The following is a 144,179-nucleotide window of genomic DNA, read 5'->3' as shown; positions in this document are numbered from 1 at the left end:
AGGTGAAAGACAGCCATCAAGTCCTTTCCAGTGAAAACTTGATACCATTGTCTGTACATTCAAACATCCGAATTAGTAGCAATGGTAGTCCACTTGGCCCATCAGGTCTGCACCACTGTTCATTGATATGGTGATTGAGCTATTTGGGCTTTGAATTCTGCATTTGCACCTAACCCCAAGAACCTTTGATTCCCCTGCCTAATGATTATTTGTCTATTCTCCAACCTCTGCCTTCAGAATATATTCAATGACCCCACTTCCATCATCCTCTGAGGCAGACAGTACCGATGGAGCATGACCCTCAGATGATGGACCATAAATTTTAAACCGTGCTCCCTAGCTCATGGACTCATCCACAAGTAGAAACATCCTTTCCACATCCACCTTGCTAAGACCATTCAGGATCTGATATACTAGCTGCTCCTTGGATGCTGCCTGAACTGCTGTGCTGTTCCAGCACCACTAATCCAGAATCTGGTTTCCAGCATCTGCAGTCATTGTTTTTACCTCTGTACTTCAGTATAGTTACCCCTCAGTCTTCTAAACACCAGTGAGAGCCAGCACAGTCTGGGCATCCTAGCTTCATGAGACTATCTGCGTAGTCCAGATATCAACCTGGTAAAACCTCTTCTTTAATGACGTTTTTCCATTGATCGGTGATTGCATTGTGGTGTTTAAAATAGAAATAGAATTTGAGCAGGTAAATGCCAAGGAACTATTTTCTTTCATCAGGGAACAGAGTTGCAGAAGATACGCATTTAAAATTAGAGCTAATTAGAGAACAAGTTTTCACTGAATGGAAATAGAAATCATGGAATCATTCCCCCACTAAAGGCTTTGGCTGTTTGGACAATTGGAATTTTCACAGCTTGTTTATCTCAGTGGGAATCAGGGGGCAAACACTCTGCTCTTTGGAGACATACCTGGCACATAAAAAAAATGGCTGTAGTTGCTGGAGGTCAGTCAGCTCAGCTCCAGCTCATCTCTGCAGGAGTTCCTCAGGGTAATTTCCTAGGCCCAACCATCTTCAGCTGCTTCATAATAACTTTCCCTCTGCCATCAGGTCAGAAGTGAACATTTTTGCCAATGATTGCACAATGTTCAGCACCATCCGCAACCCCGCAGACAATAAATTAGTCATTGTTCGAATTTTACAAGATCTGGACAATATCCAGGCTTGGGTTAACAAGTGGCAAGTTACATTCACACCACACAAATGACAAGCATAGACCATCTCCAATAAGAGAGAATCTAACTATCAGACTTGGACATTCAGTAGCGTTACCATCACTGAATCCCCATATTTCAACATCCTGGGGGATACCTTCTACAAGCCAAAGTCCCCACCTGCTTCAAGAGGACCTCCATCATCCCAGTACTGAAGAAAGTACATGCAACATGCCTTAATGACTACCGCCCAGTGACTCTGACCTCAATAATCATGAAGTGCTTCAAGAGGCTAGTCATGGCCCACATCAGCTCTAGTCTCCCAGCCTATCTCAATCCCCTGCAATTTGCCTATCAACACAACAAGACCACAGCAGATGCCTCATCCCTGGAACATCCAGACACCTGCATCATACTCCTGCTCATTGACTACAGCTCTGCCTTTAACACCATTATGCCCCCCCTCCCCCTCCCCCACCCGCACCCCCTCACTAGACTGATCTCAAAACTCCGAGACATTGGTCTCAACTCTGGCCTCGGAAACTGGATCTTGAGCTTCCTGTCCCACAGACCACAATCACTTCAGATAGACAACTGTACCTTTTCCACAACAACCTTCATCGCTCGAGCCCCCGAAGGATGCAGTCTCCTATGGTGAGGACAGTGCAGGAGAGAGAGAGAGAAAGAGAGAGGACCTGCACAGTTACCGCCTTTGCTGTTTGAATCCATGTATCGCTGGACATCGGAGTGCATCTGGGAAAATTAACAAACAGTGAAATTCACAACTAATCTTGCAGGAACTGTTGGGCGAAGTTTACAGCACAGAATCAGATAAGATAATTGTTGTTTTTAGCCTGTCCAAGAGAAAGGTTGCAATAGTGAGTATAGCGGATTCTTTCTTGATTATATGTTTTCGGAGATAAGAAACTTGATTAAACTTAAAATATAAGCCATAGCTATTAATTTAACCTGGGGCAGTGTTTGTAGAGGAATAAGACGGTGTTATTTTCTGGGCCTGTAGATTGTGAAGATGCAAAAATGGCCTTTGCAGTGAGATGTACGTCTTGTCAGATGTGGGAGTTTAAAGAGACCTTAAGGGTTACTGCGGATTATATCTGCAATAAATGCTGTTGGATGCGAATCATATCAGATCGAGTTGATCGGTTGAAGAGACAGATTGAAGCGATAAGGAATTTGCAACAGCAACAGTATGTGATGGATGGCAGTTATAGGAAGGGGGGAAAGTCTCAGATACAGTCACATAGATGGGTTAACTCCAGGAAGGGTAAGAGAGGTAGGCAGCTAGTGCAGGAGTCTTTTGTGGATATACCCATTTCAAACAGGTATGTTGTTTTGGAAAATGTAGGGGGTAATAGATTCTCAGGGGAATGTAGCACAAACAGCCAGGTTTCTGGTATTGAGACTGACTCTAATACAACGAGGGGTACGTCGGCTTCCAAGTGATCAATTGTGACAGAGGATTCTGTAGTCAGAGGTACAGATAGACGTTTCTGAGGCCAGCCAAGAAAAAACAGAATGGTGTGTTGTTTCCCTGGTGACAGGATCAAGGATGTCTCAGAGAGGATGCAGAATGTTCTCATGGGGAAAGGGGCCAGCAGGAGGTCATTGTCCATATTGGAACCAACGACATTGGAAGGGAAAAGGTTGAGATTCTGAAGGGAGATTACAAAGAGTTAGGTAGAAATTTAAAAAGGAGGTCCTCAAGGGTAGTAATATCTGGATTACTCTCAGTGCCACGAGCTAGTGAGGGCAGGAATAGGAGGATAGAGCAGATGAATGCATGGCTGAGGAGCTGGTGTATGGGAAAGGATTCACATTTTTGGATCATTGGAATCTCTTTTGGGTAAAAGTGATCTGTACAAGAAGGACGGATTTCACCTAAATTGGAAGGGGACTAATATACCGGCAGGGAAATTTGCGAGAGCTGCTTGGGAGGATTTAAACTAGTAAGGTGGGGGCGGGGGGGAGCCCAGAGAGATAGTGAGGAAAGAAATCGATCTGAAACTGGTACAGCTGAGAACAGAAGTGAGTCAAACAGGGCAGGCAGGGACAAGGTAGGACTAATAAATTAAACTGCATTTACTTCAATGCAAGGGGCCTAACAGGGAAGGCTGATGAACTTAGGGCATGGTTAGAAACATGGGACTGGGATCTCATAGCGATTACAGAAACATGGCTCAGGGATGGGCAGCACTGGCAGCTGAATGTTCCAGGATACAAATGCTACAGGAAGGATAGAAAGGGAGGCAAGAGAGGAGGGGGAGTGGCATTTTTGATAAGGGATAGCATTACTTCTGTAATGAGGGAGGATATTCCCGGAAATTCATCTAGGGAAGTTATTTGGGTGGAACTGAGAAATAAGAAAGGAATGATCACCTCACTGACATTGAATTATAGACCCCGCAATAGTGAGAGGGAAATTGAAAAACAAACTTGTAAGGCGATCTCAGCTATTTGTAAGACTAATAGAGTAGTTATGGTAGGGGATTTTAACTTTCCAAATATCAACTGGGACTGCCATAGTGTTGAAGGTTTAGATGGAGAGGAATTTCTTAAATGAGTACAAGAAAATTTTCTGATTCAGTATGTGGATGTACCTACTAGAGAAGGTGGAAAACTTGACCTACTCTTGGGAAATAAGGCAGGGCAGGTGACTGAGGTGTCAGTGGGGGAGCACTTTGGGGCCAGCGGCCACAATTCTATTAGATTTAAAATAGTGATGGAAAAGGATAGACCAGATCTAAAAGTTGAAGTCCTAAATTGGAGAAAGGCCAATTTTGACGGCATTAGACAAGAACTTTCGAAAACTGATTGGAGGCAGATGTTCACAGGTAAAGGGATAACAAAGTAAGGCATGATGAGGGTAGAGCAGTAGATGGACTTCAGTAAGGCATTCGACAAGGTTCCCCATGGGAGACTGATCTCATGGAATACAGGGAGAACTAGCCATTTGAATACAGAACTGGCTCAAAGGCAGAAGACAGAGGGTGGTGGTGGACGGTTGTTTTTCAGACTGGAGGCCTGTGACCAGTGGAGTGCCACAAGGATCGGTGCTGGGCCCTCTACTTTTTGTCATTCACATAAATGATTTGGATGCGAGATAAGAGATACAGTTATTAAGTTTGCAGATGACACCAAAATTGGAGGTGTAGTGGAAAGCGAAGAGAGTTACCTCAGATTACAACAGGACCTGGACCAGATGGGCCAATGGGAAGAGAAGTGACAGATGGAGTTTAACTCAGATAAATGCGAGGTGCTGCATTTTGGGAAAGCAAATCTTGACAGGACTTATACACTTAAATGTTGCTGAACAAAGAGACCTTGGAGTGCAGGTTCATAGCTCCTTGAAAGTGGAGACTCAGGTAGATAGGATAGTGAAGAAGGCGTTTGGTATGCTTTCCGTTATTGGTCAGAGTATTGAGTACAAGAGTTGGGAGGTCATGTTGCGGCTGTATAGGACATTGGTTAGGCCACTGTTGGAGTATTGCTTGCAGTTCTGGTCTCCCTCCTGTAGGAAAGATGTTGTGAAACTTGAAATGATTCAGAAAAGGTTTACAAGGATGTTGCCAGGATTGGAGGATCTGAGGTACAGGGAGAGGCTGAACAGGCTGGGGCTGTTTTCCCTGGAGTGTCAGAGGCTGAGGAGTGACCTTATGGAGGTTTACAAAATTATGAGGGGCAAGGATAGGATAAATCGACAAAGCCTTTTACCTGGGGTCTGGGAGTCCAGAACTAGAGGGCATAGGTTTAGGGTGAGAGGGGAAAGATATAAAAGAGACCTAAGGGGCAACTTTTTCATGCAGAGGGTGGTACGTGTATGGAATGAGCTGCCAGAGGATGTAGTGGAGGCTGGTACAATTGCAACATTTAAGAGACATTTGGATGGGTGTATGAATAGGAAGGGTTTGGAGGGATATGAGCCGGGCGCTGGCAGGTGGCACTAGATTGGATTGGGATATCCGGTCGGCGTGGACAGGTTGGACCGAAGGGTCTGTTTCCATGCTGTACATCTCTATGACTCTATGACTGTGTTGCCAAATTCTGAATGAATGCCATCTACTAGTTTGCTAACAACACTACCATAGTAGAACAGATATCAAACAATGATGAGTCAGAATACAGAAAGGAGATAGAGGGCTTGGTGATGTGGTGTAATTTTTTAGATTAGGGTCCCTACAGTGTGGAAACAGGCCCTTCGGCCCAACAAGTCCACAGCGACCCTCCGAAGAGTAACCCATACCCCTCTGACTAATGCACTTAGCACTATGGACAACTTAGCATGGCCTATTCACCTGACCTGGGAGGATTGTGGGAGGAAACCGGAGCACCCGGAGGAAACCCACACAGACACGGGGAGAATGTGCAAACTCCACACAGACAGTTGACCAAGGCTGAAATTGGGCTGGTGCTGTGAGGCAGCAGAGCTAACCAATGAGCCATCGTGCCACCCGTGATGATTACAACTGTATCTCAAAGTCAGCAAAACATAGGAACTGATCATTGTCTTCAGAGAAAATGGAGGAGAACACGCCCCCAGCTACATCAACTGAGCAGAGCTTAAGAGGGTGAAGAGCATCAAGTTCCTCAGAGTGATAATAATCAACAAACTGTCCTGGACTTCCCACATAGATGGTATAATCAATAAGACAAAACAACATCTCTTCTTCCTCAGGTGGCTCAGGAAATTTGGCATGTCCATTAGGACCCTCACCAACCTTTATAGAAGCACCATGAAAAGCATACTGTCCGGATGCATAACGGCCTTTTACAGCAACTGCAGTAGGTGGTGTGTACAGTGCAGACCATCATGGAAGCCAACTTATCATCCATGGATACCATTTACACAGCTTGCCATCATGGAAAAGCTGTTGAAAATGTGTTGCTGGTTAAAGCACAGCAGGTTAGGCAGCATCCAAGGAATAGGAAATTCGACGTTTCGGGCATAAGCCCTTCATCAGATTCCTGATGAAGGGCTTATGCCCGAAACATCGAATTTCCTATTCCTTGGATGCTGCCTAACCTGCTGTGCTTTAACCAGCAACACATTTTCAACTGTGATCTCCAGCATCTGCAGACCTCATTTTTTATCATGGAAAAGCTGCCAACATCAACAAAGACCCATCCCAACCCGGTAATGATCTCCTACAACCTCTTCCGTCAGGTAGAAGATACAGAAGCCTGAACACACGCACCAGGAACAGCTCCTACCCTGCCATTATTCGACTGATGAATGGGCTTCTCGAACTTCAAATAATGCTGGTCTTGTTCACGTTGAGTTTGCCTAGCGCATGCCCTGTGTGATGTAACTTGTGTGCCTCTGTCCAAGGTGAGTTTTTTGAGGAAGTAACAAAAGAGGATTGATGAGGGCAGAGTTGTAATCTATATGGACTTCAGTAAGGCGTTCCACAAGGTTCCTCATAGGAGACTGATTAACGAGGTTAGATCTCATGGAATACAGGGAGAACTACCCATTTGGATACAGAACTGGCTCAAAGGTAGAAAACAGGCGGTGGTGGTGGAGGGTTGTTTTTCAGACTGGAGGCCTGTGACCAGTGGAGTGCCACAAGGACCGGTGCTGGGCCCTCTACTTTTTGCCATTTACATCAATGATTTGTAAGCAAGTATAAGAGGTACAGTTAGTAAGTTTGCACATGACACCAAAATTGGAGGTGTAGTGGATATCGAAGGAGGTTACCTCAGATTACAACAGAATCTTGAATAGATGGGCCAATGGGCACAGAAGTGGCAGATGGAGTTTAATTCAAATAAATACGAGGTGCTGCATTTTGGGAAAGCAAATCTTAGCAGGACTTAAAGGTAAGGTCCTAGGGAGTGTTGCTGAACAAAAAGACATTGGAGTGCAGGTTCATAGCTCCTTGAAAGTGGAGTCTCAGGTAGGTAGGATAGTGAAGAAGGATTTGGTATGCTGTCTTTTATTGGTCAGAGTATTGAGTACAGGAGTTAGGAAGTCATGTTGCGGCTGTACAGAACATTGGTTAGGCCACTGTTGGAATATTGCGTGCAATTCTGGTCTCCTTCCTCATTGAAAGATGTTGTGAAACTTGAAAGGGTTCAGAAAGGATTTACAAAGATGTTGCCAGGGTTGGAGGATTTGAGCTACAGGGAGAGGCTGAACAGGTTGTTTTCCCTGGGGCATCAGAGGCTGAGGGGTGACCTTATCGAGGTCATGAGGGGCATGTTTAGGGTAAATAGACAAGGTCTTTTCCCTGGGGTGGGGAGTCCAGAAATCAAGGGTATAGGTTTAGGGTGACAGGAAAAAGATATAAAAGAGACCTAAGGGGCAACTTTTTCACACAGAGGGTGGTATAGGTATGGAATGAGCTGCCAGAGGAAATGGTGGAGGCTGGTACAATTGCAACATTTAAAAGGCATCTGAATGGGCATAGGAAGAGTTTGGAGGGACATGGGCCGGGTGCTGGCAAGTGGGACTAGATTGGATTGGGATATCTGGTCGGCATGGACGGGTTGGACCGAAGGGTCTGTTTCCATGCTGTACATCTCTATGAATCCATCTACCAGGCCCACTGTCAGGGAAAGGCCTCCAGCATTCTCAAAGATCCATCCCACCCTGGCGATGTTTTTCTACAACCTCTACCATCGGGGAGAAGGTACAGAGGCCTGAACACACCCACCAGCCGGTTTCGAAACAGTTTCTACCCTACTGCTGTTAGAACACTGAATGAACTCACAAACTCATAGCATTTGCCTGTACTTGTGTTTTTGTTTTTGCTGTTGTCTACTTATTATTTACTTAGCTATGCTATTTAACTCTGGGATCTGCCTGTATTGGTCGCAAGACAAAGTTTTTCACTGTGTCCCCCGGCAGTAACAATAAATAGAATTTAAGTCAGATCTTTTCAGTTTCAATTATTCCGAGGGAGGGGGCGGAGCGGAAAATAGGCGTTCTCTGACTGGACTTATTAAATAGCAGCAGCGTTCAGCGAGCGAGCATTTCTTGCGCTGCTCGGCTAAATTTCCATTGGTTGAGGGGTAAGGTGGCGGAAATCAGCGTGCAGGCAGTCAGAATCGTGTTGGGGGTTCGAGTCTCAGGGTCACCCCGTTCCTTCCTGGTTCAATGGATCGAATCCCAGCTACAAAACACAAGGTACGCCAAAGTAAAAGACTGTAAGACTATCTGATCGTCCAGGTACGGCTGTATGCATGTTGGGGCGAGGGTCTTGCTGGCTCGTGCTAACACCTCAGAAAACTTCATCTTACTGAGCTGTTGGGGAGGGGTGGGGGGATGGTGCTGGAAACAAAGGATTCGTCAACGACAGGCAGACTCTATCCGCTGGAGAATTAACAAAAGGCTCAGAGATTAAGCGAATTTTCTTTTAAAATGCACCCCGTAACGGGGACACAACTAACTGCATGTCATAAATATTTGTTTGTACTTTATGATTTCCGAGTATAGCAGAGAGAGAGACACACACACACACAGATGGGTCTGGGAGGTAAGAGTTAACAATCACACAACACCAGGTTATAGTCCAACAGGTTTATTTGGAAGCACTAGCTTACGGTGCGCTGCTCCTTCATCGGGCGGTTGTGTGATTGCTAACTTTGTCCAACACCGGCTCCTCCAAACCCAGGAAGATACAAGCAGAGAGGGTGGGTAAGAGAGACAGATGGACTTTGATTTGGAGAAATGGGCAGATCTGGACATAAGATGAGGGAATTTTCTCTCTCTCCCTCTACCCCACCTCTCTTTTTCTCTCCTCCTCTCCTCTCCTCTCCCGTCTCTGTTTCTTTCTTCCTCCCCTCCCCCGTCTCTCTCCCTCTCCCCCCCCCGTCTCTTTCTCTCTCCCTCTCCCCCCCCCCCGTCTCTGTCTCTCTCCCTCTCCCCCCCCGTCTCTGTCTCTCTCCCTCTCCCCCCCCCGTCTCTGTCTCTCTCCCTCTCCCCCCCCCCGTCTCTGTCTCTCTCCCTCTCCCCCCCCCGTCTCTGTCTCTCTCCCTCTCCCCCCCCCGTCTCTGTCTCTCTCCCTCTCTCCCCCCCCCGTCTCTGTCTCTCTCCCCCTCTCCCCCCCCGTCTCTGTCTCTCTCCCTCTCCCCCCCCGTCTCTGTCTCTCTCCCTCTCCCCCCCCCGTCTCTGTCTCTCTCCCTCTCCCTCTCCCCCCCCGCTCTCTGTCTCTCTCCCTCTCCCTCTCCCCCCCCGTCTCTCTCCCTCTCCCCCCCCGTCTCTTTCTCTCTCCCTCTCCCCCCCCGTCTCTTTCTCTCTCCCTCTCCCCCCCCCGTCTCTTTCTCTCTCCCTCTCCCCCCCCGTCACTTTCTCTCTCCCTCTCCCCCCCGTCTCTTTCTCTCTCCCTCTCCCCCCCCCTCTCTTTCTCTCTCCCTCTCCCCCCCCCCGTCTCTTTCTCTCTCCCTCCCCCCCCGTCTCTTTCTCTCTCCCTCTCCCCCCCCCGTCTCTTTCTCTCTCTTCCCCTCCCTCTTTCTCCCTCTCCCCCCCGTCTCTTTCTCTCTCCCTCTCCCCCCCCGTCTCTTTCTCTCTCCCTCTCTCTTTCTCCCCCCGTCTCTTTCTCTCTCTTCCCCTCCCTCTTTCTCCCTCTCCCCCCCGTCTCTTTCTCTCTCCCTCTCCCCCCCCCGTCTCTTTCTCTCTCCCTCTCTCTTTCTCCCCCCGTCTCTTTCTCTCTCTTCCCCTCCCTCTTTCTCCCTCCCCCCCCCGTCTCTTTCTCTCTCCCTCTCCCCCCCGTCTCTTTCTCTCTCCCTCTCCCCCCCCCGTCTCTGTCTCTCTCCCTCTCTCCCCCCCCCGTCTCTTTCTCTCTTCCTCTCTCCCTCTCCCCCCCCCGTCTCTTTCTCTCTCTCCTCTCCCCCCCCGTCTCTTTCTCTCTCCCTCTCCCCCCCCGTCTCTTTCTCTCTCCCTCTCTTTCTCCCCCCCCGTCTCTTTCTCTCTCTTCCCCTCCCTCTTTCTCCCTCTCCCCCCCCGTCTCTTTCTCTCTCCCTCTCTTTCTCCCCCCCGTCTCTTTCTCTCTCTTCCCCTCCCTCTTTCTCCCTCTCCCCCCCCCCCGTCTCTTTCTCTCTCCCTCTCCCTCTCCCCCCCCCGTCTCTTTCTCTCTCCCTCTCTCCCCCTCCGTCTCTTTCTCTCTCCCTCTCTTTCTCCCCCCCGTCTCTTTCTCTCTCTTCCCCTCCCTCTTTCTCCCTCTCTCCCCCCCGTCTCTTTCTCTCTCCCTCTCCCCCCCCCGTCTCTTTCTCTCTCCCTCTCCCCCCCCGTCTCTTTCTCTCTCCCTCTCTCTTTCTCCCCCCGTCTCTTTCTCTCTCTTCCCCTCCCTCTTTCTCCCTCTCCCCCCCCGTCTCTTTCTCTCTCCCTCTCCCCCCCCGTCTCTTTCTCTCTCCCTCTCTCTTTCTCCCCCCCGTCTCTTTCTCTCTCTTCCCCTCCCTCTTTCTCCCTCTCCCCCCCGTCTCTTTCTCTCTCCCCTCTCCCCCCCCGTCTCTTTCTCTCTCCCTCTCTCTTTCTCCCCCCGTCTCTTTCTCTCTCTTCCCCTCCCTCTTTCTCCCTCTCCCCCCCCGTCTCTTTCTCTCTCCCTCTCTTTCTCCCCCCCGTCTCTTTCTCTCTCTTCCCCTCCCTCTTTCTCCCTCTCCCCCCCCGTCTCTTTCTCTCTCCCTCTCCCCCCCCGTCTCTTTCTCTCTCCCTCCCCCCCCCCGTCTCTTTCTCTCTCCCTCTCTTTCTCCCCCCCGTCTCTTTCTCTCTCTTCCCCTCCCTCTTTCTCCCTCTCCCCCCCCTCTCTTTCTCTCTCCCTCTCCCCCCCCGTCTCTTTCTCTCTCCCTCTCCCCCCCCGTCTCTTTCTCTCTCCCTCTCTCTTTCTCTCCCCCCCCGTCTCTTTCTCTCTCTTCCCCTCCCTCTTTCTCCCTCTCCCCCCCCGTCTCTTTCTCTCTCCCTCTCCCCCCCCCGTCTCTTTCTCTCTCCCTCTCTCTTTCTCCCCCCGTCTCTTTCTCTCTCTTCCCCTCCCTCTTTCTCCCTCTCCCCCCCCGTCTCTTTCTCTCTCCCTCTCTCTTTCTCCCCCCGTCTCTTTCTCTCTCTTCCCCTCCCTCTTTCTCCCTCTCCCCCCCCGTCTCTTTCTCTCTCCCTCTTCCCCCCCCGTCTCTTTCTCTCTCCCTCTCTTTCTCCCCCCCGTCTCTTTCTCTCTCTTCCCCTCCCTCTTTCTCCCTCTCCCCCCCGTCTCTTTCTCTCTCCCTCTCCCCCCCCGTCTCTTTCTCTCTCCCTCTCCCCCCCCGTCTCTTTCTCTCTCCCTCTCTCTTTCTCCCCCCGTCTCTTTCTCTCTCTTCCCCTCCCTCTTTCTCCCTCTCCCCCCCGTCTCTTTCTCTCTCCCTCTTCCCCCCCCGTCTCTTTCTCCCCCCCTCCCTCTTTCTCCCCCCCTCCCTCTTTCTCCCCCCCTCCCTCTTTCTCTCTCTTCCCCTCCCTCTTTCTCCCTCTCCCCCCCCGTCTCTTTCTCTCTCCCTCTCTCTTTCTCCCCCCCCCCCGTCTCTTTCTCTTTCTCTCTCTTCCCCCCCCCCTTTCTCTTTCTCTCTCTTCCCCCCTCCTCAGAGGGAAAGAAAGACCGACATTCACATACAGAATATTTATTGCAGGGGACGAACATTGATTCAAAACGAAATCCTGCAAATAACCAAATAAATGTACGGATTTGGAGAAGGTAAGATATTGTCCGGAATTCCCCCCCTCCCCCCCCCCCCAAAAACGCTTTATGAACGTTCAACTTTCCGGTGTTGGAGGATTGGAGCTCGGTGAAATCTTCTGGACGATGATTCATCGGTTTCTAACGTGTTGGTCTTTTCCTGTTTTGCAGGCTGTGCGAGATCCTCCTGACGGTCAGCGTGTCCGCCTTTTTGGACCGCTGCATTGAAGCTAAATATGAAAAGCAGATAACAGAGGCGGTGTCCTCAACACACACACCCGAGAAAGGCGGGGGGAGACATCAGTGCGGGAGGGGGAATTCCGTGTACTGATCAGAGCGGGCGTCATTGTGAGAATATTTTGAGTCAGGCGGGGCGAGAGTCGGGGAACTTCAGAAAGGAAATTCCTCAACAGTTTCCCCCACTCCAGTGGGGACTCGGAGTTGAGAGAGACACTTTTAGCTGAGTAGGTTAGAAGTGGAATGAATAATTATATTGTATCAATATTTATTGATGTGCTGTGTGTAACAGTCCGGGGGGAGGGGGAAGCCATGCCCGTGTGGGTTATTGGGATTTTTAAAAAAATTGTTGTAGCACTTCCTCATCAACCCAGCGCATTGTGTAACACATGGAGACGGCGGTCTGTGGCAAACAAGAACGGGAAGCAGTTTTTAGACCGGCCGGAAAACAGGAAAAGGAAGTCAGCAAGGGTGCTGGAAGGCTGGGTCAATAGATGTGGAGCTGGAAGGTCACAGCTGGGTCGGACAGCATTTCCCAGGAGCAGGAATTGTTACCAGCCTTAGGAGGGGAGGGTGGGAGAATCGGAAGAGAAAAGAGGGTGTGTGGGGGAGAGTAAGTGGGATGGTGATGGGTAAGGGCTGATGGTGATGGGTTTGTGTTGGGTGCATTCTAGTAGGAAGTGCTTTTCTGCATCATCACTTTAGCTAGCCTGTCTTCCAATATTTCCCTCTGCTCACAACTGCACACCGTTTCCCAGACACTGCTGTCCAGTCTCACTGTCGGAGTGCACACTGTTCATTACCTCGCCTGGCTGGATTTATTTGTAAAAACAATGACTGCAGATGCTGGAAACCAGATTCTGGATGAGCGGTGCTGGAAGAGCACAGCAGTTCAGGCAGCATCCGAGAAGCAGTAAAATCATCCTTTCAGGCAAAAGCCTTCGGGCAAAATTTCAGCCAAGAATCTGTGCCCTGTGACATGATAAAGGAGGATGATAAATGTTCCCAATTCAGGAACATGTGAGAATGAGTTTCCGCTGGGAAGGCGAGAAACGGCACGGTGGCACAGTGGTTAGCACTGCTGCCTCATAGCGCCTGAGACCCGGGTTCAATTCCCGACTCAGGCGACCGACTGTGTGGAGTTTGCACGTTCTCCCCGTGTCTGCGTGGGTTTCCTCCGGGTGCTCCGGTTTCCTCCCACAGTCCAAAGATGTGCGGGTCAGGTGAATTGGCCATGCTAAATTGCCCGTAGTGTTAGGTAAGGGGTAAATGTAGGGGTATGGGTGGGTTTCGCTTCGGCGGGTCGGTGTGGACTTGTTGGGCCGAAGGGCCTGTTTCCACACTGTAAGTCTAATCTAATCTAAAAAACCTTCAGTTCAGACAAGTGATCAGCATAAGTGTCCCATTCAGTAGCTGAGCGTGGGAGATCTCACATCTCTATTTTAATTGTCATGCTTTTTAATAGAGTATTGTAAAACAAAATAAACATTCTTTCATAAAACTCTGTGTGGCTGGATTTTATAAGAACCACAAAATTGCAGGAGAAACTTAAGAGATCTGGCAGCATCTGTGGAGAGAAAACAGAATCAAGCTTTCGGGTCCAGTGACTTCTTCAGAACTGATGGTAGTTGGGGAACGGTGACATATGCTGAAGATAAGGGGTGGCTGCTGGTTTAAAGGAGTAAGAGGTGGAGAGGGAACCCAGAGAGAGAGAGAGAGAAACAAAAAACAGATGGGTGGCCAATGGGCTGGATAATAGTGAGCCAGGGAGAGTGAGGAGCTTGTAATAGGGACTGAAAATGGGTTGGTCATGCTGGAAGTTGATGACAGGGGCTGGGGTGTGGACAAAGACCATTGAAGGCATGAATTTGGGATCTTGAGGGACACACAGCAGAGGAAAGGGGACTACTCTGCTGGAGGAGTGCTGGGTCACGGCTGGGGAGAACCCGTGAGGGACAGAGGCTTGGAACGAGTGAGATAGGCACTGGGAAGGTGGATCTATTCTGGGTGAGAGGGTGGCTGTAGAGTGAGTCACACCTTTGGAATGGATCACAGGGTCACTATTAGGGTTAGGTCCATGGCTGAGGGGGAGAGGGTCATTGCTGAATAAGGAAGCCGTGGAAAAGCTTTATTTTGGTGATGGGAGTTCCACTGTGAAGACTGGCTGTTTTCAGTCATGGTGCAGTTAGGCCAACATTCATTGTCCATCTCAACTACCCTTCGGGAAGCTGGAAGTGAGGTGTGTTCTTGAACATTGCAATCTATGTATTTTAGTCCACTCACAGTAGCGTTAGTGAGGGAGTTCTCTGGTAGGGACCCTAGCAACAGTGAAGGAATTGTGACACACATCCAAGTTCATGTGATGTATCACTTGGGGGCGAGAGGTTCATTGCACTGTGGGGAGACAGAAGGTCACAACAGAGGGAGAGAGTCATTAGTGGTGTCATTAGTCAGTGATAGTTTCCATGATAGAAATGGTGGTTCTTGTCCTTCTGGGTGGTAAAAAGTTAAGTCTCAGTAATCACCCTTAGACAGAAATGACCGGTAGAAATTTAGCTGAGGGTAATCATGCCTCATGTGAGGGGAGAGTTTAAGAATGAAATCCATCACAGTAACCTCAACCTGTGTGGAAATTGAACTGCTGTTAAGTGTTATTCCACATCCTAAGCTTGCTATCCAGCCAATTGAACTAACTGACCCTTATAATTCTAGACGGTAAAAGTCTCTGGCTTAGAAGGAGTAGCTGAAGGAGCCTTGGTGATTGTGAACCCAGCTACCATTGTGTATCAGCAGTGGAGGGAGTGAATGTGTCAAATGGTGTATGAGGGTTTCGTGAAGTGGACTAATCTGTCATGGGTGGCGCCGAGCTTCTTGAGTGTTAATGGAGCAGGCAAGTGGACAGTATTGCATCACACTCCTGACTTGTGGGGTTGTAGATAGAGGACAGTCAGTGATTGGTTACACACCACAATTGCATCACAATTTCCAGCCTATCATCTGACCTTGTAGTCAGCTGACCCAGTCAAGTTTTTGGTCAGTGATAGTTTCCATGATAGAAATGGTGGGCTATTCACTAATGTTAAAGCGATATGAATGCCAAAGGTAGATGGTTATATTCTAATCTAAAATTGGAGATAATCACTATCTGGCATTTGTAAGACACGAGTGTCAATTGCAATGGTCAACCAAAGTCTGAATGCTGTCCAAGCCTTGCTACATATCAAAGCAGCATCTGAGGAGTCACAAACGGTACTGACAACTGCAGTCATCCACGAACAGCCCAGTATCTGACCTGGTAATGGAGAGAATGTCATTGAAGGTGCAACTGAAAAACATTAGCTGTGAGGCACTGCTTCAAGAAACTCTTACAAGATTTGTACTGGAGCTGAGATGATTGACCTCCAATAACCAGTCCATCTTCTTTATCCTTGATGTGACTGTAATCAGATGAGGCTTCAAGTCCTCCAAGTCATATTGATTCAACTCTACAAGGCCTTTTGGTTCTATATTCAAATGCTGCCTTAATGTTCTATCAATGTTTAGATGAAAGATGAAGATTAGATTAGATTCCCTACAGTGTGGAAACAGGCCCTTCAGCCCAACAAGTCCACATCGACCCTCTGAAGAGCAACCCACCCAGACCCATTTACCCCTGACTAATGTACCTAACACTATGGGCAATTTAACACGGCCAATTCACCTAACATACACATCTTTGGATTGTGGGAGGAAACTGGAAGAAGGCACAGGAGAATGCATAAACTCCACACAGACAGTCAGCTAAGGTGGGAATTGAACCAGGGTCCCTGGCACTGTGAGGCAGCAGTGCTAACTACTGAGCCACCGTGCCACCCCTGAGGGCAGAGTAACTGCAGAGGATGAGAGTTTCATTGCACAGTGGGGAGACAGAAGGTCACAACAGAGGGAGAGAGTCATTGCAGCATAGGAAAGCCATTACTGAATATCTGTTTCATGTGTGGGAAAAGATTTGTGAACCCACGATAGGCCCACAAAATCAAAATTGGCCAAACTGTACCAGAAGACCCAGAATTCCCAAGCAACTCACAAGCTAAACCAGACAGCACACGGAAAAGGGGCTACACTTTAAACTCTCACAGACAATGACAGAGCACCACAGATATCTCAAAGTCCCAAGGGTAGTTTCACAACCCAGCAATACCAAAGCCACACAAAGAGCAGGTCAGACAGAGAGGCACCAGCAAGGTCATGCTCCAAGCACAGGACAATGGAATCACCTCACCCCTTCAGAGGAGACATTAACACCTACCTGTGAAGGTGAATGGGACCGTTGATACTGTCAGCATGTTGCGTTGTATGAAGGAACAGAACATTCATCCAATATTTGTTTTCCAATTAGTATCCAATTACTATAAAACAGGTCTCATCCTCAGCTCTGGGAAGAGAAATCTGATCTACCTACACAGACTGTCAGTTCTGTGTCAACTGGTCTGTTTCCTCTTCCAGAGATATCACTTGCAATAAACTGTTTGTCAATTTCACTTCAATCTGCGTTTTGTGATCTCTAACCTATTGGGAAAATTTCTCCAACAATGTGGTATGCTGAAAGGCTGTGAACTTTAATGTGAAAACAACCTGCAGCACAGGTTTGATGCCTATTGCAAGTTACAGGTATACAGTGTCCTAATTAAGTTGAGAGTGTGGTGCTGGAAAAGCACAGCCGGTCAGGCAGCATCTGAGAAGCAGGAGGATCAATGTTTCAAACATAAGCTCTTCATCAATAAGCTTTTCCTAATCAGGAAGAGCTTATTCCTGACGAAGAGCGTACACTTGAAACGTCGATTCTCCTGCCCCTTGGATGCTGCCTGACTGGCTGTGCTTTTCCAGCACCACACTCTTTGAGTCTGATCTCCAGCATCTCCCAGGGTCCTAATCAATGCATTTTCTCAACTCTCCCCATTGCCATGAAAAAAAAATGCCTGCACCATCACTCCATTCACCAAGTTATCAATACGCACAGTCAATGAAGCACATCAGTATGCACAAACAAAGAAATTTTCATCAGTCCCAGTTTTCTCTGAGGCATTCAGGACTTTTAATGGCAATGGTGTGAGTTGGTGTGAGCAATGCATCAGGGTGGCTGCTCAGTCCTGGGATGCTAATCCTTCTTCAGTGTTCTGTTTGTTGAAGAAAACCTTTGAACTCGGACTATGTGAACTGATTAGTTTATTACACGATATATCATGGAGAATTCACCATCCTAACTGTGGCTCGGTGTTATTCCAAAGTATATCAGGATACTACAGGATTATACAGAGAAAACAAATAGGAGCTGATGGTTAATTACACAGCTTGGCATGCTTACAGGTTGGTACTAAATTAGAGGTTAGTCATTACATTCAAAACTAAAGCACTATTATGCATTCTACAAACGAACAGATCAAATGGTATCACCTCAGCTCTAGTTACAGGGATTGCTAATACTAAGCAGAGATATCCCTAATTGGCTGAATGACTGTGAAGAGGCAATAACTAGAGAAGGGAGGGTGACTAACTGGAAAGTCTATATCAGTTTGACTAGTTCTACAGCTTGCACTGAGTATTCAGCAAAGGGAGGAGACACTATCTTGAGAAGGAAGGTAAAAACAACCCTTCACATTATCTCATAGTAAGGAATGCACAGCCAGTAAAGTTCTGACTGGGGACACAAAATGAAACTCTCAGCCGAATCAGGAAAGTGGCCTCCAGGCAAATAATGTTAATTTTTCCCCAACAGTACGCACATAACAACTGCTGCATAGCTTACTCTAAGTGCTGCATTGCATGTATCACTGTACAAAGTGACCCCACTCGCCTGAGTCCCACATTTGTCATCACTAGTTGTTTGTTTCAAGTAACAGCAGTTTCTGCGCAGACTGGTGCAAAGTCACTCCACACGATGATTCGAAAAACTCAGCCCCTCAAAGGCACATGCGGGAAAATTGCACAGCGCAAGAGGACAAATTATGTGTGAGCTCAATGCAATGGGAAGAATAGAGATCTGGAGTTCTGCGTAGTAGAAATCTCAGTTAAAATATGTCTAAAGCTACACAGGTCAGAAGAGGTTCACAGTGTTAGCAATTTTTGCAAAGGTTTGTAGATGAGGTTGATGCTAAACATGTCAGTTTGCTCGCTGAGATGGAAGGTTTGTTTTCAGATGTTACCATCCTAGGTAACATCATCAATGAATGCGCTGGTGATATGTCCCACCTCTCTCTTTTTCTCAGTGTTTTGCAGGCCACTTGGACTTTGACTGTTCAACCAAGCCATGTTGTGTGCCTTAATACCACTGCATCTTCTTAGCAATGAGCTTGCAATTTTGTTTTTGTTCATGGGACATGGGCATAACCAGGTAAAAAGTAGGTAAAAACAATGACTGCAGATGCTGGAAGCCAGATTCTGGATTAGTGGTGCTGGAAAAGCACAGCAGTTCAGACAGCAACCAGCAAGGCAAACATTCATTGTCCATCCCTACAAAACAGGAGATGTTGATGATATGATGATCAGGCTAGAACCTTGCTCGGTGGTTCACTGCTGCACTGCTTTCATACCCCTGTTGGCCAGTGAACCTTGGGTACAGCTGTCGTCTTGTCAGGAGCTGGGAGAGGTCCTTTGGCTGTCATGACCTGTGTGTCTCAGGCATCTTAAATAGCTACCTTTCTTTACTCAACCAAGACTCATCTGGCTGGCTTTCCCTAGCACTGATTGGTGCTAGCAATGCTTAGCTACCCGTTCCTGGGAAAATATTCCTTCTCCACAAGTGCTATCCAGTTTGCATTTATTCTGTAGGTGCAAATGCAACTGTTTGTTCTTGGGACATAAACAGCACTCCAAGTACTGCCTCGTTCTAGATTCTGAACATGGCTTCTCCCACTGTGTCTCCATGTCCATCGATTAGCAGACCATCTATGACAGCTTCCGCTAAGGGAAGGTGACTAACTATCTCATATTGCCTTCATTGATATGATCCCAGAGCAGTGGAAATGCCAAACAGCTCACACAATCATCTGTATCTCTCAAAGTTCAACCAAAATGTAGTTGGAAAACTGCTGATATCATCCACCTTCACTTGTAAGTAACTATCTTCTGAAATCAGGGTAGCAGTGCCCTAGCAAGTGAGTGCAAAATGTTTTTGATAGTTCACATTGGATAGTGAAATCTAATCAAAATGTTTAGATATATGCATATTTGGCAGATTTACAGGTTTCGTTCACTGCTACCAGTGCTGCTCCGCTGGAGTTTTCACTTCCTTGTCCTTACTTCTCTCTCTTGACTTTCGAGATGACTTGAGGACAGTTCTCAGAATTGGTCTTACACTCTCAGCCACTTTGATTTTATTTTCACCAGGAAGAGATTCACAATCTGTAGCAACATCTTTGTCATCTTTTCGGATCTAGTTAGCACTCAATGGCTCAGAAGACTGTGAAACATTGCAAATCTCTTCTGGCAAATTCAAACTTTTACACCAGTTTCAATTGCGAAATAATAACCTTTGCTTAATGTCCACTAACTGGAGCAGCAGATCATTTTCCTTCTCATTGTGTTGTGCTTGCAGGATGAGGATCATTCCATCTATTGCCTCAACTTTATCTTTGAGGACTTTATTTTTGGGTCTTCACCCTGAATCATTTCTGACAGGTTTATGGAGCTCCTGATGTTTCATGAAGCACTCATATCTACTTGAATCTTCATATTCACTGCTATGATTTCTTTCAGTCAGTCATACTGTGGGCAGTTATAAACCACTTACCACCCTCAGACTGAAGGTGCCGGCCTATTCTATGGTGTCAAGTTTCATCAGAATCATCATCTGACACCTCCCCAGTCGCCATCATTGTTGGCTTGCTTTAATTCGTTCTTGCATGCAGAGTGACTCAGCTTCTTCAAGTTAAAGCATTGTTTTACCACACTGGGCTAGCCTCCTTTTCCTTTGTATGGTGCTCTCACAGTGCATGTATTTGCATTCTATACTCTGGAAGAAAGTGTGGACTGCAGATGCTGGACAGTCAGAGTCTAAAAGTGGAGTGCTGGAAATGCACAACCCGTCAGGCAGCATCCGAGGAGCAGGAGAGTCGACATTTGAGGAATAAGCCCTTCATCAAGAATGTCACCCTGACCAAACCTGTGCTGTACCAGGCAGGAAGATCGCTGAGAGTCTCACAGTCCTCAGGGATATGATCACCTACGTGCAGGACAGAGGGTTGGGCACCTGCCTGATCAGCCTGAACCAGGAGAAAGCCTTTGACAGGATATCACACAGGTATATGAGAGATGTTCTCTCCAAAATGGGCTTTGGGGAGGGAATCTGCAATTGGATCAGACTGCTCTACACCAACATCGTCAGTGCAGTCTCAATCAATGGGTGGGAATCAGATAGCTTCCCAGTCAGATCTGGAGTCAGGCAGGGCTGCCTTCTCTCTCCTGCCTTGTTTGTGTGCTGCATAGGGCCATTTGCCGAGTCCATCAAGAAGGATGCGAGCCTGAAAGGGGTGACTATTCCTGGCAGCGGGGGCCTGCAGGTTAAGGCCTCCCTGTACATGGATGATGTCACCGTTTTCTGCTCGGATCCGCTGTCCGTGCGCAGACTCACGTGCATTTGTGACCAGTTCAAATGGGCCTCAGGGGCCAAGGTAAACCGAGGCAAGAGCGAGGCCATGCTCTTCGGGAACAATCCTCGATCCCCTTCACCGTCAGGACCGACCACCTGTAGGTGCTGGGTATTTGGTTCGGGGGGGCTGGGGCGTGTGCCAAGTCTTGGGAGGAGCATATCAGCAAAATGAGACAGAAACTAGGCAGATGGAGCTACGGTCACTCTCCATCGCGGGAAAAAACCTGGTCATCAGGTGTGAGGCACTGTCATTGCTGTTATATGTGGCACAGGTCTGGCCTATTCCCAGAATCTGTGCCACTGCAGTCACCCGGGCCATCTTCCAGTTTATATGGAGGTCAAAGGTGGACCGGGTCTGAAGGGACTCGCTGTACAAAGATCTGGGCAACAGGGAAAAAATACACCCAATGCCACCCTCACCCTGATGGCCACCTTTGTGTGTGGCTGCATCAAGCTGTGCGTGGTTCCCCAGTTCGCAAACACCAAGTGTCACTACGTACTGAGGTTCTACCTGTCCCCGGTGTTGCGAAGGATGGGCCTGGCCTCGCTGCCGCGGAACGCTCCGAGTAGTTGGACCGTTCCGTATCACCTGTCCTTCGTGGGGAAGTTTATGAAGGAAAACACCTTTGACCACAAGTCCATCAGGAAGTGGTCAGCACATAGTGTCCTCGAGACCCTTCAGGAAAAGGAGAGGGCGGATCCTGTCGAGTGGTTCCCTGGGCAGACTATCAAAGCCATTTGGTAGAATGCCTCATGGCCAGAACTTTCCAACAAGCACCAAGACATGGCTTGGCTGGTGGTGAGAAGGTCTCTGCCTGTGAGATCCTTTATGCATGCCCGGACTCTCAGCCGCACCGCACGCTGCCCTCGAAGCGGCTGCGGGAGGGACGAGACTGTCACACACCTCCTTCTGGAATGTGCCTATGCAGAGGAAGTCTGGAGAGGAATGCAGTGGTGTTTGTCAAGGTTCGTCACGAGCAGTGCTGTGACGCGGGACTCCGTGCTCTATGGCCTGTTCCCCGGGACGCACACCGAGACATCACCAACTGTGCCTGGAGGATCATCAACTCGGTGAAGGACGCTCTCTGGGTGGTCTGAAACCTGTTGATCTTCCAGCTGAAGGAGTTAATCCCGACTGAGTGTTGCAGACTGGCACATTCCAAGGTCCAGGGCTACGTGTTGAGGGACGCGCTGAAGCTTGGGGCAGCTGCTGCCAAGGCGCGGTGGGGAAAGACCACTGTGTAACATCTGCCTGTCTAAGGAAGAACAGAGGGCCCACGCAGTCATTTGGGCTCTGCTGACGCCTCAGCTACATATATGGGTATATGATTGATAAACGTACAGACCTGTATATCAAAATGATAAATTCTGATAACTGTATGTAAATGTTTACGTATGTATGGCATGATCAACTGTACAGACCATCAAATTATTTTATGAATAAAGTATATTTTTGAAATAAAAAAAAGTCACCCACATTATATACTCTGCCTTGATCAATCTGCAATCATTTCTTCCCTTTTCCACAACAGATATTTTTTAAAAAAGCAACTTTAATAACAATCTATATATGCTGATATACATATTTGGTGATTGATTTAAAAACCCATTCTGCCTTTGTTCGGTTACACTGATGTACAGGATGAAATACAGCTTGTAGCGTTTTTCTCCCCCCTGCTCACAATAGAGTTGCATCCCTATTTTGTTCGGATTCCTCATTTACATCTGTAGCTGCTTTATGATTTTGCCAAGGAAACCTACATGAAATTCCAGCTCAGTCTCGCCCTTCACTTCTACAGCACCAGGGGCTGGAAAAGTCTGAGCCATTCAGATTCATTTGGCTTTTGAAGTTGCAGACTGGAGCTCCATTTTTTTTCATTGACATTTCTTAGAGGAGTTGGCTGTCCTGCAATTTCACCATGTTTCCTGTGGTGTTTGTTTTAAAGTAAAATCTTTCAAGCCAGCATATTGTGCCTATTGCTATATGTGGCATGGTGGCTCAGTGGTCAGCACTGCTACCTCACAGCACTAGGAACCTGGTTTCAGTTCCAGCCTCAGGCTGTGTGGGTTTCCTCTCACAGTCCAAAAATGTGCAGCTTACATGCATTGACTGTGCTAAATTGTCCATAGTGTTCAGGGGGTAAATGTACAGTGGTAGGTCTGGGTCGGTTAGTCTTCAGAGGGGTGGTGTGGACTTTTTGGGCCGAAGGGCCTGTTTCCACACTATAGTAATTCTAATGCCATTGAGAAGGTGACAGTGATCTGCCTTCTTGAATGATTGCAATCTGTTTGGTGGAGATTTAATGGCTACTCCTTCTACAGTGAAAGTAACGAATCGCAGAGTTCACGTGATTATGGCCGATCATAAGTGTAATGTCCTTACAAATTCATTTCTCTCAGCAGCGTCAGTGTGGGGAGAGGCCGAATAGGCTGGAGCTGTTTTCCCTCAAGCATCAGAGGCTGAGGGGTGACCGTATAAAGGTTTATAAAATCATGAGGGGCATGGATAGGGTAAATAGACAAAGGCTTTTTCCCTGAAGTGGGGAGCCCAGAATTAAAGGCATAGGTTTAGGGTGAGAGGGGAAAGGTTTAAAAGGGACCTAAGGGGCAACATTTACACGCAGAAGGTGGTGTGTGAATGGAATGAGCTGCCAGTGGAAATGGCAGAGGTTGTACAATTACAACATTTAAAAGGCATTTGGATGGGTATAAGAACAGGAAGGGTTTAGATGGACGTGGACCAAGTGCTGGCAAATAGAACTAAGATTACATTAGGATATGCGGCTGGCATGGACAAGTTGGACCAAAGGGACTGTTTCTGTAATGTACAGCTCTTGTGGCTCTCTGATGCTATGAAGTGAGTTACTGCCGGGTAGCTTGTTGCTGCAGGAGTAGACTCCCTGTGGGAGGAGGTAGTCAGTGCCAGCGAGGGTGTTACTTACTGGGGGGGGGGGGGGTCACTGTTGCTGTTGGGGCGGGGGCGTCACTTTGGAGGCCAAAGGGTCATTGCCAGAGAAGGAGTCACGTTTTGGAGAAAGGGTGAGTCAGAGTCACAGTGACTGCTGGAAGTGAGGAGTGAACTGGGGATTTCTGTTTTTATTTTCAAGAAGCCAGCTAGATATTGTCTTCCCCTCTCGGATATTCAGCTGCTATTACAAAATGTAAAGCATTGCTGTTTACAGACATGGAGCAACTGGTGCTGGGAGAGGGGAACTCTAGCGCCTCTAAGGCCGTTCTAATCTGAGTACTTTTCCTGAACAATGTGTTCAGTCCAAAGGAAATGTCCTTTACAGTGAGAACCGAATGAGTAAAGATGACAGCAGTAATGGCACTGCAATAAAGGACTGAGCTAATACCCTGGGGTCATTAATAGCTCCAGATTAGCTGGCTGTACTTTAAATTCAATGAATTATCTGGAATTGCAAGTGAGCCTTAGCAATGGTGACCACGTAAACTCTCAACAGCGTTAAAAACAAACCCACCTGGCTCACTAAAATCCTCTAAGGATGGAAATTTGCCACTCTTTCATGCTCTGACCAAGATGCAACTTACATTCACAGCAATGTGGTTGACTGGTAACCTAGCAAGCTTCTCAACAAGCAGCAACTATCAGTTCACCAGCAATATTCACATCCCATGGAATAATACATTACAACTTTCTTCCTGTGGTTTAGAATCAAATGAGAATAATAGAATAATGTCTCACATTTAAAAGTCATACGAGTAATCTTTTAATTTTCAAAGAAATTCCTTTACTCAAGAAGAAAATATGGACAGAGTGATTAAAGCAGAAACACATGAAGAAAACAAACAAATATTGAAGTTTTCCAAAAAACAATGGGTCTTAACTACATAAAACACATTTTCTCTAAGTCTATTGCAAGCTGAGAATTTGCGTGTTTTGTGTGTGTGTGTGTGTGTGTGTGTGTGTGTGTGCCCCTTTTTAATTAGTGTAATTCAAAACAGTATTGAAAATGTATTAAGGTACCTCAGAATGGAGTGTGAAGTATACAGACAACAAAAAATCCTTGATAAACTATAATTTCTAATTTGAAGTGATTTTGCTCTTGGATTCTATATCTGAGGTAGAATGCATTTTGCGAATATTGTGAACTTTATAATCATGTCAAGTTACAGAAGCTGCCTGGAGCCAAGCTAAATTTTATTGGGAATTCTATAACGTTCAAGTTATATTTTTTGTAATGTACGTTTGCAAGTTTTAGGAATAAAGTATAACTTTACATGAAAAACTAAACCAGCAGTCCAGCTTTAAACATAGTTTTGCTCCAAACTACTGCTGAAAGTTGTTTAAGAAAGAGGGATAAGGTTAAGTAAAAATAGAGAATGCAAAGATGAAACTTCACATGATGTCAATGAATACTGAAAGATAGAGAATCAGATCAGTCTCTTTCAGATATGGACATTTTGCATCAATTCCTTCAGGTCAAAATGAAACCTGAAGTCAGTTCCAGCATCTGCAATGGCTTGAGAGGGAGAATGGTTAGTGATGGATAGTGATAGATAAAATAGGTCATCAGACTTGGAGAGAGATAGAAGGATTCATGGTCTGTGGCTGTGAAAACTTATGATAGTCTAAACTCGTTCAAAAGATTGGCGGATTATACCATGAATACTTTCTCCTAATGGGAATGTAGGAACTGAAGAAGGCCATTCGAGCTATCAAGCCTGCCCCACCATTGAATATAATCAGGGGTTAACTCTAACCCTAACTCCAAACCTCAACCTAACCCAAACACTTACTCAACCCTATAATCAACCATAACCATTACCCTAACACCTACACGAAACCCAATCGTAATTCTAACCCTAACACTAGCCCTAAACCCAATGCTAACCCTGAACCCAATTTCAAATCTAACCCTAAACCCAACCCTAACCCTAACACTAACCCTAACCCTAATACTTGTCCTGAACCAAATTTCAACCCTAACCCTAAACCAACCTGAAACCCAACCCAAACAGTAACCTAATACTAACCCTAAACCCAACCCTAAACCTAACACTAACCCAACTCTAGCCCTAACCTAACACTAACCCTAACCCTAACCCTAACCCTAATACTTGTCCTGAACCAAATTTCAACCCTAACCTTAAACCCAACCTGAAACCCAACCCTAACCTTAACACTAGTCCTGAACCCAATTCCAACCCTAACCCTAAACCCAACCTGAAACCCAACCCTAACCCTAACACTAGTCCTGAACCCAATTCCAACCCTAACTCTAAACAAACCTGAAACCCAACCCTAACACTAACCTAACACTAACCCTTTACCCAAACCTAAACCTAACACTAACCCAACTCTAGCCCTAACCTAACACTAACCCCAAACTTAATCCTATCTTCAATGTGTTTTACCCATCCCAACCCCATAATATTGTGATCAGAAATTTCACAATCTTCGCACAGCTTAATGATAAATAACTCCAAAGCTTCACAATTCTCTGAGTAAATAAAATTTGCCTCATCTCGGGTCTGATAGAACCCCCCTTATTTTTAAATTACGCCCATTTAAAAGAAATTGCTCACCTTTGTAGGTTTCAGTTTGCTGAGTCTCTTTTCATAGGACATCCACACCATCCCACAAACAAGTCTGGTGTACCTTTGTTGCACTCCTTGTATAGCAATGATCTCTTTGCTGAGATAAACAGAACCAAACCCCACACAGTACTCCAGATGCAGTGTAACCAAGCTCCTGTATCACTGAAGCAAGACTTTACTGTCCCTGTACATTTTGTTTTTCCCCAGGCAAGAACAAACATTCACTGATGATATTTCTGAGAGATCTTCTGACAGGGTGTTCTGTGCAAATGGCAGTTAGTGCAAAACTCTAAAGAGTTAAGGGAGAGATTGGATTCCCTATAGTGTGGAAACAGGCCCTTTAGCCCAACCAAACCTCCAAAGAGTAACCCACCCAGACCCATTTCCCTCTGGCTAATGCACCCAACACTATGGCCAATTCACCTAACCCACACACCTTTGGACTGTGGGAGGAAACCCACGCAGACACAGGGAGAATACACAAACTCCATACAGACAGAGGTTAGAATTGAACTGGTGCTGTGAAGCAGCAGTGGCTAACCACTGAGCCACCACGTGACTATGCCCAATCGCTGAGTCACGTTTCCAAATATGGAAAGGAGTTCGCTCGAGTCTGGGGCATAGTCCCATCCACTATCTTTACACGGAGGTAAGCAGTCAAGACACACCTCAGCACTCCCACACAACTCACCATTCATGTGAACTGCATTCAAGAAATCCATTCTTCGCCAGATGGAGCTGGCAGTCACAACAGCAGTGGTTACAGACTCACACGCCAAATTGCACATGTGCCTCAAAGATAGTACTGGTCAGCGGCCTGCCAAAATCAGGCAAAAACCCGAAAATGTTTCCATGGTGCCAGCCAATATCCCTATCATCAGTATCCACCTCCTTAATCTTAATCGCGGTGAAGCAGATTTCCAGGCTGAAGGAGCAGGGACCATTTCTTCCTGACCAGAATAATGACCCATTGGGATCACCCGTGATTCCTGCTCATAGATGGTAAGAAGTAGAAACACAGGATCACCCTTAACCTTGGCAGGGCACCCAAGATCATGCTGTAGTGTTAACAATACACAAATTGAGTGCTAGAACAGAATCATAGAATCCCTCCAGTGTGGGAACAGTAACCCACTCAGACCCATTCTCCCTACCCTATTACTGTACATTTACCCCTGATTAATGCACCTAATCTACACGTCCCTGAGCACTATGGGCAATTTAGCACGGTCAATTCACCTAACCTGAAGAAAGTGAGGACTGCCGATGCTGGAGATCAGAGTCGAGAGTGTGGTGCTGGAAAAGCACAGCAGGTCAGGCAGCATCCGAGGAGCAGGTGAATCAATGTTTTGGGCAAGAGCCCTTCATCAGGGCTTCATCAATTCACCCAACCTGCACAATGTTGGACTGTGGGAGGAGACCCACACAGACACAGGGAGAACATGCAAACCCCACACAGACAGTCACCTGTAGCTGACATTGAACCCAGGTCCTTGGTGCTGTGAGGCAGCAGTGCTAACCACTGTGCCACTGCGCTACCCTACATAGGGAGAGTGGTCCAGCAAATGGCTGATGGAATTCAACGTGAGCAAATGCGAGGTCTTGAACTTTGGCAAAAAGAATAAAAGCATAGACTACTTTCTAAATGGTGAGAAAATTCGTAAAGCCAAAGTACAAAGGGATCTGGGAGTGCTAGTCGAGGATTCTCTAAAGGTAAACATGCAGGTTGAGTCCGTGATTAAGAAAGCGAATGCAATGTTGTCACTTATCTAAAGAGGGTTGGAATATAAAAGCACTGTTGTGCTACTGAGATTTCATAAAGCTCTGGTTAGGCCCCATTTGGAGTACTGTGTCCAGTTTTGGTCCCCACACCTCAGGAAGGACATACTGGCACTGGAACGTGTCCAGCGGAGATTCACACGGATGATCCCTGGAATGGTTGGTCTAACATACGAGGAACGGCTGAGGATCCTGGGATTGTATTCATTGGAGTTTAGAAGATTAAGGGGAAACTTAATAGAAACTTACAAGATAATACATGGCTTGGAAAGGGTGGACGCTAGGAAATTGTTTCCATTAGGCGAAGAGACTAGGACCTGTGGACACAGCCTTAGAATTAGAGGGGGTCAATTCAGAACAGAAATGCGGAGACATTTCTTCAGCCACAGAGTGGTGGGCCTGTGGAATTCATTGCCGCAGAGCACAGTGGAGGCCAGGACGCGAAATGTCTTCAAGGCAGAGGTTGATGGATTCTTGATGTCACGAGGAATTAAGGGCTACGGGGAGAATGCGGATGAGTGGAGTTGAAATGCCCATCAGCCATGATTGAATGGCGGAGTGGATTCGATGGGCCGAATGGCCTTACTTCCACTCCTATGTCTTATGATCTTATAGTGATGTACAGCATGGAAATAGACCCTTCAGTCCAACTTGTCTGTGCTGACCAGATGTCCTAACCTAATCCAGTCCCATTTGCCAGCACATGGCCCATATCCCTCTCAACCCTTCCTATTCATAAATCTATCCAGATGCCTTTTAAATGTACTAGCCTTCACCACTTTCTCTGGCAGCTCATTCCATACACACACCACCCTCTGTGTGTGAAAAAGATGCCCCTTGTGTCCCATTTAAATCTTTTCCCCCACACTCTAAACCTATGCCCTCTAGTTCTAGACTCCCCCACCCCAGGGCAAAGACCTCGTCTATTTACCCTATCAACGCCCCTCATGATTTTATAAGCCTCTATAAGGTTATCCCTCAGCCTCCGATGCTCCAGGGAAAACATGAAAGAATCAAAGGGCCCAGTTCACCTCAGACCTGAAACACAATAATGTAATGATTACATCCCAGTCCCAGGAGCAGCAAAGCCATTGACCAAGAATAGACGAGGTTGACAGCATCATGTGGAGACAAACCAACCCTCGATACCACGTGACCCAGCCAATATCACCAAGGGGAGTAGTGTACCTGACGGGTTTGAAACCCATTGAAACCATTACAATTAGCGTTACAAGTTCTTGGGTGCAGGCTTGCACGTTCTTCATGTTCTTCAGCTGTTGCAGCACTGAAATAACAGCCAGTCACAAACACTACACCCCTTGGTGACATTGGCTGGGTCACGGAATATCGAGGCTTGGTTTGCCTCCACATGATGCTGTCAATCTCGCCTATTCTTGGTCACAGACTTTGCTGCTCCTGGGACTGGGATGCATTAATTACATTATTGTAAGTGAATGGGGTGGGGTGAACTGGGCCCTTTCAGCCAGTTACAGCAGGGGCTCTGTTGTTCTGTTTGACATTTATTTTTGTTGCTGACCGTTTTCTTGCCCATCCACATCCATTAGAGAAGTGTGCTTGAATCTGGGACCAGCTTGCTCTTGATAGCCTGGATGACATTTTCATTTCTCTTTTGGTGTTGTCTTTGTGGTTTTAATCATTGTGCAACATCTTTGTTGCTTTACTGCTACCTCTCTTTCACATACAACGTGCGTAACATCTGACTTCCTCAAATGTTAAAGTGAAAATAAGTTGCTTGGCATTTAGTCTCAGGCCTGCATGATTTTACAGGAAGCTAATTGATGAAGCTTAGAACTGATCCTCACATATTTTACTGGAATTCAGCCCCATTTCACAAGCTTCACTTCTAATGCAAGAACTATTGATTCAGTCCACCCATTTGTACCAATCTCTTTAAATTCCTATCTTGAAAAGGAGTCTTTGATCTCAACACAACAGAAACAATAAGTCAAATTATAATTACAAACTCAGATTAAAAGGTCAATTCCATTTTCTTTTATTTAATTAAGTTATTTTATTTTAGCCCACAAATCAGGTTTTGTTAACAAAACACACCCATCGGTATTCAGAAAAGTATCCAGCTGTGGTGAATTATGAGCAGTTAGGAAACAAATCTTCAGCTTTTAAAGATGACAAACATATCTGCAGTCACTGACTCAACCCTGAAATTCAAAAGATATAATCAATCGTTTGGCAGTTTGTTCATTAAATCAGCTTCTCCACGGTCAATTTCAAGGAAATGAAATTAACAAAAGACAGTGCATTATGCTACTCAGATAAAATGTATTCTCTCTTGTTGAAAAGACACATTAAAACTGTGTGTTGAATAGAACCATCCAATCAGTCTGTACTAACAAACTGTAAGCATGTGGATTATTCATCTGAACTTTAGACTGATCATCATTTCAGAATAATGTCTTCATTGTCTTCTAATTCTGCTGTTAACTATGCACCAATGCCATACCACGCCTCTGTTTCCCTCACTCCTCTCCCACCAGCACTCTCCTAGCTTTACCCAATCATACAGAAACAAGTAGGTTCCCAGTTAATTTCTGCATTACCCGCATGCAACCCATGTGCAATTAATTCTAAGGACATTGAGATAGTCAGATAATGTGAGCCCTCATTCCCAAAAGGAAAAAAAAGCTTAATGTTAGTTTTTTTTTGCCCTGTTTTTAAAATGACAGCAATTACAGAAACATGGCTCAGGGATGGACAGCTTAATGTTCCAGGGTACAAATGCTACAGGAAGGATAGAAAGGGAGGCAAGAGAGGAGGGGGAGTGGCATTTTTGATAAGGGATAGCATTACAGCTGTGCTGAGGGATGATATTCCTGGAAATACATCCAGGGAAGCTATTTGGGTGGAACTGAGAAATAAGAAAGGGATGATCACCTTATTGGGATTGTATTATAGACCTCCTAATAGTCAGAGGGAAATTGAGAAACTAATTTGTAAGGAGATCTCAGTTATTTGTAAGAAGAATAGGGCGATTATGGTAGAGGTTTTAACTTTCCAAACATAGATTGGGACTGCCAAAGTGTTAAGGGTTTAGATGGAGAGGAATTTGTTAAGTGTGTATAAGAAAATTTTCTGATTTAATATGTGGATGTACCAACTAGAGAAGGTGCAAAACTTGACCTACTCTTGGGAAATAAGGCAGGGCAGGTGACTGAGGTGTCAGTGGGGGAGCACTTTGGGGCCAGCGACCATAATTCTATTAGTTTCAAAATAGTGATGGAAAAGGATAGACCAGATCTAAAAGTTGAAGTTCTAAATTGGAGAAAGGCTAAATTTGATGGTATTGGGCAAAAACTTTGAAAAATTGGTTGGGGGTAGATGTTGGCAGATAAAGGGACGGCTGGAAAATGGGAAGCCTTCAGAAATGAGATAACAAGAATCCAGAGAAAGTATATTCCTGTCAGGGTGAAACGGAAGGCTGGTAGGTATAGGGAATGCTGGATGGCTAAAGAAATTGAGGGTTTGGTTAAGAAAAAGAAGGAAGCATATGTCAGGTATAGACAGGATAGATCGAGTGAATCCTTAGAAGAGTATAAAGGAAGTAGGAGTATACTTAAGAGGGAAATCAGGAGGGCAAAAAGGGGACACAAGATAACTTTGGCAAATAGAGTTAAGGAGAATCCAAAGGGTTTTTACAAATACATTAAGGACAAAAGGGTAACTAGGGAGAGAATAGGGCCCCTCAAAATCAGCAAGGCGGCCTTTGTGTGGAGCTGCAGGAGATGGGGGAGATACTAAACAAGTATTTTGTATCAGTGTTTACCATTGAAAAGGACATGGAAGATATAGAATATAGGGAAATAGATGGTGACATCTTGAAAAATGTTTATCTTACAAAGGACGTCGTTTTGGATGTCTTGAAACGTATAAAGGTGGATAAATCCCCAGGACCTGATTAGGTGTACCCTAGAGTTCTTTGGGAAGCTAGGGAAGTGATTTTTGGGCCTCTTGCTAAGATATTTGTATCGTCGATAGTCACAGATGAGGTGCCGGAAGACTGGAGGTTGGCTAACATAGTGCCACTGTTCAAGAAGGGCAGTAAAGACAAGCCAGGGAACTATAGACCAGTGAGCCTGACCTCGGTGGTGGCAAGTTGTTGGAGGGAATCCTGAGGGACAGAATGTACATGCACTTGGAAAGGGAAGGACTGATTAGGGATAGTCAACATGGCTTTGTGGGTGGGAAAGTATGTCTCACAAAGTTGATTGTTAGTTTTTCAAAAAAACTCAAAGAGAATTGATGAGGACGGAGCAATAGACATGATCTATATGGACTTCAGTAAGGTGTTTGACAAGGTTCCCCATGGGAGACTAGTTAGCAAGGTTATAATCTCATGGAATACAGTGAGAACTAATCATTTGGATACAGAACTGGCTCAAAGGTAGGAGACAGAGGGTGATGGTGGACGGTTGTTTTTCAGACTGGAGGCCTGTGACCAGTGGAGTGCCACAAGGATCGGTGCTGGGTCCACTACCTTTCATCATTTATATAAATAATTTGGATGTGAGCTTAAGAGGTAGAGTTAGTAAGTTTGAAGGTGACACCAAAATTGGAGGTTGACAGCGAATAAGGTTACCTCAGATTACAATGGAATCTTAATCAGATGGGCTAATTGGCTGAGGAGTGGCAGATGGAGTTTAATTCAGAAAAATTCAAGGTGCTGCATTTTAGGAAAGCAAACCTTAGCAGGACTTATACACTTAAAGTTAAGGTCCTGGGGAGTATTGCTGAACAAAGAGATCTTGCAGTGCAGGTTCATAGCACCTTGAAAGTGGAGTCACAGTGGATAGGATAATGAAGAAGGTGTTTGGTATGCTTTCCTTTATTGGTCAGAGTGTTGAGTACAGGAGTTGGAAGGTCATGTTGCGGCTGTACAGAACATTGGTTAGGCCACTGTTGCAATATTACGTGCAATTCTAGTCTCCTTCCTATTGGAAAGATGTTGTGAAACTTAAAAGCATTCAGAAAAGATTTACAAGGATGTTGCCAAGGTTGGAGGATTTGAGATATAGGAAGTGGCTGAACAGGCTGGGGCTGTTTTCCCTGGAGCGTCGGAGGCTGAGGAGTGACCTGACAGAGGTTTGTAAAATCATGAGAGGCATGGATAGGGTAAATAAACAAGGTCTTTTCCCTGGGTTGGGGGTGTCCAGAACTCAAGGGCATAAGTTTAGGGTGAGAGGAGAAAGATATAAAAGAGACCTAAGGGGCAACTTTTTCACGCAGAGGGTGGTACGTGTATGGAATGAGCTGCCAGAGGAAATGGTGTAGGCTGGTACAATTGCAATATTTAAAAAGTCATTCGGATGGGTATATGAATAGGAAGGGTTTGGAGGGATATGGGCCGGATGCTGGCAGGTGGGACTAGATTGGGTTGGGATATCTGGTCAGCATGGACGGGTTGGACCGAAGGGTCAGTTTCCATGCTGTACATCTCTATGACTCTATGACAGTCGGAATGTGTTTATTGATGTCCTTACTTATCCTCAGGCAGTGGTAATAAGTAACATTCCTTTTAGAATTTACAGCCAGTTGTTTCAGTGAGTTCTCTTGGGTGCCAGTGCCTGTATGTCGACTCGACTGAAGCAATGGCACCTGGATCAGGACACATCTGTTAAAATTGTTGGAGAAGGTAAACAACAATTTAGACAAAGGAGAGCCAGTGGACATGATCTACTTCGATTTCCAGAAAGTCTTTGACAAGGTGAGAGGCAGGAGGCTGCGATATAAGCTAACAGCCCATGGTGTCAGTGGCATGGATAGAGGATTGGCTGACTTGGGAAAATACTAACATTCATTATGACGGACGGAATAGCAGATTCTTTAGAAAGAAAAAATAGTATTGAACAGAATGAATGCTGTTTTGTAAAAGGAAACTTGCATTCGACAAATGTATTAAAATTCTTTGAGGATATAACAAGCAAGGTGGAAATTGCAGAATCAGTAAATGTGATGTATCTGGATTTTCAAAGGCATTCATAAAAAGCTTACTGCACAGATAAACAAAAAATCATTGAGTGATGTATTTAGCAAGCATGTATGTGCAACAGGCAGTGAAGAAGACAGTTGGTATGTTGGCTTTCATAGTGAGAGGATTTGAGTACAGAACCTTGGTGAGACCACAGCTGGAGCAGTTTTGGTCTTCTTATCAGAGAATGGATTTTTTTAAAAAAATGTTCACAGGAGATGGGTTTCTGTGGATGTTCTGGTTCAGCAGACTGACTCCTGAGTTGGTAAGATTGACATATGAAGAGAGATTGGATTGGTTAGAACTATATTCAGTGGAGTTCAGAGAATGAGGGAGGATCTGATGTATAAAACTCTGACAAGATAAGACAGGGTAAACATAGAAAGAATGTTTCCAACAGACAGGGAAATCCAGAACTAAGGATCACAGTCTAAGGATGTAGGATAGGGCATTTCAGACTGGGATGAGAAATTTCCTCACTCAGTTGTTGCATCTGAGGAATTTCTGCCATAGGAAGTGATCTAGGCCAAAACATTGAAGGTTTTCAAGGAGGAGTTAAATGTAGTACTCTGGGCGAAAGGAATAAAAAGGTATGGTGGGGGTAAAACAAGGAATGGAGTTGGATAATCCATGGTGATCGTACTGAAGTGCTCCAAGCAAGCTTGATGGACCTGTTCAAACTGTAACTGTCACATGTTAGCACGAAGGAATGGTCAAAGATTTGGCAGATGGTGTACAATGTGGGAAGGCAAAGTTGTGTGGATTGGCAGGAGGAAGCAGAAAACAACAGAATACTATTTCAGAGAGACTGCAGAGAATTGTGGGAAGGAGGAATCTGGATGTACTTGTTCGAGACTATTAATATTTAAAGAATCATTCCAAACCTCAGCAACTGACTGAAAAGAACTTTGCCATAAGATTTCCTTTTTTAAAAAATAATTTATTGCAGATACAAAGGCAAGTAAACAAAGTACCAAGAATATTTTTAAATTATACAGACTGACTGAAATTCACTTCTATCTTTTTATTTCGATCAAGCCGAAAACAGCGTTACAGTTCTCTGTAATTCAAGTCTCATCTGTATTCCAGCTATGGTCTAAGATTCAACTTTACGAAAGGATCCTTGCATTATCATTTACCAAAGCAGCAAAAATAGTGATAATCCTCAGAAATCCAGACTTTCACCTCCCATTTCCCATGTTGAGGATTTGGGAATGAAGTTGGGTTGAGATTATGGAAGCAGCTGGTCATTTAAACCGTAGAGTTCATCCAGCATGGCTTGATTTTGCTGAGGTATATAGGTCTGATTCTCAAAAGGTTCCCACATTTTCCTGGTTATTAATTGCAGGATTAGTGCAGAATACACTTATTCCAGAAGGATCCATGACTACAGCACAGTGCCTTCCATTTCACAGTTTGACTGGCAGCCACAGTGGCTTTACTTACTTCAGTGTCTTCAATTGGTTTCTCTCAATATGTTGAAGTCTTAGAGTTCTATGGGGCAACAGGACAGAAAAATGCCCTTCAGCCCATTGAGTCTGTGCCAGTCCTAAACAAGCACTTGACCATTCTAATGCCAATGTTCTTCGTCCATAGCTTTGGTATCTCAATACTTCGCAAATGTTCTGATGGTTTCTGCCTCTACCATCCTTACAGGCAGCAAGTTCCAGATTCCCACTACCCTTTGCGGAAACAAAGGTTTCCCTCATATCCTCTCTAAACCTTCTATCCCTTTCCTTAAATCCATGATTTTTCCCTGGTCATTGATCACTCTAACAAGGGGAAATGTTCCTCTCGGTCTACCTGATCTATAATTTTCTGTATCTCCATCACGTCCCCAATCAATCTGCTCTGCCCTGAGGGAAACAATCCTAGTCTGCCCAATCTTTTTTCATAACAAACTCTACAGCAGAGGTAACAGCTTGGTAAATCCCCTCTGCACCTTCACCCATGCAATCCTATTCCACCGATAACGTGGATTCCGAATTGGATACAATACTGTCTGTATTATAAAGCTCCAGTGTAACATTCCTGAATGTAAAGTCCATGTCTCAGCTAATAAATGCAAGTATCGCATACATGTTCTGTTATGGACCAGGCCAGATCCACGCCCCCCCCCCCAAACCCCCACCCCACTGCCACCCCCCCCCCACCCCACCGCCACCCCACCTCGTCCCACCCCCCCAAACCCCACCTGCCTCCCACCCCCTCCCCAAATGCCACCCACCATCACTGCCCCCCAACCCCACCAGCACCCCACTTCCCCTCTCCCCCCCACCCCCTCCATCCCCCATCCCCACCCCCTCCATTCCCCACCCCACCCCCTCCATCCCCTACCCCCACCCCCTCCACCCCTCCCCATCCCCACCCTCTCCACCCATCCCCATCCATCCCACCCATCCCCACCCCCTCCATCCCCCCATCCCCACCCCTCCATTCCCCCAGGCTCACTCCCTCCATCCCCCCATCCTCACTCCCTCCATCCCCCCATCCCCACCCCCTCCATTCCCCCATCCCACCCATCCCCACCCCTCCCAATCCCCACCCCCTCCACCCCTCCCCATCCCCTCCCCCATCCCCACCCCCTCCATTCCCCCATTCCCACCCATCCCCACCCCTCCAAATCCCACCCCCACCTCCCCTCCCCATCCTCTCCCCCCCATCCCCACCCCCCCATTTCCACCCTCTCCATCTCCACCCCCTCCATTCCCCCATCCCCACCCCCTCCATCCCCCCACCCCCACCCATCCCCACCCCTCCATCCCCCCATCCCCACCCCCTCCATCCCCCCACCCCCACCCATCCCCACCCCTCCATCCCCCCATCCCCGCCCCCTCCATCCCCACCCCCTCCATTTGCTGTTCTCAACATAATCCAACCTCAAATGTTAAGGAGATATCATCAGCCTCTCTTCAAGGAAGTGTTCCCTAGTTCCTTATACAGGAGGTGTGTGATACAACAGTGAGAACAGAAATTAAACCAACAGAAATGAACACTGTCTGTAATCAGGCAATGAGGTTCTTGAAATGAAGAAACAGTCAATATGTAGTATACATAATTCCCAAATTCCTTTTGGAGAGTTGGAGACCAAACCACCACACTGCTATCAGGAAATTTCTACAATGACACTCATTTCAAGGGAGTTTTAATTAACAACCTTGCTCACTGGAATTTCGAGATTGTAGTTCCACACATTCATCCTATGACAAAAAAAATACAATTAACTATATGACCTTATACACATAAATTAGACGTACTGAAAAGTAAAAGAGAGAGGCTGCCCGTGTATACGTCTACAGAATAATAACTATGCTGAACAGGCACAGTATATCAATCGAAAACCCTGCAGAAATCGAGATTTGTATTAATAATAAAATACCTGCTGTGAATCATTAGGTGTTGGATTTCTGTTTCTCTCCTTATTTGAGTCTGTAATAAAACAAAGATCATTTGTCATTCCCAGTCACTGGGTACAGAATAACATTGCAGGCCTGTTGTTGACCTCAGTCTATCATAATTCCCCATCCCAATTGCTTCCCCATTGTCACATCCTGCTTTCTGTTTCCCCCAATACCCAGCTTCATGCTCAGACCCACCTATGTGACCTTCATAATGATCCCAGCTGGCTGTATATACCCTGGGTCTGAAATACTTCCTGATATTTGTTTTCTAAATCTTCCCTTCACATCACGGAACCCATACCTTAAATCCCTGCTGCAGTTCACTGCTTGGAACATAAGCATTTATAAGTATAGATTAAGTTCTATCTGAATCACCTCTTACTATACTGTCAGTGCTGTGATCCAATGCCAGTGGAGTTACGGACTCACAACCGCTTCAGTCTCTACCTGCTGGTCTAGACCAGTCCCAGACACTGCAGTGGGATACCCCCTGCCATGGTTGAGAGTTGTGGAACAAACAAAGTATCTATTTCACTTCCAGGAGGTCCCCTCTCTGCTATTTCTTCTTCACGTTCTGCACACACCACCACCATCAGGTCAGAACAATGTGCCCTTAGCTCCCACACAGTGATGTTGTGTGAACATCAAGGGGTGGGATGGTTCATGTAGTGGTGAGATTTCCTTGTCCCTCTTCCCAGTTTAAATATTAAAGTGGTGGCAGGAAACTCCCACGCCACTGCCACCCCCCTACCCCACCTCCCCCCCACCCCCTCCCCAAATGCCACCCACCACCACTGCCCCCAACCACACCACCACCCCACCCACCCCCCTCACCCCCTCCATCCCTCAACCCCTCCATCCCCATCCCCTCCAACCCCCCATCTCACCCACTCCATTTTCTCCATCCCACCCCATCCCCTCCATCCCCCCTCCATCCCCTACGCCCACCTCCTCCACCCCTCCCCATCCATCCCACCCATCCCCACACCCTCTATCCCCCCCATCCCCACCCCTCCAACCCCCCCATCCCCACCCCTCCAAATCCCCACCCGCTCCCAAATTCCTTTTGGAGAGTTGGAGACCAAACCACCACACTGCTATCAGGAAATTTCTACAATGACACTCATTTCAAGGGAGTTTTAATTAACAACCTTGCTCACTGGAATTTCGAGATTGTAGTTCCACACATTCATCCTATGACAAAAAAAATACAATTAATTATATGACCGTATCCACATAAATTAGACGTACTGAAAAGTAAAAGAGAGAGGCTGCCCGTGTATATGTCTACAGAATAATAACTATGCTGAACAGGCACAGTATATCAATCGAAAACCCTGCAGAAATCGAGATTTGTATTAATAATAAAATACCTGCTGTGAATCATTAGGTGTTGGATTTCTGTTTCTCTCCTTATTTGAGTCTGTAATAAAACAAAGATCATTTGTCATTCCCAGTCACTGGGTACAGAATAACATTGCAGGCCTGTTGTTGACCTCAGTCTATCATAATTCCCCATCCCAATTGCTTCCCCATTGTCACATCCTGCTTTCTGTTTCCCCCAATACCCAGCTTCATGCTCAGACCCACCTATGTGACCTTCATAATGATCCCAGCTGGCTGTATATACCCTGGGTCTGAAATACTTCCTGATATTTGTTTTCTAAATCTTCCCTTCACATCACGGAACCCATACCTTAAATCCCTGCTGCAGTTCACTGCTTGGAACATAAGCATTTATAAGTATAGATTAAGTTCTATCTGAATCACCTCTTACTATACTGTCAGTGCTGTGATCCAATGCCAGTGGAGTTACGGACTCACCACCATTTCAGTCTCTACCTGCTGGTCTAGACCAGTCCCAGACACTGCAGTGGGATGCCCCCTGCCATGGTTGAGAATGGTGGAACAAACAAAGTATCTATTTCACTTCCAGGAGGTCCCCTCTCTGCTATTTCTTCTTCACGTTCTGCACACACCACCACATCAGGTCAGAACAATGTGCCCTTAGCTCCCACACAGTGATGTTGTGTGAACATCAAGGGGTGGGATGGTTCATGTAGTGGTGAGATTTCCTTGTCCCTCTTCCCAGTTTAAATATTAACGTGGTGGCAGGAAACTCTGGGTTTTCCCTATCACTGCACACCTTAGACAGTGGGCAGACCAATGAATATTTGGGTACAGTTCATACTTACAGCACCACATTGCGATATAAAATACAAAGATGAGAAAACCGATGCCCAATATTAAGCCCACCATGATCCATGTTAATGAGACAGCACTGCAACCTTGATCTGAAAGTGTACAACAGTGAACACATCGAGTTAGTTCACACTAATCACCACTGATCCAATGGGCATTTACACAGCACCGGCAACTGCATGGAAAGTCAGCTGCAAGGACACTATGTGCAAGGACATGCGCCCAGTTTCTGGATTAGACCAGGCCACATCTCAGGGCTGCTCCCTCACACACATTGTGCCCATCTGCCTGCTCACAGCATCCGTGCCTTGCTGTGCCACACTGTTAGGGTGCAACATCGGGCCTCAAACAACGGCCAAGGAAGGTGGAGGCAAAATTCAATGTGCTGGGTCGCCCCACTGGAATGCAGGGGGTGGGAAATGTCTGGAAATGGGGCTGTTGGAGCAGACAGTGGAGCTGCTGAAGGGAAGACAGTCCTCTGCTACAGTTTGTATAGAGTGTGTTGCACTGTCCCCAGGTGCTAACCAATGAAAGCACACCATACAGGGATGTGGGGAGCTGAGGACCTGCGAGTACGGGAGCAGTCTTCAGGGAAGGGAGACAGCGACAATGCGGATGGGGAAGAAAAACAAGGACTCTGGGTAAGACAGAGGTGACATGGTGGGAGTTGGAGGCTCTCCTTGTCCATAAAAGAGAGAGAGCACAGGTGCATGGGACACTATAGGCCTGACAGGACCTGTCTGACCCACAGTTCCTGTCGATGAGAGCTGAGTGCAAGAGAGCATCATGGGAGATGAGGTTGGTGATGATGCCAGTGTTTGATGGTGATGGCGCTGTGGGGGTGAGTGCAGGGTGGTAATGCCAGTATTTTGGTGGCACAGTGCGGCGAGTGTGGCCCTGAGTCACTTTTACTGTGCTCGGATTAGCCGGCTGTAAATGAAAGCTCATGTTTGGAAATGTCTGATTGTACAGTCAGGGATCATCACTTAGAGACAAGCAATGTGAAGCTCTGGTCTCCAGTGGACACTGGGCATAGAACTGCGGAGACCTTGAGAGAGGATATAGCTATGGGGAGGTGTAGTGTGGGCAGTGTGGTCAAACAGTAACAAGGATGAGCAACTGGGAGTATAAGGGAGAGTCAGCCATACCAGCTGTTCCATGGGCTTAATGGCAGCTATGCCAGTTAGGGTGCAGTGCCACAATGCCAAACCTGTGTGGTGCACTATAGCCTTTTAGAGAATGTCTGGGGAGGATACTCTGGAATTGCTGTGTAACTGAGTTGCTCTGGGAGCAGTAATTTGTCAAAGGGGGCGGAAAGTGGGTGGAAGGTGTGTCACGGGGGCCAGGCTGGGGAGTTTGGTAAGGTCTCATTACACCGCGCAGTGAAAATCCCAACAGGACCCTCACTCAGCCTCATACAGGTAAGGTCCAGTCCAGTGTCTCAGAATCCCACTCCCCCACCCCATTCTCACTTCATGTCCACGTAGTGAGGGAGAACAGCCCAATCCAATGGGTGGGAAACCCCTGGGATCGGGTGAGAGGTCAGATTGATAACCTGCTCTCCATTGGCTGCAGTGCAGGTGATATTAACATAGCCTCCTTAGAAGGTCAGTGACTGGCCATCAGCAATGGGAATCCAGCCAATCTTATTCTCCCAAATCCGGACAGACCAATGAAGATATGGCAGGAGTCAATCTATATTAAATATTCTCAAAAGTAATGAAGAGCTGACAGTAAACTCACTGTTCTGACGAATCTCCTCCACCAGGATGGTGATTGAGATGACGATCACAATTAAAGGAATCAGGGGGGGACTTCCATCAAGTAAACCTCGAAAACCTGTGAAATATAGATGTTATGGTGAATTAGGCGGTGTTTGTTTTTAATACTAAAAAGATTTTACCATAAAGAAATCATACTTTACCTGCGTTGCTTAGGAATTTCTTCATGCACAGACAGTCCATGTTCCAAACATTGATCATGGCAATCACAGCAAACACCAAAACGATGGAAACAAACAGTAACGTCGCTAGAGGCACAATTGTAACACCTACAGCAATGATCCAAGTGGTTATGGTAATGGACAAACATCTCATTCAAACCACCAGATTAAACAAGTCAGACACACCACTGTGTTAACCTACACTGGGCCACATAGTTTACATAAGTCTTCTGGGGCTGCATTAGCATAGTTGCAATTATTTCTCAGCTTCACTCGTCCTGAGAAAGATACATGTTCGTCAACAAAGCGTGACATTTTTCAATGATGACTGATGACCTTTATTGACAGAAAAATAATCAATCAATTAAGATGAGGGGCAGCAAAATTCACCGGAGTATTTTGTAAAAGGCTAAGGAGTGAAGTTATAACTTTGCTATAAACACAGTTCATCCATGAAAGAAAGAATTGGAGGGATATGGGTCAAATGCAGGCAGGCGGGACTAGTTTAGTTTGGGAATGGACTGAAGGATCTATCTCCATGCTGTATAACTCCATAAAGATTTTGTCTGGTCTCTTTCTCTGTAAGTGACATTATAAAAACAGTGGGAATACTCCCTCTGGTCCCTCCACGTCAGTGAAATTAGTTATTGGCATAGATTAACTAAATTGCTTTATATAGACCACTGATATAATCATTTGACAGCTGCAAGTAAATCTGGCATTGTACGCTGTCAAGGAAGATGCCAATGTTACTCGTGAGTACATACTGACCTGAATTTTTTTTATCTTGTACTCAGCAATTTGCAAGAACACCAACAAACCAATAGTTGTCCTATACAAGAGGAAAGTTCTGATTGCTTTTATGTTGATTTTGACTGGAAGCCATGCTGCCATGGAGAATGCAGCAGTTTATGATGATTGTTAACTGCCAGGCTCTCTTTATATTGTAAGCCAGAATGATTGACTGTGAGTGATCAGACAACTGTGCTGGGAAAATAGCCAGTCACTGGCTGTCACCTATCTGGTTGAGTTAAAACAGGTGTTGTGCATGTACAGGGTCTCTAGGTCTGCAAAGATAAGGACTCTAAGCATTCCTATATGAAACTTCTAATACACCAAGTACTCCACACAGTGAGCCAGTCTGACAATCCTAACTTGGTTGCCAATGTAATTCTTCAATCACTCAGTGAACTTTGTCCAGTTTCAGAATCACATCTAACATCAGACACGGTGTTGAGAGTTTTGGAAACATGAGCTGCTGGGTAGTATCAGTACCTCACTTGTCATGAACAGCCGAAAGGATAAGGTGTTTGACATGATCCCCCAGTATCTGACATACAGCCTCGAGTTGCCATCACACCAGCACTGAAATTCAGAGACCACATTACTCGTGTGTGGTAGGCAGAATGTCTTATTGGTTTGATGGCAGCATCCTGTTGGTGGTAAACATCAGTTGTGTTTTTACTGCATATTAGCCCCGTGAAACAGCTAGCTTCGCCTCTTGCTGATAGGTTTGAGATATCTCCAGGGTCATCTGTGGTAGACAAGGCACTTTAAGGCCCAGATGATCACTTTTAGGATATACATGAGTTTGTGTGACATATTGTGAGAAATGATCTGATTGGGGCAGCCGTTATCCTGCTGGGTGGTTTTGAATGCACCTTAGCTCAGCATACATAGTGAAAAGGTGCCTCTGACTGCGTTGTTCAGGCCAATCTTACAGCACGAGAATAGGTCAGCTGACGTGTGACAAAAAGTTTGCCCCATGCCAATTTCTTTACTCAAATATATTAAGGAAACCAAAACTGTTCCGTTGCAAATGTGAATTTGATGCAGGAATGACCCCAGTGAGACAGCAAGAAATCTGACATGCAGTTGCAGGTTCAAATACTGCATTCTGATCATTTAAGTATCAGAAATGTTGGCGTTCCCCTTCACTGGGAGGGCTTATGCGGGTGAAAACTGAAAGCTTTGACAAAATGCATTTTTTCCCAGCCACACTCAAGTTGTGGATGACTGAATAACGTTTCGAAAATTATACACAGACCTACCTTGAATACAAAGCCAGGAAATGAGGGCAATGAGAATGGCAATAAGAGAAATAATGTTACCAACGAGTAAGATCAGGAAAAACTTCTTTTGCGCTATGGGAAAAGAAAAAGAACATTAGCGATATTTGAAGTCCACTTTACAACAGGTCTATCTTTGGGAGGGTGAATGACATGTATATTAATAGACGCAGAGTGTAACTGGGAACAATGATGGTCTCTCAGTTGGATACTGGGCTGTCATTGGGGAAACCAAACACTGGTTCATAACCACAGCCCAGGATAGGAGAGTGAGAGAGTTCAATTATCTCACTCTCACTTGGGATAAGAAACATCGAAACTGTGTACAGTTACACAGAATCTGTGGACACTCGCCTCAGATTATTAATGACAAAATAAATTTCAAGTCTTGAGATCCTTCAAGTGATATAACAGGACTAACTCTATCAACAAACACATTGAGTTAGATCCCATCTACCATTCCTGGACAAAAAGAACAGGAAATGACATCACCACAGGAAATGACATCACCAACCCAAAGAAACATAAATAGAAAGTAGGAATCATGTTAAAGCCTGAGGCCCACTGAAGATGTTACCTCATAGGGTGACAAAACATCTGGAAATGAACCTCCCAGCTCAGTGAGCAAACCTACATCCAGGACTGACTTTACAACAGCCAGTGTCATAACGGAGCCTCAACCACTGGCCATGTGTATGGGAAGCTCTGGTTGGTTACCCACCATTTCAACAGGCAGGTGAAGAGTTCCGTTAGTGGTTCACCTCAAAAAATGGCTCCAATTGCTTCCAGGAGTTCCTGTGTTTGTAGCTCCCTTTGGTGCCTCCACTTACTGAAGTGGCATGCAAAAGTTAAAGATAGCATTAGATCCGCACGGAGTCACAATTACTCAAAAAAATTGGAAGCCTCAGGACTGAAGCAGACTAGAATTTAGCTAAATAACCAAAAGATGGATTTAGAGAGGAGCAATAGACTAGACTATGAGAACAAATTTGTAAGAGACACGAACATTTCTTTCAGGACTATATGTAAAAAAGAAAATGATTAGCGGTCAAATGTACAGCTAGAAATGGGGGAATTGATAATAGAGACCAAGGAAGTGGTCTACTCGGTCTTTAAAGTGGTTTGACAGGACTGTAATTTTTTTTATAATTTCAATCCTTACAGAAGAAAACATTAATAACTCCCTAGAAATTCTGGGAAGCTTTGGTCTACTGGGATGGAAGAATTAAAGAAAATCAGTAATAGTAAAGAAAAATAGCGCTGGAGAAATTATTGGGATTGAAATCTGATTATAGAGGAACCTTGATTATTGGACATTCAATTATCCGAATTTCTGATTATCCGAACAAAATCCCAAGATCCCAATGCTTGGCTAAACTGCGTTATCAGACATTCAATTATCCAATAAAATACTCCCCGCCCATGTCATTCAGATAATTGAAGATCCTCTAATCCCCAGGGCCAGATAATCCGAGGAAGGGACAATGGAATTGCAGATACAGCTGTTACTATCTCCCAAAATTATGTAGACCAGAACAGTCCCAACATGGCAAACATAACCTCACTATTTAAAAAGGAGAGATGGAGATAGCTGACTGGTTAGCTTAATTAATAGAAGGGAAAATGCTGGATTATAGAAGTATTGAGCTTTAAAGAATGCAATAACAGGACACTTAGAAAGCACTAACAGGATTAGACAAAGACAATAGATCCCATCTACAATCCCCTGAGAAAAGGAACAGGAAGTGACTTCACCACAGGAAATGACAGCACCAACCCAAAGAAACTCAAACATATAAGTAGAAAGCAGGAACTTTCAGCAGTGCTTCGCCTGAGGCCCACTGAAGATGTTACCTACTAGGGTGATGAAATGTCTGGAAATGAACCTTCCATCTCAGCCAGCAAACCTATATCCAGAACCTCAACCTGAGCTACAAGTCTTCTCAAAACTCGCTAACGATAAAGATTTCTGAAACAGTAATCAGATTTGATAAGCTCCTGGTGTTTTTTTTGAGAACATTAATTGAATAGACAAGGGAGGACGAGTGCATGTGGTGTACAGTATTTGGATTTTCAGAAAGCATTTCACAAAGTCCTAAACGAAAAGTTATTGTTTTGTTTTTGAAGAGCACAGGCTTTACTGGTGAAGTGGGCATTTACTGTCCAAAGGTCAGTTACGAATCGCCAACATCACTGTGGATTTGTAGTCACATGGAGGCCAGTCTCAGGTCAGAATTACAGCTTTCCTTCCCCAAAAGGAGGTTAGAGAACCAATTTAGCTTTAACAACAATCAGGAGTAGTTATGTAGTTGGCATTAGGTTGGTTTTAATCACAGCATTTCAATTGATGGTGAAATTTCGCCATCTACCACACCGAGATCGAATCAGACTCCAGAACAATTCCAAGTTCGTTGATGACACAAGCCTAGGTGGGAGTGAAGTGGGGAACAGGACAAAAGATTTCAGGGTGATTCAGACAAGTTGAGTCAGAGGGCAAGGATATGGCAGGCGCAGTGTATTGTGGGTAAGTGCGAAGTTGTCTTCTATGGAGAGTAAGCAGGAAAGGGGAGTGGGGGCTGTGATGAGATCAGCCACGATAGCATTGAATAGTGAAGCAGGCTTGAGGGGCTCAATTTCCGATTCCTGCTCCTCATTCTTATGTTCGGCAGGAAAAACAGATTTAAATGCTGATAGATTGGGGAATGCTGAGGTACAAAAGGGTCCTAGGTATCATTGTACAGGGATCGCTGAAAGCAAGCACACTCGTGCAGCAAACAATGAGGAAGGCTGATGTTATGTTGGTCTTCACTACAAGAGGGTTTGAGGGTCATCATGACGATCTGGGTTCAAGGCAAAAGATGCACCAAACTGCCTCACATGACCCTTATCCAGTACCACACACACAGCCAGAGTGGAAAATACCACAAAATACCAGGAGTGGTCATCCAGGGAAAAGAAACGCGAACAGTTTCCACACCCCTGCCACTGCCCTTGATTGATTGGCAGAGATGGAAATTAAAAGCAGTTTCCTGGAGGGTCAGACTGGAATGAGGAATTATGTGGAGTTGACACGCAGAAAACTGCCCCAAATCCTGAAGTGAATTATTGACAGAAACTTCCACCCATTTAACTCTGTTTCCGTCTCCACGGATATGGTCAGAGCTGCTAAGCCTGCCCTGTATTTTCTGTTTTAACTTGAAGCCTGAGCTAACTTCAAACAAACCTCTGACACCAGGTCCAAGAGAAACTGCTCCCACCCCATGGGTGCAATGGAGAACTCTGCCCCAGGTCCAAGGGAGACTCCTGCCAAACCTGGGATCCTTGGAATTCCCCGCCATCACCAGCCAGGAGAAAGATCAAAGGAGACCGTGATCCAATATCCTGTGAATCCACTTGGCAATCATCTGGATTCTGACTGCATGTACTTGTGTACACAAGGGAATTGAAACTGCCCATTCACTGGGTGTTCCCTCCCAGTCCTCCCCTTTGGGTTCAGGAGATATACTGGAATTAATCTGAGGCTTCACTGTAAATATAAGGTGAACACCACCTCAGAACAAAGTAAACATGGATGTTAATCACACTGACAGGGCAAAGGGAGAGTGGGACATTGATCAGTCTCTTTACATAAATAACTCATTTTGGTTAAAAGCACAAGAGTAGTCAAAAAATAACTTAAATATTGAATGCATGTTCAGATTTACTGACAGATACCTTGATTACTGAGTTCTTCATTCAGACAGCACTGCAGCATTAATGTAACAAAAGAGACCGCAGAGAATATCAATCCTACGATTGCTGCAGCAATAATTACGTATTGCTCTGATGCAATGCCTACAAATAAAAATTTTATAATTAACAGAACAGAACACATGGAACTAGAAGTAAAATGACATGAAGGCAGTCAATTATCACAATGTTACAGAAAGCCTTGAGCGATGGGAATCTGCCACCTTGACCCAGGTCTGATCTATAGGCAGCTTTACATCCAATAGCATTGACTCTAATGTTCCTTAAAAACACTGAATTGTCAGTGCAAATAAGAACTGGTGTCATTTTTACAAATTAAGAAAAAGACAATTAATTTGAACTTGAGAAGTTCATCATTGCACTTATTTAAAGAGAAAAAAGATAACTTGTATTCATATAGTACCCTTCACAACTTCAGATGGCTTCATTTGGACAAACACACACAAAAGGTTTTTCAAACTCTGGCCCTAGTTCCATGAGAACCATGTGTTTAGCTTCAACTTCTAATCACTTTCTGCAAATGAACTACTACTTTACATGAGATAATTGCATGGCAAAACCAAATCGGGGTGGCAATGATATAGCTGAAAATGTGGTGCTGGAAAAGCGTAGCAGGTCAGGCAGCATCCAAGGAGCAGGAGAATCAACGTTTCAGGCATAAGCCCGAAGAAGGGCTTATGCCCGAAATGTCGAATTTCCTGCTCCTTGGATGCTGCCTGACCTGCTGTGCTTTTCCAGCAACACATTTTCAGCTCTGATCTCCAGTATCTGCAGACCTCACTTTCTCCCCGCGGCAACAATATAGGTAATCTCACAAGAATTAAGAGCAACAAATTGTCTATTATATTGCTTCAAAATTGCAATGGACTCAGGATCCTACCTGTGTTAATCTCCAAGAATCTTTGTCAGCGTTAAAATGAGACACACAGTCTCAATTGAAAGGACAAGATGGAACAGACTGATAGCAAACTGATCTACACCACACTTGGTCTGAAGTGGACCAATATCTTTGATTTAATCCACCTACCCTGCTCTATTGCCTCCACAAACAACTGTACTGGAAACAATATTCACTTGAAAAACAGCCACACTATAAAGTTAACCTGAAGCAATTACAAGCACAATTAAGAATACTGCTAAAATGTAATGTTCCCTCTGAAAGTAAAGAATTTATTGTCACACGAGGGACTGGAGTAGTGCTGCTCAAATGAACACACTCTGCCCACTGATTATTCTGAACGTGGAGCTATAGGACCTGTCAGTCCACATGACTTGACAACCCCACTCAAGGGTAAGTTACTGAGACTCTTGTCGGACTTGTGTAAGGGTGGTGACCTGCCTGATGATCTAGACAACAGGCTTTGTCCTTGTGGCTCACTGTGTTCACCTGTGTATGGGCTACCCAAGACACACAATGTTCCTTTACACTCCACTCAGTAACATGAATTTTCCAAGTGACTGCGTGAGCTGCTGCAACAAATTTGAAATGGGTTTGGCACAGATAGAATGAAAGATATCTTCATGTTCATCAAGACCACACACAGAAAGAACAATTGCATGTCTATGTGATCTGTGAACACTGCCAGCTTGTTTATCAACAGACCACCCAAAGTAGCCATTAATATTTGTACCTTGTAATTATACTGTAGCAATCTAATGCACCTCCTGTGTCTGAATCTGTGCTCAAACTCCTGAACTGAGCAACCCATTCCTTTAAGCTGAGTTTCTGTGACACTAAGTACAGACTGATTGATATTGTTGCCATGGAATCCCCTGTAGGCCCAATTCTTGCTAACTTCTGTTACAATAAATATTAATCACTTAGACGAGGCTAGCTGATGTACTCCAGCTAAAGCTTGTGGACAACACAATCTGCAGATATGGACAACAGGCAAACGGCTTGGCAGATGGAATACAATGTAGGAAAATGTGACTTTATGCTTTGGCAGGAAGGGGAGGAGTTGAATATTTAAATTGAGAAAGACTGAAGAAAGCTACAGCACAGATAGTTCATGATCATAGAATTCCTACAGATCATCGAAGTGGCAGATCATGGAATCTCTGCAGTGTGGAAACAGGCCCTTCGGCCCAACAAGTCCATCCCGACCCTCCGAAGAGTAATCCCCAGACCCATCCCCTTTACTGTATACTTACCCCTGACCCATGCACCTAACCTACACATCCCTGAACATAAACAATTTAGCATGGTCAATTCACCTAACCTGAACATCTTTGGACTGGTTCGAAGTATCTTTCGTCATAAAGATGGATGAAAAATCTGTTAACTCCTCTGCCATTTCCTTTTCCCCATAACAGTCACCCCAGATTCATTTTCTGAATAGCCTATGTTCACTTGAAGTCTTCCGTGTTGCGTATTTAAAGAAGCACTTACTGTCAATTTTCACATTTCTTGCCAGAACTCCCTTATAGTTTATTTTCTTACCATAAATAGTTACTATGTAATCAGCCTGGCGAGAGCTGACGGGATTGATTACAATGCATGTATACACCCCACACGTGTTCTTCTGAGCATTCGGGATGATTAGGCTTCTGTTCTCATTTACTAGCAAGTGATATTCAGAGATGTTCCCTCCATCTTTCTGCCATTGATACTCCTGAGGCTGGTCGGAAACAACACAGATCAGCATGATGGTGGAATGGAGGCTGCTGGAGTTGCTGAATATCGAGGGTTGCGGTAGCTCATCTGAAAGGGGAAAGAGGTAAAAGAACTTGTGATAGTGAAATCTCCATTTGTAGTGAAACTAACTGCACAACTTAGTAGAAAATGTTTTCGAAAGCATTATGCAGCACTTCATTACATCGAAAACACTTCAGTTATTTCACATTCACATTTAAGCATACAATAACTAGGTGACTGACACGGTTGCAAATTTGTCCACAGCCCTGTCACAAACGGGGATGTGTTGAAGTCACAATGCATTTTAAAATGAGTTAGAAGACAGTGGACAAAACTAGATTTTTCTGTATTTTGTAAAGTGTGGGATGTACTTCCCCAACTAATACTACAGCACAAAGTGCCCAGTCCTTTGAGATAATCTGTTTGCACTTTCATCATTTACTCATTTAAAAAGAAAAGGTTAATCTTCTGTATCTTAACAGGTTAAGCAGGTCATTAAAGTAAGTTAAAAAGGTCAGTGGAAACACATGGACTGGCCAGTGAGAGTGTACATTATTTCAACAAGTTGGAAGTCTTACACTTCAGGACAACACCTCTACATACAAAGATTGAGAACTTTAGAGTTACATCAACTCTAAAGTTTAAAATCTGATATTGGTCCACTCTTGTTTAGAAATAGAACTAGAAATACAACATGAAGACAAATACATGCATTTAGCTTGCAGGTCAGGCATGATATTATTGAAAGGTGGGAGAGATTTGTAGGAATTCATTGCCTTCATCAGTTCCTCAATTCCAACTTCTTATTTTCCACAGGATGTGGGCATCAGCATGATATGCTACCCAGCCTTAATGATCATTGAGTAAATGGTGGTGAGCTGCTTACTTGAAAAGATACAGTCCGCCTGGTGTAGATCCCCCCCACAGTGCTATTTGAAAGAGAGGTCCAGGACTTTGAACCTGTGATAGTGAAGGAATGGCAATATAGTTCCAAGTCAAGACAGTATTTGCCTTGGAAGGGAACTTTAAGGTAGTGTATTGTATCGCATCAAACTTAAGAAAAAGAATTAAGCAGGTCAGGAGATTAAATAGAATATAAAAAGAAGGAAAGAATAACCAATCAATCTCATTAAAAAAAGAAAATCAGAATGCATAAAAAGCAGGCCAGAAATATTAAAACAGATAGTAAGAGTTTCTATAAATAGAAAAAGAAAAAGTAAATAGGTAAGTGAGTGTTTGTCCTATAGAAAAACACTAGACAATTAATAATGGAAAATCAAGACACAATAGGTGAATTGAATAAGTATTTTGCATTCACCTTCATTGTTATGCATACAAGTAACATTCCAGAAACAGCAATACCTCAGAAAATGGAAGGGACTGAGGAAGATCACAACCTTCAGAGAAGTGGTACTGAGTAAATTGGTGGGGCTGCAGGCCAATAAGTGTCTGGGTCCTGATGGACTTGACCCTTGTAATCAAAGAAGAAATCAGAGGTAGTTGATGCATTAATTTTAATTTTCTAAGACTCCCCTAACTTTGGGACAGTCGCATTAGATTGAAGGGAGTAAATATAACTCATTTATTGGTGGGCAAGTGCTTGGAGGGAATCTGAGGGACAGAACGTACATGTATTTGGAAAGGCAAGGATTCATTCAGGATAGCCATCATGGCTTTGTGTGTGGGAAATCAGGCCTCACAAACTTGATTGAGTTTTTTGAAGAAGTAACAAAGAGGATTGATAAGGGCAGAGTGTTAGATGTGATCTATATGGACTTCAGTAAGGCGGTCGACAAAGTTCACCATGGGAGACTGGTTAGCCAGGTTAGATCTCACGGAATACAGGGAGAAATAGCCATTTGGATACAGAACTGGCTCAAAAGTAGAAGTCAGAAGGTGGTTGTGGTGGTGGACGGTTGTTTTTCAGACTGGTGGCATGTGACCAGTGGATTGATGCTGGGTCCACTACTTTTCATTATTTATATAAATGATTCGGATGTGAGCATATGAGGTATAGTTAGTAAGTTTGCTGATGACACCAAAATTGGAGGTGTAGTGGACAGCGAAGAGGGTTACCTCAAATTACAATGGGATCTTGATCAGATGGGCTAATGGGCTGAAAAGTGGCAGATGGAGTTTAATTTAGATAAATGTGAGGTGCTGCATTTTGGGAAAGCAAATCTGAGCAGAACTTATGCACCTAATGGTAAGGTCCTAGGGAGTGTTCTGAACAAAGAGACCTTGGAGTGCAGGTTCATAGCTCCTTGAAAGTGGAGTCTCAGGTAGATAGGATAGTGCAGAAGGCATTTGGTATGCTTTCCTTTATTGGTCAGAGTATTGAGTACAGACGTTGGGAGGTCATGTTGCGGCTGTACAGGACATTGGTTAGGGCACTGTTGGAATATTGTGTACAATTCTGGTTTCCTTCCTGTCTGAAAGATGTTGTGAAACTTGAAAGGGTTCAGTAAAGATTTACAAGGATGTTGCCAGGGTTGGAGGATTTGAGCTATAGGGAGAGGCTGGACAGGCTGGGGCTGTTTTCCCTGGAGCGTCGGAGGCTGAGGGGTGACCTTATGGAGGTTTACAAAATCTGAGAGGCAAAGTCTTTTCCCTGGGGTGGGGAGTCCAGAACTAGAGGGCATAGGTTTAGGGTGAGAAGGGAAAGATATAAGAGAGACTTAAGAGGAAACTTTTTCACTCAGAGGGTGGTACGTGTATGGAATGAGCTGTCAGAGGAAGTGGTGGAGACTAATACAATTGCAACATTTAAAAGGCATCTGGATAGGTTATGAATAGGAAGGGTTTGGAGGGATATGGGCTGGTTGTTGGCAAGTGGGACTAGATTGGGATGGGATATCTGGTTGGCGTGGACAGGTTGGACCGAAGGGTCTGTTTCCATGCTGTACATCTCTATGACTTTATTTAAAAAGAGAGGGTGACAGAAAGCAAGAAATCATCAGGCCAGTTAGCATCAGTAAGATCAAACAAAATCAATAATCTGCCTTTTAACAGAAAAATATAGCATACAAGACTAAATTGGCATCAAGTACTCTCATTTATGTTGCAACATATTAACTTGTGAAATGGTGAAGTGCACTTATGAAGCATTAAGAGCGGATAGGTTTTTCCCATCTCCGAGTTTGTGCTATTAATACAGTTGGGGTCAAGAATTGGAATGTAACTGAACACTGAAGTCAAAGAGCAAGGTGCCTTCCAGTTTGCTCGGAAACAGTCCGGTTTGGACCTTGCAACCCAGGAAACTCCGACATCAGAATTTTCCTCGGTTTTCCAAACAGGTCACGAAAGGCTGCTTGGGAAATTCCACAGCTGCAGTCCCAGGCTTTTTACGAGCATGTCCTCTGCCATAATACAAATCACTCTCACTTGAACACATGAGGCAAACTTACCTATCACCCGAAGATGAATAGCTTGAGCTGTGGAATTTTGCAGATTGATCTGAAGGGTATAAAGACCTTCATCTGAAGAAGTTAAATGATGGAGGATCAATGATCCATTATTACGGAAGAAATCAAGACGACCCCTGTACATTTTTAATACAGAAGGTTGCATATCCCCTCTTTGAAACTGCAGCACTGGTTTAGTGATTCCATCCTCTGCATTCCCATTGGAAAATTTCCATCGAAAATGTTGAGCCTTGTTCTTTTGCTCCTCATCCACTCCAGGAAAGAAGACAGAGCTTCCAGGAGTACGGTAAACATGCATTTCAGCTTGAACTACAAAATAAAAAGAAATGAACAATTATTATCCCAGGGTGTTAACCCTCTCCACCTTCCCATCCACCCCCTTATGGAATTGGATCGTGCCATCTTTCAGGCAGTTCTGTCCATAAGATACCACACCACACTACAAAAAGTAAATATAGAGTCATAGAGATGTACAGCATGGAAACAGACCCTTCGGTCCAACCCGTCCATGCTGACCAGATATCCCAACCCAATCTAGTCCCACCTGCCAGCACCCGGCCCATATCCCTCCAAACCCTTCCTATTCATATACCCATCCAAATGCCTCTTAAATGTTGCAATTGTACCAGCCTCCACCACATCCTCTGGCAGCTCATTCCATACATGCACCACCCTCTGTGTGAAAAATGTTGCCCCTTAGGTCCCTTTTATATCTTTCTCCTCTCACCCTAAACCTATACCCTCTAGTTCTGGACCCCCAGACCCCAGGGAAAAGACTTTGCCTATTTACCCTATCCATGCCCCCTCAATTTTGTAAACCTCTATAAGGTCACCCCTCAGCCTCTGATGCTCCAGGGAAAACAGCCCCAGCCTGTTCAGCTTTTCCCTATAGCTCAAACCCTCCAACCCTGGCAACATCCTTGTAAATCTTTTCTGAACCCTTTCAAGTTTCAAATATCTCCTCATCTTCCTCCTGTTCTTCATTTACCCATTGTCTGCAACCTCTTCAAATGATTTAATTCTTTCTCAGGGGTATGGGCATTGCTGATGAAACCAGCAACCATGGTCTATTCTTTCTTGCCCAGGAGGCACAATGCTGTGGGAGTCACCCTGCTTGGCATGAAAAGGGCATTAGTGAACTGGATGAGTGTTTTGCTTAAAAAAAAGACTCACGTTTGCCTGTCTGAAACACTTTCCCCCCAAGTCAGGTTTGTTTGTGCAGTTGGGAAATTTCCGATCTCAGCAGCTCTCAGCTCGGGAGTGAAGCCCCAACCCAAAGTGTCACAACGGCACAGAGGGAGGCCATTCGATCCATTTAGTTCATACCAGTTCACTGCAGAGCGATCGCCTCAGCCCATTCCACCTCCCCCACCCCTCCCCGCCTCTCCCCATGAGCTCTGCCAGATTATTTCCTTTAAGTTCCAACCCACTTTGCTTTTTGATTTACCTCTGCTTCCATAGGCAGTGGGTGCACATTCATTAACACTGACTGTGTAAAAAAAAATGTTTCACCTCACTTCTCTCTACATCTCTTACCCAAAGCATTTACCTGCATGGTTTAGTTCTTGCAACATCAGCTAACAAAGGCAGCATTTCTTGACCTTATCTAACCCTGTAATAATTTGGAACCGCCTTCATGAAATTTCACCTCAACCTCTTTCACTCGGAGGATAACAATCCCAGCTTCGCAAACTTAATCTTGCACTAGAATTCCTCCTCTCGGAAATCATTCTGGAAAATCTCTGCATCCTTTCTTGCAATCGTCCCCAAATGCAATGATCAGAACTGAATGCAAACTCCAACTGTGGCTTAACCACAAGGTAACATGTTATGTCGTTTGTACACAATATTTCTATTGGTGAAGCCCGATGTCTGTCATATTTTTGCTGACTGCTCTCTCAGAATATTCTGCTATCTTTCGAGGATTCTGCACACCCTCCCACTTCCTGTTCCAATACAAGCTTTGAGAATTGGGAGATCATGTTGTGGTTGTACGGGACGTTGGTTAGACCACTTCTGAAATATTAGGCGCAATTTTGGTCTCCCTCCCATAGGGAGGATGTTGTGAAACTTTTTTTTTAGATTAGACTTACAGTGTGGAAACAGGCCCTTCGGCCCAACAAGTCCACACCGACCCGCCGAAGCGAAACCCACCCATACCCCTACATTACCCCTTACCTAACACTACGGGCAATTTAGCATGGCCAATTCACCTGACCCGCACATCTTTGGACTGTGGGAGGAAACCGGAGCACCCGGAGGAAACCCACGCAGACACGGGGAGAACGTGCAAACTCCACACAGTCAGTCGCCTGAGTCGGGAATTGAACCCGGGTCTTCAGGCGCTGTGAGGCAGCAGTGCTAACCACTGTTGCCTCACAGCGCCTGAAAGGGTTCAGAAAAGATTTTCAAGGATGTTGCCAGGGTTGGAGGATCTGAGCTGTAGGGAGAGGCTGAACAGGCTGGGGCTGTTTTCCCTGGAGCATTTGAGGTGGAGGGATGACCTTATAGAGGTTTGCAAAATCATGAGGGGCATGGATAGAGTAAATAGACAAGGTGTTTTCCCTGGGGTTGGGGAGCCCAGATCTAGAGGGCATAGGTTTAGGGTGAGAGGAGAAAGATTAAAAGGGGCCTAAGGTGCAACAATTTCATGCAGAGGGTGGTGGATGTATGGAATGAGCTGCCAGAGGAAATGGAGGAGGCTTGTACAATTACAGCATTTCAAAAGGATGGGTGTATGAATCGGAAGGGTTTACAGGGATATGGGCCAAGTGCTGGCAAATGGGGCTAGATTAATTTTGGATCTCTGATCAGCATGGGTGAATTAGACCAAAGGACCTGTTTCTGTGTTGTACTCTAGTTAACCTACCTCCACAAATAGCCAGTAAAAATGTTGATAGAAATTTAAGTGTGCGTATCCCACACTGACACAAATGCCATGGTATAATCTTTCACTGACAAAGTAATGTTAAAGACAAAGTTACCCATTCCAATAGCAGGGATGTAATTAATTACTTTACATTTGCAGTCCAGCAACACAAAAAGCTCAAACTATCAAGTTATCAGCTGTCTGGTTGATTTATACACAACCACCATCTTAAACATTTGATCACGAGGATATTAGTCCCAACCACATTTCAGCCAGAACCTTCCCTCCATCAGTGGATAATGAAGCAGTCCTATATATTACATTGAATCCCTACAGTGTAGAAACAATCCTTCGGCCCAACAAGTCCACACCGATCTTCCGAACAGTAACCCACCCAGAACCATCCCCCTATATTTCCCCCTGACTAATGCACCTAACTGATACATCCCTGAACACTGTGGGCCAGTTTAGTTCACCTAACCTGAACGTCTTTGGATTGGAAACTGAAGCACTCAAAGGAAACCCACGCAGACACGGGGAGAGAATGTGCAAACTCCACACAGACAGTCAGGCTAGAATCGAACCTGGGTCCCTGGCGCTGTGAGGCAGCACTGCTAACAACTGTGCCATCCTTGTCCATTTGCAACAGACCTGGACAACATTCAGGCTCAGGCTGGTAAGTTGACATTTGTGCCTGGCAATGACTACCACCAACAGATAAAGAATCTAACTGCCTCGACTTGATATTGCTGAATCCTCCACTACCAACATCCTGGGGAATATCATCAATCAGCAACTTAACAGGCAAATTAATCCAGTGGCCAGTTGGAAATTCCATACAAACTCCCCAAAGGATCTCCACCACCTACATGGTACAAGTCAGGGGTGGGATGGAATACTGTCCACTTACCTGGACTAGTACAGATCGTGCACATTCGAGGACACCCAAGACACAACAGCGCGCTTGATTGGAATCCCATCTTAACCCCCAGCTTAAGCATCCCCTCCCTGAACCCAGCAACAGTGGGCACCATAATATAAATGCACACTTCAGCTACTCGAGAAGTCTCCCTTGACAGCACATTTCAAAGCAGTGACCCCTACCACCCAGGAGCACATGGTTAGCAGATGCATGGCAACGTGACTACCAGTAAGATCCCTCCAAGACACTGCCCATCTTGACTAGGAACTCTGCTGTTGTGTCAAAAACAGAATGCCCTATGTAACACAGTACCCACACCACACCAGTGCAAAAAGGCAGCACACCATCACTTCTTAAAGAATTAGATTAGATTCCCTAAAGTGTGGAAACAGGCCCTTCGGCCCAACAGGTCCACACTGACCCTCCAAAGAGTAAATCACCCAGACCCATTTCCCTCTGACTAAAGCACCTAACACAATGGGGAGTTTAGATTAGATTACTTGCAGTGTGGAAACAGGCCCTTTGGCCTAACAAGTCCACACCGACCCGCCGAAGCACAACCCACCCAAACCCATTCCCCTACATTTACCCCTTCACCTAATACTACGGGCAATTTAGCATTTCCAAATTAACCTAACCTGCACATTTTTGGATTGTGGGAGGAAACCGGAGCACCCGGAGGAAACCCAGGCAGACACAGGGAGAATGTGCAAACTCTACACAGAGAGTCACCTGAGGCGGGAATTGAACCCAGGTCTCTGGCACTGTGAGGCAACTGTGCTAATCACTGTGCCACCGTGCCACCCAAGAACTAGCAGCGGTGAGTTTAGCATGGCCAATTCACCTGGCCTGCACATCTTTGGACTGTGGGAGGAAACTGGAGCACCCGGAGGAAACCCATGCAGACACAGATGGGCAATAAGTGCTGGCCTAGCTAGTGACATCACATTTGTAACTGAAATAGTTTCTCTTAAATGCCTTCCACAATGAACATGAATGTATACTGAGATGCCCCTGCAGTAACATGCTCTATTGGTAGAACCTTCAATTCCTGTGTCTTTCACCACCTAGAAGGACAAGTGGAGCAGATGCGCAGGAAGACTATTCCCTCCAAGTCACATGACTTTCTGAACCTAGATATACATCACCATTCCTGAGTCATTCCTGAACCAAAAGCCTGGATGTTATCTTCATTAATTGCACTGTGGGAACACCACAAAGATTACAGGCAGCCAAGATGTGAGGGTCACTGTTACCTTCTCAAGGACAGTGAATGATATGTAATTATAGAACATAGAACATTACAGCGCAGTACAGGCCCTTTGGCCCTCGATGTTGCGCCATCCCACCTACACTATTCCATGTACATCCATATGCCTGTCCAATGACGACTTAAATACACTTAAACTTGGCGAATCTACCACCAATGCAGGCAACGCATTCCATACCCTCTGAGTAAAGAAACTACCTCTGACATCTGTCTTATACCTATCTCCCCTCACTTCAAAGTTGTGTCCCCTCGTGTTTGCCGTCCCCATACTTGGAAAAAGGCTCTCCCTGTCCACCCTATCTAACCCTCTGATTATCTTGTATGTCTCTATTAAGTCACCTCTCAACCTTCTTCTCTCTAACGAGAACAGACTCAATGCCCTCAGCTTTTCCTCGTAAGACATTCCTTCCATACCAGGCAACATCCTAGTAAATCTCCTCTGCACCCTTTCCAAAGCTTCCACATCCTTCTTATAATGTGGTGACCAGAACTGTACACAATACTCCAAGTATGGCCGTACCAGAGCTTTGTACAACTGCAGCATAACCTCATGGTTCTGGAACTCAATCCCTCTATTAATAGAGGCCAAAACACTGTCTGCCTTCTTAACAACCCTGTCAATCTGGGTGGCAAGTTTCAGGGATCTGTGGACATGGACACCGTGATCTCTCTGATCACCTGCACTCCCAAGAATCTTACCATTATAGCCCAGTACTTTGCATTCCGATTACTCCGTCCAAGTGTATCACCTCACACTTGTCCACATTAAACTCCATTTGCCAGCTCTGCATCCTATCTATATCTCTCCGCAACCAACTACATCCTTTGTCACTATCCATAATTCCACCGACTTTAGTGTCATCCCCAAATTTATTAACCCACCCTTCTAAGCCCTCACCCAGGTCATTTATAAAAATGCCGAACACCAGTTGACCCAACACCGACCCTTGTGGTACACTGCTAGCAACCAGACACCAAGATGAATATGTTCCATCAACTACAACCCTATGTTTTCTTTCAGCAAGTCAATTACTGATCCAAACTGCTATGTCTCCCACAATCCCATTCCCCCGCGTTGTATAATAGCCTATGGTGGGGAACATTATCGAACGCGGCAGAAAATGTGTTGCTGGTTAAAGCGCAGCAGGTCAGGCAGCATCCAAGGAACAGGAAATTCGATGTTTCGGGCACAAGCCCAACATTATCGAACGCCTTGCTGAAATCCATATACATCACATCAACCTGTTTACTCTCACCTACCTGTTTGGTCACTTTGTCAAAAAAGTCAATAAGTTTCGTTAGGCACGACCTACCCTTCACAAAACCGTGCTGACTGTCCCTGATCAGATTATTCTTTGCTAGATGGTTATAAATCTAATCTCTTATAACCTTTTCCAACACTTTACCAACAAGTGAAATGAGACTCACTGGTCTGTAATTACCAGGGTTGCCTCTACTACCCTTTTTGAACAAGGGAACCACATTTGCAATCCTCCAGTCCTCAGGCACTATTCCTGTAGACCATGATGATTTGAAGATCAATGCCAAAGGCTCGACAATCTCTTCCCTTGCTTCCCAGAGGATCCTAGGGTAGATCCCATCCGGCCCAGGGGACTTGTCTATTTTCACACTCTGCAGTATTTCTAATATCTCTTCCTTGTGAAATTCAATCTCTTCTAGTCTAGATGCAAGTATCTCTGTATCTTCCTCGCCAACATTTTCATTTTCTGTAGTGAACACTGTGGAAAAATACTTATTTAGTGCTACCCCCATCCCCTCTGACTCCACACACGACTTCCCACTATTATCCTTGATTGGCCCTAATTTAACTCTCATCATTCTTTTATTCCTGACATACCTATGGAAAGCCTTAGGGTTAACCCTGATCCTATCCGCCAACAACTTCTCATGACTCCTCCTGGCTCTTCTGAGCTCTCTTTTTAGGTCTATCCTGACTTCCTTGTAACCCTCAAGCGCCCTAACTGAGTTTTCACATTTTGTCCTAACATAAGCCTTCTTCTTCTTCTCCTTGACCAGGGATTCCACTTCCTTAGTAAACCACGGCTCACGCGTTCTATATCTTCCTCCCTGCCTGACAGGTACATACTTATCTAGGACACATTAGTGTTAGCTTTGCCAATAACACATAGCGATTCGATTTGTAAAATGCTTGGAGTATTATTAAATGAACATACACTGACTCAGCACATTTTGGACAATAAAACTATAGAGGACTAAAGAACTTTGAAAGCATTCATATTCGCACTTACCTATGGTCCAGTATAGGAAATAACCCAGTAAAAGTGACATTCGAAACAAGACGCACATTTTGGCTGGGGGAAATTGTCAGTCAAAATGGAGGGCTTCTTGCTTAGTAATTCACTGTCTGTAAAAGTTAGAAGTTAAAATGCATTAGAGACTTGTGACTCCAGGATGTCCCAATGATTTTTACACCGACTGAAATGTGTTACAAGTGTGGTCACTGTTTCAATGTAGAAAGCATGACAGCTAAGCCATCATAAGCAAAACAAAATCAGAACAATTAGATAACCTTTTTGAATGAGAGATAAATATTGGTAAGGATCTTTTTCAAAACAAACAGTGGTGCTAGATTTCTTTTCTCTGCATGGGGTAAGGAAAAACAGCTTGTTTAAATAACAGAACTTTCAATAGAGCAATATGCCATTATCACTGCTTTGATTTTTTAACCTAAATGTAAACATCTCCCCAACATCTACTCTGTCCAGGCCATTCAGTATTCTGTACGTTTCCCCCTCACCCTTCTAAACTCCAGCGAGTATTGACCCAGAGTCCTCAAGCATTCCTCAGATGTTAAGCTTTTCATTCCTGGGACCATTTTCGTGAACCTACTCTGAACACACTCCAGGGCCAGTACATCCTTCCTGAGATATGGGGCCCAAAACTGTGCACATCACTCCAAAGGTAGTCTGACCAGAGCCTTATATAGCCTCAGAAGTACATTCCTGCTTTTATATTCAAGTTCATAAATGGGTGGCACAGTGATTAGCACTGCTGCCTCACAGCGCCAGAGACCTGGGTTCAATATACACCTCAGGCAACTGTCTGTGTGGAGTTTGCACATTGTCCCCATGTCTGTGTGGGTTTCCTCCGGGTGCTCCGGTTTCCTCCCACAGTCCAAAGATGTGCAGGTTAGGTGAATTGGCCATGCTAAATTGCCCGTAGTGTTAGGTGAAGGGGTAAATGCAGGGGAATGGGTCTGGGTGGGTTGCTCTTCAGAGGGTCGGTGTGGACTTGTTGGGCCGAAGGGCCTGTTTCCACACAGTAAGTAATCTAATCTAAAATGCCATCATTGCATTTGCCCTCCTAACTGCAAGTTTACCTTGCGAGAACCCTGGGTTAGAACTCCCAAGTCTCCTTGCATTTCAGAATTTTCTCCCCATTTAGAAAATAGTCTCTATTTTCCTACCAAAGTGCATGCCCTCACACTTTGCCACCTTGTAATCCATCTGCCACTTCCTTGCCCAATCTCCTTACCTGTCAAAATTCTTCTGCAGCCTCCCATCTCTGCAACCTATCCCTCTACTTATCTTTGTATCTTACAAACCTAGCCAGACCACCATCAGTACTTTCATCGAGATCATTAATGTATCAAGTGAAAAGTTGTGGTCACAAAACTGAGTCTTGTGGAACAGCACTAGTCACCAGCTGCCATCCTGAAAAAGACCCTTTTATCCCCACTCTCTGCTCTCTGCCAGACAGCTAAGCTTCTATCCACGCTAGCACCTTGCCTTTGACACCATGGGCCCTTATCTTACTCAGTAGCCTCCTGTACAGCACTTTGTCAAAGGCCTTCTTAAAACCCATGTAGAGCACATCCATGGGCTCTCCTTGGTCTAACCTTCTCATTACTTCCTCAAAGAATTCTAGAAGATTTGTCAGCCATGACCTCCCCTTGAAGAAACCATGCTGACTTTGCCCTATTTTACTCTACACTTGCAAGTATTCAGAAATTTCATCTTTAACAATGGTTCCAGAATCTTGCTCACGACTGAGGTTAGGCTAATCAGTCTGTAATTTTCCATCTTTTGCCTTACGCCCTTTTTAAACAGGGGTGTCACGTTCGCAATTTTCCAGTCCTCTGGGGCCCTCCCCGATTCGAGCAATTCCTGAAAGATCACCACTAACGCCTCCGCTATCTCCTTTGGAACTCTGGGGTGTAGTCCATCTGGTCCAGGTGACTTGGCCACTTTCTGGTCATTCAGTCTTTTGAGCACCTCCTCCTTAGTGACAGCTACCATCCTCCGCTCTGCCCACTCACTCTTAAAAGTTTTGGGATATTATTCATGTCTTCCATCATCGTGAAATAATTATTCCATTTGTCAGTCATTTCCTTGTTCCCCACTACTAAGTCTGCAGTGTGGGATTTAGGTAAAGTAGTGCTACTTCTGCAATTATAATTACTTATACAAAGTAAATGAACTCACACCAGTGTGTAATTGTTTCAGCCAAGAGCTGAGTCAACAAGAATGCAAAGTATGTGGAGGAAATACATAATTGTTTTTTGTATTAGCTAAAATTGTATGCCAGAATGAAACGGGACTGCAAAACAATGGTAGATATTACAGGCGAATAGATAAGGTGCTGTGAGGGGAGGCAGTTAAGCTAGATACGCCTGTACAAACAGTAGGTATAAACATCTGTTTCCCACTTTTACAGAAACACAGGAATAAACCCCAATTAAAAGGGTCATAAGGATCAGTATGAGAGGGGAAGCACAGATGGAGGGAGTAGATAATGGTAAGGAAAGGATATGCCTAACAATGACCCACAGCAGGATGAGGTCAAACGGCCTTGTGAGCCCAGAAATAAGCATTTTGTCACAGACAAGGCCGGATAAGGCAAGAGATAAACAGGAGCAATGGGTGCCGTTCTTAGGGAAGTGTAGGATGTAAACAGGGGAGGAGCAATGAAATAAAATAAATATAGAAACCAAATTATATAAATATCATGTATTAATTGAATTCGGTGTGTCTGTCCCTTGCCTTGTAGACAGGTAGTGGACATCACACCCTCTTGCAAGAGTAAAATAAACGACACTACTGATTCAGATTTTGTCTTGGACTGAAATTATTGAAGTGTGTGAGCTTAGTTTCTCTCAGCAGCATCATTTTTCAGAGGCCCAATGTCTAATTTTGCCCTTTATATATCTAAAAAGAAATTTAGCTTCCCTTTATATTACTGGCTAGCTTACCCTCATATTTACTCTTCTCCCTCATTATGTATATTTTTGGCCCTCTGTTGGCCTTTGTAAGCTTTGTAAGCTTCCCAATCCTCTGGTTCCCACTGTCCTATGCCAAATTATGTGTTTTCTCTTTTCCTGTTATCCTATCCCTGACTTCCCTAGTCCCTGTACCATGCTTCTTTTCCCTTGGGATGAATCTCTGCTTTGTCTCCTGAATGACTCCCAGAAATTCCTGCCATTGCTGTTCCACTGTGTTTCCTTCCAGGCTCTTACCTCCCCCCTCTCCCCCTCCCCCAACCCAAGTGAGTTCTACCCAGCTCCTCCCTCATGCCTCTGTAATTGTCTTCATTCAGTTGTAATACTGTTGCCGCTGACTCTCTATCTTCTCCTTCTCAAATTGCAGAGTAAATTTAATTATATTATGATCACTAATCTAAAGTACAAGATTCAGCACAATCGTGCAATTTCATATTAAGTGGTCACAACAAGTAGTCAATGTTCCAAAGAGTATTAAACACTGATGTTTTTACATTGAGTTTTAACATGTGCAGTCATTGGCTTAATAATTTTTGCACACAAACAGAGAACATTCATGGATTCAGGGCCCTTGGTATCACAGACTGGCACAGAGCCAACTACTTGTCTCAACATTGGACAAGATGACTAGATTCCTTATAGTGGGGAAACAAGCCTTTCAGCCCAACCAATCCACACCAACCCCTCCAGAAACTAACCTACCCTGACCTAATTCCCTCTGGCTAATGCACCTAACAATATGGGCAATTTAAGCGTGGCCAATTCACCTAACCTGCGCATCTTTAGACTGTGGAAGGAAACCGGAGCACCCAAAGGAAACCCATGCAGACACAGGGAGAACATGCAAACTCCACACAGTCAGTGGCCTGAGGCTGGAATCGAACCTGGGACCCTGGTGCTGTGAGGCAGCAGTAGCTAACCACTGACCCACCATGCCGCCCTTAGGATGAAAGAGATGGTTGTTGACTTCAGGAGGGCACAGAGTGACTACTCTCCACTGGACATTAATGACTCCCCAGTGGAGATAGTGAAGAGCACCAAATTTCACAGCGTACACCTGGCAGAGAATCTCACCTGGACCCTCAACACCAGCTCCATATCCAAGAAAGCCCAGCAGCATCTCTACCTTCTGTGTACGTTGAGGAAAGCCCACCTTTCAACCTCACCACATTCTACAGAGAGTTCATTGAGAGTACCCTGAGCTGCTGCATCAGTGCCTGGTTCAGGAGTTGCACTGTCTTGGATCTTCAGACCCTACAACAGACAGTGAGGACAGCTGAGAAGATCACCGGGGTCTCTCTCACCTTCCATTACAGAGATTTACACCACATGCTGCATCCAAAAGGCGAACTCCCCACACACCCCTTACTCAAACCCTTCTTCCTCCTGCTGTCTGGCAGAAGATATTGCTGCATACAGTCTCTCACGGCCAGACTTTGCGACAGTTTCTTCCCCCAGGCCACCAGGCTCCTTAACACTGTATAATCGGCCTGTTTCCCATCTGGAATTTTTTTGTATTGCTGCTAGAAAAATGTCTATTATTCATCATTCTTCTGTTACACTGTAACTTGCATGTCTTATGCACTTTGTGCCGTGTACGAGTGTGTAGATTGTGCTGTCTATGTAGCACCCTCGGTCCTGGAGGAACACGGTCTCATTTTTACTGTATCATTTGTACTTGGCAGAAACGACAAATAAAAGTTACTCTACTCTGTCTCTCTACGCTAGGATTGCAGTTAACATGAGTGATGTTACTCAGATTAGTCATGCAGAGGCCTGAACTAATCCTCCAGAGATACAAATTCAAACTTCACCATGATAGATAGGAAATTTATATTCAATTAGTTCATAAATCTGAAATAACAAAAGCATCAGGACATGATTTTCATGTGTTACGATCGAGCCCTCCACTATCACCTGATGAAGGAGCATCGCTCCGAAAGCTAGTGTGCTTCCAATTAAATCTGTTGGACTATAACCCTGGTGTTGTGTGATTTTTAACTCTCAGACAAGGGAATACACTTCCCAACACCCACTAACAATACCAGATCAACACAGCTGTCCCAAAGTCCCGGGGCAGTCTCATAACCCGACAATAAAGCTACGCAAAAGAAAGGTCAGACAGAGGGGCACCAAATGACCCTCTCCCAGGACATGAACAAGGGAAACACCTTGAAATGGAATCAAGAGACATTCTCACCGACCTGCGAAGAGAGCTGGAATCTCCTGACCTAATGATACTGTCAGGATGCTGCACTATATTGCGAATCAGGACATTCACCTGATAACTGTTTTCCAATTCTCATCATTGTAACTAGGTTACTCCATTTCCACATAGTTGTATCTTTCCCCATTCTTAAACTAATTTTATTGTACAAGATTCTTATAAAACCTGGCTTCACCCTCAGCTCGAGGAAGAACCCTTGATCTCCCTGTACAGACTGTCAGTTCACTATCAGCCGAGTCAATTTCTCTTCTAGTGACATCGCTTGTAATAAACAGCTTGGCAATTTTTGGTTTGTGTGGTCTCTGCATTATTGGGCTATTTTCTCCGACAGAGGGTAACAGTTCCGTTCTCATGTGCAGCCCCTAGTGGGGTCTTGGATTGCCTGTGAATTGAGGCCTGAAAGTGTCATTTTTAAAATGTTTCCTGCATTATCAATTCTGGTCTCCTTCCAATCTGAATGATGTTGTGAAACTTGAAAGGCTTCAGAAAAGATTTACACGGATGATGCCAGGGTTGGAGGATTTGAGCTATAGGCAGAGGCTGAACAGGCTGGGGCTGTTTTCCCTGAAGCATCAGAGGCTGAGGGGTGACCTTATAGGGGTTTATAAAATCATGAGGGGCATGGATAGGATAAATAGAGAAACTTTTTTCCCTGGGGTGGGGAATCCAGAACATGGGTTTAGGGTGAGAGGGGAAAAATATAAAAGAGACCTAAGGGGCACCTTTTTCATAGAGGGAGGTATGTGTATGGAATGAGCTGCCAGAGGATGTGGTGGAGGCTGGTACAATTGCAACATTTAAAAGGCTTCTGGATGGGTATATGTATAAGAAGGGTTTGGAGGGATATGGGCTGGCTGCTGGCAGGTGGGACTAGATTGGGTTGGGATAACTGGTCAGCATGGACGGGTTGGGCCGAAGGGTCTGTTTCCATGCGGTACATCTCTATTTCATAGAGATGACTATAATTCAATAGCAATGACCAACAACATAATGAAGATTGTGTGTGGTCAGCACTTAGATTGCACACAGTTGGAATCTGCACACATTTCACAGTCAGGTGCTATTTTTATAAATGACTTCAATGTGAATGTGCCTGATTAATTGATACAACTTCTTCTTGAAGGGGTCCGCTTTGCTCACAAGTTGGCCTCAGTCACCAAATAATATTAATCCATCCACTTCAGAGATGATCAAGAGACAAGCACTTTGGAAATGGAGTTAAAAATCACACAACACCAGGTTATAGTCCAACAGGTTTAATTGGAAGCTCCTCCATCAGGTGATAGTGGAGGGCTCTATCATAACACAACTTTGTACATCCCAATCCAACACCGGCATCTCCAAATTTAGAAATGGAAACTGGGTCACAGCTGTCTGATGACTTACCAAGCATGTAGCCTCACACGCTCAGCCTGCTGTTCTTAAAAGATCATCCCCCAGCTCCAAATTCCTTTCCACCTCCCCCAGTTTGGCTTCTGCTGGTTTCTAACTGTTCCGATGAGTCACCCAACTGGAAAAAAGGTGGGCTCTGCTTTCTTCCTGCGGGAGCTGCCAGATCTGCTGCAATTTTTTGTTGCGGATGCATCTATTTCCTTTTGTGAATGATGGTCACCCTTTAATCTAACAGTCATGATTTGGAGATGCCGGTGTTGGACTGGGGGGTACAAAGTTAAAAATCACACAACACCAGGTTATAGTCCAACAGGTTTAATTGGAAGCACATTAGCTTTCGGAGTGACGCCTCCTTCATCAGGTGATAGTGGAGGGCCCGATCGTAACACAGAATTTATAGCAAAAATTTACAGTGTGATGTAACTGCAATTATACATTGAAAAATTGATTGTCTGTTAAGCCTTTCATCTGTTAAAATACAGTAATAGTTTCACTTCTTTCATATGTAAATCACAAAACCTTTTAAAGTTGCATTCTTGGGTTAGCTGTTAACAATGGTGATAGCTAGACAATATGGTGAAGGTGTTAGCCCCCTGTGTTCTCTGTCTATGACCTGATGTTTAGATTGATTCTAATCTAAAAAGTGAGATAACGGAGTTTTACATTAATTCATGCAGTTTTTGAGCTTAGAGTTCTACATGAATGTATGCAGTTTTTGAGCAAAGTGCAATGTAACTCTGCAAGTACAAATTCACCCCCCAAAATCCTGGTTGAAGAAGTAGGCGCGGAGGCGAAGGCGGCGGAACACGTGTTTGATGTCTCGCCACGTGTTGAACTCGTTAATCCGAGAGCATAGAGGGATGAGGGTGAGGCCTCTGCCAAGGACTGATCTTTCATCCTCAGAGAGGGGGAGGTCTGGAGGGATGGTGAAAACATGGCAGGGCTGGGAGCTAGGACCTGCTGTGGGGCTGGAGCTGTGAGTGGGGTCCGAGAGCGTAGGGGGATGAAGGTGAGGCCTCTGCTGAGGACATGTGTGAGTGTGTGTGTCTATAAGGGTGTGTGTGGGTGTCTGTGTGGCGTCCAAGGCAGCCTCGGACCTTCGGGTGGCCATCCTCCAAGGTGGACTTCAGGACAGGCAGCAGAGAAAAGTGGCCGAGCAGAGGCTGATAGCTAAGTTTGGTACCCATAGGGAGGACCTCATCCGGGACCTTGGGTTCATGTCACATTACAGGTGATTACCATTGCACTACACATACACACAGATACTCCTACACACACACACTCTCACATACACACGGACACAGGTACATACAGACGTGCACACAGACACCCACACACACCCTTATGGGTACACACACTCCCACACTTACACATGCACCCCCTCACAGACTTAAGACACTCTGCACTCACTACACACACACACACACACACACAATTCTCACACCCACAACCCCCACCCCAGACAGATACTGACAGATAAAGACCCACACACACACACACATATATTTTGTGGGGTGAATTTGTATTGCAGGGTTACAGTGCACTTTGCTCAAAAACCCCATACATTCATGTAGAACTCTGAGCTCAAAAACCGCATGAATTTATGTAAAACTCTGTTATCTCACTTATTGGGTTGGAATCAATCTAAAAATCAGGTCATAGACAGAGAACACAGGGGGCTAACACCTTCAACATATTGGTAAGGTTCTGGATTAGTGGTGCTGGAAGAGCACAGCAGTTCAGGCAGCATCCAAAGTGCAGCAAAATCGACGTTTCAGGCAAAAGCCCTTCATCAGGAATAAAGGCAGTGAGCCTGAAGCGTGGAGAGATAAGCTAGAGGAGGGTGGGGGTGGGAAGAAAGTAGCATAGAGTACAATGGGTGAGTGGGGGAGGGGATGAAGGTGATAGGTCAGGGAGGAGAGGGTGGAGTGGATAGGTGGAAAAGGAGCTAGGACAAGTCCGGACAAGTCATGGGGACAGCGCTGAGCTGGAAGTTTGGAACTAGGGTGAGGTGGGGGAAGGGGAAATGAGGAAACTGTTGAAGTCCACATTGATGCCCTGGGGTTGAAGTGTTCCGAGGCGGAAGATGAGGCATTCTTCCTCCAGGCGTCTGGTGGTGAGGGAGCGGGGATGAAGGAAGCCCAGAACCTCCATGTCCTCGGCAGAGTGGGAGGGGGAGTTGAAATGTTGGGCCACGGGGTGGTGTGGATGATTGGTGCGGGTGTCCCGGAGATGTTCCCTAAAGCGCTCTGCTAGGAGGGGTCCAGTCTCCCCAATGTAGAGGAGACCGCATCGGGAGCAACGGATACAATAAATGATATTGGTGGATGTGCAGGTAAAACTTTGATGGATGTGGAAGGCTCCTTTAGGGCCTTGGATAGAGGTGAGGGAGGAGTGTGGGTGCAGGTTTTACTGTTCCTGCGGTGGCAGGGGAAAGTGCCAGGATGTGAGGGTGGGATGTGGGGGGGGGGGGGGGGGGTGGACCTGACCAGGTAGTCACGGAGGGAACGGTCTTTGCGGAAGGAGGAAAGGGGTGGGGAGGGAAATATATCCCTGGTGGTGGGGTCTTTTTGGAGGTGGCGGAAATGTTGGCGGATGATTTGGTTTATGCAAAGGTTTGTAAGGTGGAAGGTGAGCACCAGGGGCGTTCTGTTCTTGTTACGGTTGGAGGGGTGGAGTCTGAGGGCGGAGGTGCGGAATGTGGACGAGATGCGTTGGAGGGCATCTTTAACCACATGGGAAGGGAAATTGCGGTCTCTAAAGAAGGAGGCCATTTGGTGTGTTCTATGGTGGAACTGGTCCTCCTGGGAGCAGATACAGTGGAGGCGGAGGAATTGGGAATACGGGATGGCATTTTTGCAAGAGGTAGGGTGGGAAGAGGTGTAATCCAGGTAGCTGTAGGAGTCAGTGGGTTTGTAAAAAATGTCAGTGTCAAGTCGGTCATCATTAATGGAGATGGAGAGGTCCAGGAAGGGGAGAGAGGTGTCAGAGATGGTCCAGGTAAATTTAAGGTCAGGGTGGAATGTGTTGGTGAAGTTGATGAATTGCTCAACCTCCTCGCGAGAGCACGAGGTGGTGCCAATGCAGACATCAATGTAGCGGAGGAAGAGGTGGGGAGTGGTGCCAGTGTAATTATGGAAGATCAACTGTTCTACATAGCCAACAAAGAGACAGGCATAGCTGGGACCCATACGGGTACCCATACCTACCCCTTTGGTCTGGAGGAAGTGGGAGGATTCGAAGGAGAAATGGTTAAGGGTGAGGACCAGTTCGGCCAAACGAATGAGAGTGTCGGTGGAAGGGTACTGTTAGGGACATCGGGAGAGGAAAAAAACGGAGGGCTTGGAGGCCCTGGTCATGGCGGATGGAGGTGTAGAGGGATTGGATATCCATGGTGAAGATGAGGCATTGGGGGCCAGGGAAATGGAATTCTTGGAGGAGGTGGAGGGCGTGGGTGGTGTCTTGAACATATATGGGGAGTTCCTGGACTAGGGGGGATAGGACAGTGTTGAGGTAGGCAGAGAGGAGTTCAGTGGGGCAGGAGCACGCTGAGACATTGGGTCGGCCGGGGTGGTCAGGCTTGTGGATCTTGGGAAGGAGGTAGAACCGGGCAGTGCAGGGTTCCCGGACTATGAGGTTGGAAGCTGTGGGTGGGAGACCTCCTGAGGTGATGAGGTTCTGTATGGTCTGGGAGATGATGGTTTGGTGATGGGGCAGTAGGAAGAGGTGTTCTCGAGTTGGTGTTTGGCTTCAGCGGCATAGAGATCAGTGCGCCAGACTAGCTGTGGGCGGAAGTGATGTCATCAATCAGCGTGGGGGTGGTAGCCGCATCAGCCACATGGCTAATGGCGTCTGAGTCATTTCCGAGGCCAGGGGAATCTTCTGGAATGTTTGAGGAGCGCTGGTTATGGAGGTGGGTAGATATGAGTTTGTTGTACTTACAGTTTTTGATGTTTGAGATGGAGTTGAAATACTGTTTGTTGAGAGTATGAATTCACCTGAGGATGTAGTACAGAGTGGGTCCTTTGCAATTCTGAGAGAGTGTGACCCTCAGCTGAGGCAGGGCTGACTGTAGAGAGGTTAGGTGCCGGCGCATTGCTGCGAGCGTGGAGCGGAGGATCCTGAAAGAGAACTGTTGCTGGTGTTTTTGAATTTGTGTCTGTACTGTTTGTCCTGTTCGGATCCGAACTCTGCTGGTTTAAAGGTGGTCCGGAGTCCGTGTGGGATGAGTTGGTTACGGAGGCAGGCACTGAGGAAGCAAATGCAGCTGTGTTAGCGAGTTTGTTTCACGACATGGCTGAAGAGCTTCAGGGCAGAGGAAATGACCTGGGAGTTGCAGTGGGAGAGGGACTCCCTGAGATTCTTGTAGAGAGAGGAGGAAAACCTCTTCAAGGCAGGCATCCTTGCAAGAGGATTCGCAGTAGGGTTAAAATCAACGAGGTAAAAACAATGACTGCAGATGCTGGAAACCAGATTCTGGATTAGTGGTGCTGGAAGAGCACAGCAGTCCAGGCAGCAACCAAGGAGCAGTGAAATCGATGTTTCGGGCAAAAGCCCTTTATCAGGAATAAAGGCAGAGAGCCTGAAGCGTGGAGAGATAAGCTAGAGGGGGTTGGGGGTGGGGAGAAAGTAGCATAGAGTACAATGGGTGAGTGGGGGAGGGGATGAAGGTGATAGGTCAGGGAGGAGAGGGTGGAGTGGATAGGTGCAAAAGGAGCTAGGCAGGTAGGACAAGTCCGGACAAGTCATGGGGACAGTGCTGAGCTGGAAGTTTGGTTCTGGGGTGAGGTGGGGAAGAGGAAATGAGGAAACTGTTGAAATCACCATTGTTAGCAACTAACCCGAGAATGCAACTTTTAAAAAAGGGTTCTGTGATGTACACATGAATGAAGTGGAACTATCACTGTATTCTAACAGATGAAAGGCTTAACAGACAACCAATTTTTAATGTATAATTTCAGTTACATCACACTGTAAATTTTTGCTATAAATTCTGTGTTACGATCGAGCCCTCCACTATCACCTGATGAAGGAGCGTCGCTCCGAAAGCTAGTGCTTCCAATTAAACCTGTTGGACTCTAACCTGGTGTTGTGTGTGTGATGTTTTTTTAACTTTAATCTAACACACTGCTCTCTCTCCGCGAACCCGATTCCATCTCAGCTCCGACCCACACACTGGGGTTGGCCAAACTTTCGAGACTTTTGTTGCCAGTTTTGCTGGAAATCTCTGTCAGTGATGACCTTTCTGTGCTTTTCAGCAAACTTACGAAATCGCTCCTTTTTCCCCCCAAAAAATCTGTTTTCCTTCGCGAAGTCGGATTGTTTTTTTTCTTCCCCCCCCCCCCCCCCCCCCACCTTCTGCCAAGTAACTCGGAGTTGCTGATGAGTTAGCCTCAGGGTAACGTGCAAAAAAAAATCCCCCCAAAAATAGCCCAGGAAACGGTTTTCACTCACTGCTCGAGGCGGAATTCTCGTTACCCAGATGCAGCCAAGCAATCCTGACCGTGAGCTATTTCACTCACCGGATGATCGGTGCTCCCCACCTTTCAGTTGTCCGTCTCCAATGTGATCTACCTTCACATCGCAGGACAGCAGGAGCAGGTCTCAGCTGCTCCGCTCCGTTCATCCAGCCGCCTCTCCCCCAGCTCCCCCCTTGCAGTTCTGGGGACTCCCTCCCTTGAGTTACAATGTCTTTTTGCTTTGTAATTCACAAAATAAAAAGCCCGGCTCTGGTCCTATGGCTGGGGGGTGGGCTCGCTCAGATCGGAAAGCGAAAGGTCTGGACAGAAGGGTTAAGCCGGAACGTTAGACCCATTAAATGTTGACTTCTGCTGCTCCTAGAGCAGCCGGGTTACTGTGTTCTTACAGCTTCCTGCCTGAAATAAACTGCAGAGGCGTTTCTCCTGTGTGTGTGAGAGAGAGAGGTTTGTAACAGGAACCCCGAACAACCCTCTGCCCCTATCATCTCGCCCTAAGAAACCACAAGAGGAAACTACGCAGGAGACTGGCTCAGGCGACTTGATATAAAATTTTCAGAAATCGCAGAACAACGGATGTATTCTTTTCTAAATTAAAAAAGTAACCACATTTAAGCTTCAGCTTCACCCTTCCCTCAGCCCTGACGAACGAGAGAAACTCCCTGTCTTTGAAGCATCATTGCCTGCCCAGCTCTATTTCCCTCCCCTCCCCTATCAGCGTTCAGAAGGGACCACTCCCTCCGTGACTCCCTCGTCAGGTCCACACCCCCCCCACCAACCCAACCTCCACTCCCGGCACCTTCCCCTGCCACCGCAAGAATTGCAAAACTTGTGCCCACACCTCCTCCCCTCACCTCCCTCCAATGACCCAAGGGATCCTTCCATATCTGTCACAAATTCACCTGCGCCTCCACACACATCATTTACTGCATCCGCTGCACCTGATGTGGCCTCCTCTATATTGGGGAGACGGGCCACCTACTTGCGGAACGTTTCAGAGAACACCTCTGGGACACCCGGACCAACCAACCTAACCGCCCCGTGGATCAACACTTCAACTCCCCCTCCCACTCCACCAAGGACATGCAGGTCCTTGGACTCCTCCATCGCCAGACCATGGCAACACGACGCCTGGAGGAAGAGCGCCTCATCTTCCGCCTAGGAACCCTCCAACCACAAGGGATGAATGCAGATTTCTCCAGTTTCCTCATTCCCCCTCCCCCCACCTTGTCTCAATCCCAACCCTCGGAGTCAGCACCACCTTCTTGATCTGCAATCTCCTTCCTGAACTCTTCGCTCCCACCCCCTCTCCGGCCTATCACCCTCACCTTAACCTCCTTCCACCGATCACATTCCCAACGCCCCTCCCCCAGGTCCCTCCTCCCTACCTTTTATCTTACCTTGCTTGGCACACCCTCCTCATTCCTGAAGAAGGACTTATGCCCGAAACGTCGATTCTCCTGCTCCTTGGATGCTGCCTGACCTGCTGCGCTTTTCCAGCAACACATTTTTCAGCTCTGATCACCAGCATCTGCAGTCCTCACTTTCTCCCAGCTCTATTTACAGCTGGTTTTGAGTTAAGGGCATTTGGTGGAGAGCCGGGTTCGAGAGCAACTTGCTCCAGATGCTTGTCATAACATCCCCGACCAGAGTGTGGCGCTGGAAATCCGCAGCATCCCAGGAACAGGGTAATCAGCCATCTGTCAGGAATGAGGCCTGTGCGTCCGGGCTGAGACATAAATGGGAGGAGGGTGGGATTTGGGGGAAGGTAGCTGGGTATGTGATAGGTGGATGAAGGTGAGGGAGATGGTGATAGGTCAGAGGGAGGGGTGATGGTCAGGTCTGGAGGGCATTGCCAAGTTGGAGGCATGGGACTGGCATAAGTTGGGGGGAGGGGAAATGAGGAAGCTGGTGAAATCCACATTGATCCTGTGTGGTCACAGGGTCCTGAGGTGGAATATGAGGCAGTCTTCCTCCAGGGGTTGGGTGGTAAGGGTTTGGCGGTGGAGGAGGCCTAGGACCTGCATGTCCTTGATGGAGTGGGAGGGGCAGTTGAAGTGTTCAGCCATGGGGGTTGGGGTTGGTGGGTGTGGGCGTCCCAGAGATGTTCACTGAAATAATCCGCAAGAAGGCATCCTGTCTCCCCGATGTAGAGGAGAGCACACTGGGTGCAACGGATGCAATAGATGACATTGGTGGAGGTCACAGAGTCATAGAGTCATAGAGATGTACAGCACAGAAACAGACCCTTCAGTCCAACCCGTCCATGCCTACCAGATATCCCAGACTAATCTAGTCCCACTCGCCAATACCTGGCCCATATTCCTATTCGTACACCCATCCAGATGCCTTCTAAATATTGCAATTGTACCAGCCTCCACCACATCCTCTGGCAGCTCATTCCGTACATGTACCACCCTCTGTGTGAAATAGTTGTCCCTTAAGTCTCTTTTATATCTTTCCCCTCTCACCTAAATCAATGCCCTCTAGTTCTGGACTCCCCCACCCCAGAGAAAAGACTTTTATCCTTATAGACTTCTATAAGGTCATCCCTCAGCCTCCAACACTCCAGGGAAAACAGCCCTAGCCTATAGCTCAACCCCTTGCAAATCTTTTCTGAACCCTTTCAGCTTTCACAACATCTTTCCAATAGGAAGGAGACCAGAATTGCACGCAATATTCCACAAGCGGCCTAACCAATGTATAGGTGAATTTCTGACAGATGTGGCAGCAGCCCTTGGGGCCTTGGATGGAGGTGAGAGGCATGATGTGGGTGCAGGTGTGGCAGGAAAAGGTGCTGGGAGTGGGGTGTGGGCTGGTGGGGGAGGGTGTGGACCTGATGAGGGAGTTGCAGAGGGAATGGTCTTTTTGGAACGCTGATGGGATGGGAGGGAACTATATTTCTGATGGTGGGGTCCGTTTGGAGGTGGTGGAAGATAATGCACTATATGCGAAGGTTGGTTGGGTGGAAGGTGAGGACCAGGGGATTCTGTCCTTACTGCGTTGGGTGGGGTGGCATTCAAGGGTGTGAAGTGGAGGAGATGTGCTGGAGGGCACCGTCAATCAGGGAAGTTACGGTTGTGGAAGAAGAAGGCCAGCACCTTCTATTCCGACCTCAAGTTCACCTGGACCATCTCGGAAGCATTCCTCCCCTTCGGGGACCTCTCCATCACCATCCGACTAACCACAGACATATACTACCAACCCACCAACTCCCACAGCTACCCAAACTACGCCTCCTCCCACCCTACTTCCTGCAAAAACACCATCCGTTCTTCCCAATTCCTCTGCCTCTGCTGCATTTGTTCCCAGGATGACAAATTCCACTCCAGAAAGTCCCAGATGACCTCCTTCTTCCACTATTGCAGTGTCCCTTCCCACATGGGGGAAAAGCAAAGCAGCCCAGGCAGCATCAGAGATGCAGGAGAGTTGATGTTTTGGGCATGAGCCCTTCATTAGGACTTCTTTTGTTCCCATGTCTTATGGTCTGAAATAATGCTCCCGTGTTTGCCAAGGGTGCTAGAGTTGCTGGGTCAGGGGAGACACCACAAACACAACTGGAATTGAAAGTCACGCAAGGAACAGCTTTTGTGAAAGTTTCAATTTAAACTTCACAATTGATAGTGAATTCAATTTTGTGGTTGGTGTTTCAGGGTAAAGTTGAAATCAGAACTGATTTTCTTGCAAATTACTTACTCCATTCCTTCATCGATAAACTTTTTAGAAAGCAAACAAATTAACCACAGCCAGTATTAGAAACTTGAATATACAGGTATACTGTAACATTTCAAGATGTGAAAAGGAGTCACACCCACTCCTTCCTGTGCTATCAAGAACTTGCCCAGCAGCTTTCAAACAATAGTCTTAGAGGTGTACAGCACAGAAACAGACCCTTCGGTCCAACTTGTCCATGCCGACCAATTATCCCAACCTAATCTAGCCCAATTTGCCAGCACTTGGCCCATATCCCTCCAAACCCTTCCTATTGATAGACCCATCCAGATGCCTTTTAAATGCTGCAATTGTACCAGCCTCTGGCAGCTCATTCCATGCATACCCCACCCTCTGCGTGAAACAGTTGAGCCTTAGATCCCTTTTATATCTTTCCCCACTCACCTTAAACCTATGCCCTCTAGTTCTGGATCCCTCTACCCCAGGGAAAATACCTTGTCTATTTACTCTATCCTTGCCCCTCATGATTTTATAAACCTCTGTGAGCTCACCCCTCAGCCTCTGACGCTCCAGGGAAAAAATCCCCAGCCTGTTCAGCCTCTCCCTGTAGCTCCAATCCTCCAATCCTGGGCACATCCTTGTAAATCTTTTCTGAACCCTTTCAAGTTTCACAACATCCCTGAATGCTGTGGCTCATTTAGCACAATGAGATCTCACTGGGCACCTCCTCCAGTAGATTTACACTGCTCCAGAAATGAAATGGACACAATTAAGTGCACCAATTAGTTCCTGAACTTGTCTGATCCTCCTGTTTCTGTCTCCCACAGCCTGCAGTGTCTCCCTGCTTGTTCTCATTTATTTCCAGTGTTTCTCCTGGAGTTCACCCCCAATGTGTGTGGGCAGGGATTTAACATTGCTCAGATCCACCTTGAGACTGAAGTGGAAGAGAAGTGACAACTGCTCTAGACCGACACAAGTTTCCAGAGGGCAAGGGGGGGTTTGGAGAGTTTGGGAAGGGGGTAGGGTTTGTGGTATCCTGGGCACACTGAAAACTGGTGCTGAATGCAAGGCTATTTCTTTGCTGAAAGCAGATTACACAATCCTATCTAAAGGTCATCGCTATCCAGGTCAGGTCTGCTCTGGGATTGGTGATTCACCCCAACCAATCCTGTGCTTCCTCCTTCCACCCTGCCAAGGACATGAAAGTCCTGGGCTTCCTCCATCTCCAAACCCTAACCACCGGATTGCCTGGTGGAAGAATGCCTCATCTGCTGCCTTGGGACCCTCCAACCACACGGGATGAATGTGGATTTCACCAGTTCCCCATTTCCCCTCCCCCGACCTTAACCCAGTTCCAACCTTCCTACTCAGCACCCGCCCTCTTGAACAGTCCCACCTGTCCATCTTCCTTCCCGCCTATCTACTCCACCCTCCTCTGAACTATCATCTTCTCCCCCACCTACATCTGCCTATCGCATTCCCAGCTGCCTTCCCCCCCCAGCAACACCCTCTACCATTTATCTTTCAGCCTCCTTGGCCCACAAGCCTCATTCCTGACGAAGGGCTCTTGCTCGAAATGTTGATTCTCCTGCTCCTGGGATGCTGCCTGACTGGCTGTGCTTTTCCAGCACCACACTCTGAATCTGTGCTGTGCTGGGCAGGGTGATCCGAGAGCCTACGTGCAGGACAGGGGGACACCTGCCTCATCAGCCTGTACCAGGAGAAGACCGTTGGCAGTTTCTTGCACACCTACATGCTTTCCTAAATGGGCACTGGGGAGGGAATCTGCAATTGGATCCGACTGCTCTACACCGAGATCGTTAGTGCAGTCTCAATCAATGAAAGCTTCCCGATCAGATCCGGAGTCAGGCAGGGCTGCCCACTCTCTCCTGGTGTGTGTGTGTGTGTGTGTTATATAGAGTCCTTTGCTGAGTCCATCAGGAAGGATGTGAGCCTGAGAGGGGAGACTGTTCCAGGCAGTGGGGGCCAGCAGGTCAAAGCCTCCCTGGACATGGATGACGTTGTCGTTTTCTGCTCGGATTGGCTGTCAGTGCACGGACTCCTGAGCATCTATGACCAGTTCGAACTGGCCTCAGGAGCCAAGGTAAACCGAGGGCACTTGTTCTTTGGGCACTGGGCCGTCCAAATCCTTTATATCCTTTACCAATCTGGACAGATTACCTGAAGGTGTTGGGAATACAGTTCAGAGGGGCTAGGGCATGCATAATACCAACGTGAGGAAGAAACTGGTCTGTTGGGAGCACCACTCCCTCTGCCTTATGGGTAAGATCCTGGTCATCAGGTCTGAGGCACTTCTATTGTTGTACCTGGGACATGTCTGGCCCATTCCCCTAAACTGCGCTGTCTCAGTCACACCTCACCTGAACCCTATCCACAGGGACACAATGTACAAGGCTCTGGATAAAGTTGGGGTTGGGGGGGGAGGGTGTGCAGAATGCTACCCCCCACCCTGTTGGCCATGTCTGTGTGTGGCTGCATCAAGCTGTGTGTAAGCCCTCGATACATAAACACCAAGTGTCAGCACTTACTGAGGTTCGACCTGTCCCAGGGTCGGGAAGGATGGGACTGGCCTCGCTGCTGCAGAACTCTCCGAGTAGTTGGACCATTCCGTATCTCCTGTCCCTCGTGGAGACATTTGCAAAGAAAATCACCTTTACCCACCGATCCATCAGGGAGTGGTCTGCACATAGTGTCCCCGAGACCCTGAGGGATAAGGAGAGGATGGATCCTGTCACGTGGTTCCCTGAGCATACAGTCAAAGTCATTCGGCAGAATGTCCCATCGCCAGAACTTTCCAACAAGCACCAAGACATCGCTCGGCTGGTGGTGAGAAGGGCACTGCCCGTCAGATCCTTCATGTATGCTCAGTCGGTCTGCACCACCACACGCTGCCCTCAAAGTGGCTGCATGGGGATACAGACTATCACACATCTCCCTCCGGAAGGTTCCTTTGTAAAGGAAGTCTGGAGGGAGGTGCAGCTTAAAAATGTGTTGCTGGAAAAATGCAGCAGGTCAGGCAGCACCCAAGGAGCAGGAGAATCGACTTTTCGGGCATAAGCCCTTCTTCAGGAATGAGGAAAGTCGACCAAGCAGGCTAAGATAAAGGGTAGGGATGAGGGACTTGGGGAAGGGACATTGGGAATGCGATTGGTGGGAGGAGGTTAAGGTGAGGATGATAGGCCGGAGTGGGGGTGGGGGCGGAGAGATGTAGTGGTTTGTGTCATCCTGAGCAGCTCCATGAGTCTGTGCTCTACCTGGGACACACACTGGGCTGCACCTGGAGGACCATCAACTCAATGAAAGTCACTCTTTGGTCTGCCCAAAACGTGTTGCCCTTCTAGAGCAAGGAATTGACCCAGACCGAGTGTTGCAGACTGGCACATTCCAAGGTCCAGGACTACGTGCTGAGGGACGCACTAAAGCCTGGGGCAGCTGCTGCCAATGGGCAGTGGGGAAAGACCACAGTCTGAGGTCTTGGTGCTGAAGGTAAATGGGGGTCCGTTGAGTTATCGGACACTCCTGATGCCTCAAGTGTGTGTAAGTATGTGGTATAAGTATGAAGTGCCTTGGGTTTGATTGTTCCCCATATATTGTTCAAACAAAAGAAAAATCACCAAGGTTCTGTAAACGTGCGGCTGAGTTTGCTGGGTTTATTTCAGGGATTTCCCAGTTATCGTTCCCAAGGTAAATTAAACTGCTTCAAAGGTTTTCTTTACCAACAGAAATTTCACAGTGTGGGTTGAACAGGATTACAAAATGAATTCAACGTGTTCTCACTCATCACCAGCACTCAATGATTCCACTCTCCATGGGAACCACTGCAGGAACTCACGAGTAACTTGGGGATTTCGGCAGGTGGTGCAATGTAATTTCATAGTAAATTTTTAAAAAGGTCTTACAATTTACATCTGAAAGAACTGAAAACAACACGGTCATTCTAAAAGCTGAGAGACTTAATAAACAATCCGGGTCTTTTTCAATATATAATTTCAGTTACATCACACTGTAAACTTTTGCTATAAATTCTATGTCTTACAATTTTATTCTCCACAACCACCTGATGAAGGAGCAGCGCTCCAAAAGCTTGTGCTTCCAATTAAACCTGTTGGTACTCCCTCCGCTCCAATCCCAACCTCACCATCAAACCCGCAGACAAGGGAGGCGCGGTGGTAGTTTGGCGCACTGACATTTATACCGCTGAGGCCAAACGCCAGCTCGCGGACGCCTCCTCTTATCGCCCCCTTGACCACGACCCCACCTCCCACCACCAAACCATCATCTCCCAGACCATCCAGGACCTCATCACCTCAGGGGATCTCCCATCCACCGCCTCCAACCTCATAGTCCCACAACCCCGCACCGCCCGTTTCTACCTCCTGCCCAAAATCCACAAACCTGCCTGCCCCGGCCGACCCATTGTCTCAGCCTGCTCCTGCCCCACCGAACTCATCTCCCAATACCTCGACACGGTCCTGTCCCCTTTAGTCCAAGAACTCCCCACCTACGTTCGGGACACCACCCATGCCCTCCACCTCCTCCAGGATTTTCGCTTCCCTGGTCCCCAACGCCTTATTTTCACTATGGACATCCAGTGCCTGTACACCTCCATCCCCCATCACGAAGGACTCAAAGCCCTCCGCTTCTTCCTTTCCCGCCGCACCAACCAGTACCCTTCCACTGACACCCTCCTTCGACTGACTGAACTGGTCCTCACCCTGAATAACTTCTCTTTTCAATCCTCCCACTTCCTCCAAACTAAAGGAGTTGCCATGGGCACCCGCATGGGCCCCAGCTATGCCTGCCTCTTCGTAGGATATGTGGAACAGTCCATCTTCTGCAACTACACTGGCACCACCCCCCACCTTTTCCTCCGCTACATCGATGACTGTATCGGCGCTGCCTCGTGCTCCCACGAGGAGGTTGAACAGTTCATCAACTTTACTAACACCTTCCATCCCGACCTTAATATAAATTTTAGCATTCCTGATGAAGGGCTTATGCTCGAAACGTCGAATTCCCTATTCCTGAGATGCTGCCTGGCCTGCTGTGCTTTGACCAGCAACACATTTTCAGTTGTGTGATTTTTAACTTTGTACACCCCAGTCCAATACCAAATCATGGCAATCAAAAACAGAGATCTAGCATAAAGAGAGTGATAGAAGCTTACGAAAGCTGTGCTAGCCCGGGGCCATATCTCTAAATCTGATTTTATTTTTATCTCTGAATCATTGAATGTGTTATTTCATTGTGCAGTAGGCAGAGAACTGATAAAGAATTATATCATCACTCATCGATCACTCAAACATTTCAATAAACAATATTCTGTAGTGATTAAAAGACCAGAGTGAATAAATGTCATTCTCGAGACACACTTGTTCTGTTTAAAGATTGAAATATATGTTTTTCCAGATGAAACACTGGTTCCCCATGCTGTCATGTCAGTGATTCTCCAGTGAGTGTCAACAACAACAACTTGAGCCCATGGAGGGTCCCTAACTTCACAAAATGGGCTTCATCAAATTCAAACTCACCCAAAGGATCAGTCTGTAACCAGTTCACATGCTCACCCAATCCTCCTGTGCTGTCCCCCTGTTTATTAGTGAATTCCAGTGTCTCTCCAATCCTGGTGGTCACTAAGGGAGCAGACACTGCAGTTTGCCCCAGAGGTGTGGGGAGGGAGGGGGGTTTAACACTGCTCAGACCCGCCTTTAGACCCGACTAGAGGAGAGCGAGATATGGCCCCGGGCTAGCACAGCTTTCCAGAGGGCAGGGGTTAGGGGTGTCCTGGGCACAGTTTGAGAACTGTGGGGAGCAGCTCCCCCAACAAAATGCAGTGAACCCAAGCTATGGGGCTGAGCAGAGCTGGCTGGCTGATACAGCAGGTTTGCACACAGTGAAGGCCACCTCTCCTGCCTTTTAACTACAGGAACCTCGACTCCAGGGAGATCCCAGTGGGGATAAGAACCTGCTGCCCCTTTGTCCTGTATCTTCTGGAGCATGCTTATGAAACGAGTTCAGAAGGATTTAGTTGGGAGTGGGAGGGGTGTGTTGGGGATAATCTGCTATCGGGGTACCTACATTGGGGCTAGGGAGGGGAGCACCATTATTAAAGCAGACACTGTCAGGTACCAACTAAAACACAGCCATGTAAAGTAAACCCAGCCACTGCAGGCCACATTCCTTGGGGATTAGAACATGTCCGTCAGTTTCAGATCATCCTGTTACAATCTCATTGTTAATAAAGGAAACCGGTAACTATCGGATAGTGTAAATCGCACCGATACTACACTTGATTGATAAAGTACTTGCTAATGCCTCCGCTGACGTCAAACTCATTCGGGTCCTGTGTTAAATGATAATACCTGTATATTCAACTATGGAGAACTATTGTGAACGCCCAGACAGCCAGGCGCATAGCAATGAGGAAACCCTTCCAAACAATAAACTTTTAATTTACAAGATCGGAAACTGCTGAACCCAGGATGACTACCCATTGTTCAGCGCAGCAGGAGCTGGACAGGTATCTCGGGGCAGCCAATAGAGACACTAATCCCTTCACAGACAGGTGAACCGACCAATGAGAGAACCGAACGAGGGGAACCTGACCGGGAACTCGAGGAAGCGCGAAGTATAACTGCTCCAGGTCCGTAGAGGAAGACAGAACGCCTTCTCCAACGAATTGCATGCTTTTGAATTCGTTGTATAGTTTGCCAGTCTTGATTCTGTAATAAACGGTGTTTTTGCTCCAAACTCTAGCCGGTTTGACCTCTCCTTCCAAAGAACACGTGGAGACGAGACCCTACGGGTCCGTCCCAACAGGTGGCAGCAATGTATCCCAACTCCTTTATGAGTAGAACTGACACTTCCAAACCTAATACCACAATTATATTGAAAGAAAGATGACTCCACCTGACATCTTTGTACCCATCTGTATTTTTATGTTGATTTGTTTCCCAGAAGCCCTCACACCAAAATGATGTGACCTCCTCCCCCCTGTCCTGTAATGAGGTCAGCCAAATGGACCCCATAGAATAGGAGTTCCCTGATTGGGGCTGTTAACCTGGTCCCATGAGGGAGCCCTGGCTGACAGATATAAACATGAGTGGCAGAGGTTCTGTAAACAAAGGGTGATGGGATACCGGCCCCTGAGCAGTTATTTCAGTAACAATGAGTGAAAAGAAAATACAGACCTGAAGAAATTCGCTCAGACAACTTTAGGGTGGGACAAGCATTTCTGGCCGTGTCATTAATTGGGAAGCTAGATTTGTTTTATCCTGCCATTGAAGACTAGGCCCAGTATGTGGAAAGATTGCACCATGGTTTCCTGGGCAAATTACACTGGGGCAGCTGTAAAGCAACAAATAACTCTCCTGACAACTTGGGGATCCACAGCTTTTTCGGTTATTCAGAGCTTAATATTGCCCAAGGCACCAGACGCAAACCTTTTGACAGCTGACTTATTTTTAAGGAATATTGTGACCCTAAGCCTCCTCTAATTCAGAGACACTATCGGTTCTAATCGGCTTTCCAAGAACATGGGAAATCGGTGGCAGTATTTTTGATAAGGTTAACATGACTGACAGACACATGATTTTGTATTAAGCCTGAACGAGATGTTGAGAGAACATGTTGGATTAGTGATGTGACTATGCAAAAGCACAGACTAGCTGAATCCCAACTGGATTTCCAACAGGCACCACAACTGGCTTTATCATTAGAAAATGCAGCGAGTGGAGCATAGATGAGTTGCAGGGTATGTCAATGGAAGACTGAGCTTGGGTGACACTGCTTAAGTAAAGACAGTTGCACAGTCTCACTCAGGACATATCCTGAACAGAGGGACTCTCGGCCAGCCCAAAGCAAAGCCAAGTGATTAACATCTTCAGGATCGGGGCTGGCAAGCCATTACAGTTGCTGCCACTATGTGGACTTGAGACAGCAAGCGAGTCCTACTCTCCCTGAATTGAGTCAGAACACATACGTTGGTATCTAGAAGAGTGCACATCCTTGAAAGTCCACGAGCTTGGAATAGTGAAACTGCTCAGCAGCATCCAAATCAGAAGCAGTCAAAGTGAGTATCTGATTAAATAGTCACCTGGTTGCAATGGAGGTGTCTGTCTCAGTGATTGCAGGACCACTAATAAAATTCACTCTGGACTCCAACCCTTAAATTGCACCTTATCCAATCACAATCTCCTATTCTCCTTTAGATGTCTTTACTGTATTGACACTACTGGGTAATGAATTGTCCCCTGAACTCTGATGACAAGATTTGTTGATTACATTCGATGTATGACTTCCAATTTTGTCGCTCAACCAGTGGAAACATTGTTATTTCACTTTTCAAACAAATGGTATGATCTGCCTGTACTGCATCCAAAACAAAACTTTTCACTGTGCAACAATAATGAATCAAATCAGTTAGATCAGCAATCATCTTAAACAGCAGAGCCGACCTGAGTACCTCTGCTTCTAATTCATATGTTGACATACTCTGCAGAATTTGTGTTCAATTAGATGCTCCAGCAATCTCTCTACTGGCAGACAATGAAGAGAGGAATGGACTTTATGAACAGGCATTTCTTAATGAAGCCAAGAATCTGCTGCATATGTTCTTCAGAACCAATCCTTACCCACTGTGGTTTAATTCATGGAGGATTTTATATAAACTACCACATATGAAAAGGTGATACTCAGAGGCACGCTCGAGAATTCCTGGAAGCATGGTATTCCAACCTGAACGCTATCAACAACCACATTGACTTGGACCCCATTTATCAACCCTTGAGAAAAAGAACAGGAAATGACATCACTGCAGGAAATGACATCACTGACCCAAGGAAACCCAAACATACAAATAGAAAGCAGGAATTATCAGCAGTGCTTCATCTGTCAGCTCACTGAAGAGGTTATCTAGTATCGTGATGAAACATCTGAAAATTTACCTTCCAGCTCAGCGAACCAACCTACATCCAGAACCTCAAACAGCTACAAATCTTGTCGAAACTCACTAGTATTCAAATCTAGAAGAATCCTACAATACTCTACTTGCAATACAAGTGATTATCTCCACTAATACTGTGCGAAACTGACGTGACTACATGCAGCATCTGCAGGTCCTGGTAATATAGTGAATACATTTGAGAATGCAGAACTTGCATTGGATATTTGCCTACCTTTCTATCTGACACTTAATAATGGTGAAAGAATGGGTATTTCTGCTAGCAAGAGGCTTCGAATTTGCATTAAATTCAGATGCAGCGTAGATGGTGCACAGGACATCGTTTTAAATGCATGAGCAGCTCCACAGGTGCTGACAAAGATTTTTGAATGTGGAATAATCTGAACGTGTGGAAATAGGAGATGTTATCTTTGGATGGAGCTTCTGCTGTGCTATTTCAAAAGAATGGTCTTGTCCAACAACTCCATTACTTGTTGCAATAACACTGTATGGCTCATTATGTAGATCAAGGCTTTGACAATACCAGGAAGGAAGTACCAATTGTGAAGCAAATTAAAACATCTTTAAAAGACCATTTATACAATCTCTAAATCCTTAGTCCAAAGATGACAAGGTGGGGAAGCAGGGTTGAGTGTATGGTGTTGGAAAAGCACAGCAGATCAGATAGCATCCGAGGAAAAGGAGAGTCAACACTTTGGGCATAAGCCCTTCATCAGGAATGAGGGGGTGGCCCAAGGGGGCTGAGAGATAATTGGGAGGGGTGGGGCTGGGAGGGAAGATAGCTGAGAATGAAATAGGTCGAGGAAGGTGGGGGTGAAAGTGATAGGTTGGAGAGGAATGGGAAAGGTAATGGACAGGTCAGGAGGGTGGTGCCGAGTTGGAGGCTTAGGACTGGAATAAGGTGGGGGGAGAGGAAATGAGGAAACTGGTGAAATCCACATTGATCCCATGGGGTTGCAGGGTCCCAAGGCAGAAGATGGAGCATTTTTCCTCCAGGCACTGGGTGGTTTGGGATTGGCAATGGAGGATGCCCAGGACCTGCATGTCCTTAGCGGAGTGGGAGGGGGGAGTCAAAGTGTACCGCCATACCTGTGGGGTGCAGTGAGAGAAAGACTCACTGTGATCCTTGTAGAGAGAGGGGAACTTCTTCAAGGTAGACATCCTTGGGAGAGACTTTGCAACAAATGTCACAGAAAAAGTGAGGGTGATTGTTGTTAGAATACTGAATGTATTCACAAACTCTGTCTGTCTCTGTGTTTTTGTTTTTGCTGCTGTTTACCTATTATTTACTTACTATCTGTGCTACTTATCTCTGTGACCTGCCTGTATTGCTCACAAGACAAAGCTTTTCACTGCCTCAGTACACATGACAATAAATTCAATTCAATTCTCTTCAACCTCTCAATGAAGCTCGGAGCTTTCTAGGTAATTTGCTGTAAGTGTTTTGATTAGAGATCCTTTCTCAATACTTTTGAATGTAAAATTTCAGAACTCAAGGCCAGATTACAAAGTACTCTCTTAAGAAGCCGTCCAGTTCTGTGTCACTCTAGACTTAAATAAGCTCTTGTTTGAATTATAGAGTCATAGAGATGTACAGCATGGAAACAGATCCTTCAGTCCAACCCGTACATGCCGACCAGATATCCCAACCCAATCTAGTCCCAGCTGCCAGCACCTGGCCTATATCCCTCCAAACTCTTCCTATTCATATACCCATCCAAATGCCTCTTAAATGTTGCAATTGTACCAGCCTCCACCACATCCTCTGTCAGCTCATTCCATACATGTCCTATCTCCTGTGTGAAAGAGTTGTCCCTGAGGTCTCTTTTATATCTTTCCCCTCTCACCGTAAACCTATGTCTTCTAGTTCTGGACTCCCCACCCCACGGAAAAGACTTTGTCTACTTATCCTATCCATGCCCCTCATAATTTTGTAAATCTCTATAAGGTCACTCCTCAGCCTCTGACACTCCAGGGAAAACAGCCCCAGCCTGTTCAGCCTCTCCCTGTAGCTCAAATTCTCCAACCCTGGCAACATCCTTGTAAATCTCTTCTGAAACCTTTCAAGTTTCACATCTTTCTGATAAAGGAGACCAGAATTGTATGCAATATTCCAACAGTGACCTAACCAATGTCCTGTACAGCCGCAACATGACCTCCCAACTTCTGTACTCACCAATAAAAGAAAGCATACCAAATGTCTTCTTCACTATCCTATCTACCTGTGATTCCACTTTCAAGGAGCTATGAACCTGCACTCCAAGGTCTCTTTGTTCAGCAACACTCCCTAGGACCTTACCATTAAGTGTCTAAGTCCTGCTAAGATTTGCTTTCCCAAAATGCAGCACCTCGCATTTATTTGAATTAAACTCCATCTGCCACTTCTCAGCCCATTGGCCCATCTGGTCCAGATCCTGTTGTAATCTGAGGTAACCCTCTTCACTGTCCACTACACCTCCAATTTTGGTGTCATCTGCAAACTTACTAACCATACGTCTTATGCTCACATCAAAATCATTTATATAAATTATACAGCAATTTATTTATAGAACAATTAGTGCTGACCAAATTCTTTCAGGAAAGTCCCGGAGCATATTGAGAATTAATTGGCAGAAGCCCAGGCTCTGCAAGGAGAGGCCACCGTCTCCGAGAAACAAGTTAGCTTGAAAAGTTGAATTGCATCAGTTGCAAGAGGTGAAGAAATGGGTACAGAAGTTGTTGACATTTCAGCCCTGCTGCCTGAGTCATCCGATTAGAAAAACAAGATTTTCTGAACAGAAAGGAGAAAGTGAGGGCTGCAGATGCTGGAGATGAGAGCTGAAAATGTGTTGCTGGAAAAGCGCAGCCTGAAGAAGGGCTTATGCCCCAAACGTCGATTCTCCTGCTCCTTGGATGCTGCCTGACCTGCTGCGCTTTTCCAGCAACACAGTTTCATTTCTGAACAGAAACTCAATATTTTGCCGCCGCACAGCAGCCGACTGAGAACGAATTGACTAATGTCGAGACATTTCGATTGTAGTGAACCGTTACAACGTGGTCGATACATCCGAGAGGTGAAAAATGCAATTACTGACCAATGTCCTGATTATAAAAATACACAACTGCAGATAAACAACAAAGCAGCGACTGCGGAGACATGGAAACTCCCACAACTGAATTGTAAAACAAACACTGTCGACAGAATTAGAACGAATAGCTGACAGATGTGAATACCATCACGGGAACGGTCCCAGTCAGGGTCAGATTCCTCACTGGGCGTCGAAGTGAAATTGGAGGAGAAAGTGAGGACTGCAGATGCTGGAGATCAGAGCTGAAAAATGTGTTGCTGGAAAAGCGCAGCAGGTCAGGCAGCATCCAAGGAGCAGGAGAAATCGACGTTTCGGGCATGAGCCCTTCTTCAGGAATTCCTTTTGCTTTTCCAGCAACACATTTTCAGCGTCGAAGTGAAATTGGCAGGATATGCAAGGATTGGTAAAGACAGGGTTCTTTGGGAGTTTGGGAGTTCACTTCAATGTCAGCGATGAATGGAAATAATCTTTAATTCGAGGCATGAGAAAAATTGACAATTATTTTCTTTCCTTGGTAAATTCTCAAAATGTGACCAGAGCCTAAATGCTATAGAGAATCCTCTCCGAGAAGAGGCGAGATTAGAGTGGTGCTGGAAAAGCACAGCAGGTCAGGCAGCGTCCGAGGAACAGGGATTTCAGGAACACTTGACTCTCCTGCTCCTCAGATGCTGCCTGACCCCTGCTGTGCTTTTCCAGCACCACATTAATCTCCGGCATCTGCAGTACCCGCTTCTGCCTCTTGGAGAAGGGCAAAGTCGAGGGCAGTGGAAAGAGCACACAGCCTGATGGATGTTACCGATGGGTGAGGGATACACTCTGATCCTGTCAGGCAGACCTAGAACTGCTGAGACAGACAGCTACCAGTTCGCCATAAGCCGCAGGTCGTGAAAGTGGGTCAGTCAGCTGCAATCCTCGAAGCGAGTCTGATTCCGAAAGGTTGGTGAACTTTCAGAGTTAAATTTCAACACTCAATTTCACAATGAATACATCATGGTGAGGAGCAGAGCTGTTTAAGTGCCCCGTTCTGTCATGTCCTTTATGCTCTGCTATATCTCTGGAGCAAGTGGAAAGTTGCTCCAACAGCCTCCTAGCACAGAGCAAGGGACATTTGCCAGTGAATCGTAAAAACCCATATGCTGTCGGCGGCTCGTATAGAGCAAATGACAAGCCTGGTTAACCACTTCCCGCTGAAAATGTGTTGCTGGTTAAAGCACAGCAGGTTGGGCAGCATCCCAGGAATAGGGAATTCGACGTTTCGAGCATAAGCCCTTCATCAGGAGAAACGTCGAATTCCCTATTCCTGAGATGCTGCCTAACCTGCTGTGCTTTAACCAGCAACACATTTTCAGCTCTGATCTCCAGCATCTGCAGACCTCATTTTTTTACTCGAAGATTTTAACCATTTCCCGCAAAATGATAGCTTACTGACAGATACCAAGCAATTACTCACTCAAGCTCCACATCAGCTAGGTTACTGAACCACTACAATACGTTGTTGTTAGCATTAAAATAAAAACAAACATTTATATAAAAACAAAGATGCCAGTTATTATCCTAACTTGTAAACATAGCCACACGCGTAACTAAAAAGCAGTGATACTCAGAATCCCGACAGTGTGTGGAAACAGACCCAGACCCACACCCCCTCCCCTATTTTTTTTTACCGCTGACTAAGACCCCCAGCCTCTTCATTTAACATGGCCAGGTTTTTGGACAGTGTATGGAAACCCACGCAGACACAGGGAGAATGTGCAAACTCCACACAGACAACCGAGGCTAGACTCGAACCTGGGTCCCTAGCGCCGTGAGACAGCTAAATCCCACAGAAAATAATCCCACAGGAACTTCAGCAAAGTTCAGGTTTTTCTTTTGACACCGAACCACCCAAAAGTATATGAGGACGATTGGTTCCAGGAAGTTTAAAACTTACCCGAGTCCTGAGCGTTAAAACATAGCCTTGCAGAGAGAGCCGGGGGCACGTTCAGAGCAGCTTTTAAAGCGTCTTCCGGTGAGTAATAGTTTGAACACCTCTCAAATATTACAGCACTTTGTGAAAGTTGCAGGCGGTTTCTAGAAATCCATCCAGCTGTGAACCCACGCACACACACACACACAAAAACAGAAATTGCTGGAAAAGCTCAGCAGGTCTGTGGTGGGAAATCAGAGCTAACGTTTCGGGTCTAGTGAGGTTCTGAGGTTCGGAGCTTTTCCGGCAACGTCTGTTTTTGTCTCTGATCTTCAGCATCCACAGTTCTTTAGATTTTTTAAAAGCAGGTCATGTTGCGGCTGTACAGGACATTGGTTAGGCCACTGTTGGAATATTGCCTGCAACTCTGGTCTCCTTCCTATTGGAAAGATGTTGTGAAACTTGAAAGGGTTCAGAAAAGATTTACAAGGATGTTGCCAGGGTTGGAGGATTTGAGCTGAAGGGAGAGGCTGAACAGGCTGGGGCTGTTTTCCCTGGAGCGTCGGAGGATGAGGGATGACCTTATAGAGGTTTACAAAATTATGAGGGGCATGGATAGGGTAAATAGACAAAGACTTTTCCCTGGGGTCGGGGAGTCCAGAACTAGAGGGCATAGGTTTAGGGTGAGAGGGGAAAAATATAAAAGAGACCTAAGGGGCAACGTTTTCACACAGAGGGTGGTACGTGTATGGAATGAGCTGCCAGAGGATGTGGTGGAGGCCGGTACAATTGCAACATTTAAGAGGCATTTGGATGGGCACATGAATAGGAAGGGTTTGGAGGGATATGGGCCGGGTGCTGGCAGGTGGGACTAGATTGGGTTGGGATATCTGGTCGGCATGGATGGGTTGGACCAAAGGGTCTGTTTCCATGCTGTACATCTCTATGACTATGACATTGAACACAAGTTGATAAATTAAGTAAGCCCCATTTTGTTATGATCACTTTTTGATTGGAAAAATAAAATGTATTCACAAATCTGTGAATACCTACAAAGGGTCCACAGTCCATTGGTATAGTTCTTGCAGAGGGGGGGAAAAGAGACACAGATGACAGATTGGAATTTGACACCCCAAATTATGTAGTTGCAACAACAAAGTTATTTCTCACTGATTAGATTAGATTAGATTCCTTAACAGTATGGAAACAGGCCATTTGGCTCAACAAGTCCACATGGACCCTTCGACTGCTGCAGGAAAAATGTATTAAATACATTTGAGGCACCTACAGGGGCTGATAACTGAATTGACCCCCATTTACCTTCAGGAGGAAGACCCGAGACAGTGGTCTTTCCCCACTGTTCCTTGGCAGCAGCTGCCCCAAACTTTAGCGTGCCCCTCAGCACGTAGTCCTGGACCTTGGGATGTGCCAGTCTGCAACACCCGGTCGGGGTCAACTCCTTGCTCTGGAAGACCATCAAGTTTCGGGCAGATCAAAGAGCGTCTTTTACTGAGTTGATGGTCCTCCAGGTGCAGTCGATGTTTCTCTTGGTGTGCGTCCCAGGGAACAGCCCATAGAGCTCAGAGCTGGTCTGGACGAACACTGCATTTCTCTCCAGACTCCCTTTCCAAAGGCACATTCCAGGGGGAGATATGTGACAGACTCTACTGTCCCTTCATGGCCACTTCAAGGGCAGCGTGTAGAGGGTCCAGGCCTACATGAAGGATACGACAGGTAGTGTCCTTCAGGTGAGTAAGTATTTTTAGATTAGACTACTTTCAGTGTGGAAAACAATTCCCACCTTCAGCCCAACAAGTCCGCACCGACCCGCAGAAGCGCAACCCACCCAGACCCATTCCCCTATATTTACCCCTTCACCTAACACTACGGGCAATTTAGCATGGTCAATTCACCTAACCTGCACATCTTTGGGCTATGGGAGGAAACCCACGCAGACACAGGGACAACGTGCAAACTCCACACAGTCAGTCACCTGAGGTGGGAATTGAACCCGGTTCTCTGGCGCTGTGAGGCAGCAGTGCTAACCACTGTGCCACCATGAAGTTGTTGCAGATGAATCCTTCTGAAAGGTAGGATTTATATGCATTTGGAGAGACTGTTTAGGGATAGTCAGCATGACTTTGTGCGAGGGAAATCGTGTCTCACCAGCTTGATTGAGAATTTTGAAGAAGTAACCAAAATGTTTGAGAGCAGAGTGGTAACAATTATTGAGTTTAGTAAAGCCTTTGCCAATGTTCCACATGGTAGACTAATCGGTAAAGTTAGATCACATGGGATTCGGGGAGAGGTGGCCAGTTGGGTACAAATTTGGTTTGACGATGGGAGACAGAGGATGATGATGAAAGGTTATTGTTCAGACTGAAGGCCTGTGACCAGTGATCGGTATTGGATCCACTTTTGTTTGTCATTTATATGAACAATTTGGATGAGAACTTAGGAGACATGGTTAGTAAGTTTGTGAATGACATGAAAATTGTTGATCTAGTGGACAGTGGAGAAGATTATCTAAGATTACAAAGAGATCTTGATCTATTGGGTCAATGGGCTAAGGACCGGTAAATGGAGTTTGGAACATAGAACAGTACAGCACAGAACAGGCCCTTCAGCCCACGATGTTGTGCCGACCACTGATCCTCATGTATACACCCTCAAATTTCTGTGACCATATGCGTGTCCAGGAGTCTCTTAAATGTCCCCAATGACCTTGCTTCCACAACTGCTGCTGGCAACGCATTCCATGCTCTCACAACTCTCTGTGTAAAGAACCCGCCTCTGACATCCCCTCTATACTTACCTCCAAGCAGCTTAAAACTATGACCCCTCGTGTTAGCCATTTCTGCCCTGGGAAATAGTCTCTGGCTATCGACTCTATCTATGCCTCTCATTATCTTGTATACCTCAATTAGGTCCCCTCTCCTCCTCCTTTTCTCCAATGAGAAAGGTCCGAGCTCAGTCAACCTCTCTTCATAAGATAAGCCCTCCAGTCCAGGTAACATCCTGGTAAACCTCCTCTGAACCCTCCCCAAAGCATCCACATCTTTCCTACAATAGGGTGACCAGAACTGGACACAGTATTCCAAGTGCAGTCTAACCAAAGTTTAATTTGGATAATTGTGGGGTATTGCATTTTGATAAGATGGACGAGGGCACGAGTTATACAATTAATGGTAGGGCCCTGGGTAATGTTGTAGACCAAAGGGTCCTAGGGGTTCAGGTACATAATTCTTTAAAATTTGTGTCACATGCAGACAGGGTAGGTGAGAAGGCATTTAGCATGCTTGCCTTTATTGAACAGACCTTTCAGTGTGGGAGTTGGAACATCACATTGAGGTTTCTGAGGTCTCTTCTGGAATACTGTAAACAGTTCTGGTTACTCTGCTATTGGAAGGGTATTAAATTAGAATTCAGAAAAGATTTACAAGGATGTTGTTGGGAATGGAAGACTTGAGTCAAAACGATAGGCCTGGATAGCCTGGGACCTTTTTCACTGGAGTGTCGCAGGTAGAGGGGTTTACAAATCATGAGTGGCATAAATAAGGTGTAAAGCAGGGGTCTATTCCCTAGGGTAGGGGATTTCAAACCTAGGGGGCACTTTTTAAGGTGAGAAGAGAATGGTTTAAAATGGACATGAGGGTCAACGCTTTCACAAAGAGAGTGGAATGAACTGTCAGAGGAAGTGATGGATGTAGGGACAGTTGCAACATTTAAAATGTGTTCAGATAAGTACATGAACAGGAAACGTTTGGAAGGATATGGGCCAAATGCAGGCAAGTGGGACTAGTTTGGTTCGGAGATATGGTTGGACCGAAGGGTCTGTTTCCACACTCCATGATTCTAAGACATTATCACCATCAAGCGATGTCTTGGTGCTTAGTGGAATGTTAATTCTGGCACAAACATATAAACCCGTCTTATGCGAATAAGACTGATTGCAGTAACTAGAGAGGGATCTCCCCACTGCCTGGCACAGGGAAGGTCATTGCAAATATTCTCCCACTCAATCGCTTGCTCCCATTGGTCTTGATCTTCATTTCACCGAGACACAGACAGCAGCGGCAATCTTTCCACAGGGCTCCTTTGACCATGTCAAGCAGAAGGTTTTGTGTCTCTCTTATCCTTCTAGATTGGAGATAGCGTCATAGAGCACCGAAGCAGAACTGTCAGTCCAACTCGTCCATGGCAACCACGTTTCCTATACCCAACTAGTCCCACTTGCCTGTGTTTGGCCCATATTCCTTTAACCCTTTCCCTATTCATGTCCTCATCTAAATGTCTTTTAAATGTTGTAACTGAACCTGCATCTTCCTCTGGCAGCTCATTCCCAATTTGTACCACCCTCTGTGTGAAAAGGTTGCTCCTCAGCTCCCTTCCAAATATTTCTCCTCTCACTGTAAAACTATGCCCCCTAGTTTTGAGCTCATTTACCCTAGGGAACAGATCTTTGCCATTTGCCTGATCAGTACCTCTCGTCATTTTGTAAATCCCTATAAGGTCACCCCCTCAACCTCCTACATTCCAGTGAAAAAAAAGACCTCTTTCATCCAGCCTCTCTTTATAACTCAAACCATTCCCAGTCCTGGCAACATCCTTGTAAATCCTTGCTGCACCTTCTCCAAATTAATACTGTCCTGCCAATAGCTACCTTGGCATTAGAAGGTGCTGTTTGCAGAGCTATGGTGAGGTTCTCCAGTGCAATAATCATTCACAACAACAGAGGGAAAGAAAATCTTCCGAGGTCCCCAAAGGTCTGGAAGAGTAAGACAATTTCGAAATAGAGTTCTTTGTGAATTTTTACTAAAATATGGACATTCAAAATTAAACATTTACAGAGTGAACGGAATCTTACTGAGTACTGAATTATGCATGAAACGCAGAAACTAACACACGGGGAGAGCAGGTAAGCAGAAGGGCTAATGCAACCCTGGCTCTTATTTCAAGGGAGTTGGAGTATAATAATAGGGAAGTCTGACTGCGACCGTACAAGATGCTGATGAGAAGACATCTGGAATACCGTGAGAAATTTTGGTCCTTTATTTAAGGAAAGATATAATTTCATACGAGGCAGGTCAGACAAGGTTCACCAGGATGGAGTGTTGCCTTCTGTGCAAAGGCTAAACAGATTGGGATTCTACCCACTGGAACAGACAAAGAACATTATAGCACAGGAACAGGCCCTTCGGCCCTCCAAGCCTGTACCAATCCAGATCCTCGATCTAAACCTGTTGCCTATTTTCTAAGGATCTGTATCTCTCTGCTTCCTGCCTATCCATGTATCTGTCTAGATACGTCTTAAATGATGTTATCGTTCTCGCCCCTCCCACCTCCACTGGCAACGCATTCCAGGCACCCACCACCCTTGCGAGAAGAACTTTCCACACATAACTCCCCTAAACTTTTCCCCTCGCACTTTGAACTCATGACCCCTCGTATTTGAGTCCCCCACTCTGGTCTGTCATGCTATCCACCCTGTCTACACCTCTCATGATTTTGTAGGCCTCAATCAGGTCCCCCCTCAACCTCCTTCTTTCCAATGAAAATAATCATATTCCACTCAACCTCTCCTCATAGCTAGCACCCTCCATACCAGGCAACACCCTGGTGAACCCCCTCTGTGTGGGGTCTTGAAGAATGTGAGGGGACCTAATTGAAACAGACAGGATTCTTAAGGAGCTGAAGAAGGGCTCATGCCCGAAACGTTGACTCTCCTACTCCTTGGATGCTGCCTGACCTGCTGCGCTTTTCCAGCAACACATTTTCAGTTCTTAAGGAGCTTGACAGGTAAATGCTGAGAGGACATTTCCCCTCTTGGGGGCAGTTGAGGACCAGGAACACAGTCTCAGAGTAAAGGCGCACCATTTAAAGACTGAGGTGAAGAGGAATTTTTTTCTCTCAGTGGGTTGAGAGTCTCTGGAACTCCCTGCCACAGACTGCTGTGGGGGCAGAGTCTTTGTGTGTGTGTGTATATTATATATATATATAGGCTGAGATAGGTTATTGTTGAGTTAGCGAATCAATGGTTACAGGGATAACACAGGAAAATGGAGATGAGGAATGTTGAATGACAGAGCAGGCTCAAGGGGCTGAATAACCGCCCTCTGTTCTGATTTCCTCAGGTGTTATTTGATGAGAGATTAGATTCCCGACAGTACGGAAACAGGCCTTTCGGCCCAACCAGTCCACACCGACTCTCGAAAGAGTAACACACCCAGACCCATTTCCCTCTGACTAATCCAAGGAGAAAGTGAGGATTGCAGATGCTGGAGACCAGAGTTGAAAAATGTGATGATGGAAAAACACAGCAGGTCAGGCAGCATCCGAGGAGCAGGAGAAATCAACATTTCGGGCATAAGCCCTTCTTCAGGGATGACGAATACACCGAACAGTATTGGTTAATTTAAAATGGCCAATTCATCTGGCCTGCACATATTTGGACAGTGGGAGGAAACCCAAGTAGACACAGGGAGAACGTGCAAACGTTGTACAGACAGTAGCCCAAGGCTGGGATTGAACGCGGGACCCTGGTGCTGTGAGGCAGCAGTGCTAACCACTGAGCCACCGTGCTGCCCTGGAGTTTAAATTTCTGCAAATTTATTCAGAGATTTGTTTCTGGAGCCACCTAATGGCAACATTGTGTTGCTACAGCTATTTTACAATTCCAGCCCATTCTAAATCTAAGGGTTAATCCTGAGGCTGGCTGCTCATGTTTCTTCTTTGCGGTCTGATCATTGTATTGAGGTTCCAATATTTATTCACTCATTCAGCACTCTGACTGAGTTAATGACCCATTCACTTTAACTAACAGAGAGAGAGGAAACTCACACAGACACTGGGAGCTCATGCTAACTCCACACAGATAGTTGCCCTGGCTGGAATCAAACCGGGTCCTTGGTGCTGGGAAGCAGCAGTGCTAACCAGAGCCACCTTGCCACCTGAAGAAGGGAGGAAGGAAGTTCAGGAAAGGGTAAGTTGTTGTCGATTGTTGCCTGGCTTCTGTCAGAGTAGTCAAGCAGGAAGCTGGAAGAACACAGCAAGCCAGGCAGCTTCAGGAGGTGGAGAAGTCAACATTTCGGGTGTAACCCTTCTTCAGGACTAGGGGTGGGTGTGGGGGGGAGCTGCAGGTATAGGGGTGTGGCAGGGTCAGAGTGGTGAAGACAGGTGGAGTGTATGACCTAGAGGGTCAATGGGAGGAATGAATCCAGTTGGCGGCAGGGAGTGGAGGGGGCTTGGAGGGAGTCGGGGGAATGGGTTACTTGAAATGGGAGAACTCAATTTTGAATCCTCCAGACTGCGGGCTACCCAAGCGGAAGATGAGGTATTGTTCCTCCAATTTGCGGTGTGGTTTGTTGTGGCAATGGAGGAGGTCAAGGATGGTCTGTCCGAAAGGGATTGGGAAAGGGAATGAAAATGGGCAGTGACTGGGAGCTGAGATACTTGGTGAGCCGTACCCTAAGTTAGGTTTGGTCTCCCCGATGTAGAGAAGACCACACTGGGAGCAGCTGATGCAGTAACCTAGGTTGGAGGAGAGGCAGGTGAACCTCTGTCTCACCTGGATGACTGTTGGGGCCATGGGTGGAGGTGAGGGGGACGGTAGGCAGGCAGGTTTTATATCTTTTCCCATTGCAGGGCAAGGTACTGGGATGGGGGGGTGGGGTGGTGGTGGTGGGGGAACGTGGATTCAGGGTTGGTGGGGAGAGTGGGACAAAAAATGCTAATTGTAACAACTGGGTGAGAAGGGGTGAACTGGTTGCCCTTGGTAACCTCCTCCATTGGTCACACAAGATTTTCAATGATTTTCACATGAGGCTATACCTCTCTCCTCTCTCCAACTGAAGATGTAACTGTTTGCTATGATCAATAAGGATTTTGGATTGCCCTGCATATATCTGTACTGTGTATAGCTGTACTTTGCATAGCCATACTGTGTATAATAGTCCAGTGTATAGCTGTCCTGTGTCTAGCTATGCTTTTTATAGCTGACGTGTGTATAGCTGTCCTGTGTATAGTCGTAATGCATATCGCCATACTGTGTATAGCTGTACTGTGTGTAGCCGTACTATGTATGTCTGGTGCTGGAAGAGCACAGCAGTTCAGGCAGCATCCGGTGAGCAGCAAAATCGATGTTTCGGTCAAAAGCCCTCAGCAATAAAGGCAGAGAGCCTGAAGCGTGGAGAGATAAGCTAGAGGAGAGTGGGGGTGGGGAGAAAGAAGCATGGAGTACAATAGGTGAGTGGGGGAGGGGATGAAGGTGATAGGTCAGGGAGGAGGGTGGAGTGGATAGGTGGAAAAGAAGATAGGCAGGTAGCACAGGTCATGGGGACAGTGCTGAGCTGGCAGGTTGGAACTGGGGTGAGGTGGGGGAAGGGGAAATGAGGAAACTGTTGAAGTCCACATTGATGCCCTGGGGTTGAAGTGTTCCGAGGCGGAAGATGAGGCGTACTTCCTCCAGGCGTCGGGTGGTGAGGGATCGGTGGTGAAGGAGGCCCAGGACCTCTGTGTCCTCCATTTCCCCTTCCCCCACCTCACCCCAGTTCCAAACTTCCAGCTCAGCACTGTCCCCATGACCTGTCCTACTGGCCTATCTTCTTTTCCACCTATTCCTTCCACCTTCCTCTCTGACCTATCACCTTCACCCCACCCCCATCCACCCATTAAACTTTTTGTACCTTCCCCCACCCTCCTCCCTGACCTATCACCTTTATGCCCACTCCCACTCACCTATTGTACACTATGCTACTTTCTCCCCACCCCCACCCTCCTCTCATTTATCTCTCCACCCTTCAGGCACTCTGCCTGTATTCCTGAAGAAGGGCTTTTGCCCAAAATGTCGGATTTTCCTGCTCCTCGGATGCTGCCTGAACTGTTGTGCTTTTCCAGCACCACTCTACTCCAGAATTTCCAGTTTCCAGCATCTGCAGTCATTGTTTTCCCCAAGGCAATGGCCCAGTTGTATTATCACTAGATGATTAATCCAGAAACTCAGCTAATGGTCTGGGGACTCAGGCTCGAAGTTTATTAAAACTAATCAAATTAAATTTGATAAAAATATCTGGAATTAAGATCTGACTGATGATTGTGAAATCATTGTTAATTGTTGGAAAAACCTATCCCATCTGGTTTACTTATGTACTTCAGAGAAGGAAATCTGTCACCCTCAGCAGGTCTGGCCTGCATGTGACTCCAGACACACAGCAATGTGGGCGACTCTGAACTGCCCTCTGAAATGGCTGAGCAAGCCACTCAGTTCATATGAATGGCTCGAGCTGAAGAGTATGGTGCTGGAAAAGCACAGTCGGTCAGGCAGCATCCGAGGAGAATAAGCTCTTTATCATTCCTGATGAAGGTTTGTGTCCAAAATGTCAACTCCTCGGACTGAATTGAATTGAATTGAATCGATTGTCACGTGTAACAAGGCATAGTGTTGCAAGCATTACAGGCAGGTCACAGAGTTAAATAGCATAGATAAGTAGATAATGGGAAAACAGTGGCAAAAACCAAAACAGTGGTACAGGCGAATGTTAAGAGTTTGTGAGTCCATTCAGTATTGTAACAACAGTAGGGTAGAAACTGTTTCGAAATCGGCTGGTGCGTGTGTTCAGGCTTCTGGACCTTCTCCCCGATGGTAGAGGTTGTTGCCAGGATGGGATGGATCTTTGAGAATGCTGGCAGCCTTTCCTTGACAGCAGCCTGGAAGATGGATTCGAGAGATGGGAGGTTGGCCTTTGTGATTGTCCAAGCCGAGTTCATCACTCTCTGTAACCGTCTCCAATCTTGAATGGTACAGTTGCCATACCAGGTAGTGATACATCCAGACAGAATGCTCTCGATGGCACACTTATAAATGTTGGCAAGGATATTCGCCATCAGACCAAACTGTCTGCGGAAGGAGAGACATGAAGAATCCAAGAAAGCTTGTTGTTGATGACCATTCCCAGGAGCTTGACACTTTCCACTCGTTCCACCTCTGTGCTGTTAATGTATAGGAGGGCATGAGTAATATCCTGTCAAAAGTTAATAATAAGATCCTTGGTTTTGCCAGCAATGAGAGCTAGGTTGTTCTCAGTGCACCATTTTTCCAGGTCTTCCACCTCCTGTCTGTGGTTGGATGCTGCCTGATCGGTTGTGCTTTTCCAGCAGCACTCTCTTCGACTCTGATCTCCAGCATCTGCAGTCCTCACTTTCTCCTAGTGGATTATATCAATGGCTACCAAGTTTCAACATAGAAATGAAACCAGACAGACCACATGACGTCACTGGAAAAGACAAAGGCAGAAAACTGCTCAGTCTACTCTGCAAAATCCCCCTTACTAACATCTGGGGGGCTAGTGCCAAAATTAGGAAAGCCAACACACAGACTGGTCAAGCAACAGCTTGACACAGCCATACCCTCGATGCGTCCTGTCCCACTGGCAAGACAGACCCAGCAGAAGTGACTGCACAGTGGGATACAGTGAGGAGGGAGTTGGCCTGCAAATTTTCCTCTTTTGACTCTGCACCCCCTGCTGTCTCATGGCTTCAGGTCAAACATGGGCAAGGAAACCTCCTATTTATTACTATGTGCCATCCTCCCTCGGCTGATGAATCAGTACTCCTCTGCATTGAACAAAACTTAGCACTGAGGGTGACCAGAGCACAAAATGCACACCGGATGGGGCATTTCAATGCCCACCAAAAAGAGTGACTCAGCAGCAGTACTACTGTCGAGCTGGTCGGATCCTAAAGGACTTGGCTGTTCGACTGGGTCCGTGGCATGATTCGGTAATATTATGGTAGTGCCCAAACTCTGACCTGGAAGTCCTAGATTCAAGTCCCACCTGTCCCAGAGGTGTGCGACAACATGTCTGAACAGATGGATTAGAAAAAATAAAGTGTATAAAAAGCTAGTGGTCTAAAAGTATAAAGTAACTGAGCAGCGACAAAACTGCCAAAGTTACAGAGCCACAAACCAGGAATCTCCTTACACACTCTCTCTTTTGTCCACACCCCTGTGATCTGCTATTCCAAAAGAAAAACAGCTATCCAACTACAGGACTGAACTGCTGTGCTCTTCCAGCACCACTGATCCAGTATCCAACTACAGGAGCCACCTGGAGCTAACCTCATCAGCAATTAAGGAAATCAAATAATGAGCCCATCAACACAGCATTGAGCCTCAGTGGCCTAAAGGATAAGGCACTGGCTTTTCGGGCCAGAGGTCGTGGGTTCAAATCCCACCTGGGGCTAGAGCTAAAACAGTTTTTACAATTCTCTCAGTCTGAGAAGTGACAGGGCCCAAGTTATGTCATAGTGTGCCTTTACTTTGCAATTAACTTGAATAGATTCAAACAAAAACAGCAGGTGCTGGGAATCCCAAGTAAACAAGCAGGAACCTGGAAAAGCGCAGCAACAGGAGGTGGAGAATTCCAACATGTTAGGTGTAAGCCGTCTTCAGGAATGGAGGTGGGGATAGGGGAGAGCTGCAGACAAAGGGCAGGGTTATGGGTGGGGACAGGGGCAGAGTGGGGATAGATGAATACCGGTGAGATGAAAGGAGGAATGAATCCAGTTGGTAGCTAGAAGGAGAGGTGAGGAGGCAGGGCTGGAAAATGGGGAGGGGGGGATTATTTGAAATTGGAGAACTCAATGTTGAGTCCTCTGGGCTGTACCCTGTAAACCCAACATTTAGATCTCCAATTTTTAAAAATCCTACCCACTTAGGTCCTCCCCACCTACCCCCTCCCCTCCCCAATCACTTTCGAGCCCTCCCTCCTTCCTACTGACCCTTCCTTCCAGCTACCAACCGGATTCAATCCTCCTATAGAGCCACCGGTGCTCACCTATCACCACCTCACCACTCTACCCCTCTCCTTCCCAACAACCCTTGCACAACCCTTTATCTGCAGCTCCCCCATCCCAACCTCCATTCCTGAAGAAGGGTTATACCCAAAACATCAGACTTCTCCGCTTCCTGATAAATGCATGGTTTGCAGTGTTCTTTCAGCCTCCAGCTTGATGACATTAACCAGAATAGCCAATGTTGTCCCATTGTTTAAGAAGGGTAGCAGGGATAATCCAGGGAACAACAGGCATGTGAGCCTCATGTCAGTGGTAGGGAAATTACTGGAAAAGATTCTCAGGGATAAGCTCTGTACACAGTTTGAAGAAAATGGACTTATGCATGATAGCATGGTTTTGTGTGAGGGAGGTAGTTGAGTTGACAACAAAGATGATTGATGAGCATCTTTCCTATAGCAGGGAGAACAGAATTGGACGCAGTATTCTAAAAGTATTTTGAAAATGCTCTGTACGGTTGTAACATGACATCCCAATTCATATACTCAGAGCACCGACCACGAAAGGCAAGTGGACCAGAGAGACATTATTATCTCATCACGAGGGGACATAGCTTTAAATTGAGGGGTGATAGATATAGGACAGATGTCAGAGGTAGGTTCTTTACTCAGAGAGTAGTAAGGGCATGAAAAACCCTGCCTGCAACAGGAGTGGACTCGTCAACATTAAAGGCACTTAAATGGTCATTGGATAAACGTACCGATGATATTGGAATAGTGGTGGTTAGATGGGCTTTATATTGGTTTAATAGCTCGGCACAACATTAAGGGCTGAAGGGCCTGTACTGTGCTGTAATGTTCTATGTTGAGGGAAAAGCATTTGATGTGGTCTACATAGATTTCAGCTGAAAATGTGTTGCTGGAAAAGCACAGCAGGTCAGGCAGCATCCAAGGAACAGGAAATTCGACATTCGGGCATAAGCCCTTCTTCAGGAAAGAAGTTGCTTTTCCAGCAACACATTTTCAGCTCTGATCTCCAGCATCTGCAGACCTCACTTTCTCCTCATAGATTTGTCAAGCCCTCCGCAAGGTAGTTCATAGCAGACTGCTTCAGAAGTCACATAGTATCAGAAGTGAGCTGGCAAGATAGAAATGGAACTGGCTTCATAGGAGGACAATATTAAAAATTACACAATATCAAGTTATAGTCCAACAGGTTTATTTGCAAGTATTAGCTTTTGGAGCCTGCTTCCTTTGCCATGTGGCTATCTGGTGAAGAAGCAGCGCTCTGAAAGCTTGTTGCACTATAACCTGCTGCTGTGTGACTTTTAACTTTGTCCACCCCAGTCCAACACCGGTACCTCCACATCTTAGTCATAGGTGAAGAAGGACGCTTTTCGGAATGGAGGGTTGTGACTTGTGGTGTTCCACAGTAATCAGTGCTGGGACCTCTGCTGCTCATGGTCTACATAAATGATTTGGAGCAAAACATAGCTGGTCTAATTAGCAAGTTGGTGGAATTGCGGCTAGTGGGGAGGATTGTCAGCAGGATATAGATCAGTTGGAGGGATGGGCAGAAAAATACCAGATGGAATTTAATCTGGACAAATGTGAGGTGAGGCATTTTCGAAGGTCAAGTAGAGGTGGAAATTATACGATGAATAGCAGAACGCTTAGGAGTATTGAAATGCAGAGGAAACTGGGTATATAGGTCCACAGATCTCTAAAGGTGGCAGTGCAGTTGGATAAGGTGGTAAAAAAGGCATATGGTATGCTTGCCTTCTTTGATAGGAACACTGAGTATAAGGATAGGCAAATTTATCTAATTTTAGTTCATCTAGGTTTGGAATATTGTGTACTCTTCTGGTCACAACACTACCAGATGGATGTGGATGCTTTGGAGAGGGTAAAGAAAAGGTTTACCAGGATGTTGCCTAGTATGGGAAATTTTAGCTATGAAGGAAGTTTGGTAGACTTGGCTTGTTTTCACTCCAGAAGTTGAAGGGGGTGGTGGTGTTGTGACCTGATAGAAGTTTATAAGATTCTGAATGGCATGGATAGAGTGGAAAGTATGAGGCTTTTTCCCAGGGTGGAGGGAATCTATTATTAGGGAACACAGGTTCAAAGTGTGGGGTTGCGATGGGGAGAGGAATGTTTAAAAGAGAAGTGGTGGTGAGTGCTACCAGAAGCAGACACAATAGCACCATTCCAATTGGACAAATTCATAAATAGGAAGGGAACAGAGGGATCGGATCCTGTAAGTGAAGACAGTTTTAGTATGGAGAGGCAAAATGTGTCGGTGCAGGCTAGGAGGGCTAAAGGGCCTGTTCCTGTGCTGTATTTTGCTTTATTCACTGGGACTTTCTCCCCATCGATATTTCTTTGCCTTATCTGCAAGACGTTAGTAAGATCATATTTGGAGTACTGCATATAATTCTGGTCAACTGCTACCAGAAGGGTGCTATTAAATCAGAGAGGGCGCATAACTGATTTCCAAGTGTGTGACTGAGACTGGAGGATTCGAGTTTGCTGGGACTTTTCTACCTTGAAGTGTAACACGCTGAGGGGTGACCTTATAGATGTTTACATAATCATTTCACTGCCCAAGTGATGCAAGATGTGATGAACTTGTTTGGCATTGACAATGGTACCATATCGAATGCCATCGCCAGTCCAGTGGGATAGTGAAAAGAATGAAACACATCCTCAAAGGGATGCTTGGAAAGGCCCAAATGGCAACTGCTGGTAGGAACAGTCAAATAAAAGGTCCAAAGTAAGGCGTACTTTGACAGCAAAGTCAACCGCACTGAGTTCAAAATAGGGCGACAGGTCATGCTCCAGATCTTCCAGCCAGGAACCTTCCTGATCCTCAGGATCTCACTCGGTGGTGGGCAAGACAAGATCCTCAGGTGACAAAGTGCTGGTAGACTGCAGGTATACAGCTCCTAAAATGTAAACCACCATTTTCACATGTGTCCTTGAAAGGTTTTGAGACACCCCCGAACAGCTCACCAAATCCCTATAATAGGCTGAGGGATTGGCTGCCAACAGCCAACTGGTAGTGCCCCAGAAAAGGAAATGAGTAGTGATCCATCCACATATTAATACAATTTATTGCAGCAAAATCCATAGAGGCACGTGGGCTGGTAGAATCAGTGCCTGACAGCCTCCCACTTCGAGTTATGACTCCACCATCCATGATTGGTTTTGAGGAACCAAAGCTACCCTGTTCCTCACGCAGCTTAGCTTTAATTCCAGATAGTTCCTTTTAACAAATAAATGTTTCTACATGATTGGAAGACGTTTGATAGGGTGAGTGGCCAAGGTCTTTTCCCAGAGTAGGGGATTCCAAAACAGGAGGGCAGTTTTGGTGAGAAGGGAAAGATTGAAAAGGGGGCAATGACGCAATTTTTTCACAGAGGATGGTGCGTATTTGGAATGAGCTGTCAGAGGAAGTGGCAGATTACAATAAGCACAATTATAACCTTTTAAAGACGTTTAGATAAGTACATGCTTCGGAAAGTTTTAGAAAAAAGGCACTAGTTTAGTTTAGGAAATCTGGTCACCATGGACGAGTTCAGCCGAAGGGCCTGTTTCTGTGCCACATGACTCTAAAGTGTTTTAATCCTGTGTTTTAATTTGTAATTTCTTGTTAAAAGCTTTATCTTTGTAGCCCTAAGAAACTGGCATGAATAACTTCTCACAAATTACCCTTGAACCTGCTTAAGAAGGTAGCCTGACTTCTAGTCTGCGTTAACTTTAATAATTACGAATCATACGTGGAGCTGAAATGAGCTATATCAATCACTATTCATGTTGTAGACATGCCTGATGGTTGTAACACAACCTCAAAAACATATGAAGAGGAGCTGACAGCCATACTTAGAACATGAATGCAGAACTAGAGTCTGCTGACTCAAGATACCCTTATGTACTTGTTTAATATTCGTCTTGTTTCCATTCCACTGTTTAACATTCCCATAATGAAGGAAATTAACTATTTCCTTAATTACCTGACAGCGACAGTGTCCAACCCACTTTTCAACCATTCCTGTATGTTTTTTCTTCGGGAATTTCTCCAACCAGAGGCTGGTGAATCTTTGGAACTCATTGCCGCAGAGCACACGCACCAGGATGTGAGCTGTCACCATGCCAGTGGATCAGCAATACAGCCAGCTTACCCACTGTCAACCTGGCATAGATACACCAAACAGTGCACTAGCATCCCTTTATTGACAATACATCCTGCAATGCTCCTGATGGAACACACGTGGGTGAATCTCTCTCTACGAACCTCTTCCATCTCCAACACCAGGAATAGCTGACGCTGAGCACTGTGGATGATGAAATGATTGCCAGGAGGGATGTCCCTTTCTTACTGGTATGACCAAGGGTCCAGTGATGCAACAGTGTGAGAGGATGTGTAAAAGGAGGACATGCCACCACAGAGCAAGTGGAGGACACTTCATTGCAATTCAATATATGACCTTAAGATATAGGGGAAGAATTAGGCCACTCAGCCCATCGAATCTGCTCTGCCATTCGATCACAACTGAAATGTTTCTCAACCCTACTCCCCTTACCAATCAAGAGCTTGTCTATTTTTCTTTTAAATACACTCAGTGAGTTGAGCTCCACAGCCCTCTGCGGCAATGAGTTCCAAAGATTCACCAGCCTCTGGTTGGAGAAATTCCCGAAGAAAAAACATACAGGAATGGTTGAAAAGTGGGTTGGACACTGTCGCTGTCAGGTATTCATGGAGTTCTCAGAATGTCTCCACCCTGCCCTGAGATTCAGCCTTTCCAGTCAGAGACTCCCTCGAACCGTCCTCTCCAGCGCCCTCCTCCTCTTGCGAGGAAATGAGGCTTTTCTTGCCCTTTTCATCCTTGAACCATAAACCCCAGTGTGGCGCCAGGCTGAGAGACATGCAGCATACCACTGCCATCCAGGAAGCCGCAGTTGGTGAGGGCTAAGGAGCATCTGAAGCTACTGATTCAGTGATTGTCCTTCTCTGGAAGTGGCTACTAGGCCAAAGGAGAGCACCAAGCACAAGGCCCCAGTGTGCAGGTAGCCCGGAGATCTTACAGCACTGCTCTGGAAGGGCCCAAGAGCAAAGACGTTGGCAGCCGTAGTGACCTTCAATGCAACAGGAAAGGAACATTGAAACTCAAGCAGAAAATGCTGCAGGAACTCAGTAGAATTTGCGTACAGAGAGAGAAAAAGAGAGAAAGAGAGACACACAATCAACATTTCGAATTCAGTGACTCTTCTTTGGAACTGATCGTAGTCAGGAAAAGGTGGTTATATGCACTGAAGATTGAGAGGGAGGAAAATGAATGAGCGAATATGTTGAGATGGGGCCAAGTGAGATATAGAATGACAGTCAGGCAGACAGCAGGACGGATAATGGTGAGCTGGAGAAAAGGAAAGCTGATAATAGGGATCATGAGGAGGAAACAAGGAGGTGAAAATGGGTTGGCTCTGCTGAAAACAGTCCGTTGACATGTCAGTTCTGAAGAAGGATGACTGGACTCAAAGCGTTAACTTTGATTCTCTCTCCAGATGCCACAAGACCTGCTGAGTTCCTCCAGCAATTTCTGTTATTGCTATTTCTTTTCAATGACAGGGCCTGGGTTGTGGGATAGATCAAGAACATGAAAGGTGGTGTTCCGGCTCCATGTCCTCAGCAGCGTGGGAGGGGGAGTTGAAATGTTGGGCTACAGGGCGGTGTGGTTGATTGGTGCGGGTGTCTCGGAGATGTTCCCTAAAGCACTCTGCTAGGAGGCGCCCAGTCTCCCCAATGTAGAGGAGACTGCATCGGGAGCAACGGATGCAATAAATGATATTAGTGGATGTGGAAGGCTCCTTTAGGGCCTTGGATGGAGGTGAGGGAGGAGGTGTGGGCGCAGGTTTTGCAGTTCCTGCGTTGGCAGGGGAAGGTGCCAGGATGGGAGGGTTGGTTGTAGGGGGGCGTGGACCTGACCAGGTAGTCACGGAGGGAACGGTCTTTGTGGAAGGTGGAAAGGGGTGGGGAGGGAAATATATCCCTGGTGGTGGGGTCTTTTTTGAGGTGGCGGAAATGTCGGCAGATGATTTGGTTTATGCGAAGGTTGGTAGCATGTAAGGTGGACAAGATGCGTTGGAGGGCATCTTTAACCACGTGGGGAGGGAAATTACGGTCTCTAAAGAAGGAGGCCATCTGGTGTGTTCTGTTGTGGAACTGGTCCTCCTGGGAGCAGATACGGCGGAGGCGGAGGAATTGGGAATACAGGATGGCATTCTTGCAAGAGGTAGGGTGGGAAGAGGTGTAATCCAGGTAGCTGTGGGAGTCGGTGGGTTTTTAAAAAATGTCAGTGTCTAGTCGGTCGTCATTAATGGAGATGGAGAGATCCAGGAAGGGGAGGGAGGTGTCAGAGATGGTCCAGATAAATTTAAGGTCAGGGTGGAATGTGTTGGTGAAGTTGATGAATTGCTCAACCTCCTCACGGGAGCATGAGATGAGACTACCACTGCGCCCCCTTTATCTGCTGGCTTGATGGTGAGGTTGGGATTGGAGCGGAGGGATTGGAGGGCTGCGCGTTGTGAGGGTGAGAGGTTGGAGTGGGGGAAGGGTTGAGGCAGGTTAATGTCCCAGCGGCAGTTGGAAATGAAGAGGTCGAGGGCAGGTAATAGGCCAGCACAGGGTGTCCAGGTGGATGCAGTGTGTTGGAGGTGGGTGAAGGGGTCCTCGGAAGGTGGGTGGGTGTCCTGATTGTGAAAGTAAACTTGGAGGCGGAGGCGGCGGAAGAATTGTTCGATGTCATGGCGTGTATTAAATTCATTGATGCGTGGACAGAGGGGGATGAAGGTGAGTCCTTTGCTGAGGACTGATCGTTCGTACTCAGCGAGGGGAAGGTCTGGAGGGATGGTGAAAACTCAGCAGGGCTAGGAACTGGGATCTGGTGTGGGTGTGGAGCTGGGAGTGGAGGCAGAGCCAGTGACTGGAGTGGGTGTAATGGTAGGGGGAATGGGGGTGGAGTCATGAGCAGGGGTAGTGTTCCCCTCTGGGGGGTGGGGATAGTGACAGTGGGGTCTGTGGGAGGTGTGTCAGCAGAATGCAGGTGAGTGGCGGTGGGGGCGGAAGTGGTGGCAGACACGGCAGTAGGGGTGGTGGAAGTCACTGAGCATGTGATATCAGCGATGAGGTGAGGGGTGGAAGTGATGTCACGTGTGATGTATGAGGATTGGTGAGGGGCGGAAGTGGTTGTGGGAGTGGCCATGATGGGGGCGGAAGTGACATCATCAATCAGCGTGGGGGTGGTAGCTGCACCACCAACATGGCTAATGGTGTCTGAGTAGTTCCAGAGGCCGGGGGAATCTTCTGGAGTGTTTGAGGAGTGCTGGTTATGGAGGTGGGTAGATAAAAGTTTGTTGTACTTACAGTTTTTGATGTTTGAGATGGAGTTGAAATACTGTTTGTTGAGAGTATGAATTCTTCTGAGGATGTAGTGCAGAGTGGGTCCTTTGCAATTCTGAGAGAGTGTGGCCCTCAGCTGAGGCAGGGCTGACTGTAGAGAGGTTAGGTGCTGGCGCATTGCTGCAAGTGTGGAGCGGAGGATCTTGAAGGAGAGCTGTTGCTGGTGTTTTTGAATCTGTAGTCTGTACTGTTTGTCCTGTTCGGATCCGAACTCTGCTGGTTTAAAGGTGGTCCGGAGTCCGTGTGGGATGAATTGGTTATGGAGGCAGGCGCTGAGGAAGCAAATGTGACTGTGGTAGCGAGTTGAGTCAAAGTGCAAATTTATAAACTGCAAAAACCTAGTGAAAAACACCCTCAAGCATTTACACATACAGAAAACTAGTGTTTATTGAAAGAACATAAAATTTAGAGTGCTTTGGTTAACTTTGAGGGGTGAGGTTTTAACCTGGGATGAACGTTGTTCATGTCTCCCTCAGACTGGACAGTTTTGATGGGTTGTCTCTGATTGTAGGAAGTTTATTTTTGGCACTATCCCCACCGAAGGCAATTCATTTGAATTTTGACTATCACTGTGGAAGCATTTTAAAGTATTTTTAGGATTAGAATCCCTACTGTCCACACTGACCCTCCAAAGAGTAACCCACCCAGACCCCCTATTCCCTTCTGACTAATGTCCCTAACACTATGGGTAATTTAGCATGGCCAATTCATCCTAACCTGCATATCTTTGGACCGTGGGAGGAAACCGGAGCACTCGGAGGAAACCCACACAGACAGTCTCCCGAGGCTGGAATTGACCCTGGGTCCCTGGCGCTGAGAGGCAGCAGTGTTTACCACTGAGCCACCATGCCACCCATTTTGTCTTGTCTCAGTATAATTTGCACACTTCCAACCTCTCAGCGCTTCATTAAAACCATATCTTCAAGAAACAAAGGAGTATAATCTGATGACATAATCGAATCACGAAATCACATCAATGGCAAAGACCTGACACGTGATTGAACTGGTGTTTCCCGAGGGAAAAGCTAAAAGGTTGGGCAGTTTCTCCCACTGAGTCTGGGAGGTGGGAAGGACTGAGATTGTCTGAACAGCAGCACTGGAAGGTGGGCACTCAATACACCCAGCAGGATTGCTACCAATGGGAGAAAGGGGACAGTTGATTGAAAAGGACAGGTAACTGAAATGGGACAAACCCTGGAATCCGAGCATTAAACAGCTAAAGAACAACAATGGGTTGGGCAGAAAAAAATGTCAGGAAGTGAAAAGTGCACAGGAAGGAAGCAGTAAATGTGATATTAATTTTAAGCAATTCTCTTGCCATTTTCCTCCAAGCTACCCACATGTCAGCTCCTCGCACCTAGTCAGATAATTCTTGCTTAGGAATAGACTGGCACTAACTATTACCACTTAATTGTCACTTCCTGTTTCAAAATGTTGTTTAAACTTGAGAATATTACGTCCAACCCATAACTGTGTGTTTCTGAACTCATCAACAGTACAAATAAAACTGTTACTCTCCCCGCCCCCCCCCCCTTCAAAATTAAAGGGCGAAAACTATTAAGCCAGTTGCAGCTGGTCCCAAGGTATTCAGACTCTGAAATGTAAGGCAGGGCTTCAATGGCAGCAGATTAGATCGTTTCCAGATTAGATCCAGTTCTTCATTTCTGGGTTTATGTTGGCTCGTCGTCAGTATGTTTTAAGAATGGCTCGTTCAACTGCTAAAGGGAAAAGAAATGTAAATTGAGTTGTCAGTGACCAGCAATTAGCTTTACTAAAAGGTACAAAAATTGAATAAACAATTAGCAAAAATTGATAACATGAATTTGCATTTTATTAAAAAGTATTCTCAGTTGAATTATTTCCATTTTAACACCTGCAAGTTTTAGTCATGACTTTTCAAAAAATGACAGCTTTCCTAGTCTGGTATCATCAAACATGTTTAAAGTGTACCATGTAACATTATAAGGCATTTTACACAGCAATTTCAATCAGTTTCTAATTTTCTTTGGGGTGGCTTGGTTCAATTCCATCTTTGGGTGACTGCCCGTGTGGAGTTTGCACATGCCCCCCACTGTCGGTGTGGATTTTCTCCCACAATTCAAAAGATGTGCAGGGTAGGTGGATTAGCCAGAGAAAATGCAGGATTATATGGTTGGGGGGAGGCTTGGATGGGACACTTTTCCAAGGATGGATGTGGACTCAACATGCCAAAATGGCTTGCTTCTGCACTGTGGAGGTCTAAAGTTCAATTTCTCTCCAACAGATTATTTACTGACACGATATTAAGTCAACTGTGCGCTTTCGGCTTGGAAGAGATTTGGGCTTGTTTTACTCTAGTACTAGACACAACATAGCACAGAATAGGTAACCTCATCAGTGTGTATATCACGAGGACCATATGATTCCACTTGTAACAAGTGGACTGTGTTTTGCTGAGGAGATACTGAACCCTGTCACAGAGTGAAATAAAGCTCTGTGTGAACGACAGGAACATCCATTTACATGAAGGTTGTTAGCAAAGGCTGCATTTCTAACACATATGCGACACTGGCACTTACTTTACGATGTTCATCAGGTTCTCTTCCTGTGTCACTTGCAGATGGGTTTCCTGTAATCCAATTCCTCCATTTCCCACCTGTTCATGGGAAACATACAATGCATTATGTTGCAGGAGAAAGATGACTTTGGCAAAGATTTTTACCAAACAGATGTTTGGAATATCATCTAGAACTTCTCTTCCAAAACATTTTCTGCATCAGACTTTACCACACAGCCTAGCAATGATGAATGGCTCTGATAAAACTACCTCGCCCATTATATTAATAACCTGAACAGAACTGGTGCTGGAGATCTGACGAAGAGTCATATTGACTTGAAACGTTAGCTTGCTCTCTCTCCATGGATGTTGCCTGACCTGCTGCGATCTCCAGCATTTGTTACTTTCAGTACAGATTCCAGTATCTTCAGTGATTTGCCCCAATATATTACTAACCTGCTTATTATCACGGCTCTGCTGAAGTGTTTGACAAATCAATTTCACAGAAACATTGGAAATAGTCATTTGGTAGTACACAATTTGAGCACTGTTGAGAAAAAAAAACACATGCCTTCGACTCTTTTCAGCTTTCGTTGACAATTTGTAAGAAGGTCAAGGGGAAAAGCAGCATTTGTTTTTTTCCTTTCTTTTTGAAAGGAAACATCCAAGTGGCCAGTGACAAGCAGTGCCCTTCACATCAAAGGGCAATGCTGCCTGATCAAACACTGAAGGGGAGGGCAGGGATTAAATCAAAATAGAGGTTGGAGGGGGAAACACCCCACATCCTGCTGTGCCCACCTCTCCCTGAACAACTCTAGGGTGTTGGTGGACACCACGTGCTCCTTCTCCAGGGACACCGGGGCTCTAACATAACCGCGGAAGAGGGGCAGGCAGTCAGCCCCTCTACTGCCCGCTGCCTGGACCTGGAAAACCAGCATTTACACCGCCTGAGAGGGAAAGTGCTGATTGGCTCTGATTGGTAGAGGCATTTACCAATTAGTGACGATTGACAGTTCATGGCTGAGTTTTGCTTAAATTTTAAACCAGGTTGGATAACTCTGATTGGTCAAAGCATTTCCCTGAGAAACAGACCAGCAAATGGTTCCCAGCGATTTTGCCAAGTTCAAACACCCACAATTTTTCTAACTGCAAAGAGCAGGGCCCTGTTATTAATCCATGGTGAGCTGCCCCATGAATTGATATTCTTGCAAACTGTCCCAATGAGCGTAGCTTGAAAACAAAATGCAACTTTTGTCAGAAGTACTTGAGAAACACCCAAAAGATAAAATCCGTTGCTAGTGCTTCAGTCAGTCCAAATTGATCTGTCTGATTTCACTCCTTGCTAAAACTTTTAGCAGTTTCATATAACTGGGTTCCCCAGGGGAGACTGGTTAGCAAGGTTAGATCTCATGGAATACAGAGAGAACTAGCCATTTGGATACAGAACTGGCTCAAAGGTAGAAGACAGAGGGTGGTGGTAGAGGGTTGTTTTTCAGACAGGAGGCCTGTGACCATTGGAGTGCCTCAAGGATCAGTGCTGGGTTCTCTACTTTTCATCATAGAACATAGAACATAGAAAGATACAGCGCAGTACAGGCCCTTCGGCCCTCGATGTTGCGCCGACCGAATCCTACCTAACCTACACTAGCCCAATAACTTCCAAATGCCTATCCAATGCCCGCTTAAATGACCATAAAGAAGGAGAGTTCACCACTGCTACTGGCAGGGCATTCCATGAACTCACAACCCGCTGTGTAAAGAATCTACCCCTAACATCTGTCCTATACCTACCACCCCTTAATTTAAAGCTGTGTCCCCTAGTAACACCTGACTCCATTAGCGGTAAAAGGTTCTCAGTGTCGACCCTATCTAAACCCCTAATCATCTTATACACCTCTATCAAATCTCCCCTAAACCTTCTCTTCTCCAATGAGAACAGCCCCAAGTGCCTCAGCCTTTCCTCATAAGATTTTCCTACCATTCCAGGCAACATCCTGGTAAACCTCCTCTGCACTCGTTCCAATGCCTCCACATCCTTCCTATAGTATGGCGACCAAAACTGCACACAATACTCCAGATGAGGCCGCACCAGAGTCTTATACAGTTGCAACATGACCTCAGGACTCCGGAACTCAATTCCTCTACCAATAAAGCCCAGTACACCATATGCCTTCCTCACAGCACTATTTACCTGGGTGGCAACTTTCAGGGATCTGTGTACATGGACACCAAGATCCCTCTGCTCATCCACACTACCAAGTAGCCTACCATTAGCCCAGTAATCCATCTTCTTGTTACTCCTACCAAAGTGAATGACTTCACACTTAGCTACATTGAATTCCATTTGCCACATTTTTGCCCAGCTCTGCAACTTATCTATATCCCGCTGTAACCTACCACTTCCTTCCTCACTATCCACAACTCCACCGACTTTTGTGTCATCCGCAAACTTGCTTACCCAGCTTTCAAGCCCTTCCTCTAGATCATTTATAAAGATAACAAAAAGCAATGGTCCCAAAACAGATCCTTGTGGTACACCGCTAGTAACTGCGCTCCAAGATGAACATAGTCCATCAACTACTACCCTCTGTCTCCTTCCAGCCAGCCAATTCCTAATCCAAACCTCTAATGTATCCTCAATGCCATACCTCCGTAGTTTTAGCATTAGCCTACCATGGGGAACCTTATCGAACGCCTTACTAAAATCCATATACACAACATCTACTGCTTTACCCTCGTCCACTTCCTTAGTCACCTTCTCAAAGAACTCAATAAGGTTTGTGAGGCACGACCTGCCCTTCACAAAACCATGCTGGCTATCCTTGATCACGTTATTCCTATCCAGATGTATATAAATGATTTGGATGCGAGCATAAGAGGTACAGTTAGTAAGTTTGCAGATGACACCAAAATTGGAGGTGTAGTGGACAGCGAAGAGGGTTACCTCACATTACGACAGGATCTTGACCAGATGGGCCAATGGGCTGAGAAGTGGTCGAATGAAGTTTAATTCAGATAAATGCAATGTGCTGCATTTTGGGAAAGCAAATCTGAGCAGGGCTTATACATTTAATGGTAAGGTCCTGGGGAGTGTTGCTGAACAAAGAGACCTTGGTGTGCAGGTTCATAGTTCCTTGAAAGTGGAGTCGCAGGCAAATATGATAGTGAAGAAGGTGTTTGGTATGCTTTCCTTTATTGGTCAGAGTATTGAGTACAGGAGTTAGGAGGTCATGTTGCGGCTATACAGGACATTGGCTCGGCCACCTTTGGAATATTGCGTGCAATTCTGGTCTCCTTCCTACCGGAAGGATGTTAAGGGGTGCTCGTTAATTGGCAGAAGGCTGGAATGTGGATTTTAGGAGCTTACACTCAGATCAATTATGATCTTATTAAATGGGCTGTGTCCTAATTCTGCTGTTCATTCACATATTCATATCAACATTGCCTCTCAGCTGCAAGTAGTCCCTTCTTCGGGAAATATTAACAATTATTGCAGGAAGAGGTGCCCTCAATCAAAATAACCCAGCAGTTTTTCTTTTAAAACAATTATTGACAGCTGCAGCCACGACATTTTTTCTCCTTTAGCTTTCAAGAGCAGGAGATTTAAAGAAGTTCCAAGGCTGAGAGTTAAACAGAATTCATCTGTGCTTCAAGAGAGTTCCTACCTACTCCATCCACTTGCAAATTCCACCCTGCAGGCCCACCCCTTCACAACACTCAAAGTAGGGTCTGTATCAATGGGACACTGATGGTTCTTGCTGAGATTGGTTTTCTGTCCCGTGTGAACCCGCTCTGGCAAAAACCGTGTCTACTAGAAGTAGCAAGCGACCCCTTTTGTAAGAGCTTCAATACATTTGAAACAATCAGTAACTTCAGTCACATTACTTACCTTTGATGTAAAATACAATGCATATCAGAAGTAAAAATAACAGGGCTGCCCAGGCCCGAATTAAACTTGATTGGTGCTTGGCTGCTGGCTCACACCTGTTACCTATATTAGATATAATCACAGACATGCATGGACTGCAATTATTAAAAGTATACAAATTAGTTGAATGCTTATTCGAAGCACTTTGCCATACCATTGTCACTAGGAATCCTTAATTCCTAATTTCCCTTTATTAATAGAGGGATTGAGTTCTGGAACCAGGAGGTTATGCCGTAGCTGTACAAAGCTCTGGTACGGCCACACTTGGAGTACTGTGTACAGTTCTGGTCACCGCATTATAAGAAGGATGTGGAAGCTTTGGAAAGGGTGCAGAGGAGATTTACTAGGATGTTGCCTGGTATGGAAGGAATGTCTTACGAGGAAAGGCTGAGGGCTTTGAGGTTGTTCTCGTTAGAGAGAAGAAGGTTGAGAGGTGACTTAATAGAGATAATCAGAGGGTTAGATAGGGTGGAGAGAGAGAGAGCCTTTTTCCAAGTATGGGAACTGCAAACATGAGGGGACACAACTTTAAAATGAGGGGTAATAGGTATAAGACAGATGTCAGAGGTAATTTCTTTACTCAGAGAGTAGTAAGGGTATGGAATGCTTTGCCTGCATCGGTAATAGATTCTCCAAGTTTAAGTGCATTTAAGTCGTCATTGGACAGGCATATGGACTTACATGGAATAGTGTAGGTGGGATGGGCTTCAGATTAGTATGACAGGATGGCGCAATATCGAGGGCTGAAGGGCCTGTACTGCGCTGTAATGTTCTATGTTCTATGTACTAAATAGGAATAGCAGGAGGCTGCTCACCCTCTTCAACCACTTCACCGTTCAAAAAAGTTCACTGCTGCTTCCACATTCCTCACACCAGCTTTTTCTCCATTACCCTTCGTTCCCATGCTGATCAAGAATCTATCTCAACCAAAAATAACAATAGCTCTCTGAGGCAAGTCATTCCAAAGACGCACAACACAGAGAAAATGGTCTTCCTCATTTCAGACTTAAGTCGATGACTCTGAATTCTGAGCCTGTGTCCCCTGGTCAGAGACACTGTCATGACGGGAAACATCCTCTCAGCATTTACCTTGTCAAGCCCCTTAAGAATCCTATATGTTTCAACGAGATCACCTCACATTGCTTTAAATTCCAATGAGGAGAGTCCCAACCTGTTTAACTTTTGCTCATAGACAATCCCTCCCTACTGGGGATTGTTCTTGTGATCCTTTGTCTGTTTGGATTATTACCTCAAGTACACCTTGTTTAATATGCATTACATCTGGGATGGCACGGTGGCTCAGTGGTTAGCACTGCTGCCTCACAGCACCAGGGGCCCGGGTTCGATTCCAGCTACGGGCAACTGTCTGTGTGGAGTTTGCACATTCTCCCAGTGTCTGTGTGAGTTTCCTCCAGGTACTCCGGTTTCCTCCCACAGTTCAAAGATGTGCAGGTCAGCTAAATTGCCCATAGTGTTAGGTGCCTCAGTCAGAAGGAAATGGGTCTGGGTGGGTTACTCTACAGAGGGTCGGTGTGAACTTGTTGGGCTGAAGGGCCTGTTTCCACACTGTAGGGAATCTAATCTAATTTGTTGTAATGAAGTGGCTGGGCAGGATGTTGTGTTTTATAAACCTAAGCACATCTGGAAATTCACTTCCTAAAGTTGTCCATTTCTATCTCCTGCTCCTGCTTTCCCATCATTGACTTTAATTGTCCGAAAATAACGTGCGGCTGTGCAAGACTTCCCAAAGGTTGCTTCCAAGGTGATACAGCACACTGTTTCTCCAGCTCTCAGCCAGCACTGTTTTCTCATCCCCCTTCTCCTGCACTTCAACAACAAAAATGCAGAAAGTCAAGGCATGCACTTTGCTAGTGGATCTTTGATCTTAATTACTCCACCGTGTTGACTGTTCCTTCAGCTGCTAAGCTCTGGAATTTCCTCCCTAAACCTCCCTTTCTTCCTTTATGTCTCTCCTTAAAGCCTACCCCTTTGACCAACATTTTGGACATCGAACCTAACATCTTCCTACATCGCTCCATTTTTCAGTTTCCTAGAGGACAAAGGGAACGGCATTAGAAAGAGGGGTCCACCTGGGGAATAGTTATGGTGGGAAACACAGAGCAGTTGCAGAGAAACTACAGTGGATGTGGGAAAATGGTGCAAAACAGACAGTGCGACGCACGTTGGGTGTGGGATGGAATAGTCCCCACTTGTTTGGATGGATGCACCTCCAAGATGCAGACTATCATTCAGGACAAATGATATAAAACTGAAACACACAAACATTCACTCCCTCCACCATCAATGCTCAGTAGGAGCAGTGTGTACCATATACAATTGCAAAAATTCACCAAGGCACCTCAGGCAGAACACTCCGAAGCCCTGACCATCACCATGTACAAGGACAAGGGCAGCAGATACATAACAATACCACCACCTGAAAGTTCACCTCTTGGCTATTCAGCAGCCTGGCTTGGAAATATATCACCGTTGCTGGGTCAAAATCCTGGAATTCCCTCCCTACTAGCATGTGAGTCCGCCTGCATCAAATGGACTGCAGCGGTTCAAGAAAGCTGCTCCTCACATCTTCTCAAGAGCAACAAGGGACAGGTAATAAATGTTGGCCAAGCCAGTAATGCCCACCACCCATGAGTGAATGAAAAAAATAACGACAGCAAATCTCCTGTTGGAGTAGCTAAAAGAAATGGCAATAACAGCAGCAGCAACATCCTAAGCCTTTAAATGTCTATTATGTTATAGGTACTAAATGTGTTATTGTTGTATACAGAACAAAATTGCCAGAGCTAGATGGACTGCACGTTCATTACTGGCTTGTGTAGAGGCTCACCAGGCATTTATCTAATAGCCGTTTAGGTGGCATCAGTTATAATGGTTATCTCAAACCGTAAGCTATATAAAGAAAGTGCTGGAAAACCTCCGAGTTCCAAACTGGTATGGTATTAGTCTTGGAACATTAACTCAGCATCCACAGATGCTCTCAGATCTACTGTGTTCATGCCATATTTCTTGTTGTTTGTTCAGATTTCCAGATTTTAACTACAGCAGAATAATATGTAATCCTCACAAAAAAAAATCCAATATACTGTGGAGGAAAACCCATTTTAATTAATGCATCTATGACTTCTGCTGAGACATTTAATGGTTCAGAATTCTGTCGAATTGCAAAAGCTACACTCACTGGGAGCATCTTACATGAATCCTGACATATGTTGCTGCAATTTTTAATTAATTTTAATTGATAGAATCAGTACACACTTCAATTTTCCATTAATATTTTGATGATGGGATACCTAAAATGATTAAAAGCAAGTATTGATAGGGTAGACACAGAAGATGTGCTTGCTGTTGTGGGATCGATGTAACTCAAAGGCCATTATTATAAGATAGTCACCAAGAAATCAAATCAGGAACACAACAGAATCTTCCTTACCAGCGAACAGAGAGAATATAAAACACATTACTATATGCAGCCATTGAAGTGAGCATTGACACACGTGTATGAAGATGACTTAGCAGTGATGTACCTCTCTCTAGGCTAGGAGACCTATGTATATGTCCCATCTACCTCAGAGGTGAACACAAAGTATTTAGAGACATGTAAGAAGTGTTAGAGGGAGAGGTTAAATAGAGCACTTTGCCAATAAGATTTAGATAGAGGAGGAATGGTTTGGAGACCCACTAGATCGTAAGCTCTGGCAATGGGATAGTTCAGCTGAAGTGGTCTGTTCCTGCTCTGTAAGTTCTGTCATCATTTTGAAACTGTACTCAGAAGTTTTTGAAGCATTGAACCTTTTACCAGATGAGTCTTTCAGGGGGAATGGCGTTAATATTTGAAGCAGACTGTGATACAGGGAAGCGAGGAGAGAGTGAGAATGTGGGGTTTGATTTGGACTGATCTTGCACAGACAGGATGGGCCAAATGGTCTCCTACACTATAAACTTCTCGTGACTGAACACCGTCCCGTGGAAAGCCTGGTAAAAATGACTGCATTATGAGCTCTCCCATCAGACAGTATGGTATATCTGCAATGAACGTATTGGCTCCAGTTTTACCTTTGAACACTCACCGGCTTCTCTCACTGTGTCCACGATCAGGGAGCACGACAGACAGATCACAACGATTCCACCCACTGGAGTCACAGAAACTATTTGTAATAGACGGTAAGCTGGCAACAAATCAAACAGAATCAAACAGAGCTCACCCATCACACGCACAACACACCTTCCCATCCGCCTGCCTTGGGAAGGGCAGATATTCAAGAAAAAGGTACAAGGACGATTTTCTTGTTTGGGATTTTGGAATCACCCGAATTTAGTGCTAACAGGAAAATTGGACAGGACAAAATGCACCTCATGAGCAGTCTGCCAGATATGCGATCACTTAAAATCAGCAGATAGACAAACAATGGCCTAATTAGATTACTTACAGTGTGGAAACAGGCCCTTCGGCCCAACAAGTCCACACCGACGCGCAACCCACCCATATCCTTACATTCACCCCTTACCTAACACTACAGGCGATTTAGCACGGCCAATTCACCTGACCCGCACATCTTCGTGACTGTGGGAGGAATCCAGAGCACCCGGAGGAAACCTACACAGACATGGGGAGAACGTGCAAACTCCACACAGTCAGTTGCCTGAGGCAGGAATTGAACCCGGGTCTCTGGTGCTGTGAGGCAGCAATGCTAACCACTGTGCCACCGTGCTGCCCACAAATATGGATGTGTGCATCTCTCTCTTCAATTTGCTTTTCCGAGGAAACTCTCACTGTCGCTTTGGCCTCCTGCTGACCTATACCTCAACCTTGGGCTAATACATTGAACGCAGGTAACCGTTAAACCACCAGGCAGTGAAATCTGACAGCAGCAAGTTGATGTCCCAGACAGAGAACCACAGGTTGACCTAACTCATGATTCTAAGTCGGAGCATAAAATTATTGATCAGAGGTTCTAGCACATGGGATGGGCTATTTCCAGCAGAACGTATTTGGAAACACGGAGACACATATTTGTACACTTCATCTGTTTCTTGGGCATAAAGTCATCAACTTAGATACCACATTCTGGGTGCTTGGATAATCTACATCAGGGGGCAGGGACATTCTCTGTTGGTTATTTTCACTTTCACCTGGTGAATTCCTGCAATACGTGATGGATCAATCTAATTACACACATGTGGATCCAAAACACATTCAGGACATTTCTACCAGCCTGACATAACTGGGATTAGTGCCTCACTGTTTCACAATTTGTCACAAAACATGCCAATACATAAAAATGTCCATGCGACCCATAAACCCAGTTTGACTGACAAACGAATATCCTGCGCAAAAGCAAACCACACCAGGTTACTTCAGTCAAAGTTAAAATGTCTCTAATTATTGTAACACACTTAACTTCAACAGGAAGATGAGATAGAAAAGATTGCCCTTTTATTGCACAGACAGGATGGGCCATATGGTCTCCTACACTATACACTTCTCGTGACTGAACACCGTCCCGTGGAAAGCCTGGTAAAAATGACTGCATTATGAGCTCTCCCATTAGACAGTATGGTACATCTGCAATGAACGTATTGGCTCCAGTTTTACCTTTGAACACTCACCGGCTTCTCTCACTGTGTCCACGATTAGCGAGCACGACAGACAGATCACAACGATTCCACCCACTGGAGTCACAGAAAGTATTTGCAACTTAACTATGCTACTTCAAATCCCTCCCAAATACACATAAACATTCAAACATGATGAAGAGGACCAACGATAAATAGTTTAACACACAAACCATGGGTGGAAAAGAATATGGAAAGGACAAACAACATTTCAAAGATCAAATTCCTGACTACAGGGTGGAAAATTTTTACTCTCTCAAATTCCTTTGACGTTTACAATGGTGAGAAGCCACTGGCTGGCCGGTGATAGTTATTTCTCAATTTGATGGCTGAGCAGGCGAACTTAGGCCTTTTCGTGTAGAATTCTTTTTTCAAAACGTTCTGAGGTTTTCTTGTCTTTTTCCCCAGATGAAAAGAGTGAGAGAGAGAGAGAGAGAGAAAAAAAACATGAGAGAATGTTGTCTCCAGGCTGGATGTTTTCTCTCTCTCTCTCTCTCTGGCACATAAAGCTTCTCAACATTCTGTAGCCCAATGAATCAGAAAGTTAATTCTAGGCAGAATCTCTTTAGCTTGTGCCACTCAGACTCAAATGCCACCTTTGATGCTTCCAAAAGCGATATGGTATGGCACAGCCCAAGAAGGTGCAGCAGTTGTTTTCCTTCTCACGAGTTGCAAACTTCTGGTATTCAGTTAAAGCATTCCGACTTCCAGTTCAGTTTCCAGTCAAATGAAAAACACATGGTCTTCTACAGAATGCAGAAAACAGGATGGGAGTACTCACTGTGCAATGTCCTTCCAGTTATTTCAGTCAAAGGGTTTCCTGAAGAAACTGTATCTCTTCCAGCTCCACACCCACACACTTGTGGTCTTCCTGAATTATCATCCATTTACCATCCAACATTTTCTGGAGGTCATCAGGTCCAAATCTGAGCCAATCCATTGAGCCTCATTAATCTCTACACTGCCTCCATGCCTGTGAATCCTAATTTCACTAATATTCCCCCCACCCTCCACTAAACAAAGGTTTTGCTATACAAATGTGTAGTTGTGCAGATATGTGCCATACAGACATGTAGTTTGTACCTGAACTTACGTTTAGCAATGCAAGTCTTGCTGAACTTTTTTCTGTTATCGAACATCATGCACCAAGTCGAAGATACCACTCCTGCTAACAGCAGCAATAAAAACATCAAGACAATCACTGTGATTTTGGTAGGCCCTATTCAGGGAAGTAAACGTGAACAAAATTAAAATCCATTTGTAAATTAGGGAATAATAACCATTTCTATTTAATTCTCCATTCAAAATTAGAATGTGCAGCGTGCAAATGACTGTAAAAGTGTCCATAGACAATCAAGGCTAAAGCAGAGGTAGGACATTCAGATTGTCAGAAGTATTTTGGTATGGCTCATGTTTAAGGTCCCAACACGTGGAGTTGGTGAGTGAGTGGCAGAATGGATAAGCATGTTGTTAAATGTCTGAGGAAAAAGCAGACTGCAAGCTGATTGGAAAATACCAGTCTAAACGGGCTGCAGTAGCAAAGGGAGTATAGAACCATCAATCATTTACATTAATGACACTAGTTAATAAGCCCATTGGGTTCCATTTCCAGAGGAAGTCAGTTCAAAAATGAAGAGGTTATATCAAGCACATTTTGAAAGAAGGGTGAACAACATTTGGAATCACTTCATAAACAATGATAGAGTCACTGGTGAGGGTTCAGTTGTAATTCACAAGAAATACAACCCATGATGTAAAGGTCATAATTATCAGGAAAGTCTGAAGCTTTTTGATAAATGCAATGCTTCCACTGAGAACAGAATCCCTACAATGTGGAAACAGGCCCTTCGACCCAACAAGTCCACACCGACCCTCTGAAGGCTATCCCACCCAAACCCATTAGTCTACATTTACCCCTGACTAATGCACCTAACCTACACATCCCTGAACACTATGGGCAATTTAGCGCGGCCAGTTCACCCTAACCTGCACGACTTTGGATTGCAAGAGGAAACCCACGCAGACACAGGGAGAATGTGTGCAAACTCCATATAGACCACATAGACAGTTGCCCGAGGCTGGAATCAAACCTAGGACCCTGGCGCTGGGAGCTAGCGGTGCTAACCACTGAGTCACTGTGTTGCCCTGGGTGGTGGTGACAAAATTGAAGTCATGAATACAATATAATCAATAACACCTGTAGGAATTCAGAGGCAAATTCTTTACCCAAAGAGTATTTGCAATAAGGGGAATCGTGTCAATACAGTTAAAATATGTGAAGGCGAATAGGCGAGATTTGACTGAATAAGGTAAAGAGGGTCAGGTGAGGCTCATGTGGAACAAAACTGTGAGAAAGGATCAGCTGGAGCAATGGTCATTTCTGGGCTGGAGCCCAGATAAATCACTGAGTACATTACTTACTCAGAGAGACGAATGGAGAAGCAGGTGTGCTTTTCCTACTCGGACAATACGGGGAAGGGATCTGCAATTGTGCACCAGACCAGCATTCCTGATTTCACACCACACAAATCCAACAGCCCCGAGGGACAATAATGTACAGTACAGATGCGATAACCCAGCTACTGCTAACCCTCACTCAGAAGGGAACAGAAAACAGGTACCTTACTGTTAATTGCCTACTGTCACCCTGCTCAGACACAAAGAAGCTGGATGAGTTTCTCAGAGACTCTGATGTTTACAGCACAAAGCAGACCATTCAGCCCATTGTCCTCAGTCCTGTCAAGATCTGACTGCACTAATCAAATTTTCCAATTCTTGGTCCATAGCTCTGGACATTATATATACTTTTTGATCACAAGCTCACAAACTGGATTTGATTTGATTTATTATTGTGACACATGGATGTAGGTTTGCTCACTGAGCTGGAGAGTAGGGTACATTTTCAAACGTTTCGTCACCATACTAGGTAACATCTTCAGTAAGCCTCTGCACGAAGCACTCCTGATGATTCCTGCTTTCTATTTATATGCATATAAATAGAAAGCAGGAACCATCAGCAGTGCTTCGCCTGGAGGCTCACTGAAGATGTTATCTAGTATAGTGACGAAACGTCTGAAAATGAACCTTCTAGCTCAGCGAGCAAACCTACATCCAGAACCTCAACCTGAGCTACAAATCTCTAATTGTGACACGTACCTAGATACAGTGAAAAGTTTTGTTTTGCATGCAGTACTATCAGATCATGCCGCACAAAGGGCATCAGGGTGATAGAACACAGTGAGGAATACAATCTTGTGGTTGCCGAGAAGGTACACAAAGACCAAGATCAACATTAAATGCAACTTTTGAGAGGTCCATTGGGAAGTTTAATAACAGCAGGGAAACAAGCTGTTCGTGAATCTGTTGGGATGTATAATTATGCTTTTGCATTTTCTGCCCAACGGAAGAGATTGCAACTGGGGTGGGGAGGCACAATTTGTGAACGTCAAGTTAGAATCCAAGATTTACCTCAAGAAACAGCCTGCTGTGGAACTGAATCCATCAGAAGTATTTTAGCGTAGAAATACAATTACCAATTAGGAGCAAAGAAATGGGAGATCATACCGTACCTTCAGTAGAGATCCAGAAACCAAATGCACCGATAAGAAGGAGGAACTGCAAGATTTGGAGTAGATTTTGATGGAGCTGAAGACCTGAAATTATCAGCAAATTCCAATCAATATTTCTTGAGCACGTAACGTCCCCACATTGAAATTAAACCTCAATGCAAAGAAGAGGCACATTTAGATGACTCATAGTCGCCATTGTTATGTTAGAACATTTTGAAAACCTTCAACATTACCTTGCTTCTGCTTCCTTCTTGTCTTGAGCCCAACGAAGAACTCAATTATTTTATAAATCAAGGGAACAACAGCAGTGAGCAGAGCAGCGATGGAGAATATCTTTGCACAGTTGAGTAGCAGTGGAACATCTGAAAGAGAAAATTTATTTTTAGGTCATGCAACTTTGAAAACAATTTACAAATTGCAAACAAGGTCTGCCTTGCCTTAAAATTGAAGTTCTCATGGATTTGCATTGTTATGGACTAGGCCAGACCAGTCAAACCATTCTTAAGCAGGGAGCTCAGACCATAACTTTGCAATTTGTTTCAGTAAGTGTACAGTGAAAATTACCAGGAGTACGTTAGCTAGGTTGACTACTAGATTTTAAAACAGACAAAAATTTATTCACAAAGTTACATAATGAATAAAGAATAACAAACCCCTACAGAACTCAACTGATCCAACGAGACATGAAGGGAATCCTGAGGGATAGGATGTACATGTATTTGGAAAGGCAAGGACTGATTAGGGATAGTCAACGTGGCTTTTTGCATGGGAAGTCATGCCTCACAAACTTGATTGAGGTTTTTGAGGAAGTAACAAAGAGAATTGATGAGGGCAGAGCGGTAGATGTGATCTATGTGGACTTACATAAGGCGTTTGACAACGTTCCCCATGGGAAACTGATTAGCAAGGTTAGATCTCATGGAATACAGGGAGAACTAGCATTTGGATACAGAATTGGCTCAAAGGTAGAAGACAGAGGGTGGTGATAGAGATTAGTTTTTCAGACTGGAGGCCTGTGACCAGTGGAGTGCCACAAGGAGCGGTGCTGGATCCTCACTTTTTGTCATTTATATAAATGGTTTGGATGCAAGCAGAAGAGATACAGTTAGCAAGTTTGCAGATGACACCAAAATTGGAGGTGTATTAGATAGCAAAGAGGGTTACCTCAGATTACAACAGGATTTGACCAGATGGGCCAATGGACTGAGAACACTTTGGGAAAGCAAATCTTAGCAGGATTTATACATTTAATGGTAATGTCCTAGGAAGTGTTGGTGAACAAAGAGACCTTGGAACGCAGGTTCATAGCTCCTTGAAAGTGGAGTTGCAGGTAGATAGGATAGTGAAGAAGACGTTTGGAATGCTTTCCTTCATTGGTCAGAGTATTGAGTACAGGAGTTGGGAGGTCATGTTGCAGCTGTACAGGACATTGGTTAGGCCACTGTTGGAATATTGCGTGCAATTCTGGTCTCCTTCCAATGGGAAAGATGTTGTGAAACTTGAAAGGGTTCAGAAAAGATCTACAAGGGTTGGAGGATTTGAGCATTAGGGAGAGGCTGAACAGGTTGGGGCTGTTTTCCCTGGAGTGTCAGAGGTTGAGGGGTGACCTTATAGAGGTTTACAAAGTTATGAGTGGCATGGATAGGGTAAATAGGCAAAGTCTTTTCCCTGGGGTCAGGAAGTCCAGAACTAGAGGGCATAGGTTTAGGGTGAGAAGGGAAAGAGATAAACGAGACATACGGGGCAATGTTTTCACACAGAGGGTGGTACGTGTATGGAATGAGCTGCCAGAGGAAGTGGTGGAGGCTGGTACAATTGCAACATTTAAGAGGCATTTGGATGGGTATATTAATAGGAAGGGTTTGGAGGGATATGGGCCGGGTGCTGATAGGTGGGACTAGATTGGGTTGGGATATCTGGTCGGCATGGATGGGTTGGACCGAAGGGTCTGCTTCCATGCGGTTCATCTCTATGTCTCTATGACTCTAATAAGTCCCAATATGCAAACTCCCTTCAAAACCCAGAATAAATGGAACACGCTTACATGTTGAAGTTGAAGGGCAGAAAAGAGACAGAGAGTTTCCACACAGCTCCCTGTTGAGCTTTCAACTAGTTCCAGACTGAACTAAAACTGCTCAGCTCAGCTGGAGAGCTGACCGGGCCCCTTTCTTTATACAGGTCACTTCTAAAACATGACCACTATGGTCTGAAGTCTCATCTGTTTACATATAAACAAAAGGCTTCTCAAAATCCTTTTCATCTCTGTACCAAACCAGACTATTCGGAGCCCGGCCTGGTTTATTACCTCTCTGAAAAAAATCAAGGACAGAGAATCCTGGAGCCAAGGAACAGTTTTTAGAAAGGGACTAGCTTTGTGATAGCATGCTGCAAATGGAACACTTCCTAACAGGCCCATTCTGTTTCAATGTGAAATACACACATTTAGATGCAGTGCCACCACAATAACTTACCTTCACTCAATAATCCAGCAGTGCATCATCATCGACCATTGTTTGATCTCCTAAATTGGGCAACCTGCCTGCATTCTGAAGGAGGATCTGAACCTAAGTATTCATCTTCTCCGTTAACATTCTCCGTAGACGCCAGAGGTGTGCATCAAGAAATTGTGGGCTTAATTCTGTTGTTTTTTTTTGTTCCTGGGTTATGAGTACAGAGCCACGACAATTCCCAGCCCTACAAACCTGACCTGTGGAAAAGCGCCCAAAACGGTTGGATTTTGGTGCCAAGAGATGGGTGAAAATGGGAGCCATGCCAGACAACATGAGAAAGAGTTTGGAGGATTCTGGGTGTGGGGGTGCGATGGCTGAACGTCTGGCCCCGGTGCTCCGGTACTTTGTTTTTTGAAGATGTGAAGATGAAAAGATAAATGAAAGCTGCCCTCACCCCATCACTCCCCATCACCACATTGCCAATGTCCCACCCATGCCAACTGATGCTAGTTCCATCCACTCCCCACGGCTCTTTGTAACCCTATGCCAAACAGTCATGACAGGCCATGTCCATTCCTTACCCTCTTCCATTAAACCTACCATAAAAACTCAGTAAGTATCCAATACAGAGAGACCTCAGGACCAATGATGAGATTGAATAAACTTACTATGTCAATTGATGTACTGAGAGTCATAGAATTGTACAGCACAGAACCAGACCCTTTGGCTATGCCGACGAGATATCCTAAACGAATCTAGTCCCATTTGCCAGCACTTGGCCCATTTCCCTCTAAACCTTACCAATTCATGTACTCATCCCATGTCTTACAAATGTTGCAACTGTACCTTCATCCATCACTTCCAGCAACAGTTCATTCCACATATGAACCACGCTGTGTGTGAAAAGATTGTTCCTCATGTCCCTTTTAAAACTTTCTCATTTCATCTTAAAATTATGTCTTCTAGTTTTGAAATCCACTACTCTATGGAAAAAAAAGTCTTAATTATTCATCTCATCTATGCTCCTCATGATTTTATAAATGTCTGCGGTCACTCCTCAACCTCCCATGCTCTAGTGAGACAGGTGTTTCTGTGGCCAGCAATCAGAAAGGTGTGTTGCCTCCCTGGTGCCAGGACCAAGGATATCTCAGAGAGGGTGCAGAATGTTCTCAAAGGGGAAAGGGACCAGCAAGAGGTCATTGGACACATTGTAACCAATGACATAGGAAGGGAAAAGGTTGAGATTCTGAAGGGAGATTACAGAAAGGCAGGAATTTTAAAAGGAGGTCCTCGGGAGTAATAATATCTGGATTACTCTCGGTGGTACGATCTAGTGAGGGGAGGAATAGGGTGATATAGCAAATGAATGCATGTCTGAGGGGCTGGTGTATAGGAAAAAGGTTCACATTTTTGGATCATTGGAATCTCTTCTGAGGTAGAAGTGATTTGTATAAGAAGGATGGATTGCACCTGAATTGGAAGGTGATAATATACTGGCAGGGAAATTTGCTAGAGCTGCTCAGAAGGATTTAAACTATTAAGGTGGTGGGTGGGACCGAGGGAGATAATGACGAAAGAGATCAATTGGAGACTGGTACAGTTGAGAACAGAAGCAAATCAAACGGTCAGGGCAGGCAGGGACAAAGTAAAGTACAAAATAGGACAAATAAATTAAACTGCATTTATTTCAATGCAAGAGGCCTAACAGGGAAGGCAGATGAACTCAGGGCATGGTTAGGGACATGGGACCGGGATATCATAGCAATAACAGAAACATGGCTCAGGGATGGGCAGGACTGGCAGCTTAATGTTCCAGGATACAAATGCTACAGGAAGGAGAGAAGGGGAGGCAAGAGAGATGGGGAGGTGGCATTTTTGATAAGGGATAGCATTACAGCTGTACTGAGGGAGGATATTCCCGGGAATACATCCAGGGACATTATTTGGGTAGAACTGAGAAATATGAAAGGGATGATCATCTTATTGGGATTGTATTATAGAACCCCTCATTGTCAGAGGGAAATTGAGAAACAAATTTGTAAGGATATCTCAGCTATCTGTAAGAATAATAGGGTGGTTGTGGTAGGGGCTTTTAAACTTTCCAAACATAGACTAGGACTGCCATAGTGTTCAAGGTTTAGATGGAGAGGAATTTGTTAAACATGCACAAGAAAATTTTCTGATTCAGTATGTGAACGTACCGAGGAGAGAAGGTGCCAAACTTGACCTACCCTTGGGAAATAACTTAGGACAGGTGACTGAGGTGTCAGTGGGGGAGCACTTTGGGGCCAGCGACCATAAATGGAGAAAGGCCAATTTTGACGGTATTATGCAAAAACTTTCAAAAGCTGATTGGGAGCAGATGTTTGCAGGTAAAGGGACGGCTGGAAAATGGGAAGCCTTCAGAAATGAGATAACAAGAGTCCAGAGAAAGTATATTCCTGTCAGGGTGAAAGTGAAGGCTGGTAGGTACAGGGAATGCTGGATGACTAAAGAAATTGAGGGTTTGGTTAAGAAAAAGAAGCAAGCATATGTCAGGTGTAGACAGGAGAGATCAAGTGTATCCTTAGAAGAGTATAAAGGCAGTAGGAATATATTTAAGAGGGAAATCAGGAGGGCAAAAAGGGGACATGAGATAGCTTTGGCAAATAGAGTTAAGGAGAATCCAAAGGGTTTTTACAAATACATTAAGGACAAAAGGTTAACTAGGGAGAGAATAGGGCCCCTCAAAGATCAGCAAAGCAGCCTTTGTGTGGAGCCGCATGAGATGGGGGAGATATTAAATGAGTATTTTGCATCGGTATTTACTGTGGAAAAGTACATGTAAGAATGTGGGGACGTAGATGGTGACATCTTGAAAAATGTCCATATTACAGAGGAGGAAGTGCCGGATGCCTTGAAAACATGAAAGTGGATAAATCCCCAGGACCTGATCAGGGAAGTGATTGCTGGGCCTCTTAGTGAGATATTTGTATCATCAATAGTCCCAGGAGAGTTGCCGGAAGACTGGAGGTTGGCTAACGTGGTGCCACTGTTTAAGAAGGGTGGTAAGGACAAGCCAGGGAATTGTAGACCGGTGAGCCTGAAGTTGGTGGTGGGCACATGTATTTGGAAAGGCAAGAACTGATTAAGGATAGTCAACATGGTTTTGTGCGTGGGGAATCATGTCTCACAAACTTGATTGAGTTTTTTGAAGAAGTAACAAAGAGGATTGATGAGGGCAGAGTGGTAGACATGATCTGTGTGGACTTCAGGGTAAGGCATTCAACAAGGTTCCCCATGGGAGACTGGTTAGCAAGGTTATATCTCATGGAATACAGGGAGAACTAGCCACTTGGATGCAGAACTGTCTATAAAGGTAGAAGATAGAGGGTGGTGGTGGAGGGTTGCTTTTCAGACTGGAGGCCTGTGACCAATGGAGTGCCACAAGAATCGGTGCTGGGCCCTTTACTTTTTGTCATTTACATCAATGATTTGCATGTGAGCTTAAGAGGTAGAGTTAGTAAGTTTGAAGATGACACAAAAATTGGAGGTGTAGTGGACAGCAAAGAAAACTATCTCAGATTACAAAGGGATCTTGATCAGATGGGCCAATGGGCTGAGGAGTGGCAGATGGAGTTTAATTTAGATAAATGCAAGTTACTACATTTATGGAAAATAAATCTTAGCAGGACTTATACTTAATGGTAAGGTCCTAGGGAATGTTGCTGAACAAAGAGATCTTGGAGTGCAGGTTCATAGCTCCTTGAAAGTGGAGTCGCAGGTAGATAGGATAGTGAAGAAGGCGTTTGGTATGCTTTCCTTTATTGGTCAAAGTATTGAGTACAGGTGTTGGGTGGTCTTGTTGCAACTGTACAGGACATTGGTTAGGCCACCTTTGGAATATTGTGTGCAATTCTGGTCTCCTTCCTATTGGAAAGATGTTGTGAAACTTGAAAGGGTTCAAAAAAGATTTACAAGGATGTTGCCAGGGTTGGAGGGTTTGAGCTGTAGGGAGAAGTTGAATAGGCTGGGAGGCTGGGACTGTTTTCCCTGGAGCATCAGAGGCTGAGGGGTGACCTTGCAGAGGTTTATAAAATCATGAGGGGCATGGATAGAGTAACTTTTCCCTGGGGTGGGCAAGTCCAGAACCAGAGGGCATAGGTTTAGGGTGAGAGGGGAAAGATATAAAAGGGACCTAAGGGGCAACTCTTTCACGCAGAAGATGGTGCGTGTGTGGAAAAAGCTGCCAAAGGAAGTGGTAGAGACTAGAACAATTGCAACATTTAAGAGGCATTTGGATGGGTATATGAATAGGAAGGGTTTGGAGGGATATGGGCCGGCTGCTGGCAGGTGGGACTAGACTGGGTTGGGGATATCTCGTCGGCATGGACGGGTTGGACTGAAGGGTCTGTTTTCGTGCTGTACATCTCTATGACTATGACTCTAGCCACTCCCTCATAACTCAAACCCTCCAGTCTCCTCTTCCTTGTAAATCTTTTCTGCACCCTTTTCTGCATCCTGTACTACTGCAATATGACATGCCAATTCCTATACGTAACAGTCTGAGCAATGAAAACTAGTGTGCCCAAACGTCTTCTTCACCACTTTGACACAATTCCCAAGGAACTATGTACTTGAACACCTGGGTCCCTGTTTGACAACACTACCCAGGCCTCTATCATTAACTGTGTAAGCCTGTTCTTGTTTATCGTACTAATACCTCACATTTTCAAATTAAACTTACCGTGTTTTTAAAAATTAATTTGTTGATTAAATAATGCTCAGTGAATTTGACTCTCGCTCATCGCGTATAAACACAATTCATACTCCAGCTTCAAAAGTCTGGAATTACTTTGAACTGTCAATCAAATGTTGAGCAGAACGCACCCCACTCTGATAATGAGTATCTGTGAAATCGGTCATGCAGCACCACTCGCGTGATGATAGCCTCGAGCTTATATCCACAGACAGAGTGAAACATGAGCATGTTTAAAGATGACTGTAGGTTGTTTATTTCAACTACTTAAAGCCCAGGAGATCAAAGTGACAGATTGGCAGCTAGTTTGACAGTTCTCCTGCCCTGCATCCTGTTAAAATATTGTGGGTCTCTTGCCCCTCATCCTGTTAAATATCTTGCCCGTTCCTTTGGCAGCTCCACTGAATTCAAGTACTTGTTACACACATTCAGGTCTGCTTTAACAACCTTGAAGTGCTTTTCCCTTTTGTGCACCTTACCTTTTCGAAAATAAACTCTGACCTTCTCGCAATATCCAAAAAACTTGATACCCCTGTAAAAGGAGACCCTACTACTCTGAAGAACCACCAGCCTCCATTCTACTCACTTCTCCAGGCGTGAGAATATACAATGCTTCTGCTTCTCCATCTTTAGCAACCAAGAGTCATAAAGCATGGAACCCGACTCGTCAGTCCAACAGTCCATGACGACCATTATCCCAAACTAAACTGGTCTCACCTGCCTGCCCCTGGCCTATGTCACTGCAAACATTTCCTATTCATGTTAGAACTCCAGCATCCACCACTTCCTCTGGGAGTTCATTTCACACATGAACCACTCCTTGTGTAAACCAATTGCCCACAATCTCTTTGTGTTTTTAAAAATCTTTCTCCTCTCACCTTACGGTAGCTCAGTGGTTAGCACTGGTGCCGCACAGCGCCAGGGACCCGGGTTCAATTCCTGCCTCGGGCAACTGTCTGTGTGGAGCTTGCATGTTCTCCTGTGCCTGAGTGGGTTTCCTCTGGGTGCTCCGGTTTCCTCCCACAGTCCAAAGATGTGCAGGTTAGGGTGAATTGGCCATGCTAAATTGCCCATAGAGTTAGGTGCATTAGTCAGGGATAAATGTAGGGGAATGGGTCTGGGTGGGTTGTTCTTCGGAGGGTCGGTGTGGACTTGTTCGGCCAAAGGTTCCACACTGTAGGGAATCTTTCTATTTATCTAATCTTAGAATCCCCCACACTTGGGAAAGAACACCTGCTATTCATCTTATCCATAGCCCTCATGAAATTTATAAAACTCTACCAACTTCCCACGCTCCAGTGAAAGATGTCTCAGTCTGTCCAGCCTCTCCTTCTAACTCAAACCCCCCGATTCCCAGCAACACCCTGGGAAATCTTTTCTGAATCCTTTCCAGCTTGATAATATCCTTCCTGTAACAGGGTGACCAGAACTGGACACAGTGCTCCAGAAGGGGCCTCACCTGTACCACCTCATCATGAAGTCCCAACATTCAAAGGTATTTTTGTTCTGGCTGAGCACAAGGCATGGCAGTGAAATATCATTTTTAACTATGAAATGGAACCGATTGCCAGGTGTGACTCACCGTGTAGAATAAGAGAATGTGCATTGCTGTTCTTGCTGAACATGTTTTCCACGATGCAGGTGTAGATCCCGCAGTCTGTTTCGGTGACTTTAACAATGGTCAGCTTGCTGTTGTTCTGCAACAACTGATAATGTTGGCTATTCTTTATCACATCAGGACCTTTCTTCCACAGAATGGAACTTGCTTTCCCTCCAGCCACTAGACAGATCAGCTCAACAGTGGAATCCACATAGGTAGCTTTGATCAAAGGTTCTGCCATTGGTTCTGTGGCGGAGAATAAATAGTCAGGTAAATAGGTCTGAGCATGAAGTGCTATGAGCCTGAACAGACTCCCTCAGAATATTTTAAGAAGGTAGCCCAGACCCTACTCTTTTTTCTTATTTTAAAGGCAAATGTATTGGGCCTGGTCCAAGTGCAATGCAACCAATCAAACTACTCAACTATTAAGCAAAACACAATTTACTTAAACACTACAGTTAAAATTCAAACAAACTTAACTCGATTGGAAAACTTACCAGAATAATAGATACAGTAACTGTTGGTAATTGACTGTTCCAATACAGTAACATCCCATAAGCACACCCCCGTGGCAAAAAGGCAAACTCAGACACAGGTTCTCACATGCAGTTCTCCACTCCAGGAGGAAATAAACATCGAGAGAGATTTCAGAGAGAATAGCAGCCAGGAGACATACATTCAAGCTTCCAACTCTGTTGTGACCCCAATAGCTTCTGCTTAAAGCTACACCCAGAAATCCTGATCTGTAAGAGCTGACCACAGCCATTCAGGCTGTTAGAAAAAGTACCCACAAGCTGTTTACTCAAGTAGTTCTGGCAGAGTATTTGTAACCTCTGTCTGACAACTAAGAACATTTTCTTGTACATACTTAACAAATTCTGCTCTATCCATGCCCTTAACATGATGGCAGTCCCAGTCAATGTTTCAATTAAGTCACCTAGGGCTCTTCTAAACTCCAGAGAACACAGGCCTAGTCTCTTGAGCTATTTCTTATAAGACAATCCTCACCCTCCAGGTATTAGTCCTGCTGGTGAAATATTCAACACACTACCTGACGGGGGAGCACTTAATCGCTTATCTCAGCAGCAGGAATCTGATTTTATGCCTCTCACAAGATTAATTTTACACTTTACTTTGTTCTGTCAATGCGGCGAGACTGGAAAATCCCACACTCATAATCCCATCAAAGTCTGTACACCTCCAACATCACCCCGCTGTGTCCCTACTTCTGCTGAAATTCTCACACGGTTTCTCCCCTCACCCACCCTCAACAGGGTGAGGAGGTGGTGACCCAATGTTAGGGTAACTACTGTATGACCTCCAACCCCAGTTTATTAGTCTAAGAGATATAGCATTGAATCCACCGTGGTAGATAAGGAAACCGGAATTCAATTTCCTTCCTAAAATCTGGAATTAAATGACGATCATGTCATTCCCCCCCCCCCCCCCCCCTGTCAGTTGTTTTAAAACTATCTAGTTAGCTAATGTCCTTCAGGAAAGGAAATCTGCCATCCTTACCAGGTCTGGCCTACATGTGGTTCCAACCCACAGCAATGTGGCTGTCTCTTAATTGTCCTGTGGGGGCAATTAGAGATAGACAATAAACATTGGTCTGGTGAGTGATGCCCACATCCCGTGAATAAATTTGAAAAGAAAACTTCACTATTCCAATTTTCTCCTGGTTAGTCTCCCAACTTCCATCCTTCAACTCATCTAAACCTCTGCTCTTCCCATCCTATCCGGCACCAAGAACCATCACACATCATCCCGATCCTCGCTGGCTGAACTGGCTCTTTAACTCGCTGGGTTGTGGACTGCTTAAGAGCCTCAGAGTTCTCAAATGGGTGCTCCAGGGGTCATGTGATGTGTCCACCATATTACCAGAATGCAAGAAAGGTTGAGGAAATGGCACGGTGGCTCAGTGGTTAGCACACCTGCCTCACAGCACCAGGGACCCAGGTTCAAATCCACCCTCAGTCGACTTCCTGTGTGGAGTTTGCACCTTCTCCCAGTGTCTGCATGGGGTTTGCTCCAGTTTCCTCCATAGTCACAAAGATGTGGTTTAGAGGGATATGGGCCAAGTGCTGGCAAACGGAACTAGATTAATTTAGGATATCTGATCGATATGGAACGAGGGTGTTTCCATGCTGTACACCCCTATGACACTATGTGCAGGTTTGGTGTTAAATGGCCCATTGCTTCCAGATTAGCCATGGGAAATGTGGAGTTATCGGGATAGGGTAGAGGGTGGGTCTGGGCAGGATGCTTGTCGGAAGGTCAGTATGGACTCTATGGGCCAAATAGCCTGTTTCATACTATGGGGATTCTGTGTAAGTGGCGGGCACTGCGTTTTATGTGGAATATGCTGGTGGACAGACATCACTGCCCTCAGGTAGGACAGAAGGACCTCCCCCACTGCCGTTCCACCTTCTCTTCTATCAGCCTGACTCCAGATCGCAAACACCGACCATCACTGCTCCCTAGTCCATCGGCTGGATTCGGGAATAATCCCAACCAGGTCTCCACTGGAGGCCACTGTGACCGCAGCACATTTACTGGAATCTTTCACTGTAAAATAGGACCAGAGGAACTGTCTGAATCCTTCCAAATCCTTACGGCTTCTTCTACTGAGCTCATCAGTAACATTTTTCAGATCCATTAAATCAAGGCCTGACCTAAAAATAGTAAATGTGACATTCATTCTTAATCCTGTCCAATCCACACACCCCAATTCCAGCACGGTCCCCTCGCTCTGATTTATGAAACAGTTCACCACTACAGTCAAGAAGATGTGGCTGTGTATCGACGGTTTGAGCTGTAAAGAAGGGCTGGGAATGTTTTCAGTGGAACGCAGGAGGTGACCTCATAGAAGTATATAAAATCATAAGGGGTACAGGTAGAATTCATGGTGAATGTCTTTTCCCCAGGATTGGGGGGTGGGGGGGGAGGTTTCAAGACAAGGGGGCACATTTGTAAGGTCGGAGGAGAGAGATTTAAAAGCACACGAGGCTGGTCCGCGTGCGGAATGAACTTCCTGAGGGTGTGCTGGATGCGGACACAGTTATAACGTTTAAAGGACATTTGCTTCAGCAAATGTTTAGGAAATGTTTGAGTGGATAAGGGCCAGGAGCAGGCAGATGGGACTAGTTTAATTTGGGATTGTGTTCAGCATGGACTGGTTGGACTGAAGGGTCTGTTTCTGTGCTGTATGACTCTACAACTTCACACCATACATCGCACTTCCCTCAGAGCTGTGAACCTGTGAAATTCTCTCCCACAGGAAGCTGTTGGGGTCAGTTTGTCAGATATATTCAAGACATGGCCCTTGTGGCTAAAGGGATCAAGGGGGGATTGCAGAGAGAGAGAGAAAAAGATAGAGAGAGATTGAGAGAGAGAGACAGACAGATAGACAGAGACACTCAGAGCCAAAGACAGAGACAGAGAGAGATACAGACAGAGAAAGAGAGACACAGAGGAGAGAGAGAGAGAGAGACACACACACACACACACACAGAGACACAGAGAAAGAGAGAAAGAGAGAGAGAGAGAGAGACACAGACAGAGATAGACAGACAGAAAAAGAGAGAAAAAGACAGGGAAATAGACAGAGAAACAGAGAGAGAGACAGACAGACAGAGAGACACACACACACACACACACACACATACAGAAATAGAGAGACAAAGAGAGAGATAGAGGCAGCGACAGAGAGAGAGAGAGGGGACCGGTGTTGGTTTAATCTGAGGGTCACCAGGCTACAGAGAGGAATGAGGTCAAGAACATGGGACCTACACAATGAAGTCACACTGTTAGCATCATTCTGCACCTAAAACAGCCACACAGCCAACTGAGCTAACCAACCACCCTACCAATATAGGTCTGTAAGGCAGAGTGTTGCCAATGGCATGGGTTGAATTCCTATTCGGAGTTGAGGTCATTGTGAAGATCCCACATACTCAACCTTACCCCTTCCCTAAGATCTGGTGACCTTCAGTTATACTCACCACAAGTCATCCCTCTCTCAACGAGACAGAATGGCCTCTGGGACTATGATGATGAGTAGAGCAACAAAGATAGATCACAAATCCCACAGAATTCCTTAATTCAGATACAGCATGACAACAGAAGCTGAATATCAATTTCTGTCATTTGCTTCTTCCATTCTGATCAGTAGTTTCTGTTTCATCTTGAATGAAGACAAGCAGTTTGCTTAATGGGACAGTGCGGAACAAGATGGATTAACATAAAAAAACTAGAGCTGGACCATCTTACACAGAAATCATTTAAGTATTCGCCCCCCCGCCCCTTGCAATACCACCACAGGAAGAACAGTGGAATTGACTGCTGGGAGGTCATGTGAAAATTGTCACAACCGAGGTCAATATCTTTCCAACTGGGTAATGGAACTGGCAGAACAGGTCAATGGAAGCCAGGTACAGGTGAACCATGGAATGACAGAATGGATTAGAGGGGCTGAATTCCTGTTACAATTCTGAGGCAGTGTTGTCAAGTTGTAAACTGTTCGAGATTTGAAATGTGCATCATTTTCAAAGAGATGAAAAATTGAAATCACTTACCAATGAGTTTCAGATCCATACTCCTCTTCCAGTTACTACCCACAGTGATGGTATAAACTCCTTGGTCACTGGAATTCAGATTGGTCAACGTCACTAATCCATTGGTTGTATTAAAATGTAAACGGGATTTGAAGGCATCATTCGGTTTTTGTATTGGGGAATTTGGTACATAATCCAAAATAGTGACAAGTTTTCCATCGCTGCCGGTGAACGTCCATTCAACCTGACTGTCGCTGAGATTAGCTCCGTGTTCAGGATCCAGTAAAACTGATGAACCAATAGCAGCCAACACCTCGCCCCCTCCAGCTGATTGACATGAAAAGTAAAAACAAATATAATCCATTAACATGTGACAGTGAAGCACTGGAAATCAGGAACAATTCTGAAGGAAGATTGTACAGTTTGCCAAGAGATGTCTGGAGACTACAAGACATTCAGAAACCTTTTACAGCAATTGAGGTAATCCTTGAAATACAGGCAATGGAGGACATTTAAACACAGCAAACTCCAGACGATCTGTTTCTGCTATTAATAATTGTGATAAGTGCCAGTCCTAACACCAGAGACAACTCCCCAGTGTCTCTTCAGAATGGTACCATGGGACCTTCACATTCAGCTAAGGGCACATGGGACATGTACCGAGCGTCTCATCTGAAAGGCATCATCTGTGACACTTCAGTCCTGCCTCAGGAAGAAGTGAGCAAAGATAGAAGCTGGTGGCAAGGAATGGCTGAGAGAGAGGGGGAGAGGAAGAGGAAGAGCTCCGAGGCCAAGTCACAACAGGAAGAGAAAGAGTCCCGAGCAGAGCAGAGGTGGTACATGGAAAGGGCCCAGAGTGAGCTGAATATTAAGGAAAGGCCGAGAATGAAGACAACAGAGAGGAAGAGACCAAAGCTAAGAGGATGGAAAAATAACCCACAGAGAAAGGGCTCAGAGGGAAGTGGGGGAGAAAAAAATGCCAGAGGCAAGCTCCACCATGTGACACAGTCAGGAATAAATTTTGCCCATGAACTGACATCAATCTGCTTTTTAAATTAACAAATCCTTCAAAGTTCCCATGAAACATTCCCTCTGATCTTCTCAAGATTAGGAGCCAACCTTAGGTCAAGAAAAGAAGATCGGCTTCGGAAGTTAGTTACTTGGATGATCATCGTTGCAGTTCTGGAGGAACTGGCTTCAGTGACAGTACTGGAGAACCTTCTACTCCCTTCCCTCTTGAGTTTGAGTACCTCGCAAGATATCTCTGGTTCTTCAGTGGCCAGATGTGCTTTTAGGAGGTGAACCAAGTCTCAGTGCCTTATAGAAGGGTGCTGAGAGAAACAGTGATGTTGCTAAAACCTTTGCCCTACTATGAAGAACTGAAGAGGCACAACACTTCTGTCCATATGGAGGAAGCTTCTCACGTGAAACCTCCTGAACCATCTCCCACTCAACAGCAAAGACATACATCCAGAGATTCAATCATCCACCTACATAAATAATCTTTGTCAATTGATATATCCAAGTAATGTCTGAAATAATGTAAAGAGCTCAACATGCTTTTATCCGATCTGTTAAAGGGCTTTGACTCCATCAATCATGGAACCCTTGGGAAAGTCCTCCGAAGACTTGAATGTCAATCAAAAGCTACTTTAGATTCAGGATGATATGATGAGACAGGGGACGTCTTGAGGCACAATGGTTTCTGATCCAGAAACTCTGGGTGTGAGTCCAGTTCCAGGATTTGGTGGCTATGGATGGTGCATTCACAACAGGCTGAGGTTCCACTTGACTATGACTCAAAACAGAATTTTGGGCCGAGCCAATTACTGTGATATACTTGGATTGTCAAGTATTTCTCACTAAAGGTGTACTAAATAAGGCTCACAGAGGTTGTGGGGCTGTTGGGGGGGGGGGGGGGGGTAGGGAGGGTAAGTAACATGCATTTTTTTCATTATTCCTGGAATCTGGGCATTGCTCGCTGGGCCACCATTTATTGCTCATCCCTAATTGCCCAGAGGGCAGTTAGGAGTCAACTATCTTGTTGTGGGTCTGCAATCACATGTGGGCCAGACCAGGTAAGGAAGGCAGTTCCTTTCCCTGAAGGACATTAGTGAACTGGATAGAGTTTTTCTGACAATTGGCAAAGTCAACGTCAGACTCTTAATTCCAGATTGTTATTGAATTCAATTTGAGTCTGGATGCAAGCCCAAATCCCCAGGATATTACCTGGATTTCTGGATTAATAGTCCACTGGTAATACCACTAAGCCATTGCTTCCCCAATGGTTGGTCAGGATCACCAATGGAACCTCCACAAAGTCTATCAAAATGAAACTAGGGCCAAGCGCCAATTCTAAGAACTTTGAGAAAATTATCCTTTCACTCAGCATTGGAAAACTGAAGTCCTCTTTAAACCAGCACCCAGAGCTAATGAACTGTTTCTGACAATTAAGGTCAACGATCCCTGCACTTTGCCAGACCCTTTGAATCTGCAAGATGGGCAGTCTAACAGCACCATCTTTTCCCAAACCAATTGCTGGGCATCCTGGCACTAATCAGTCAAAACCCATTCTGGTGGGAGGTCCCTGTTACTTAGACACCTGACACTAGACCCCTGAGCAACGTAGAAATTGATGCCAGTAGGACAATAGCAGAAACACTTTAAAGGACACCCTGAGAAGTATCACTGAAAAGATTAAACATCGCCAATCAACTCAGGATGGATCCTGGCTTGTATTGAGCCAAAAAGGTTCAATCAGGAAGGCACCGAACACACTGAAATACTTCAGGTAGCAGGACAGGTCACCGAGTCACAGAGCTGTAGAGCATGGAAACAGACCCTTCAGTCCAACTCATCCATGCTGACTGGCTATTCCAAATTAATCTAGTCCCATTTACCAACATTTGGCCTATATCCCGCTAAACCCTCCCTAAACCTGTAGCCGTACCAGCCTTGACCACTTCCTCTAGCAACTCATTCCATGCATACACCGTCTTCTGTGTGAAAAGGTTGACCATTAGGCACTTTTAAATCTTTCCCTCTCACCCAAAACCTATGCCCTCTAGTATTAGACCCTCTCACCCTGGGAAAAAGACTCTGTCTATCCATACCCCTCATGATTCTATAAACCTCTATAAGGTCACCTCTCAGCCTCCGATGTGCCAAGGAAAATAGCCCCAGCCCATTCAGCCTCTCCTATAGTCAAACCCTTCCAAACCTGGCAACATCCTTGTAAATCTTTTCCAAACCTTTTCAAGTTTCACAACATCCTTGCTAATAGCAGGGAGACCAGAATTGCACACAATATTACAAAAGTAACTAATGTCCTGTATAGCTGCAACATGACCTCCCAATTCCTATACTCAATGCACTGACCAATACAGACGGGCATACCAAATGCCTTCCTCACTATTCTGTCTACCTGTGACTCAATTTTTCAGGGACTATGAACCTGCACTCCAAGATCTCTTTGTTCAGCAATACTCCCCAGTATCTTACCATTAAAGTAGACAAATTGGTTAAGAAGGCACATGTGAATGAGGAAGTGAGGACTGCAGATGCTGGAGATCAGAGCTGAAAATGTGTTGCTGGAAAATCGCAGCAGGTCAGGCAGCATCCAAGGAGCAGGAGAATCGATGTTTCGGGCATGAGCCCTTGCTGCTCCTTGGATGCTGCCTGACCTGCTGCGATTTTCCAGCAACACGTGAGTGAGTTTTGAGAAGGTTTGTAGCTCAGATTGAGGTTCTGGATGCAGGTTTGCTCACTGAGCTGGACGGTTCATTCTCAGACGTTTCGTCACCATACTAGGTAACGGACGAAGCACTGCTGGTGTTTCCTGCTTTCTATTTATATGTTTGGGTTTGCGTGGGAAACGGGAGCAAACCCACGCAGACACGGGGAGAATGTGCAAACACCACAGAGACAGTCGCCCAAAGGTGGAATCGAACCGGGTCCCGGGCGCCGTGCCGCTGCTGTATCTGCTGTATTGATTCTGAAGGAAATGCCGAGGAATCTGGCTGTTTCAGCAAAGGCAACATTCTTGTTACAAGCTCCAAGGGGATGAAAATATTCGAGGCATCTTTTGCGCCTTCTCGATCCTGAACATGTCCCTGCAGAGACACACACAGGGAGATTCCGGAGCCTGAGCTGCTCACGGCTCGCTCCGGGAGGAGACTGGGATCCGCCTGGGATTGTCGCAGCCCCTTTCCCTGCAGATCCTGCGGGGAATTCAATCCCCAATGAGGGCAGGTCCTCACCTCCTGCAGCGATCCCCCGGAGGAAGCCCAGCAGCAGCAGCAGCACCGGAGCGGATCGGGGATCCATCCGCGGTCCCCGAACTTTTCGCCCGGGGAATCAATGGGGACGGCGCTGTCCGGTTTCACATTCCGCCAATTTCCACAAACACCGTCTTCCGCATCAGGACAGAACGGGAGGGGCGGGGCCACACTGACATCACCGCAGGGGGTGGGGTCAGTCTGATCTCACCTCTGCACGAGGGAAGGAGACTGTCTGACGTCACCTGTACACAGGTGGTGGGGTGAGTCTGACGTCACCTGGACGCCGAGGGGGGATTGTATGACGTCATCCGTAAATGGGGAGGAGACTATATGACATCACCTGTACACTGGTGGTGGGGTGAGTCTGATGTCACCTGGACACTGAGGGAGATTGTATGACGTCATCCATAGACGGGTGGAGGCTGTATGACGTCACAAGCATACAGCGGGCAGTGTCAGTTTGCCATCACCGGTTTACAGGGGGAAGGAATCAGTCTGACGTCACCTGTACACATGGGGCGGAGACTGCCAGACGTCACCTGTAAACGGAGCGCGGAGATAGTCTGACGTCACCTGTACGCAAAGGGAGGTGACAGTCTGGCATCACCAGGACACAGAGGAAGGAGACTGTCAGACCTCACCTGTTAACGGGAGGGCGTGGTTGGAGGCCGTCTGACGTCAGCTGTACACATATGGAGGTGACAAGTCAGGCATCATCTGTACATAGGGGAGGTGACTAATACAACCTGTACATGGGAGAAGGAGTCAGTCTGATATCACCTGTAGAGGAATTGCGGAGGAGACAATCTGGCATGTTCTGTACACAGCAGAAGGAATCAGTCTGACATTATCTGTACACAGAGGGAGGAGACTGTCTAATCCCACCTGAACACGGAATGCAGGACATGAGCCAAACTGCCCCCACCTGTACACAGGTATGGGCTGAGAAAATTATCCCTCTCCTGCAGATAAAGGGTGAGTTGGGTTTTCTTGTTTTCGCCTGGTCAGAGGCGATGAACTGACAGAATCTGATCTTACCACATACAATGCCAGGGCTGAGTCTGTCTATCTTCAAATGTGCATGGAGCTGGGTTGGTCAGACATGCAAGACCATAAGATATAGGAGTGAAAGTAAGGCCATTT

The 144,179-nt window shown here is 45.8% G+C and overlaps 2 protein-coding genes and 1 non-coding gene across 14 annotated transcripts; 1 reads left to right on the top strand and 2 right to left on the bottom strand.

Annotated features, from left to right (window-relative positions):
- Positions 1 to 30,098: 30,098 nt before the first annotated feature.
- LOC132832452 (uncharacterized) lies at positions 30,099 to 90,568 on the bottom strand. 8 transcript variants are annotated; one of them, XM_060850470.1, is made up of 14 exons: positions 72,917 to 73,452; positions 71,337 to 71,643; positions 60,786 to 60,901; positions 53,437 to 53,763; positions 49,835 to 50,095; positions 47,356 to 47,475; positions 43,624 to 43,716; positions 41,555 to 41,680; positions 41,374 to 41,469; positions 39,624 to 39,722; positions 38,802 to 38,851; positions 38,580 to 38,622; positions 37,407 to 37,456; positions 30,099 to 30,203 (listed from the first exon to the last, which is right to left on the bottom strand). In XM_060850470.1, the coding sequence occupies exons 3-14, from the start codon at positions 60,841 to 60,843 to the stop codon at positions 30,198 to 30,200; spliced, it is 1,329 nt and encodes a 442-aa protein (XP_060706453.1). In that variant the 5' UTR covers positions 60,844 to 60,901; positions 71,337 to 71,643; positions 72,917 to 73,452; the 3' UTR covers positions 30,099 to 30,197. The 8 variants fall into 8 exon arrangements, with proteins under 8 accessions (XP_060706453.1, XP_060706451.1, XP_060706449.1 ...); XM_060850468.1 differs by lacking the exons at positions 30,099 to 30,203; positions 72,917 to 73,452 and adding exons at positions 36,882 to 37,227; positions 90,525 to 90,568; XM_060850466.1 differs by lacking the exon at positions 30,099 to 30,203 and adding an exon at positions 36,882 to 37,227 and having other exon boundaries at positions 72,849 to 73,452.
- An 11,099-nt stretch (positions 90,569 to 101,667) lies between these two features.
- trnae-uuc (transfer RNA glutamic acid (anticodon UUC)) lies at positions 101,668 to 101,740 on the top strand. Its single transcript has one exon. It is a non-coding gene; the product is annotated as a tRNA-Glu (tRNA).
- An 8,374-nt stretch (positions 101,741 to 110,114) lies between these two features.
- On the bottom strand, positions 110,115 to 143,179 carry LOC132832463 (uncharacterized). 5 transcript variants are annotated; one of them, XM_060850489.1, is made up of 11 exons: positions 143,016 to 143,179; positions 138,778 to 139,083; positions 134,183 to 134,446; positions 125,646 to 125,774; positions 125,413 to 125,496; positions 122,937 to 123,062; positions 121,838 to 121,900; positions 120,298 to 120,396; positions 116,171 to 116,272; positions 112,304 to 112,380; positions 110,115 to 111,463 (listed from the first exon to the last, which is right to left on the bottom strand). In XM_060850489.1, exons 1-11 carry the CDS (start codon positions 143,080 to 143,082, stop codon positions 111,416 to 111,418), a joined length of 1,365 nt encoding a protein of 454 aa, XP_060706472.1. In that variant the 5' UTR covers positions 143,083 to 143,179; the 3' UTR covers positions 110,115 to 111,415. The 5 variants fall into 5 exon arrangements, 4 of the variants coding, with proteins under 4 accessions (XP_060706472.1, XP_060706473.1, XP_060706474.1 ...); XM_060850490.1 differs by having other exon boundaries at positions 122,937 to 123,008; XM_060850491.1 differs by lacking the exon at positions 121,838 to 121,900.
- Positions 143,180 to 144,179: the final 1,000 nt, after the last annotated feature.

This window comes from Hemiscyllium ocellatum, chromosome 35 (genome assembly GCF_020745735.1).
Source record: "Hemiscyllium ocellatum isolate sHemOce1 chromosome 35, sHemOce1.pat.X.cur, whole genome shotgun sequence".
NCBI lineage: Eukaryota > Metazoa > Chordata > Chondrichthyes > Orectolobiformes > Hemiscylliidae > Hemiscyllium > Hemiscyllium ocellatum.
This window is presented reverse-complemented; position numbering and strand designations above follow the sequence as displayed.

Excerpts from the sequence above, each read along its gene's own strand:
- LOC132832452 (XM_060850468.1), bottom strand. The coding sequence starts at position 60,843 with ATGTGCGTCTTGTTTCGAATGTCACTTTTACTGGGTTATTTCCTATAC. Across the intron at positions 53,764-60,785 it reads TTTCCTATACTGGACCATAG|TTCAAGCTGAAATGCATGTT; the intron begins GTAAGTGCGAAT and ends TTTATTTTGTAG. Across the intron at positions 41,470-41,554 it reads GAAATTCCTAAGCAACGCAG|GTTTTCGAGGTTTACTTGAT; the intron begins GTAAAGTATGAT and ends TATATTTCACAG.
- LOC132832463 (XM_060850489.1), bottom strand. The coding sequence starts at position 143,082 with ATGGATCCCCGATCCGCTCCGGTGCTGCTGCTGCTGCTGGGCTTCCTC. Across the intron at positions 125,497-125,645 it reads AAGAAGGAAGCAGAAGCAAG|GTCTTCAGCTCCATCAAAAT; the intron begins GTAATGTTGAAG and ends TGATAATTTCAG. Across the intron at positions 111,464-112,303 it reads AACCTGATGAACATCGTAAA|CAGTTGAACGAGCCATTCTT; the intron begins GTAAGTGCCAGT and ends TTTTCCCTTTAG.